Source organism: Melospiza melodia, unplaced genomic scaffold, assembly GCF_035770615.1.
Source record: "Melospiza melodia melodia isolate bMelMel2 unplaced genomic scaffold, bMelMel2.pri scaffold_18, whole genome shotgun sequence".
NCBI classification, from domain to species: Eukaryota; Metazoa; Chordata; class Aves; order Passeriformes; family Passerellidae; genus Melospiza; species Melospiza melodia.
In genome coordinates, this window is record NW_026948525.1 from 4,136,073 (window position 1) to 4,278,033 (window position 141,961).

The 141,961-nt window shown below is 51.0% G+C and overlaps 1 protein-coding gene, 1 non-coding gene and 2 pseudogenes across 2 annotated transcripts; 2 read left to right on the forward strand and 2 right to left on the reverse strand.

Moving 5' to 3' along the window:
* Positions 1-8,693: 8,693 nt before the first annotated feature.
* On the reverse strand, positions 8,694-9,608 carry LOC134433489 (zinc finger protein ZFP2-like; annotated as a pseudogene).
* A 6,474-nt stretch (positions 9,609-16,082) lies between these two features.
* On the forward strand, positions 16,083-16,997 carry LOC134433490 (zinc finger protein ZFP2-like; annotated as a pseudogene).
* A 6,954-nt stretch (positions 16,998-23,951) lies between these two features.
* Positions 23,952-51,151, forward strand: LOC134433335 (serine/threonine-protein kinase pim-1-like). The gene is made up of 8 exons (XM_063182191.1): positions 23,952-23,971; positions 26,138-26,286; positions 28,250-28,335; positions 48,655-49,254; positions 49,349-49,414; positions 49,618-49,984; positions 50,626-50,796; positions 51,045-51,151. Exons 1-8 carry the CDS (start codon positions 23,952-23,954, stop codon positions 51,149-51,151), a joined length of 1,566 nt encoding a protein of 521 aa, XP_063038261.1.
* A 35,496-nt stretch (positions 51,152-86,647) lies between these two features.
* LOC134433498 (small nucleolar RNA SNORA74) lies at positions 86,648-86,851 on the reverse strand. Its single transcript, XR_010031570.1, has one exon. It is a non-coding gene; the product is annotated as a small nucleolar RNA SNORA74 (small nucleolar RNA).
* Positions 86,852-141,961: the final 55,110 nt, after the last annotated feature.

The window sequence follows — 141,961 nt, forward strand, 5'->3', positions numbered from 1 at the left end:
TCCCAAATGATCTTCATGCAAGCATGCAGTAAAGAACTGCTTCTGCTATCCTAACAAAGTGTTTGCTTTGGCAATTACACTCTTCCCATTCATCTTTTGATGCAGACACTTCAGGTTTTCCCCCACACCCCTGCAAGGCTGGCAGTCGCTGTTTCCCATTTCCTGTTCTTCCCTAGAGATGGTGCAGCGGCTGCTTTGAAACAAAAACCCCTGAGATCTGGATAGCTTGAAGGAGCATGAAATGCTAATTAAGTGCTCATATTGGTAATACCCAGGTCTGCACTGCCCAGTGCTCTGAAGCAGCAGCAGCAGGACCATGCATCATTCCTGTTGGTGGATGTTCATGTTTCTGGTGTGCAAGAGCAATGACTTTGAGGGGGGACAAAAATGCCCCTCTTCAAACACTGGCTGTGCAAGGAGATGTGAAGTTTCACAGCCTTTTCTAAGATATTTTAGAAAGATCTAAGAGAATATTGTGGCATGGAGTAGGTCCCTAAATTTGTCTCCAGAGGAATCCCCAAAGGGCACATTCACTCTGCTGCTGATGCTAACCCCATAAGCTCATGGACCAATTTTCCCTGCAATGTGCCTCCCTGCCTGGGCTTTACTAGGCCGGGACTAGACCCAGAGCTAAGAAAACACAGGCAGCCAGGTGACATTGTGTGACATCAGAAGCTGGCAACCATGAGGACTTTGCTGTCAAGAGGTTACAGTTTGCACTGGGCCCAGAAGTTTTTCCCTAAGGCAAAGCAAATTGAAATGTGAAGTTTAAAAGCTTCAAATGACTATCAAAGGAAACTGCAGAATAATTTCTGGAAGTGCAGCATTGTCAATGATCATGCAGCCCACCAAGAGCTCGAGCTGAATCCAGAATTGCTTCTTCCAGCTGTGCAGGAATTCATTCCACTGGCAAGCACTGGTCCACGGGAACAAATGATCCCCTAGCTCTGGGCTGAATGGCACCCAGGCTGCAGTGCAGATTGGAGGAACCCTTGTCGCTTGTTATTGGCCTCCCAGTGCACTCATCCTTCTGCAAACAAGGTGCAAACAACACAGCTGCACTGCTGTTCCGGATAAATACACATACAGGTGACGTTGCCAAAGCAGTGCATCATTTCCCAGTGAAATCCAGGACCTCTTCTTACCTATGGAATTGTGACTGAAGACACCTGTGAGCCAGATCTGTGGGAGATTGCAAAGGAGCGAAGCTTTGGGATTTGGGCACACTTCTCTTGGTTTCTTTGCTCAGGCCTTTGGTGAGCACAGAACACACCTAGGTAGAAAACCTTTGACTAGACAGGATCTTTTGGATCCATTGTCCCCCAAACATGTCAATGTGTGGCCCCGTTGTAATGCCAAGTAACAAAGAGCAGCACAAATGACACAAAGAAAACATGGCCAAAGAGGAAGAGGAGAGGCCCAATGAGGAAAGGATGTGGTGAGACACTGGCACATCGAGTGAGCTGCACTCCCATAATCTCTAGACTAGCAGGTGCTGGTCTCACATTCCCCTCTTGGTTTATTTAATTTTCATTTATTTACTTTCTTTTTTTCATCATCAAAATAAAATATATACAATTAAAAATATGTCATCAAATTTTAAAGATACAATCAAAACACATTAATTCAGAACTGTATCTAAAGATCAGAACATATGTACAGCTGTAACTATGAAGCCTAACACATCAATCCTAATCTGCAAACACTCTTCATACAGGCAGCAGCTTCTTCCTGAGCTTGGAGGACAGAGGCGAGGACTTTGTGGGTGAGGGAACATCCGAAGTGTCCAGAGAAAACTTCTCAGTAAGACTGTAACCAGTCAGATCTGCAAAATGGAGACACAAAGTTTAACAGAGAGGCAAAGTTTAGCAGAGGCAACCATGCAAACCTTAACATCTGAAGCTCTGTATTTCATGGGACACATTTCTTGGAGATGTGTAAACAGCTGCACAGGGAAACATGCTCCTGCGGGCAGACACTGAGGCAGGCCAGGGCAAACCCTGAGCCACTTGCCCAGAGCTGGCACAGGCACTGCCTGGCCTCGGGGCTGCCCTGGGACAGCAGGGAGCCCAGAGCCCTGTGCTCTCCAGGAATGGCTCAGCTGCACATGCACCCTCCTGCTCTTCTGCCTGCCCCACAGCTCAGCAGCCCCACAGCTCCAGGGGCACTGGCAGCAGCACAGCTCATTGCAGGGGCACGTGCAGGGCACAGCTGTTCCCTGGCAATGTGCACAGCCTCTCTGGGCTGCCACAAGACCCTTCCTGCCAGCAGAGATTGGCCCAGCTCCCCCCTCACCTCTGCGTGCGGCTGAGCCATGATTGCCTTCACCTTGTCATTAATCTGGAGTTGCTCCAGGCCCCCATGCCATGACTAGGAAGGGCAATGGAGAGAGTGGGGACAGATGCACACCCTTCCTTAGGATTTCGTCATTTTTGGCACAGCTCAAAAGGCAAATCCAACTCAGCACTCCGTCAGCTTTCTGGAGAACATCTCGCCTTCATCAGCCCAGCATTTTGGAGAGGTTTTCCCGCACATGTGGAGGCTTGCTGGCAGCACATTCCTTCAGCTGGGTGCCCATCACCTTGCAGAGGGCAGAGGCCAGCTTGGTGGCCACGGTGCGGACGTTGGCGCTCCGCACAGGCAGTGCCTTGTTCCCCAGGCAGGGCCAGAGCACGGGCAGGGCGTCGCGCTGGGCGACTTCAGGGCTCCTGGCATGAAACCCCTGCACAAGCACTGCCGGGACAGAGACACAGCTCCTTACCCACCAGTCTCACTGCAAACAGGGATCTACCTCTGCTTCTGCTTCTTGCCAGCCTCTCTGGCCAAGAGCAGCAAAACAGCACCCAGAGCCCCTTGGCCCAGAAACGGGCAAAGCAGCTGATCATCCTGGAAACAGAACCACCAACCCCTCAGCACTAATTGCTCCAACCAGAGCCTTGTCCCTGCGGCAGACTTCCTACCTTTACTAAATTATTTCACAATGTCTTTCTGCATGAACAATGAATGAAATGTCCAATTGCCTTTGATTTCCATTAAGAAGTTGTCTAAACCCGCACTGAAGATTTGGAAATGCACCATAGAGAGGAAATGGCGAGATTTCTAATAAAAGGGATGATTCCATTTTTGTAACTTTGATGTCAAGTACCAAATGTCTAATCTGGCTCTTCCCTGTGCTCAGTGGCACACAGCAAAGGGCAGGATTAGAACACACCTCAAAACTCCAGCCCACCAGAGATGGCTGCTGCCTGACAGCTGGATGAGAAACATCAGTGGCCAGCTGTGGTCTTTGGCAGAATGCTTTTGGGGCTTCCTACAAAGAGCTGTTTCAAACCTCAGGGTGTCTTAGACAATTACCCAGAACTCATTGCTGTGGCATTTGGGCATCTCCACATTTTAATGCCACTTCCCCTCTCAATGTTAATGGCAATATTTCTTATAATGTCAACTTGAATAAGGGCATAGAGAAAGAAAAATGCTACACAGGGAACTCAAATATAACCAAAACACGAGTGTTTTCTCATACTGTCTCTGAAATCTCTCTGCTCATTTTCTGAACTGAACTATATCAAACACAGACAAAAATTACTACCAATAGGCTTCTTGCATGGCATATTTGGCTGAGAGATCAATACCTGAAATGCTCTGGAGACCATTCTTATTTTCTGATCAGACAAAATGTTATCTAGCAGCCATTTAATATTCTGTGGTGGAAGAGACTTCATTTTCTCTATGCTGTTAATCCACCTGCAGACATCAACATTGAAAGAGCTCCTGCAAGTACCCAAAACCAATTCTGCTAAGAAGGAAATGGTTATGGAACCCATTTTAAAATGGGAATTCATTTGAGTTTAAATGCAATTAAAGACATCAGTGACTACTGAACAGGAGGAGCACCTGTCTGTTCCTACTAAATCACAGAGAACATCTGCTCTTTCTAAAGTACTCCAAATTTATGGTTAAATCGTTTTTTTGAAAAAGATGACCTCTTTTTCAAAGAACAGCTAAACTAAATTTGCTGTTGCTGGAGATCTACTTTATTCAAATGCTCTTTAAAGGGCCTTTGACATTCCCAATCACTGAACATGCCCTTTTGAGATTCCTAATGAAGACAAAAGTGTATTAAACCTTGCATTTCAAGATGTTGGCATAATTAGCAGAGGATTTAGCCCCAGTTGAATCAAGGCTATCTATAATCTTCTCTGCTATATATTGAGATTATCCTTTTTCCATTCCTTGGCTCTTGCTGACACAGCAAGCTCCTCTGAGGAATCAATTATCAGCTGCATTTGTAGCATTTAGGACCGCGCTGACACAGGCAGACACTGTTTGCACACCCTGAAAGGCTCAGTCCAAGGCCACTGTGACAGCACAGGCAGGGAGCCTCAGCACTCTGCTTCTGTCCCTGTGCCCCAGAGGCTGCCTTGCACTAAACCTGTGCCTCTGGTACCTCTGTTGAGTTCTGGCCTAAGCTGTGACCCCCAGGCTCTGCACAGTTCAGCCTCAAAACTTTTCAAGAGAAAAACAAGAATTCTGTGAGGACAAAACAAACTGATGCCCTGAAACAGCATTTGCCACCATTTCCCCTCAAAGATCACAGATGTCCCTGAGCTCCCCTGAGAGGAGCCAGCTGGGGCATTTTTAGCCCTCCCTTTGCTGGAGGTGGTTCTGAGATGCCCCATTGAGAGCTCAGCCCCAGGCCGAGCGCTGCCCCCATCTCAGGTGCTGCCCAGCTCTGCAGCAGCCAGGGAAAACCTGCCAAAGCCACCTGCCTTGGCTATGGGGCAGCAGGGACAAGCTCAGCACCTCCTGGTTTGGAGGAGCTGCTCTGCTGTTTGCTCACAGGCATTCCCTGTAAATGCTCCCTGGGAAGAGCTCTTGGCTCAGAAGGGGAGGCCAAACCTGTGATATGCTCGGTGACATCCAGCAGGGCTTGGCCACTCAGGTGATTCCATTGGTAGCTGAACTCTTTCAGCAGGGACACTTTATCTACAAGGGAAACACACGTTTCTGCTCACTTTTCTCAGGTCATAGGATAAAGGGCAGGGCCAACTCATTTCATAAAATAAAGTACATTTCTGCTGGTTTTTGAATCCTTTTCTTCTTTCCTTCCAGCATACTTGGCCGGGTTTTAAATTCCAAAAGAAAAGCTCTCCTTTCACATTTGTAAATCCAAACTTGTCTGCTGTAGCAGGAGCTGTGTTAAAACATTTCACATCAGGGACCTCGAGAGTTCAGTCACATGGAAGCAGTGAAAAGGTTTTGCATCCCAGAGCAAAAAGGGAGAGCCCGAGCCCCATACTTGGGTCACAGAAAGGCACTGAGCAAGTGTGAGAGTCTGTCCGAATTTTCCCTCATCTCCGAATTTTCCTCAATTATGGGAAAATTCAGTATTTATAGTTCAAATTCACCCAAAACCCCCAAAAAACACCCAAAAATCACCCAAAACTCCCCCAAAACTCCTCCTACATGGAGTCCCGGCACTTGTGGAGCCCCTTGGGGCAGCCCGACGCCAGGCTGGGGTGAAAAACGGTGATTTTGGGAAAATTCAGTATATATGGTACAAAATACCCAAAAATCCCAAAAAAAACTGCCCCAAAATCACCCAAAACAGCCCAAAAATCACCCCAAAATCACCCAAAACCTCCCCAAACCATCCCAAGACCCCCCAAATTTCGGGATTTCCCCCTGAATTTTGGGGTTTTTTTATGGGATTTTTTTGATTTTTGGGGTTTTTGTTAATTTGGGGAGAGTTCCCCACCCCCTCCCCTTTTTTCCCCCTAAATTTTGATATTTTTCCCCAGAATTTTTTTGTATTTTCCCCCCAAATTTTGATGTTTTTTCTCCAGGATTTTGAGTATTTTTCCCCCAAATTTCAGTTTCTTTGGGATTTTCTAATTTTTATGGTTTTTGGTAATTAGGGGAGGGGTCTCCGCCTTCCTTTACTGCCCCTATCTGCTCCCCTTTCCTGAGTGTTTCCCCCCCCTTTTTGATATTTTTCTTCAGAATTTTTTTATTTTCTCCGGGTTTTTTCCCCAAATTTCCGTTTTTTGGGTTTTTCGGATTTTTGTTAATTTGGGGAGGGGTCTCTCCCCCCATTTTACCTGCAGAGGATCCCCAGGCCATGCTCGTGGACACGCAGGTAGTGATGAGGCCGGAGTTGTATCTGAAGCCTTTTGCACAATGGTGGCAGCAGAAGGACCTCTCGCCTTTGAGACTCTGCTGATGCCTGATGAGACAGGAACTCATCTGAAACCTCTTCCTGCATTTATCACACTCGTCGGGACGTTCTTCTGTGTGGATTCTCATGTGGCGGATCAGGGAGGATCTCAGGGAGAAGGTCTTTCCACATTCTGAGGACTTGCAGGACTCCTCCCCATCCTGGAGCTGCTCATGGACTCCCAGCTCTGAGCTGCAGCTCCATCCCTGGCCCAGGGTGGGCCTTTCCCCCTCAGATCCCCGTGATCGGCGTTTGCAGCCCCTCCTCGTAAGGGATCTCTGGGGCTTTTCTTTTCCCTTTGATTCCTGTGCTGTGGAGCTGCACAAAACAGCCTCTTCTACAAGGTTCTGCTGTGGGGATTTGACCTCCCTGGTCTCTGGCCTAAGCTTCTTGTCTGGGGAAGGAAGGACAAGGAGAAGATGGGATTTGCCTCTGTGCCACAGGGAAGGACAAGGAGATCCTCCCAGTGCGTCCCCAGCAGGACGGCTTTGGCAGCAGGGTTGTCCTGCAGCCGGGGGCCGTGCTGGGGTGGGAGATGGAGCAGGAGAGAGGGGGAAAGGGGCACTGACTTCCTCCTCACCTGCCTGGGGCTCCTGGGCCATCTTCTTCCTCAGGGCGTCCTCCTTCTTCATCGGGCCAAGGTTTGGAAAAAGAAAATCCTGGTTTGGGGGAAAACAAGGGCTGAACGTGTTGGGTTTGATAGTCCTGTTGCCCAAGTGCAGCTGGAGAAGTCAATGCCCCTTTCAGCCTTGAGGGGCTTGGAGCCCGCTCATCCCCAGCCTCCCCCACCCCTCCAGGCAGCCAGTTTGTCTCCCAGCTCCGGGATCGCCCCTCTGCGCTCTTCCCCACTCCAGGGCTCCCGAGCTCCCGTTTGCTCTCCTAGGCATCCCCCAGCCCGAGATCACCCCTGTGCCCATCGGTACCAGGCGAACGTGAGTCTGTTCCCTCCACCGGAAATTAACGGTTCAGGTTTGAGGTCCTGCAAGAGTCAAAGATCCCCTGCCCCATGAAAAAACCCTCCCAGAGACCCCCCGATGGATCTGATGCAAGCTCCCCCTCCCCACTCACCTGCGGCTTCTGGAGGGGGCAATGCAGCAGGAGTCAGGGGAGCTTCAGCCTGAGCGGCAGGGGAAGGCGGCGGGGAAACCAACGTGGTTGTGCTGTTCCTCTTCCTTCTGCTCCTCCACTTACTCCTCGTCTGTTCCTCCTCTTCCTTCCACTTTTCTTTCACTCCTAGACCGGCCCAGGCAATGCTGACACCCAAAAGCAGCCACGCTCTGCCCTGGGCGGGTTCCGAAACAGCATGGCAGTAAAACTGGGGAGTGAAACTGGGAGCATTGGGAAAGATCATGAGAGCAGCGGAAAGGAATTGGGAGCGCTTTCCCTGCCAGTCCCGCTTTTACTGGGAGAACTGAGAGGGAACTGGGAGCAAACAGCACTCGGAGGCGGCTGCAGCCGGCAGCTAGTGGGGCCATGATAGAAGGCCTGGTTATGAGAATAAGAGAGCGATCGCGCGCTGGGATTGGTGGGCGGGAGCAGCGCGGGGTTTGCTCGGTTATGTGAGGGCCGGGAGGGGCTGGAGCAATGGCAGCGGCGTCCGGTGAGAGGGGACAGGGAGCGGGAATGGGAACCGGGAGCGGGAATGGGGACGGCAATGAGGACAGGGAGTGGGTATGGGGACAGGGAAGAGGCATGGGAATGGGGACATGATCGAAAATGGCACCCGGAACTGGAATGGCACAGAGAATGGGGACAGGGACCGGGAATTGGAATATGGGTATGGGACAGGGAATATTGAAATGGAAATATGGAAACAGGAGCGGGACCGTGAATAACAGAAGGGGAACAGAGACTTGGAATATGGGAGACGGATAGGAAATGAGACTGGAATGAGATTCAGGCTGGGATGGCAGCGGAACGGTACCAGGGTGACATGGGAATGGGTGGGTGAGAGGGGGTGACAGCAGGGAGAGGGGGATCCTGAACAGGGACACTGGCAACCAGGACAGAGGGACATGGAGACAGTTCCAGGGCAGGGGGGCCTTGATCAGCCACGCCACAACTTTCACCAGGGTCCCCAAGCACTTTTGCAGCTACTCGGCCTGTTCTACCCAAAGCCCTGAGCAACCCCCAAGTCCCTCCCAGGAACCCCCACCTCCCTCAAACCCAACATGCCCCCTGTCCCCTGGCAGATCCCCCCATGTCCCCATCAATGGCTTATTCCAATCTCTTTTTTTTTACCCTAGTTTTGTGTGTTTTGAAGGGACCAACAGAAATGAAAGGAAAATCCAGGCCACGGGGTGCAAGGAAGATGTGAAGCAGCTGGACAGGTGGTTTCTAAAATGGATAACCGGCAACAGGGATGGCCTGGGCTCTGCTTACCGGGGTTCCCTGGGGATTACCCAGGGTGGATCCCTCTGTGGCAGCTGGAGCTGGAGCAGCGCAGGAAGGTCTTCCTGCACTTGGGGATCTCACTGGGCTGCCCTTAGTGCTGGCTCTGTTGGTGTCTGCTCAAGATAGAGCTCTGAGAGAAGCTCTTCCCACACTCAGGACACTCATAGGGCCTCTCCCCACTGTGGATGCGCCGGTGGGTCACGAGGGTGGAGTTGTCCCGGAAGCCCTTCCCGCAGTCAGGGCAGCGAAAGGGCCGCTCCTCCGTGTGAATCCTCTGGTGCCTGACAAGATGAGAGCTGGTCTGAAACCTCTTCCTGCATTTATCACACTCATAGGGCTTCTCCCCAGTGTGGCTCCTCAGGTGGTAGATCAGGTGGGAGCGCTGGCAGAAGCTCTTCCCACACTCCCCACACTCATAAGACCTCTCGTCAGTGTGGATCCTCTTGTGGACAATCAGGTTCGACTTGTGGGTGAATCTCTTCCCACACTCGGGACACTCATAGGGCCTCTCCTGGGTGTGCATGTGCTGGTGGCTGACAAGGGAGGAGTTGTACTTGAAGCCTTTCCCGCAGTCGGGGCAGAGGAAGGGCCTCTCCTCTGTGTGAGTGCGCTGGTGCCTGAGGAGATCAGAGCTGGTCTGAAACCCCTTTCTGCATTTATCACACTCGTAGGGTTTCTCCCCGGTGTGCCTCCTCATGTGGACAGTCAGGTGGGAGATCCGGCTGAAACTCTTCCCACACTCCTCACACTTGTAACACCTCTCCTCGGTGTGCCTCCTCAGGTGGACAATCAGGCAGGAGATCCAGCTGAAGCTCTTCCCACACTCCTCACACTTGTAAGACCTCTCCTCGGTGTGGCTCCTCAAGTGGACAGTCAAGTTGGATCTCCGGCTGAAGCTCTTCCCACACTCCTCACATATATAGGGCCTCTCCCCCGTGTGGATTTTCATGTGGCAGATCAGGTTGGATTTCTGGCTGAAGCTCTTCCCACATTTCAAGCACTTCTGGGGCTTCTCCTTACCCTGAAGCTGCTCGTGGACCACGAGCTCTGAGCTCCAGGCGCCTCCCCGGTCCAGGGTGGGCCTTTCCCCCTCAGATGCCTGAGATCTGCGTTTGCAGCCCCTCCTCGTGCGGGATCTCTGGGGTTTTTCCTCCCCGTTGGATTCCTGTGCTGTGGAGCTGCTCAAAACAGCCTCTTCCACAAGGTTCTGCTGTGGGGATTTGTCCGCCCTGGTCTCCATCCTCAGCTCCTGGTCTGGGGGAGGAAGGACAAGGAGAGGATGGGATTTGCCTCCGTGCCACAGGGAAGGACAAGGAGATCCCCCCAGTGCGTCCCCAGCAGGACGGCTTTGGCAGCAGGGTTGTCCTGCAGCCGGGGGCCGTGCTGGGGCGGGAGATGGAGCAGGAGAGAGGGGGAAAGGGGCACTGAATTCCTCCTCACCTGCTTGGGGCTGCTGGGCCATCTTCCTCTTCCTCACAACCTCCTCCTCTTGCATCGGGCCAAGGTTTAGAAACAGGAAATCCTGGTTTGGGGGAAAACAAGGGCTGGGCGCGTTGGGTTTGATGGTCCCGCTGCCTGTCTTGGTGTCTGCTAAGGAAGGCAGAGCCTCCCTTAAAATTGAAAATGTAAACCCCCTCCCTCCAAAGTACTATAATTTTGAAATTAAGGGGCTCTCAGGGAAAGATATGGAAATAGGAATAACAGTTCTTTGCTAGGAAAAATAAAATGAAAAATGTAATAGTAGAAAGAAAACCACTGACAGAGTCAGAATCCAAGCTGACACCCTGTTAGTCAGGGTGTTTGTTGCACTCCAATTAAATGGTGGCTGCAGTCCTCCTGGAGGGACAGATGTGGTTCTGTTGAAGCAGTGGTTCCTGCAGAAGGGTGTAGTTTTCCTCCAAAGGTCCAGTGGTGGTGTAGATAGGTCTGGTCTTCCTCGGCGAATCCAGTGGAGAAGAAAAGCTGCTCCTCTGGGAATCCAGTGGAGAAGAAATGCTACTCCTCTGGGAATCCAGTGGGAAAAGCCTGACTGTGGTGTTCCAAATCTCTGATTATATCCAGGTAGGAATGCCTGGCTCCTCCCCATGGGTGGAACATCTACCAATGGGGTGAGGTAATTTTATCAGTCCTGCAGTGAGGCTCAATGGCCCATTAACAGAAGATATCTCCCTGGAGGGCTTGTGGAAGAGATAAAGAAAACTGCCCAATTAACAGAAGATAACTGCCCCACCTCTAACAGATGGCAATAGATGACATACCCCCACCCACATCTTGCATTTCCAACCTCAGACACTCTCCGTTGCTCTCAGTAGCCCAAAGTGTGATCCCAGTTGCTCCCTTTTAACAGCAGTATGATCCCAGTAACTTCCAATATGATCCAAGTCATCTACCACTATTCCCAGTATGGTCCTAGTATAATCCTAGCTGCTTCCAGTCCATCCAAGTATGGTCCAAGCTGCCTCCAGCTACATCAACACAATCAGTCCCAGTATGATGCCATTTGCTACCAGCGTGCTCCCAGTTGCTCACAGCATCTCCCACTCACTCTCAGAATGATCCCAGTCATTCCCAGTATATCACATTAGCCCCTAACATGGTCTCAATTGGCCCAGCAGGTTCCTACTCACTTCCAAAATGATCCCTGGATGATCCCAGTACAGTCCAGTCCCTCCCAGCGAGGCCACTCCTGGCATCCCCCAGCCCTGTCTGTGTTCCCCCTTCCCAGATTGCCTGATAGGAGCCCCAGGGGCTGGAAGGCCTCAACCAACATCCCCAGCAAGCCCCAGTGTGGATGTGCAGCCTCCAGTTTTCCCAGTTTGCCTCTCCTTCTCCCCAGGCAGGGTTCTCCTCCTCCTGCTTCTCCCGGCCCCAGCGGGTGGGAGCAGCTGAGAGCCCCGCACTGCCCATCCCGACCTGTCCTGGCTCCATCCCCGCTCCTGCCGCGGGCTGCGAGGGCTGCAGGACCGGGACAGGAGGAATGGGATGGTGGAGCAGGGAGGGAGAAGCAGCAGGACAAGGGCTGGAGGGAACAAGAGAAGGAGGAGGAGGAGGAGGTGTGGAGCAGGAAGAGGAGGAGGACGGGTGGGAGGAAGAGCTGGGTGAGAGGAGGAGGAGTGGGAAGTGGAAGCGGGGGGAACACAGGCTCCAGCCCTCGCTTTCTCCGCAGCACTCCCGGACCCTGGGGCATTTCCCCCCCATATCTCAGGTGATCACAGAGGGGGAGCTCAACCAAATATCCTGGGTGCTCCATAGGTGGGTATTTTTTTGGGGATGGGGGGATTTTTGGAGCTCAAAGGACTCCAAAGCTAAGCTGCAAATGCCCATTGGGGAGATTTTGGCGGTGTCCCGGGAGGTTGTTTCTTCGCGGGTAAGGACACGAGAGGGGAGAACACTGGGACACCGACGTGTGTAGCCCAGAGAGAGGAGACCGCCAGGATTCAGCCCGGAGAGGGGAACACCCTTGCGAGGGGGAAGCCCTGGACCTCCCCACAGCCTGGAGCAGAGTCAGGGGAAACGGCAGCGCTGAGACACCAAGAGCCCCGGCATTGCTAAGAGGGAGCCCAGAGAGGGGGATCTGGGGAACCCCTGGGGGCTGCAGGGAACCCCCAGCAGCACAGAGAAGGGGGAGCCTCAGAAGCCCAAGGTCAGAAGAGCAGAGAGGGGGGACCCTGGGGATTCCCGTGGCAGCCTGGACAGGGTATGGACCCCTGGAGAGGAGAACGCTCAATAGATGCAGGACTCCAAGAAGTCCAAAGTGGAGAGACCAGAGAAGGGCAATTCATGGGGAGCTCTTTTTTGGAATAATCATGAGACATTCAAGTCTTGGCAGGCTTAAGGATGGTATTTCTCAGGGTTTTTCCAACTAATTTTTTTTGGTCTGGAGTTTTTTTTTGGGCAGGATCTTGGTGGTCTGCAGATTTTTATGGACACAAAATGTCTGGAGACTTCTAGAGATGGGTTGGGGCAGGAGGAATGCCCAACAAAATGCTCTCATACCTTGTTTTTCTCATTTCCAAACCTCAGCCAAGTCTGTTGCCCTGTCTCTGGGAACACCCGCTGGTGTCACCTCGATACACTGTCCCCGCTGCCTGGTGTCGCTCTCTGGTCTGTTCCCTGTGTCATCCCATTCCTAGTGTCCACCATGCCTGGCATCAACCCCTGGTCCATGTCCATCTTGTCTTATGTTGCAATGCAAGATGTAACCAGCAGTATGTATTTTATCACCATCTGTTGAAACCAGGAGGAGCAGTGTTCTTTATCACTTCCATGACACATCCCTCCTAACACCAGGGCAGATATTCTCTATTAATGGGCAAGCTGTTAAAACCAGGTGAGGCAGGTTTATTTTTATCTCTTCCATAACCCATCATCCCTCCAGGGAGATATCTTCTGTTAATGGGCCATTGAGATTCACTGAGTGACTGATAAAATTAATCAACAGTGGGTGTTCACAGAAACGGAGCTCACAGACTGGGCTAAGGTTTGGAAATGAGAAATCCTATTTCCAAGAGAAAAACAAGGTATGAGAGCATTTTGTTGGGCATTCCTCCTGCCCCAACCCATCTCTAGAAGTCTCCAGACATTTTGTGTCCATAAAAATCTGCAGACCAAAAAACTTTAGTTGGAAAAACCCTGAGAAATACCATCCTTAAGCCTGCCAAGACTTGAATGTCTCATGATTATTCCAAAAAAGAGCTCCCCATGAATTGCCCTTCTCTGGTCTCTCCACTTTGGACTTCTTGGAGTCCTGCATCTATTGAGCGTTCTCCTCTCCAGGGGTCCATACCCTGTCCAGGCTGCCACGGGAATCCCCAGGGTCCCCCCTCTCTGCTCTTCTGACCTTGGGCTTCTGAGGCTCCCCCTTCTCTGTGCTGCTGGGGGTTCCCTGCAGCCCCCAGGGGTTCCCCAGATCCCCCTCTCTGGGCTCCCTCTTAGCAATGCCGGGGCTCTTGGTGTCTCAGCGCTGCCGTTTCCCCTGACTCTGCTCCAGGCTGTGGGGAGGTCCAGGGCTTCCCCCTCGCAAGGGTGTTCCCCTCTCCGGGCTGAATCCTGGCGGTCTCCTCTCTCTGGGCTACACACGTCGGTGTCCCAGTGTTCTCCCCTCTCGTGTCCTTACCCGCGAAGAAACAACCTCCCGGGACACCGCCAAAATCTCCCCAATGGGCATTTGCAGCTTAGCTTTGGAGTCCTTTGAGCTCCAAAAATCCCCCCATCCCCAAAAAAATACCCACCTATGGAGCACCCAGGATATTTGGTTGAGCTCCCCCTCTGTGATCACCTGAGATATGGGGGGGAAATGCCCCAGGGTCCGGGAGTGCTGCGGAGAAAGCGAGGGCTGGAGCCTGTGTTCCCCCCGCTTCCACTTCCCACTCCTCCTCCTCTCACCCAGCTCTTCCTCCCACCCGTCCTCCTCCTCTTCCTGCTCCACACCTCCTCCTCCTCCTCCTTCTCTTGTTCCCTCCAGCCCTTGTCCTGCTGCTTCTCCCTCCCTGCTCCACCATCCCATTCCTCCTGTCCCGGTCCTGCAGCCCTCGCAGCCTGTAGCAGGAACGGGGATGGAGCCAGGACAGGTCGGGATGGGCAGTGCGGGGCTCTCAGCTGCTCCCACCCGCTGGGGCCGGGAGAAGCAGGAGGAGGAGAACCCTGCCTGGGGAGAAGGAGAGGCAAACTGGGAAAACTGGAGGCTGCACATCCACACTGGGGCTTGCTGGGGATGTTGGTTGAGGCCTTCCAGCCCCTGGGGCTCCTATCAGGCAATCTGGGAAGGGGGAACACAGACAGGGCTGGGGGATGCCAGGAGTGGCCTCGCTGGGAGGGACTGGACTGTACTGGGATCATCCAGGGATCATTTTGGAAGTGAGTAGGAACCTGCTGGGCCAATTGAGACCATGTTAGGGGCTAATGTGATATACTGGGAATGACTGGGATCATTCTGAGAGTGAGTGGGAGATGCTGTGAGCAACTGGGAGCACGCTGGTAGCAAATGGCATCATACTGGGACTGATTGTGTTGATGTAGCTGGAGGCAGCTTGGACCATACTTGGATGGACTGGAAGCAGCTAGGATTATACTAGGACCATACTGGGAATAGTGGTAGATGACTTGGATCATATTGGAAGTTACTGGGATCATACTGCTGTTAAAAGGGAGCAACTGGGATCACACTTTGGGCTACTGAGAGCAACGGAGAGTGTCTGAGGTTGGAAATGCAAGATGTGGGTGGGGGTATGTCATCTATTGCCATCTGTTAGAGGTGGGGCAGTTATCTTCTGTTAATTGGGCAGTTTTCTTTATCTCTTCCACAAGCCCTCCAGGGAGATATCTTCTGTTAATGGGCCATTGAGCCTCACTGCAGGACTGATAAAATTACCTCACCCCATTGGTAGATGTTCCACCCATGGGGAGGAGCCAGGCATTCCTACCTGGATATAATCAGAGATTTGGAACACCACAGTCAGGCTTTTCCCACTGGATTCCCAGAGGAGTAGCATTTCTTCTCCACTGGATTCCCAGAGGAGCAGCTTTTCTTCTCCACTGGATTCGCCGAGGAAGACCAGACCTATCTACACCACCACTGGACCTTTGGAGGAAAACTACACCCTTCTGCAGGAACCACTGCTTCAACAGAACCACATCTGTCCCTCCAGGAGGACTGCAGCCACCATTTAATTGGAGTGCAACAAACACCCTGACTAACAGGGTGTCAGCTTGGATTCTGACTCTGTCAGTGGTTTTCTTTCTACTATTACATTTTTCATTTTATTTTTCCTAGCAAAGAACTGTTATTCCTATTTCCATATCTTTCCCTGAGAGCCCCTTAATTTCAAAATTATAGTACTTTGGAGGGAGGGGGTTTACATTTTCAATTTTAAGGGAGGCTCTGCCTTCCTTAGCAGACACCAAGACAGGCAGCGGGACCATCAAACCCAACGCGCCCAGCCCTTGTTTTCCCCCAAACCAGGATTTCCTGTTTCTAAACCTTGGCCCGATGCAAGAGGAGGAGGTTGTGAGGAAGAGGAAGATGGCCCAGCAGCCCCAAGCAGGTGAGGAGGAATTCAGTGCCCCTTTCCCCCTCTCTCCTGCTCCATCTCCCGCCCCAGCACGGCCCCCGGCTGCAGGACAACCCTGCTGCCAAAGCCGTCCTGCTGGGGACGCACTGGGGGGATCTCCTTGTCCTTCCCTGTGGCACGGAGGCAAATCCCATCCTCCCCCAGACCAGGAGCTGAGAATGGAGACCAGGGCGGACAAATCCCCACAGCAGAACCTTGTGGAAGAGGCTGTTTTGAGCAGCTCCACAGCACAGGAATCCAACGGGGAGGAAAAACCCCAGAGATCCCGCACGAGGAGGGGCTGCAAACGCAGATCTCAGGCATCTGAGGGGGAAAGGCCCACCCTGGACCGGGGAGGCGCCTGGAGCTCAGAGCTCGTGGTCCACGAGCAGCTTCAGGGTAAGGAGAAGCCCCAGAAGTGCTTGAAATGTGGGAAGAGCTTCAGCCAGAAATCCAACCTGATCTGCCACATGAAAATCCACACGGGGGAGAGGCCCTATATATGTGAGGAGTGTGGGAAGAGCTTCAGCCGGAGATCCAACTTGACTGTCCACTTGAGGAGCCACACCGAGGAGAGGTCTTACAAGTGTGAGGAGTGTGGGAAGAGCTTCAGCTGGATCTCCTGCCTGATTGTCCACCTGAGGAGGCACACCGAGGAGAGGTGTTACAAGTGTGAGGAGTGTGGGAAGAGTTTCAGCCGGATCTCCCACCTGACTGTCCACATGAGGAGGCACACCGGGGAGAAACCCTACGAGTGTGATAAATGCAGAAAGGGGTTTCAGACCAGCTCTGATCTCCTCAGGCACCAGCGCACTCACACAGAGGAGAGGCCCTTCCTCTGCCCCGACTGCGGGAAAGGCTTCAAGTACAACTCCTCCCTTGTCAGCCACCAGCACATGCACACCCAGGAGAGGCCCTATGAGTGTCCCGAGTGTGGGAAGAGATTCACCCACAAGTCGAACCTGATTGTCCACAAGAGGATCCACACTGACGAGAGGTCTTATGAGTGTGGGGAGTGTGGGAAGAGCTTCTGCCAGCGCTCCCACCTGATCTACCACCTGAGGAGCCACACTGGGGAGAAGCCCTATGAGTGTGATAAATGCAGGAAGAGGTTTCAGACCAGCTCTCATCTTGTCAGGCACCAGAGGATTCACACGGAGGAGCGGCCCTTTCGCTGCCCTGACTGCGGGAAGGGCTTCCGGGACAACTCCACCCTTGTGACCCACCGGCGCATCCACAGTGGGGAGAGGCCCTATGAGTGTCCTGAGTGTGGGAAGAGCTTCTCTCAGAGCTCTATCTTGAGCAGACACCAACAGAGCCAGCACTAAGGGCAGCCCAGTGAGATCCCCAAGTGCAGGAAGACCTTCCTGCGCTGCTCCAGCTCCAGCTGCCACAGAGGGATCCACCCTGGGTAATCCCCAGGGAACCCCGGTAAGCAGAGCCCAGGCCATCCCTGTTGCCGGTTATCCATTTTAGAAACCACCTGTCCAGCTGCTTCACATCTTCCTTGCACCCCGTGGCCTGGATTTTCCTTTCATTTCTGTTGGTCCCTTCAAAACACACAAAACTAGGGTAAAAAAAAAGAGATTGGAATAAGCCATTGATGGGGACATGGGGGGATCTGCCAGGGGACAGGGGGCATGTTGGGTTTGAGGGAGGTGGGGGTTCCTGGGAGGGACTTGGGGGTTGCTCAGGGCTTTGGGTAGAACAGGCCGAGTAGCTGCAAAAGTGCTTGGGGACCCTGGTGAAAGTTGTGGCGTGGCTGATCAAGGCCCCCCTGCCCTGGAACTGTCTCCATGTCCCTCTGTCCTGGTTGCCAGTGTCCCTGTTCAGGATCCCCCTCTCCCTGCTGTCACCCCCTCTCACCCACCCATTCCCATGTCACCCTGGTACCGTTCCGCTGCCATCCCAGCCTGAATCTCATTCCAGTCTCATTTCCTATCCGTCTCCCATATTCCAAGTCTCTGTTCCCCTTCTGTTATTCACGGTCCCGCTCCTGTTTCCATATTTCCATTTCAATATTCCCTGTCCCATACCCATATTCCAATTCCCGGTCCCTGTCCCCATTCTCTGTGCCATTCCAGTTCCGGGTGCCATTTTCGATCATGTCCCCATTCCCATGCCTCTTCCCTGTCCCCATACCCACTCCCTGTCCTCATTGCCGTCCCCATTCCCGCTCCCGGTTCCCATTCCCGCTCCCTGTCCCCTCTCACCGGACGCCGCCGCCATTGCTCCAGCCCCTCCCGGCCCTCACATAACCGAGCAAACCCCGCGCTGCTCCCGCCCACCAATCCCAGCGCGCGATCGCTCTCTTATTCTCATAACCAGGCCTTCTATCGTGGCACCACTAGCTGCCGGCTGCAGCCGCCTCCGAGTGCTGTTTGCTCCCAGTTCCCTCTCAGTTCTCCCAGTAAAAGCGGGACTGGCAGGGAAAGCGCTCCCAATTCCTTTCCGCTGCTCTCATGATCTTTCCCAATGCTCCCAGTTTCACTCCCCAGTTTTACTGCCATGCTGTTTCGGAACCCGCCCAGGGCAGAGCGTGGCTGCTTTTGGGTGTCAGCATTGCCTGGGCCGGTCTAGGAGTGAAAGAAAAGTGGAAGGAAGAGGAGGAACAGACGAGGAGTAAGTGGAGGAGCAGAAGGAAGAGGAACAGCACAACCACGTTGGTTTCCCCGCCACCTTCCCCTGCCGCTCAGGCTGAAGCTCCCCTGACTCCTGCTGCATTGCCCCCTCCAGAAGCCGCAGGTGAGTGGGGAGGGGGAGCTTGCATCAGATCCATCGGGGGGTCTCTGGGAGGGTTTTTTCATGGGGCAGGGGATCTTTGACTCTTGCAGGACCTCAAACCTGAACCGTTAATTTCCGGTGGAGGGAACAGACTCACGTTCACCTGGTACCGATGGGCACAGGGGCGATCTCGGGCTGGGGGATGCCTAGGAGAGCAAACGGGAGCTCGGGAGCCCTGGAGTGGGGAAGAGCGCAGAGGGGCGATCCCGGAGCTGGGAGACAAACTGGCTGCCTGGAGGGGTGGGGGAGGCTGGGGATGAGCGGGCTCCAAGCCCCTCAAGGCTGAAAGGGGCATTGACTTCTCCAGCTGCACTTGGGCAACAGGACTATCAAACCCAACACGTTCAGCCCTTGTTTTCCCCCAAACCAGGATTTTCTTTTTCCAAACCTTGGCCCGATGAAGAAGGAGGACGCCCTGAGGAAGAAGATGGCCCAGGAGCCCCAGGCAGGTGAGGAGGAAGTCAGTGCCCCTTTCCCCCTCTCTCCTGCTCCATCTCCCACCCCAGCACGGCCCCCGGCTGCAGGACAACCCTGCTGCCAAAGCTGTCCTGCTGGGGACGCACTGGGAGGATCTCCTTGTCCTTCCCTGTGGCACAGAGGCAAATCCCATCTTCTCCTTGTCCTTCCTTCCCCAGACAAGAAGCTTAGGCCAGAGACCAGGGAGGTCAAATCCCCACAGCAGAACCTTGTAGAAGAGGCTGTTTTGTGCAGCTCCACAGCACAGGAATCAAAGGGGAAAGAAAAGCCCCAGAGATCCCTTACGAGGAGGGGCTGCAAACGCCGATCACGGGGATCTGAGGGGGAAAGGCCCACCCTGGGCCAGGGATGGAGCTGCAGCTCAGAGCTGGGAGTCCATGAGCAGCTCCAGGATGGGGAGGAGTCCTGCAAGTCCTCAGAATGTGGAAAGACCTTCTCCCTGAGATCCTCCCTGATCCGCCACATGAGAATCCACACAGAAGAACGTCCCGACGAGTGTGATAAATGCAGGAAGAGGTTTCAGATGAGTTCCTGTCTCATCAGGCATCAGAAGTGTCACAAAGGCGAGAGGCTCTTCTGCTGCCACCATTGTGCAAAAGGCTTCAGGTACAACTCTGGCCTCATCACTACCTGCGTGTCCACAGCGGGGAGAGGCCCTACGAGTGTCCTGAGTTTGGAAAGAGCTTGACCCAGAACTCCACCCTGACTGCCCATCTGAGGATCCACACGGAGGAACAAAGCTATGAGTATGCAGAGGGTGGGAAGAGCTTCAGGACGACATCTGAACTGACCATCCACCAGAGAAACCACACAGGGGAATGGCCTTTTGAGTGTGGGGAATGTGGGAATAGCTACCAGAGGAGAAGCCACCTGACCCGCCACATGGAAGAGCCCTACAGGTCTGGAAGAGCCCTACAAATGTGGGCAGTGTGGGAAGAGCTTCATGTCAAAGTCCCACCTGATTGGCCACCACATGATCCACACTGGAGAGAGGCCCTATGAGTGTATTAAATGCAAGAAGAGGTTACAGACCAGCTACTTTCTCCTCCTGCACCAGCAGCTTCATACAGATGAGAGGCCCTTCAACTGCCCTGACTGCGGGAAGGGCTTCAAGCAGAGCGCTGCTCTCATCAGCCACTGGTACATCCACACCGGGGAGAGGCCCTACGAGTGTTCCGAGTGTAGGAAGAGCTTCTCTCAGAGCTCTATCTTGACCAGACACCAACAGAGCCACCACTAAGGGCAGCCCTGGGAGTGCCCCAAGTGCAGGAAGAGCTTTGTTCCCGTGACACCCTTTGTCCTCTGATTTTGGGTCCTTTCCTCCCCCTTTGAGACGTTTCCCTCAGATTGGATCCTTTTCCCGTCTTTTGCGTCCCTTCTCCCTATTTTGTGTCTTTTCCTCCTTATTTTGGATCCTTTCCCTGTCATTTGGGTCCTCCCCCCATTTTGGGTCACTCTTCCCCTATTTGGGGTTCTTTTCCCCCTTTTTGGCTCCTTTCCCTATTTTCCATCCTTCCCCCCTCTAGTTTTGAACATCCTCCCCTTTGACTTGGTGAAGTTTTGGGTGCATCCCGCCCTCCAACCCTCTCCCCACCCCTAAACCCCCTTCGCCCCCCACCCCTGTCCACCCAGGCATGTCCCCAGCTGTGTTCCTAATTGTCCCCCCATGCCACATGGACTCAGTGCTCGCTGTCCTGGATGCCCTTGACTCCCCAGCCCAGGACTCTGGATCTCCTTTGCCAGGAATTCCGGATCTGGCCTGGCTTCCAGGGAACACCAGTGGCACTGGGGCTCGGGGTGGGTGGCGTGGCAGGGTTGCTGGGACAGGGTTTGAGGTCATCTTGGCACTGACCGAGGGTCTTGTCCACTCTGCAGTGAGAAGTGGCCATGGCTGGAGAGTATGGGATGGATGGGGGCAGGAGAGGTTGGACCCTGGTCCAGATGGACACCAGTCCATGGATCCCACTCTGGATGGACACTGGTCCAGATGGACATCCGAGCCATGGATCCCAGCTGGATTCTGATCTGGACAGCCCCTGGCCCTGCAGCCCCGCAGCCTGGCCTGCCCCCAGCCCAGATGACCACCAGCCTGCCCAGAGCCTGGCCCATCCCACTGTCCCACCAGTCCATCCCAGTAGCCCCCAACCCAAAATCCCCCCAAATAAACCCAATGCTATAACATCAGCTCCACATGGTCCCTGCAGAGCGAGAGGGAAACTGAGGCGAGGCCTGGGGAGGTGACTTTGTGGTGATGGGAGGGGATTTTGGGACTGACCCTGGAGAACCCCAAAAAGAGCACCCACCCCCCAAATTGTCACCACAGCATGGTGGGACCTCCAGCTGTCACTGCAGGAGCCACCAGCTGTCACTCCAGGAGCCACTGTGACCCTGCAGCCCCTTTGGGGGGTGACCCACGGTGTCCCCTCGGTGTCACTGGCACGTCCCCAGTGGGAGCAGCGGCATCACCTCCTGGGGCACAGGTGAAGGAGGAGGAGGAGGTAGGGGCGGGGGGGGGGGTGGGAGGGGGCAGTGCAGAGTCACAGAGCATCCTTGGGGGGATGGAAGTGGTTAGGGAGACACCAAAAATGTTGCTGTCCCTTCTCCCCCACCATAGGATGTGGGCCACCCCCTGTTTTGGGGCACTGGTGACAAATTGGCAGGTGGTGGTGACAAAAAGCACAGGTGCCACCTCAGGGATGGCACAGAGAGGGGTCCTGCAGTGCCACCAAGTCCCCCACGCTGAGGGAGTGACAAAGGGGGGTCGGCAGGGGAAAGGGGAAGTGTGGCAGGGATGCCATGGAAATGCCCCCGATTCGCCTGTGCCCGGGATGTGGGGGTGGTGGAGCTCCGGTCACGCTGTCTCCCTGGCAGCCTGTCACCGTGGCCGTGTTCACAGGGGTCTTAGCATGAGGGAACAGACGAGGATCTGACTCCATGTTTCAGAAGGCTTGATTTATTATTTAATTATATTTATTATATTAAAACTATACTGAAAGAATAAAAGAAAGGATTTCATCAGAAGGTTAGCTAAGAATAGAATAGCAAAGAATGATAACCAAGGCTTGTGGCTCAAACTCTCTGTCCAAGCCAGCTCACTGTGATTGGCCATTAATTAGAAACAACCAACATGGGCCAATCAAAGATCCACCTGTTGCATTCCACAGCAGCAGATAACCATTGTTTACATTTTGTTCCTGAGGCCTCTCAGCTTCTCAGGAGGAAAAATCCTAAGGAAAGGATTTTTCATAAAAGATGTCTGTGACATATCACCCTTTTTATTTTAGTTAAATTAAAAAGAAAAGTGTTTGTCATTTTGTCTGCTGTACCCACGCAGAAGAAAGAACAAACACTTGACGGGTTATGTGTTGCCAATGAAAAACCTCAATCAAGTGCTGATGTGGAATGATCAGGGAAATTCTTCACTTGTAGAACATAAAATTCTATCATATCACTAAAACAATCTTACAACATAAGAAAATGCTTAAACAATGCAAAGAAATTCATTGCTTCAACTCCAAACAGCTGAGTTACAGGAGAAAGTCCATCGACTGAAGATGTTCCTCTTTGACATTTCTGAAAGTCCCTTTTGGTCCTGAAACAGGCTTGCAGAATCCTGAAACAACAAATTGCTGAAGAAAAATCATCAATAATTATCAAAAATCCATTGACAGTTACCAAACAATTTTGAGAAAAAAATTTTAATGCCTTGGCCACACTCCTTTATTGAACTACTTGTAATTTTTGGCTCTTCAATGCTTTTGAGGTGCTACTAGCTCTTTCAACTTTTTTTTTTTTTTTTTTTTTTTCTGGAAAGAGCAGCAGCAGCAGAGAGGAGCCTGAGAGGCCCTGAGTGGGCCCTGGCCCACGTGGAAGGATCAAGAACCCCAGACCTGCCCCACAGAACAGTGGTCCAGGTCCTGATGGGAGAAGCAAAGCCCCCAAACCCAGCAGCCGGCCGGGCAGTGGCCCTGGCCCAGGGAACCGAGCCAAACAGCCAGGCCCGGTCTGCGAGGCAGGCTCTGTGTTGTCACAGCCCAGCACCACACTGCCAGTGCAATGGCAGAACAAGTGACCAAACGCATCCTTCCCCCCAAAATCACTGATGCATGCTGGCAGTGAGGGGACAGAAGCTGTCCTGAGAATCTCCATCTCGGGTCTGGGAATGTTTGTTCCCCACAGAAAACAAGCGATGATGGCTTTCCGCCATTCCCTCTGCCTCTGCAATGCAAATGCACAAGGTGTTCCCCCCATCTGCCTCCCAGTACCACCCCCACCCCCTCTGGGCTGGGGACCAAAGGCAGAACTTTCAGGACCCACCTCCCCCTTGCGGCTGGGGCGCATGAGGGACGGCAGGGAGATTCGCACCCCCCAAGGGGAAACAACCGACCAAACACCCCCCAACCCGCCAAGAACACTGAGCTTGAAAGAAGGCGGCCGGGCTGCTCCCGCACTCAGCTGTTGAGCCATGCCTCCTCCACGGAAGGAGAGGCCAGCTGCTGAAACCGCTGTTGCAAGGGCAAACAGCATGGGACGGTCTGAGCTCAGATATGCCTCCGGTTCCAGGGCAGCCTCTGACGCAGACACGGAGGAAGGAGTCCCCGAAGGCGGCAGAACTGCTGGGGTGGCTGGTGGGGGGGGCGAGGCCAGAGAGAGTGCAGTCACAGCAGGCCGGGTGGGGGTGACGGCGGCAGCACTGGGTCGCTGGTCTCAACTGACACCTCCGGCATCGGCGCTGAGGGTGAAAGCAGGGCCACCGCGAGCGGGGCTACAGGGACCCACATGGGGTCGGCTCTTGGTGCATCCACAGGCGGTGCAGCCTCGGACACACGCTGGCGGCAACCGCCATTGTCACTGAGTGCATCGCCTGGCAACACCGGCGCAGCTGCGGGAAGCGGCGGAAGCGGTGCCTGATCGCTGTTGCCTTGCAACACCGGTGCAGCCGCGGGAAGCGGTGTTTCTGACCTCGCAAGCCCAGGCGGGGCCGCTGCACCCACAGGCTCTGCAGGAGGGACGGCCGCGGGAGAGGCCACATGGGGAAGCGCCCGCACCCGTGGGGAGGGTTGGGGAAGCCCCACAAACTCGGGAGGTGGGACCTCGAGCACCCATGCCGCCCCCAGGTCTGAGCGATGCGGGGTCCAAGAGGCTGGACGGGACGATGCCTGCAGAGCTTCCAGGGGCGGCTCAGCCCACTCAAACCCCTCTGAGAGCAACGGAGGAGGGAAAAAGTGGCTCCATCTGAGCATGCTCCGAAAATGCAGGGGAAAAACTTCTTTGGCTGCGGGCAAGACTTCACCCCTCTGCTGCGAGCCAGGGAGGCTGGGAAGCAGCAGATCATATCCCCCAAAAGGAACTTCTCCCATGAGAATTCGGGGGAATGGGGCTTGCCTCCTGCAGTCAGCAATCCAGGGAAAGGCAGCCGCTCTCTCTTTCAAAACCGGAAAGAGTGCCCTGAACACTGGATAAATGCGGGGGTACCCGAATCCAAGGTTCAAAATGGCTTGGAAAATGGGTTCCATGCTTTCCCATACGAACATATCAAGGGCAAAGAGCACATTTGTGAAAAACCCAAAGAACTTTGCCCATCGAAAAAGCTCATAGAAATGTCTCTCCAATGTCAGGGTCTGTCCTAGTAGACAGATGACCTGATGGTTCGTAGGAATGATCTCAGAGTGCAAAAACCAACACGGTACAAGAGGGTTTGCAGTGATAATCAAATCAAATGCAGTTTTATTGAAATAACCACAGCAAAAATGCGATAGAGGGATTAAGGCAGAGGAAAAGATAGAGAAAGAGAGAAAGAGGAGGGGAGAGGGGATATAGCTACCAACGCAGAGACGAAGTCCTTTGGTGCAGTCCAGCCGAGGATCCGCCTGCTACGCTGGGGAGATCTCAAAGGCTCTAGCTAACTCAGAGGATTTTATTACTGAAAATTGTGAGGGGAGGGGAACAGATACAATAGGGAACAGATGTAACAGGTAGTCCATGTTCTCAGCAGTAAGTGAGAGCCATTGTTTTCTTTCTCCAGTGGTCACAATCTGCAGGCAAACATCTCGCTTTGGTCAGCTTGCCTCCCCCACACACCTCCCCCGGGCTGGGGGTTTCAGCTCCAGAGCTGCCTGCGGCTCCTGGCCGGGCCCTGTCCCGGGGAGGCGGCGCCTGAGTGGGGCCTGGGGGACACCGGGGAACACGAGGGGGCCCTGGAGGAGCTCTGCGACCTCTGCGAGAGCCTGGACAATGCCAATGGTGAGGTTAAAGGTCATTGGGGTCACTCTGGGGTCATTCAGGGGTCATTCAGGGTCTGGGATGGGCAATCAGGGTCACTGGGGTCATTGAGAGGTGATTTGGGTCACTCAGGGTCACTGGGGTCACTCAGTGGTCACTCTGGGGTCACTCAGGGGTCATTTTGGTCACTCAGGGTCACTCAGGGGTCACTCTGGGGTCACTCAGGGGTCATTTTGGTCACTCAGGGGTCATTTTGGTCACTCAGGGGTCACTCAGGGGTCATTGGGGTCACTCAGTGGTCACTCAGGGGTCACTCAGGGGTCACTCAGGGGTCATTTTGGTCACTCAGGGTCACTCAGGGGTCATTGAGGTCACTCAGTGGTCACTCAGTGGTCACTCAGGGGTCACTCTGGGGTCACTCAGGGGTCATTTTGGTCACTCAGGGTCACTCAGGGGTCATTGGGGTCACTCATAGCTGGTTTGGGGATGGATTTTGTGCCATTTTTTCCCCATTTAGCCCCACGTTTTCCTGTTTTAACCCTGTTTTTTCCCATTTCTGTCCAATTTCTCCCCAGAATTCTGCTCTTTAGGGGGCCTGGAGGTGGTCCTGGACCTGCTGGGTCACCGCTGGCCCCCTCTCTGTGCCGGGGGTGCCAGGGGCTGAGTTTGGGGCCATTTGGGCCATTTGAACCCCGTTTTCTCCCACTTTCACCCATTTTAACCCATAATTTCCCATTTTAACCCAAAGTTTCCATTTTTCTCCCCAGAATTCTGCTCTTTAGGGGGCCTGGAGGTGGTCCTGGATCTCCTGGGTCACCGCTGGCCCCTCTGAGCCAGGGCCGCTGGGCTGGGGCTGAGTTTGGGGCCATTTGAAGCCCATTTTTTCCCATTTTAACCCAAATTCTCGGTGTTTCTCCCCAGAATTCTGCTCTTTAGGGGGCCTGGAGGTTGTCCTGGACCTGCTGGGTCACCACTGGCCCCCTCTCCGTGCCAGGGCCGCGCGGCTCCTGGGCTCGTGTGCCCAGAACCTTCTGGCAGCGCAGGGCCAGGCGCTGGCGCTGGGGGCTCTGCCCGCCCTGCTGGGGGCGCTGCGGGGGGACCCCGACCCGCGGGTGGCTCCTGCTGCGTTGTTTGCCGTCTCCTGTGAGTCTGGGGGGAATTTGGGCATTTTGGGGTTTTTTTGGGATCTTTTAGGGATTTGGGGATTTTTTTTGGATTTTTTTCAGGTTTTTTTGCCTTTTTTGTGATATTTTTGTGAATTTTTGTGACTTTTTTGTGATTTTTTGTGTATTTTTGGGGTTTTTTAGGGGAGGATTTTAAGGGTTTTTTTTGGGGGGGGGTTTTAAAGATTTTTTGGGGGATTTTTAAAGGGGTTTTTTTTGGGTATTTTGGAATCTTTTAGGCATTTTTTTAGGGAATTTTTCTGATTTTTTAGGGTTTTTCTGGGATTTTTAAAATTTTTTTTTCTGATTTTTTGCCGTTTTTTAGGGTTGTTTCAGGTTTTCTTGTGAATTTTTTGTGATTTCTTATGTGTTTTTTTGAGATTTTTTGGGGGATCTTTTTCATTTTTTAGGGACTTTTTTATTATTCTTTAGGGATTTTAGGAAGATTTATTTGGGATTTTGGGGGGACTTTTTAGGGATTTTTTAGGGATTTTTTGAGATTTTGGGGGATTTTTAGGGGATTTTGGGATTTTTTTGAGGGGAGATTTTTGTAAGGAATTTTTTGGGAGACTTTTTTAGATTTTTTTTTTTTTAGTTTTTGGATTTTTTAGGGATTTTTGGGGGATTTTGGGTTTTTTTGGGGGAAATTTTAGGGGATTTTTGGGGCATTTTTTGGAGGTTTTTTGGGATGTTTTTGGGGGGAGGTTTGGGAAGTTTTTAGGGGCTTTTGGGGTGGTTTTTTGTCAATTTTGGTGCTATTTTTCCCGTTTTTGGCTGTTTTAACGCCGTTTTTTCCCCTCCCCAGGCCTGGTGCGGGCCCAGCCCGAGGGTTTGCAGCAGCTCGAGGCCCTGGGGGGGCTGGAGGTGCTGGGGGGGGCCCTGCAGAGCCCCCACCCCCCCGAGGGCCTGCGCCGCCTTCCTGCTGCACTGCCTGCTCAGGGAGCACCCCCGCCTCAAAGGTCAGCCCAAAACCGCCCAGATTCACCCCAAAAACTGCGCTGGGACCCCCTCGGTAACACCCTGGCAGGGAAACCCCAAAAATCCCTGAAATTCCCACAAAAATCCCCCCAAAATCGCCCAGATTCACCCCAAAAAATGCCCTGGGACCCCCTCAGTAACACCCCGGCAGGGAAACCCCAAGAATACCCCCAAAATCACCCAGATTCACCCCAAAAAATGCCCTGGGATCCCCTCAGTACCAGCACAGCAGTGAGACCCCAAAAATCCCTGAAATTCCCACAAAAAATCCTCCCAAAATCACTCAGATTCACCCCAAAAACTGCCCTGGGACCCCCTCGGTAACACCCCGGCAGGGAAACCCCAAAAATCCCCGAAATAACCCCAAAGTTCCCACAAAAATCCCCCCAGAATCGCCCAGATTCACCCCAAAAAATGCCCTGGGATCCCCTCAGTACCAGCACAGCAGTGAGACCCCAAAAATACCCAAAATAACCCCAAAATCCCCCCCAGAAAACCCCAAATTCACCCCAAAAAATGCCATGGAATGCCCTCGGTACCAGCCCAGCAGTGAGAGCCCCAAAAACCCCCAAATTCACCCCAAAGCCAGCCCCAAAAGCCCAAAACTCACCCGAAAACCAGCCCTGGAATTCCCTTAGCACCAGCCCAGCAGGGAAACCCCAAAGATCCCATAAATTCCCAAAAAAATCATCCCAAATTTTACCCGAAAATCCCCCAAAATGGCCCCAAAATCCCCGAATTTCACCCCAATTCCCCAGAACTTCCCAATTTTCCCGTTTTTCACCCCAATTTTCCCACAGCCCCCTGGTGCAGCAGGGCCCGGTGCCGCAGGGTTCCCCACATTTCACCCCAATTTTCCCGGGTTTCACCCCAAAGCCCCCTTAATTTCCCCCCAATCTCCCCAGATTTCCCCCCAGTTTCCAGGATTTGCCCAATTTTCCCGTTTTTCAGCCCAATTTCTGCAGCCTCCCTGGTGCAGCAGGGCCTGGTGCCGCGGGCAGCGGCGCTGCTGCGCTTCGAGCACAACGGGGCCCACGAGCACGGCCTGGGGGTCCTCTGCAGGTAAAAGGGGGGGAGAGACCCCTCCCCAAATTAAAAAAAAACCTAAAAACCCCAAACCCAAAAAACGGAAATTTGGGGGAAAAACCCGGAGAAAATAAAAAAATTCTGAAGAAAAATATCAAAAATGGAGGGGAAACACTCAGGAAAGGGGACCAGATAGGGGCAGTAAAGGAGGGCGGAGACCCCTCTCCTAATTACCAAAAACCATAAAAATCAGAAAATCCCAAAGAAACTGAAATTTGGGGGAAAAAATCCCAAAATCCTGGAGAAAAAGCATCAAAATTTGGGGGGAAAATACAAAAAAATTCTGGGGAAAAACATCAAAATTTAGGGGGAAAAAAGGGGAGGGGGTGGGGACCCCTCCCCAAATTAACAAAAACCCCAAAAATCAAAAAAATCCAATAAAAAACCCCAAAATTCAGGGGGAAATCCCGAAATTTTGGGGGTCTTGGGATGGTTTGGGGAGGTTTTGGGTGAATTTTGGGCAATTTCTGGGGGATTTTTGGTGGTTTATTGGGTGGGTTTTGGGGCAGATTTTGGGAAATTTTCAGGTGATTTTTGGGCATTTTTGGGGGATTTTTGGGTGATTTTTTTGGGTCATTTTTGGGTGTTTTTTGGGGCAGATTTTTGGGGGAGTTTTGGGTGATTTTGGAGGGAATTTTGGGGAAGGTTTTGAGGGGATTTTGGGGTGATTTTTGGGCTGTTTTGGGTGATTTTTGGGGCAGTTTTTTGGGGGATTTTTGGGTTATTTTGTACTATAAATACTGAATTTTCCCAAAATCACTGTTTTTCACCCGAGCCTGGCGTCGGGCTGCCCCGAGGGGCTCCGCAAGCGCCAGGACCCCATTTTGGGGGAGTTTTGGGGGATTTTTGGGCTGTTTAGGGTGATTTTGGGGCAGTTTTTTGGGGGGTTTTGGGTGAATTTGAACTATAAATACTGAATTTTCCCAAAATCACCATTTTTCACCCCAGCCTGGCCTCAGGCTGCTCCGAGGGGCTGCGGGAGTGCCGGGATGCCATTAAGGAGGAGTTTTGGGGGATTTTGGGGCTGTTTTGGGTGATTTTTGGGTGTTTTTTGGGGGTTTTGGGGTGAATTTGAACTATAAATACTGAATTTCCCCTAAATCACCGTTTTTCACCCCAGCCTGGCATCGGGCTGCCCCAAGGGGCTCCACAAGTGCCAGGACCCCGTTTTGGGGGAGTTTTGGGGGATTTTTTGGCTGTTTTGGGTGATTTTTGGGGGTTTTTTTGGGGTTTTGGGTGAATTTGAACTAAAAATACTGAATTTTCTTAAAATTGAGGAAAATTCGGAGATGAGGGAAAATTCGGACAGACTCTCACACTGGCTCAGTGCCTTTCTGTGTCCCAAGTATGGGGCTCTTCCTTTTTGCTCTGGGATGCAAAACCTTTTCACTGCTTCCATGTGACTGAACTCCTGAGGTCCCTGATGTGAAATGTTTTAACACAGCTCCTGCTACAGCAGACAAGTTTGGATTTACAAATGTGAAAGGAGAGCTTTTCTTTTGGAATTTAAAACCCTGCCAAGTAGGCTGGAAGGAAAGAAGAAAAGGATTTAAAACCCAGCAGAAATGTACTTTATTTTATAAAATGGGGTTGGCCCTGCCCTTTCCCTCCCCACTGTCCTTTCTCCTATGACCTGAGAAAAGTGAGCAGAAACATGTGTTTCCCTTGTAGATAAAGTGTCCCTGCTGAAAGAGTTCAGCTACCAATGGAATCCCCTGAGTGGCCAAGCCCTGCTGGATGTCACCGAGCGTCACAGGTTTGGCCTCCCCTTCTGAGCCCAGAGCTCTTCCCAGGGAGCATTTACAGGGAATGCCTGTGAGCAGACAGCAGAGCAGCTCCTCCAAACCAGGAGGTGCTGAGCTTGTCCCTGCTGCCCCATAGCCAAGGCAGGTGGGTTTGGCAGGTTTTCCCTGGCTGCTGCAGGGCTGGGCAGCACCTGAGATGGGGGCAGCGCACGGCCTGGGGCTGAGCTCTCACTGGGGCATCTCAGAACCACCTCCAGCAAAGGGAGGGCTAAAAATGCCCCAACTGGCTCCTCTCTGGGGAGCTCAGGCACATCTGTGATCTTTGAGGGGAAATGGTGGCAAATGCTGTTTCAGGGCATCAGTTTGTTTTGTCCTCACAGAATTCTTGTTTTTCTCTTGGAAAGTTTTGAGGCTGAACCATGCAGGGCCTGGGGGTCACAGCTTAGGCCAGAACTCAACAGAGGTACCAGAGGCATGGGTTCAGTGCAAGGCAGACTCTGGGGCACAGGGACAGAAGCAGAGTGCTGAGGCTCCCTGCCTGTGCTGTCAGAGGGGCCTTGGACTGAGCCTTTCAGGGTGTGCAAACAGTGTCTGCCCGTGTCAGCGCTGTCTGAAATGCTACAAATGCAGCTGCTAATTGATTCCTCAGAGGAGCTTGCTGTGTCAGCAATAGCCAAGGAATGGAAAAAGGATGATCACAATATATAGCAGAGAAGATGATTGATAGCCTTGCTTTAACGGGCTAAATCCACTGCTCATTATGCCAACATCTTGAAATGCAAGGTTTAATACACTTTGTGTCTTCATTAGGAATCTCAAAAGGGCATGTTCAGCAATTGGGAATGTCAAAGGCCCTTTAAAGAGCATTTGAAAAATATAGATCTCCAGCAATAGGGCATTTAGTTTAGCACTTCTTTTGATCTCTTTTTCAAATAAAGGAATTAATCATAAATTAGGACTACTTTAGAAAAAGCAGATGTTCTCTCTGAGATTTAGCAGGACCGGACAGCTGTTCCTCACATTCAGTAGTCAACGATGTCTTTAATTGCATTTAAATTCAAATGAATTCCCATTTTAAAATGGGTACCATAACCCTTTCCTGCTTAGCAGAATTGGTTTTGGGTACTTGCAGGAGGTCTTTCAATGTTGATGTCTGCAGGTGGATTAACAGCATAGAGAAAATCAAGTCTCTTCCGCCACAGAATATTAAATTGCTGCTGAATAACATTTTGTCCAATCAGAAAATAAGAATGGTCTCCAGAGCATTTCAGGTTTTCATCTCTTAGGCAAATCTGCCTGTTGCAAGGAGCCTGTTGCTAGTAAACATTTGTCCGTGTTTGATACAGTTCAGTTCAGAAAATGGGCAGAGAGATTTCAGAGACAATATGAGAAAACACTGGTGTGTTGGTTACCTTTCAGTCCCCTGTGTAGCATTTTTCTTTCTCCATGCCCCTATTTCAATGGACATATAAGAAAAAGTGCCATTAACATTGGGAGGGCAAGTGGCATTAAAATGTGGAGATGCCCAAATGCCAAGGCAATGGGGTCTGGGTAATTCTCTAGAGATGCCCTGAGGTTTGAAACAGCTCTTTGTTGGAAGCCCCAAAAGCATTCTGCCAAAGACCCCAGCTGGCCACTGATATTTCTCATCCAGCTGTCTGGCAGCAGCCCATCTCTGGTGGGCTGGAGTTTTGAGGTGTGTTCTAATCCTGCCCTTTGCTGTGTCCCACTGAGCAAAGGGAAGAGCCAGATTAAGCATCTGGCACTTGACATCAAAGTTACAAAAATGGAATCATCCCTTTTATTAGAAATCTCTCCATATCCTCTCTATGGTACATTTCCAAATCTTCAGTGTGGGTTTAGACAACTTCTTAATGGAAATCAAAGGCAATTGGACATTTCATTCATTGTTCATGCAGAAAGACATTGTGAAATAATTTAGTAAAGGTAGGAAGTCTGCCACAGGGACAAGGCTCTGGTTGGAGCAATTAGTGCTGAAGGGTTGGTGGTTCTGTTTCCAGGATGATCAGCTGCTTTGCCCGTTTCTGGACCAAGGGGCTCTGGGTGCTGTTTTGCTGCTCTTGGCCAGAGAGGCTGGCAAGAAGCAGAAGCAGAGGCAGATCCTTGTTTGCAGTGAGCCTGGTGGGTAAGGAGCTGTGTCTCTGTCCCGGCAGTGCCTGTGCAGGGGGTTCATGCCAGGAGCCCTGAAGTCACCCAGCGCGACGCCCTGCCCGTGCTCTGGTCCTGCCTGGGGAACAAGGCGCTGCCTGTGCGGAGCGCCAACGTCCGCACCGTGGCCACCAAGCTGGCCTCTGCCCTCTGCAAGGTGATGGGCACCCAGCTGAAGGAATGTGCTGCCAGCAAGCCTCCACATGTGTGGGAAAACCTCTCCAAAATGCTGGGCTGGTGAAGGCGAGATGTTCACCAGAAGGCTGAGGAAGCGCTGAGTTGGACACCTCTGGATTTGCTTTTTGAGCTGTGCCAAAAATGACAGAATGCTAAGGAAGGGTGTGCATCTGCCCCCACTCTCTCCATTGCTCTTCCTAGTCATGGCATGGGGGGCCTGGAGTAGCTCCAGATGGAGGACAAGATGAAGGGCAGTCATGGCTCAGCCTCACACAGAGGTGAGGGGGGAGCTGGGCCAATCTCTGCTGGGAGGAAGGGTCTTGTGGCAGCCCAGAGAGGCTGTGCACATTGCCAGGGAACAGCTGTGCCCTGCACGTGCCCCTGCAATGAGCTGTGCTGCTGCCAGTGTCCCTGGAGCTGTGGGGCTGCTGAGCTGTGGGGCAGGCAGAGGAGCAGGAGGGTGCGTGTGGAGCTGAGCCATTCCTGGGGAGCACAGGGCTCTGGGCTCCCTGCTGTCCCAGGGCAGCCCCGAGGCCAGGCTGGGCCTGTGCCAGCTCTGGGCAAGTGGCTCAGGGTTTGCACTGGCCTGCCTCAGTGTCTGCCAGCAGGAGCATGTTTCCCTGTGCAGCTGTTTGGACATTTTCAGGAAATGTGTCCCAGGAAATATGGAGCTTCAGATGCTTTAGGTTTGCATTGTGGCCTCTGTTAAACTTTGTGTCTCCATTTTGCAGATCTGACTTGTTACAGTCTTACCGAGAAGTTTTCTCTGGACACTTCAGATGTTCCCTCACCCACAAAGTCCTCCTCCCATCCAGAAGAGCTCTCTGTCCTCCAAGCTCAGGAAGAAGTTGCCACCTGTATGAAGTGCGTTTGAAGAATAGGATTGATGTGTTAGGCTTCATAGTTAAGAGCTGTACATATGTTCTTATCTTTAGATGCAGTTTTGAATTAATGAGTTTTGATTGTATTTTTCAAATTTGATGACATATTTTTAATTCTATATATTTTATTTTGATGATGAAAAAAAGTAAACAAATAAATAACATTTAAATAAACCAAGAGGAGAATGTGAGACCAGGACCTGCTAGCGCAGAGATTATGGGAGTGCAGCTCACTCAACGTGCCAGTGTCTCACCACATCCTTTCCTCATTGGGCCTCTCCTCTTCCTCTTTGGCCATGGTTTCTTTGTGTCATTTGTGCTGCTCTTTGTTACTTGGCATTACAACAGAGTCACCTGTTGACCTGTGTGGGGGACAATGGATCCAAAAGATCCTGTCTAGTCAAAGATTTTCTACCTAGGTGTGTTCTGTGCTCACCAAAGGCCTGAGCAAAGAAACCAAGAGAAGTGTGCCCAAATCCCAAAGCTTTGCTCCTTTGCAATCTCCCACAGATCTGGCTCACAGGTGTCTTCAATCACAATTCCATAGGTAAGAAGAGGTCGTGTATTTCACCGGGAAAAGATGCACTGCTTTGGCAAAGTCACCTGTATGTATATTTACCCGGGACAGCAGTGCAGCTGTGTTGTTTGCCCCTTGTTTGCAGAAGGATGAGTGCACTGGGAGGCCAATAACAAGTGACAAGGGCTCCTCAAATCTGCACTGTAGCCTGGCTGCCATTCAGCCCAGAGCTAGGGGATCATTTGTTCCCATGGACCAGTGCTTGCCAGTGGAATGAATTCCTGCACAGCTGGAAGAAGCAATTCTGGATTCAGCTCCAGCTCTTGGTGGGCTGCATGATCATTGACAATGCTGCCCTTCCAGAAATTATTCTGCAGTTTCCTTTCATAGTCATTTGAAGCTTTTAAACTTCACATTTCAATTTGCTTTGCCTTAAGGAAAAACACTTCTGGGCCCAGTGCAAACTGTAACCTTTTGACAGCAAAGTCCTCATGGTCACCAGCTTCTGATGTTACACAATATCAGCTGGCTGCCTGTGTTTGCTTAGCTCTGGGTCTAGTCCCGGCCTAGCAAAGCCCGGGTAGGGTGGCACGTTGCAGGGAAAATTGGTCCATGAGCTTATGGGGTTGCCATCAGCAGCAGAATGAATGTGCCCTTTGGGGATTCCTCTGGAGACAAATTTAGGGACCTACTCCATGCCACAATATTCTCTTAGATCTTTCTAAAATATCCTAGAAAAGGCTGTGAAACTTCACATCTCCTTGCACACCCACTGTTTGAAGAGGGGCATTTTTGTCCCTCCTCAAAGTCATTGCTCTTGCACATGAGAAACATGAACATCCACCAACAGGAATGATGCGTGGTCCTGCTGCTGCTGCTGCAGGGGACTGGGAAGTGCAGACCTGGGTGTTACCAATATGAGCACTTAGTTAGCATTTCATGCTCTTTCAACCTCTCCAGATCCCAGGGCTTTTTGTTTCAAAGCCGCCACTGCACCATCTCTAGGGAAGAACAGGAAATGGGAAACAGCGACTGCCAGCCTTGCAGGAATGTGGGGGAAAACCTGAGGTGTCTGCATCAAAAGATGAATGGGAAGAGTGTAATTGCCAAAGCAAACGCTTTGTTAGGATAGCAGGACCAGTTCTTTACTGCATGCTTGCATGAAGATCATTTGGGATCTCCTTTTTGTGTCTCATGCAGAAAAGGAGCTCTTAATAATACCACGCCACTTAAAGCAGATTGGGATGCAGCTCTGTAGTGGTTCACAATGAAGCAGACTGCCTGCTGTGTCACTGCCAGCCTGGTGAGACTGCGAGGGACTGTAGTGTATCCCATGCCTGTTTTGCCTCCAAGCAGATCTTGGTTTTCCTTATTACTGTGGAGTAAATACTGGAGTAATAAAATGGACAATTAAACTGGCCACTTTGGAGGATATGCTTATGCTTTCACATGTCAGTCCTGCACCTCATGCTCCCACGGCTTGTTACTCATAATAAAGTATTTTAACAAAAAAACCTCAGCTCTCATGTTACATCTGAAGAAAATTGCACACGATCATCCAGAATTCTGCTGTCAGGAACAAGACAAGAGCCTTCCGACACTCACTTGCAGCTGTCCTGGATTGCTGCAGCCCTTTGTGAAAAGCTGCAGACAGAGTGTTTGGAGTTGGTTTGGGCCTTTATGAAAGATCTGTGGAGCAGTGTGCAGGGCTCTCCTGGCAGGAAACTGTTTGTCCAAGCCCAGGGACACGGTGCCGGCAGGAGCGGAGCTGCCCCGCTCCCAGCCCGAGAGTCTGTGAGCTGAGCCACGCCGGGGAGACAAGGCAGCGAGGGGCTCCAGCCCAGCTGCTTCACTGCCCTGCCCGCTCCATGGAGCTCTGCCATGGGAGAAAGCCGACACCGGACGAGCCCCCGAGCCTCCATCAGCTGCTGGAACTGCTCCATGACAGCTCCTGTTCTTCCTGAGAGAGACCCCGGCTCCTTCTTGGAACGCGTGTCATGGGGGGATTCTGTTTGTTAATAAACTGTTGGGGGTTTTCCACTTTCATCTATCAGTAATAATTTCCTATTGCTGGAAAGGGACTGTTGGAACACTTCAGAGGAAATGATTTATTGCACAATATCCTGTTTGAAGTTGTCTGAAACTGTGTGAGACAGATGGCTTCACACAGGAGCATCCCCAAGGCTGCTGAGGGGAAGGCACAGAGGAAGACAAACCCAGCATTTCTGAGGGAACTCCTTGACACCAAACCAACCTGAGTTGTCAAACAGCAGACCTGATGTTTCGAGACATGGGCCACAGGGGAAACCTTTCAGTGTGTTTGGTCCAGGCTGGGTTATGCTCGAGGCAAAGGCGTGTCAGTGTGTTGGATAATACTCTTTTCTTGACCTAGAGATGGGGACACTGAGAGGTGTTTTAAAAACTTTTATTCCATTTTCAGTCTCCTGAGAAGGGTGAGACAATACACATAATTCACGCCATCACAATCAGAAGCCAACTATTTCCTAATTACAGTATTTCTTGGTATGTCAGCTTTTTGCCATGCCATGTTGTAGATGCCTTAAAGCCAATTATTTAAAACTACCCCTTGTAGGTTCCACTACAATGCATCTTTCATAGCTCTGTTTTTCCAAAGTGTTATTTGCAAGGCCATCTATTGAAACTTTTTCTAGCTCCATTTCTCTCTCAACAAAATCTGTCCTATTCCATGGAAATTTTTAAGTTACCATTTCTTGTCCCAATATTTATATACATATTCATACTTTGTGGGCCTTCTATTAGGCTCTAAAAACTTTCTACAAATCCATTTCCAACATCAGTGCACTTGGCTCCTTCTCTCCTCATTGTGCCTGGCAAGCACAGGAACCCAGAGCTCCTGCAGAACCCATCACAGCACTCAGTGGGAGCAAACTTGTGTCCAGTCCTCACCTGGAGCTGTGGTGCCCAGCCTTCCACCACACTGGAATGAGGAACTGTTCCTGCTCTTTCAGAAGGAGCTAAGGAGCTTTGGCCTTTAGATCAATTGTCTGCAGGCCCCTGCAGTGCCTGGTGCTGCTCCCTTGCCAGAGGCACCCCAGGCCAGGGGGACACATCTGGGCTGCTGTGTCTGCCTCTGGGGCTCCCTGTTCTGGGCAGTGAGGAGGAGCTGCAGAGGCTCTGCAGGACTGACAGGATGGGCTTTGGGGATGGCAGGAGAAGCTGAGGGACCTGGGCTGCTGGAGCTTCTGAAGAGGAGGCCCAGGACTCCTCCTGCAACTGCTCCAAGGGTGGTTTCAGAGAATCACAGAATCAGCAAGGGTGGAACAGGCCATGGATATCATCAAGTCCACCCTGTGCCCTGACACCACCTTGTCTCCCCTGAGCCACCTCTTCTCAAGGATAAACAACCCCAGCAGCTCCCTCAGCTGCTCCTCAAAGCCCTTGTGCTCCAGACCCCTCCCCAGCCTTGTTGCCCTTCTCTGGACACGCTCCAGCCCCTCCATGTCCTTCCTAAATTGGGGGCACCAAAACTGGACACAGCACTCGAGGTGCTGCCCAAGCAGTGCTGAGCACAGGGGAAGAATCCCTGCCCTGCTCCTGCTGGCCACACCATTCCTGATCCAGACCAGGAGCCATTGGGCTGCTTGCCCACCTGGGCACACTGCTGGCTCATGTCCAGCCTGCTGTCCATCAGTCCCTGCAGGTCCCTTTCTGCCTGGCTGCTGTCCAGCCTCTCTGGCATCTTGTTGAGGGAGGGATGCAGGGAGGGAATGGGTCCTGATCCAATCCTTCCTGAAATGTGGTGTTTGCTGGCACTGCCAGTTCCCAGTTCTTGATATTTCCCTATTCTGGTACAGCCCAAGTGCAGCAACTTGCTGGCAAAGAAAGTCAAAACCAAGCAAAACCTGGTACCTACAGCAACCCAATCTCGGGTTTGCTGACACCCCCAGTACCCAGATCGGGAATGTTTCAGATGCCTGCACAGCCTAATTCCAGCAGTTTGCTGGCACAGAAAATTAGCATCTGGAAATTTCTCAGTGCCAGCAAAACCTGGCTGCAAAAAATGCAGGAATTTTCTGGAAAGAAAGCCAGAACCCAGCAGCTTCCCGGCACTGCCACCAGCACCGCCCAGGTCTGGTGTTTGCTGCGCAAGTGCCCAGATCTGGAAATTTCCCTATTCTGACACAGCCCAAGTGCAGCAATTTGCTGGCACAGAAATCCAAAACCTGTGGCAGCTTCCTGCTACTGGGTCTGGCACCACCCTGTCCTGGTTTAGGGCAAATTTGTTAAAGAATCTGCAAAGGTGGGCCCCTCCAGAAAGCAAAACCCACATGGCCCCTCCCTCCAACCGGTTCATGAAAAATTCCTTGGAGAGAGGTGGAAAGAACCTGTTTATTTCAGGCACAGCACCCCCCAGCACACAAAATGAACAATACCCGATGACACCGCTCTGAGAAAGATGACAAAATCAGAAAGTCTCTTTTGGGGGTGGTTGCTCTGTTCTCAGTCCCTCCGGCGCTGGGGCAGCTGCTGCAGACAAACCTTCAGTGTTCCCGGGTCCCAGTCCGGAGCAGGTTCAAGATGATCACAGGAACAGGAGAGGAGAAACAGTCTGGGAAGGAATTTGGACTGTTTAGCTAGAACTAGCTAATAGCAGAAGGAAAAGCGGGAGGAGAAGCAAGAGCAGAAAAGCAAGCAAGCAAAGTGGCAAGCAGAAAGCAAGAAGTGAAAAACAGCCCTATGTACTGCCCGTCTCTGTGTCCCTGATAAGAGAAACCCAAACAAAACTTCCACTCTTCAGAGCCGGTCTTAAAGGCACAGAACAGATGAATGGGGATACAAGCATCACCACGTCACCCCAGGACACACCCCCACATCTTGTGTTTCCTGCACCAGAACCCAGATTTGGAAATTTCCCAGTGCCAGCAGAGCCCAAATCTGTCAGATTTCTGTCATTGGCAATGACACCGCCCAGATCTGGTGTTGGCTGGCAGTGCCAGCGCCCAGATCTGTAAACTTCCTGGTGCTGGCACAGCCCAAGTCCAGGGATTTGCTGGCACAGAAAGCCAAAGTTTGGAAATCTGCAGGTTCTGGCTCTAGCACCATCCAGCTCTGGTGTTTGCTGGGCCCGCCAGTGCCCAGATTTGGAAATTTTCCAATGCCTTCACAGCCCAGGTCTAGCAATTTGGTTTTAGCTAGCTTAGGAAGCGAAGTTCCTCGGACTGTGCCTTTCCTTTTTCTTGGAACTGTTTAAAACTGCTCTGGACTGAAAACCCAGAAAAACATCGGCAGCAGCTCACACCTGTGGCCCACTGAGCTCTGGGACGCTGCATTCCAGTGGCAGAGGGACTTAGAAGAGACCAAGAGAGCCAACTACAACCCACAATAAGGACTTTCTGAATTTGCCATCTCTTCACCACTGTCAAAGGTTTTATTTAATATTATTCATTTTTCATGCTTGTGAATACTTTACTTGTTAAATAAACTGGGATTTTTTTCACTTTTCTCGAGGGAAATCTTTTCCTGAACTAGTAGGTTGAGGGGCCATTTGAACTTGCTTTCTAGACGGACCTCTTTTGGAGATTTCCTCCCAAAATTTGCCCTAAGCCAGAACAAACAGTCATCATGAAAATTTCACCAGTGACATAATTTCCTGGTGGCAAATCTTGTGACAGAACCCTGACATTGTTCTCCATGAGAGATTCTTGGGAAGAGCAGACAGGAGAAGATTCCTGGAAAACTGAAACAGCTTACCAGAAGTGAAATGAAAATGAAAGAAACAATCCAAGATGTTTTCCTCTATTTATTTCTATGCTCCCCTTTTCTATGTTGCATCCCAGTAATTCCAGATGTACCTCACCTCTAAGATCGCTGACTTAGGGATTTTTAGACACTCTAAAATACCGTGAGCCACACAGTTTTCCTTCCCCTGTTTTTACTGGGAAGCAACACTGGAGGTGTGAGTGCAGTGCTAGGGTCAGGTAGGAATCCTACCCCAAGGGAAGGTGGCCCGACAGTTTGACCCTCAGCAAGGACAATGCACAGGATCTGGCGAGGGGATCGCTGTGCCAGTGGGCAGGTGTTGTGGTGTGCTGTATTGTCCCATTTTGGCCTTCCAGGTCACTTTCCCAGGTGTGCCTATACTCTCTCCCTTCCCCCTTACCCCCATGCTGAGTGAGTCCTGTCACTCAGACTTAACGTTCCAGCAAGGCGTCGTGTGGTTGGTCAAGTTTAAAGGATGCCCCTATGCCCAGACGTCATTGGCCTGTCTGGGTGTCATCTTCCCCTGAGACCCTGCCCCTCTCACCTGGTTGGTTGCTCACCTGTACCTCCCCTCCCCCTGTCCCTGAGCTTAAAAAGGTGATCAGAGCATGCGGTCCCCGTTCTGTTGGAGCAGTTGCTCACGTTCAGATCTCTGTAACCATGGAATAACCTCTGGACATTAAACCCTCCAGCAGAATCCATCTCCTTTTTCTCTTCACCATCGCCTGAAGCTATCCTCCTGAGGTAACGGGGTTCCTTACAAGCCTGGACTTGTTCAGTGCCCAGCTGCTACCACCAGCAAGCCAAGGTATCTCTGGGGTGATACACCGCAGTTGCTGCCTTTGGCCCAGCAGCGAGGGTCAGACTGGCCCAGGCACAATCTAACTGGTAATATTGGGAGCCTTTTTTCCAATATTTGGCATCCCTGGGTGGGCAAAGCGACTCTGCAGCCCGAGACGGACCCGTAGCACCTCGGAGAACCTTCTGGCAGCCGTGCATCCAGCTGAAAGGGGCTTTGGTTTCATCGCCCTCGGCTAGAGACTTTGGGAATATTCCCAGAAGAAGTTTCGTGGACTGTTCGGCGCCTTTGGAAAGCCCAGCTCCTTTCTGGTGAGCAGATTTTCCAGAGGGAGGACAGGGGAGCCTCTCTCGCCCACAGAGAGGTCCTGTTCCGGTGAAGAGACCTGCCTGTACCCAGCCAGCTACAGCTTCCATTTTGGGTGAGTATCTCTGCTCTCGGTAGGGCAGGAGCTCAAAAACAGACTCTGCCGTGAGTTCTGTTCCTTTTTGCCTTTGCATTTTTTGCTGCGCAGCCCCACAGACGGGAATTCATTGATTTCTAGTTATTAGCTTTCTGCCGCGTGTTTTGCTGTCTTTTGGAATTCGCGTGGGAGCTCTCTGCCCTTCCTCTTGGCTCTGCAGGCTCGGCTCTCTCCACGTGGTCGGGAGATCTTTCTCTCTCTCTCTCTGTGCGGAGGAGGGGGGCCTCTCCGCTCTCTTGCCTCGGGGGATCCCTTCTCTTTCTCTCTCTGTGCGGGGGAGGGGGGGCTCTCGGCTCTCTTGCCGCGGGGGACTCTCTTTCTCAGCTCTCTGTGTGGGGAAGGGGGGGTTCCCTGCACACGCGGCGCGGGGGGGCCCGGTTTCGGCTTGCCACGTGGCGTGGCTGCTCTCTCTGCTCCGCGGGGGGGTGCATTCCACGGCAGGGGAGGCTTTGTTTCTGCCTCAGCTCGGCAGGGCGTGCCCTGCTGCTGCTGCCCGGGAGTTTTAAAAGCAGTATATACAGCTGCATTGGGAAGCTTTTGTCGGCTTGTTATCGCTTTCCATCTGTGGTTTTTTTTGAAATCGGTAGCTGATTTTAGCTTTGTTTTTGGTCAGGCGGGATTTAGTACTTTGCTTTTTACATCTAACATGGGTTTGAAACTCAGCATTGTACAAAAAGGAGTGTTTTATAATATTGTTAGCATTTTAGACAGTGGTAATGTGAAATTCTCAAAGGGAAAATTGAAACAGTTTGTAAGATGGCTTTTCCTCCACTTCCCACAAATCTCCCCTGAAGAAATCCACAATATTCAATTCTGGGATAAAGTTGGAAATTAATTGATAACCTTAGGACAATCTGGCAATGCACCCTCAGCTAAATTTGTGTTTTGGAGTTTACAAATTCGAACAGCATTGCTCAAACAAAAGGAAATGGAGAAAAAGCCAAATGTAAAGCCATGTACCTCTGCTCTCCCTGTTTCTCCCTCTCCTAATTCTAAAACCCCTAAACCTCTTTCCCCAAAACTTGGTATTTTAAACAGATCAAACTCATTGGGAAGTCGACGCCCAAAGTCTGTTGAAATGCCTGTGTTGCCCTGTTCACAAGGCCCTGGCCAGGCTGCGTGGAACCTTTCCCAATCCCCTGTGTCCCCTCCTCTGAAACCCACAGCACGAGTTAGCTTTCCTGAGAGCAGTGATGTCCAAAATGGCCCCCAGTCCCTAGGGGGTCCACAAGATGGTGGATGCCACGTGGCATCTTCCCAAACCTGGTCTTCTTCCCAAAATCCTCTTAAGCATCCTGAAACTCCAGCCCCATCCCCCTCTCCTCCTGTTCCTCGTGATACCTTCCCCCCTCCCCCTCCCTTTCCTGCAATACCCTCAGCTCCACCCCTCTACTCCTCCCAGGGGGCGTCTGCTGACGTGATGTCACCAGGTGTCCCCGCCTCCTGCCTGCCCCTTGACCCTGCCCCTTGTTCCCACGGTGTCCCCGCCCTCTGCTTGCCCCCTGACCCCGCCCCCAGTTCCCACAGTTTCCCCGCCCCTTGCCGGCCCCCTGTCCCCGCCCCCGGTACCCGTTGTGTCTCCGCCCCCTCCCCGGGTTCCCACGGTGGAGACACACCCACTGCCATTCCCCAAACCTGTATCTGTGATCCCAATGTTTCTGTTTCAAGGGATACAGAGCAGGGAAGAGCAGATTCAATGCATAGTCCCATGTTGTCACTGGCTCCTGTCACCTTTCAGCCTGCAGCTCAGGGGGGAGCAGCTCCAACTGCTAATTGGAGTTCTTTTGGACGACAATTGATTAAAGAGATCTGTAAATCTCATAAAGAATATGGTCCACACAGTCCATATTTCCGTGGCCTGTTAAATTCTGAACTGAGTAGGACTGTAGTGATTCCACATGATTTAAAACAGCTTTTTTCCTGTCTCATGACCTCCACGGAATTCAAATTATGGGAAATAGCATGGAAACAAATGCTAAAAGATGCTCTCCCAGGCTTGCATGCTGATCCAAACACAGCCAAAGACAACAGTGGTAACCCTATCACCATTGAGCACCTCTGTGGTGAGGGCCAATGGTCTTCTCCCTCAATCCAAGCTACTGCAATTCCTGCAGAAACACTCGAGAAAGTAAAAGAAGCAGCTGAAAAAGCATTCTTTTCCCTACAACCTGAGGGGCCTTTTGAGCCATATAGTAAAATTAAACAGCTACCATCAGAGCCTTTTTGAAATTTGTAGAAAGGTTAACTAGAGCTATTGAAATACAAGTTAAAAATGAGAATGCTAGAGAAGCAATTTTAGAAGAAATGGCATTTACAAATGCAAATGAACAGTGTCAAGCGGCAATCCTGAGCCTTCCTATCGAACCTCCTGCAACCATAAAAGATATGCTCCTAGTGTGTAACAGGAAAGTGCCTCTGATGACTGTGGCTGAAGACACCAGACCAAGGCTGCTGCCAAGACCACCTCAGCATGTCGCCGTTGCCAGCCCTGCGCCTTTTCCCTTAGCACAGCAGTACCCTGGGCAGCAGCGGAGACCAGCAATGGTTGAGCCCACAAAGCCATGCCTACTTTGTAACAACCTAGGGCACTGGAGTAACCAGTGCCCCCTGAAAAGGGAATTTGATGAATTTAGAAATGGCAGGGGAGGAGAACTACAAGCCCTCCCTGGGGGTCAACAACAACAAAAAAACTGAAAAGAAAGCGCCCGCCTGCCAGGCGCGCGGACACAAAAAGAGCAGGCCAAGGGAATAAGGGTAGCAAAACAAATCAAGCGCGCGATAATATTAATGTTTGTGTAAGTGAAGCAGGTGCTTCAAAGACTGTGTATGATTTAAGTGATCCTGTGTTAACCATGTCTTCTGTCAATGAGCCTTACAGGTTGCAGCTGACTGAGTCACTCCATCTGGAGGACACTGATTGGCATTTTGTGTCTGTAAATCCTGAACAGAAAGGTACTTGGAACCGGATTCATTGTAAGTACATCGTCATTGGCGACACCAAACACACACCACAAGAGATCGAAATTGCTCCAGGAATGACAACATCAGATCCTGAGCAATTCGTTCTCGGCCTGCATTGTTTCCACCCACCCCTGTTCCTTCCCAAGGGACAAATTGTTGCACAAGCTATCCCTGTGCCATCTTTACTTCAAAATATCAAAAAACAAGGGCCCACAGTCGCCCGAGTACAAGTTATTGGGAAAGACAAACCCAAATTATGGTGTAATGTCAGTAGGGGTGGGGAGTCTAAACGCATTGAGATGCTTGTAGACACAGGTGCAGACTGCACAGTAATTCCAGTACAAGACTGGCCAGCACATTGGCCTTTGCAAAATGTTGCCGGTCACCTTCAAGGTGTAGGAGGTCTGCAATTAGCAAGACAATCCAAAAGCATTATTCAATTTGAGGGACCAAACGGACAATTGGCAAATATCCGTCCATTTGTGTTAGATTATTCGGAACCTTTTTTAGGGAGAGATTTAATGGCCCAGTGGGGTGTCACAATTGATATTCCAGACTCTCCACAGCATATTTGTACAGCAGCCATTGAACAACAGCGCCCCACCCAAAAACTGAAGTGGAAAACAGACAAACCAGTTCAGGTGAAACAGTGGCCGCTCAGTAAACAAAAAATAAAGGTGCTTGAGGAACTAGTGGAAGAGCAACTAAAAAAGGGCCACATTGTAGAGACCATGTCCCCATGGAACTCTCCAGTGTTTGTCATCCAAAAAGCTGACAAAAAGAGATGGCAGCTCCTCTGCGACCTCCGACAAATTAATAATGTAATTGAAGATATGGGTTCTCCCCAACCTGGTATGCCATCCCCAACAATGCTTCCCCAAGATTGGAAATTAGCTGTTATTGATATTAAGGATTGTTTTTTCCAAATCCCCTTGCACCCTGACGATGCACCGCGTTTTGCATTCTCAGTTCCTTCTATTAATATGGAATCTCCTATGAAAAGGTACCATTGGACCGTTCTTCCTCAGGGATTAAAGGTATCTCCAGCTATCTGCGAGTGGTATGTCTCTTCCCTGCTTTCCCCAGTACGTGCAGCCGCAGAGAAGGCCATCATCTATCATTATATGGATGATATCCTTGTGTGTGCCCCCAATGATGATTTACTCACGCATGCGCTTGACCTAACAATCGATGCATTGATTGTTGCAGGGTTCGAGCTCCAGGAAAAGAAAATTCAAAAGATGCCACCTTGGAAGTATTTGGGCTTAGAAATTGGAAATAGGACCATTGTTCCTCAAAAACTAGACATCAATCCAAAGATCAAGACCCTTGCGGATGTCCACAAGTTGTGTGGGTCTTTGAATTGGGTAAGACCATGGCTCGGTCTGACTAATGAAGACCTTGCCCCTCTTTTCAATTTATTGAAAGGGGGAGAGGACCCAGCTGCTCCTAGGTCTATTACCCCAGAGGCACGGAAAGCTCTAGAAAAGGTTCAGATTGCAATGTCCACAAGACAGGCCAACTGATGCCAGCCTGACCTGCCATTCAAATTTATCATTCTAGGTAAGTTGCCACACCTCCATGGAATTATTTTCCAATGGGAGGAAAAACAAACACCTAAGGCAAAGAACACACCAAAAAAGGACCGGGACCAGAGGGACCCTCTCTTGATCATAGAATGGGTTTTCCTCAGTCACAAAAGGTCCAAGAGACTGACAAAGCCTCAGGAGCTGGTAGCGGAACTGATCCGGAAAGCAAGGACCCGGATCAGGGAGTTAGCAGGGTGTGATTTTAAGTGCATTCACATTCCAGTTGAGTTAAAATCAGGTCAAAATACTATGAAAATACTGGAACAATTGTTTCAAGAAAATGAAGTGTTGCAGTTTGCTCTGGATTCCTACTCAGGACAAATTTCGGTAGCGCGGCCCGCTCACAAATTGTTCGAACAAGATGTTCAATTTACCTTAAAACTGAGAAGTGCTCTAAGTAGGATACCTTTAAAAAGGGCTCTAACTGTCTTCACAGATGCATCTGGGAGGTCCCACAAGTCTGTTATGACTTGGAAGGATCCTCAAACCCAGCAGTGGGAGACAGACATTGCTGAGGTTGAAGGTTCACCTCAGGTTGCTGAATTGGCTGCGGTTGTTAGGGCCTTTGAAAGGTTCTCAGAACCATTTAATCTGATTACAGACTCTGCATATGTGGCAGGAGTAGTATCCAGGGCAGATCAAGCAATACTGCAAGATGTGTCTAACATCGCACTTTTCGAATTGCTCTCAAAACTGGTAAAGTTAGTCACTCACCGAGAGCAACCATTTTAGGTGATGCATGTCAAGTCACACACTGACTTGCCAGGGTTTATCGCTGAAGGCAACAGAAGGGCAGATGCTCTTGCTGCACCTGCAGTGATGGCCACTCTCCCAAATGTTTTTGAACAGGCAAAAATCAGCCACCAGCTTTTTCACCAAAATGCACCTGGCCTGGTTCGTCAGTTTAACATCACTCGAGAACAGGCCAAAGCGATTGTGGCCACATGCCCAAATTGCCAACAACATGCACTCCCTACAGTGAGTACGGGAGCAAACCCAAGGGGATTGAACAGTTGTGAACTGTGGCAAACAGATGTAACACACATACAGTATTTGGACGGCAGAAATATGTTCATGTTAGTGTAGATACCTTTTCTGGAGCGGTCTATGCTTCTGCCCACACAGGAGAATCATCTATTGATGCTATTAAGCACCTCTTACAGGCTTTTTCTTTCATGGGCATCCCCAAGGAGCTGAAAACTGATAATGGGCCTGCTTACAAATCCAAGGAATTTGGGAGCTTCCTGCAGCAATGGGGAGTAGAGCACAAAACTGGCATCCCCTACTCCCCTACAGGTCAAGCCATTGTAGAAAGAACTCACCGTGATATTAAAAGGGTCCTGGACCAGCAACAACAGGTTCTGAAGGTAGAACCTCCCCACATCCGGTTATCCAGGGCGCTATTCACAATAAATTTTCTGAATTGTTCTTTTGACAGCCTGAACCCACCCATCCTACGCCACTTTGGGGGGAGCAATCATAGGTTAATTAAGGAAAAACCTCCAGTTTTAGTAAAGGACCCTGAGACTTGGAAAATGGTGGGACCCTACAAATTGGTTACTTGGGGACGTGGATACGCCTGTGTGTCCACCCCCTCTGGTTTAAGGTGGGTTCCTTCCAAATGGGTAAAGCCCTATGTTCCCAAGGTCTCAGAGAAATCTACAGAAGCACCCCAGGTTGCTCATGCTGCCTGGAGAAGAAAACGCCGCATGCGTTCTCTGGAGGAAATTCCATTTAAGCCTCCTATCTGGAATAGTTTATAATATATGTTTGTTTCAAGTTTTTGTGCCAGTTTAGATCCCACTGTTCGTGTGTAGCCTCGAGAGACCATGAGACCGAGCCTGCTTCTCGTCCTACTCGTGATCATCCCACCTGTGACCTCCTGCATAGTGCCTCAGCCCAAACCACATATGGACTACCTTGACAAAGGCTCTCAGACATCAACAGAGAAACTGACAACTGGCTGAATGAACTGTTCAAAGGCTGGGGACTCTCGGGCTGGTTGGGATTTATTCTGAAAACTGTGTTTTTAGTGCTGTTTATTTTAGTTATAGTTATTGTAGTTTTTAGCATTGTTTTTGGACTAATCAAATGCATGGTGCTGAAGTTAATTTCAAGCTCATCTCCCCCTCCTGAAGTCTACCATTTGGAAGCCCTCAGTGCTCCAATAGATGACCTAGAAGCCTCAGTGGAAAACACTGACCCTCCTGTAGAGGAAGAACTGATTTACCAACCATGGTTTGGCAATCATTCTGCACCACAAACACAGTCCTCTTCTTTTTAAACAAAACTAGGGGGAGATGTTGTGGTGTGCTGTATTGTCCCATTTTGGCCTTCCAGGTCACTTTCCCAGGTGTGCCTATACTCTCTCCCTTCCCCCTTACCCCCATGCTGAGTGAGTCCTGTCACTCAGACTTAACGTTCCAGCAAGGCGTCGTGTGGTTGGTCAAGTTTAAAGGATGCCCCTATGCCCAGAGGTCATTGGCCTGTCTGGGTGTCATCTTCCCCTGAGACCCTGCCCCTCTCACCTGGTTGGTGGCTCACCTGTACCTCCCCTCCCCCTGTCCCTGAGCTTAAAAAGGTGATCAGAGCATGCGGTCCCCGTTCTGTTGGAGCAGTTGCTCACGTTCAGACCTCTGTAACCATGGAATAAACCTCTGGACATTAAACCCTCCCGCAGAATCCATCTCCTTTTTCTCTTCACCATCGCCTGAAGCTATCCTCCTGAGGTAACAGGGTTCCTTACAAGCCTGGACTTGTTCAGTGCCCAGCTGCTACCACCAGCAAGCCAAGGTATCTCTGGGGTGATACACCGCAGTTGCTGCCTTTGGCCTGGCAGCGAGGGTCAGACTGGCCCAGGCACAATCTAACTGGTAATATTGGGAGCCTTTTTTCCCAATAGGCAGGAGTCAGGGCTCTGCATCTGGGCTCAAGGCTGCAAAGTTCCCGTGTTTGGGCAGACGGAGGGGCTGTCCCCAGGGCACGCGGGGCTCGAACGTGGGGCTCGTGGGGCGAGCGGGGAATGGACACGGGGACGAACGGCCCCGGTGCTTCAGTGGCAGCGGCGGCAGCAGCAGCGGCGGCAGCAGAAGCAACGGCAGAAAAGAGGTATTTTGAATAATCTCTTTCTTTCTCTTCTTTCTTTCTTTCTCTCTCTCTCCCTTTCCCGCTGTCGGGCACCCTTCTCTCGGGGTCCCTTGCCGGCGTCCCTCTCCTCTCCCCGCCTCCCTCTCCCCTGCCGGGCCGGGCCATGCCCCCGGCCCGCCCCTGGCCCCGGGCGGGGCTGCCCTGGGCCCGGCCCCGGCCGTCCCACCGCGGTCTCGCCTCCGCCCGGCTCTGGCCGTGCTGGCGGTGGCGCTGCTGGGCGGGCATCAGTGCCTGTGGCGGGGGAGGCATCGCCCCCCTTTGCCTCCGCCTGGCCCGAGCCTGGCCCCAGACCCGATGCAGGGTCCAGTCCCGACCCCGGCCCCAGCCCAGGGCCCCGCCTTGTCCCCGGCCCGTGCTCCTCCCGGAGCCCGCGGAGGACACACGCGGCGCATCCGCTCCCGCTGCCTCCGCTGCGGCTTCCCCGGCCCGAGCTCCGCCGCTCGGCAGCGCAGCCGCCGGCCCCGAGCCTGCCGTGCCGCGTTCCGAAGAGCAAACGCCTGGGCATGGCTGGCCCGGGGTGGGTGAGGGGCGCTCGGGGGCCGTTGCTGGCCCTGGACCGAGCGCTGACAACCGCGTCCCGCCCACAGGGACGGCACAGGAGGCCCTGCAGGAGCGGTACCGGCTGGGATCGCTGCTGGGGCGCGGCGGCTTTGGCAGAGTCTTCGCGGCCACGAGGCTCTCGGACGGCGCCCCGGTGAACGGCGGGGCCGGCGGCGGGCGCAGGAGGAGGGGATGGAGGAGGGGGAGGGCGGAGGGTGGAGGATGGGGCTTGCAGTGCGGGCGGCGAGCTCACCCCGCTGCTGCCCTTGGCTTGCAGGGTGCCACGGAACCGCGTCCGGCACTGGGGCGAGCGTGTGAGTGAGCGGGGCCAGCGGCAGAAGCCGGGGCTGCCGGTCGGGGATGAGCCGGGGCCCGCCACGGTGGGAGCCGCCAGGACCCCCCGAGGGAGAGCGGGCGTGGGGCCAGTGCAGGGCGCAGAGCACCCCGGGCTGGCTGAGGGCTTCCCCAGGCCTGGCACGGCATCGGCCCCACTGATGGCATTGTGCTCCTCCCGCAGCCCGACGGCACCAGCGCACCCCTGGAGGTCGTGCTGCTGGCCAAGGTGTCCACTGGCTTCCCTGGTGTGGTCCAGCTGCTGGAGTGGCTCGAGCTCCCCAGCTGCATCATGATGGTGCTGGAGTGGCCAGAGCAGTGTCAGGACCTGCAGCGTTTCATTCGGGCACGGTGGTTCCTGCCCGAAGAGGTGGCGCGGGAACTGTTCCTCCAGGTGCTGGAGGCCGTGTGGCACTGCACCAGCTGCAGGGTCCTGCACAGGGACATCAAGCCAGAGAACATCCTGGTTGACCTGGACACCGGGCAGGCCAAACTGATTGACTTCATCTGTGGCACCTACCTGCAGGACACAGTCTACACTCACTTTGCAGGTGAGCCTACCCAGGGCTGTGCTCCCGCTGCTGACATCTCATGGCCCAACATCTCCCAGCCCAAGCAGGCTGTGGCAGCGGGGATTCTCCCTTTTGCTGCCAGTCAGGGCACTGAATCTTCAGCTGAATTGCTTTAGAGCGGGGCTGGGTGGGCAGCCATCTTCCAGCCCTGCTGGCAGCCTCTGCCCGCCACTCTGCCCAGGACTGGGGCTGGGCTGGGGCAGCCAGCCCGACCAAAACCCCCGTGGGTGGGGTAGCAGAGAGGGAGGGTGGAACCTGTGCCCCAGCCACTTTGGTGTGCAGAAAAGAGGAAGGGCTTGGACTGCTCCACTCGCCCTGTTTGCCTTGGCTTCATAATATTTTTGGGGCAACGCAGGCAGGGAGGATAAGGGCAGGTTTTTTCCCCAGCATGGAATGGGTTTTTCCTTTGCATGTCATGGTCGGGCCTAGCCAGGGCTGCCCTCTTCCAGCACCAGAGGCTTCTTTTCCAACCCTAACTTTGTGCACAAGTCCCAGATGCTGGCGAGAGGGCAGTGGTCACCCTGTGTGCCCCTGATGCAGCCCCTGCACACCCAGGGATGCTGGGGCCAGGCTCTGGGAGCAGCAGCATCCCTCTGATGAATTCCATCTGTATTCCATAGGAACACTGTCGTACAGCCCCCCAGAATGGAACGACTTTGGCTGGTACCATGGCGAGGCAGCAACGGTCTGGTCCCTGGGCATCCTGCTGCACCAGATGGTCTGCGGGGAGCACCCTTTCAGGAGGGGCCAGAACCTCAGCTGGGGCCAGCTGCCACAAAGGCTCTCTCAAGGTGGATCATCTTCTCTGGGCACGGGGGGAATCCCAGTGCTGGGAGCCAGCAGCGGGGTCGTGGGCATCCCGCTCTGGCAGCTGCAGAGGAGGTGGCACATGTCCTGCTCTCCTCCAAAACAGGGAATTGATGGGAAAGTTTAGGCCCAGCTCTGAGCACATCCAGCATGGCCTGGGCATGGGAATAGTGGGGCAAAGCAGATAGGAGCCTTCTCTGGCTGACCGTCACTTTCTGCTTTCTCTCCCCAGAGTGCAAAGACGTGATCAGGTGGTGTTTATCCGTGAACTCCTTGGACAGACCCACACTGGAAGACCTGTTCTGTGATCCTTGGATGTGGGATATTCCTCTGCCATAGAAGAAGGGAGAGAGCCACAGGCACACTTTGATCCAGAGCTCTGGTAAGTTCCAGCTGCACACGTGCCTTGGCAATGAGAAGCAAAGGAACCCAGAGCTTTTTGTGCTGCCTGTGTCACTGCACCGGGGTCATGGGATGGGAACACACAGCCCTTGTGCTGGAGCTGAGCTGCTCTGCCCAGCACTGGTGGCTGCCATCCCAGCTGATTTTGCTTGTCCTGGTTCCCTGACAGCTGGGGCCCTGGGCAGAGCCCTGAGATCCTGGTCTGCCCCCAGGGAAGGAGAAGGAGCCCCTGGAGAAGCTGTACCGGGTGGGGATGCTGCTGCTGCTGCTGCTGCTGGAGACAGCGAGGGTGACATCAAGGATGACAAGCTCTTCCTCAGCCTGTACACGGGAGGCTGAAGGTGATGCACTTTGATTCTGGCACCTTCTTCAAAGCCAAACTCCACAGGGAATTTGCAGATGAGTCCCCATCTGGGGAAATTCTGCCAGATGTGGGCATGACCCAGCGTGGCGGGGAACCAAAGGCTCCCCCTTTGCTGGGGCAGATGCAACTCATTCTTTAGTGGCTGCCCAGATGCTTTTGGCAGGGCTGGGAGGATGGGCTGGGATGGGTACGAAATGGGAGTGGGCTCCTGGCCCTGCCAACAGCCCCCAGCACCCACCGTGCCCCGGGCTGGGGCTGGGGCAGCCAGCCTGACACAAACGAACCCCCATGGTGGGAGCAGAGGTGGGGCTCCAGAACCTGAGCACAGCTGCTTTACTGTGCAGGCAAGGAAGGGCTTGGGCTGCTCCACTGCCCTTGTTTGCTTTGGGGTCACCATGATTTTGGGGGACAGTGCAGGGGAGAAGACAGAAAGTGTGGGCTTCCCTCACCCATGGCTGGGTTTTTCCTTGGCATGCAGGGGTTGGGCCTTCATCAAGGCCCTGACAGAGATAAGAGTTTTTACCATTTTTCTTGTTTTCCCTTTTTGCATCTAATCTCTTTTCAAGAATGTGTTGTTTGTTTTTCCAGAGGAAGTGTTCTAGGTGGTCCAGTGTGGATGGGGAAGTGCTTGGGAGCAGCTGTGGCGTGGATGGGCCGTGCCCTTGGAGAAGGCTGAGGCCATGGTTTGGGAGCAGCTTTTCTTGCAGCTGTGGCTGGCGTGAGGTGGGTCCCTGTGTGCTTGGCAGGGTGGGATCAGAGCTTTTGGGAGCTGGCAGCGAGCACAGGAGCATCCTGCTCTGGGCAGCTGCTGAGGGCTGGATGTGCCGTGGCTGGCTGCAGGCTGGGCACATGTCCTGCCCTCCTGCTCTGTGCCAAAGGCAGCAGGGATGGGCAGCTCTGGGCACAGCTCTGGGCACAGCCAGCATGGCCTTGGCACCGCAGGCCTTGGCACAAGGGCACAGGAGCCCTCAGCTGACGGGCACTTTCTGCTTTCTCTCCTTGCAGCCGGGCTCTGTGGGTGCTGAGGCTGCTCTGGGCTCTGCCAGGGCTCTGCTGGGCTCAGCCCTGGGCCCAGCTGGGCTGGCTCTGCCCTCACATTGCTCTGACAGCTCTGCATCAGACGAGCCCATTGCGAGCACAGCGCCTGAGCTTTCTGCTTTGGCAGGTGAGTGAGACCCTGCTGCAGGCCCAGAGATTGCAGCTGGGGACACATATCCAATTGTCAAGGACCCAAACTCTCCACAGTCCCGGCTGAATGCCTGGATCTGTACAGGGTGTTTTGTCTGTCCCATTCTTCCTTCTTTATTGGCTGGAATTGTGCAATTGCACTTCCTTCCTCCTCTAGAAGTGCCACGAGTGGGCCAAAGCTGGTGAGTGGGCCGTGCTCCTGAGGCAGTGCAGTCTGGAGCTGGTGGATGGAGAATTGCCCTTCTGCACTGCCAAACCAGAGCAAAAGCTGTCAGTGGGACTTTGTGACTCTAAGAAATCCGTGACAGTTTGAAAGGGAATGTGCAGCTCATTCCCAGGCTGAGAAGGAAGGTCATCTTGTAAAGGATTTGGGCTTTGACAGAGTTTCCATTCCCAGTCCTGCTTGGAGCTGGAATGGCACAAAGCAATTTCCTCTTGCTTCGACCACAATTTAAAATAACACTATTGGAAACAATCCCCAGAAACTTTTTATAATGATTGCTGAGGTCAGTAAGATGGATCCATGCCATCAGCACATCTACAAAATAAATAACTGAGTACTGTTTCAAAAGATCAGTTACCTCTTAAATCAAAGTTAGAGAAGATTTTTCACTGCACACTTGGGTTTTGTTTTTATCTTTCACATTTTATAAAGTTTTTTAATACTTTTTCTTTTTTTTTCTTTCAATAGAAAACATGTCTTACAGAAGGAATGTCCTTTGCTCCTGATTCCCGTGTGGAGCAGCTCCCTTCCTGCTGGCTGAGCTGCTCAGGCAGAGCCCGGCAGCTCCTGGCCCTGCAGGGCTGAGGCTTTTCCCCGTTGCTGGGCACAGACTGATGGAGCAGCACTGCTGAACACGGGCACACAGAGGGACCAGCAGCAGCTGCCTTTGGCCACCTGAGGCTCCAAGGCCCAAATTCTGAGCAGCCAGGGATGGAAGAGACTGGCAGGATCTGATCCCTGACTCTGGGCAGACAGGACTGCACAAATGACCCCACAGCAGCAGCAGCAGCAGCAGCAGCAGCAGCAGCAGATGGAGCTGACTTTGAGCACAGCCCCTGCCCCTCTTGCCTCCCGTGTGCAGCGGTGTCACAGCAGCCTGAGGCACCTGGGAGCCCCCAGTGCCAGCAGGGACTGGAGATGGCAGCCCTGGGCTCCTGGAGGCTGTGCAAGGAACGGAGCTGGGCACTCCCTGTGCATGGGGAGCTTCCAGATGGAAAAGGCTGCTGTGCCCAGGCAGCTCACAGAAAGGAGGCTCTGGAGCACTGGATCTGTGCCAGTGCCACAGTCCTGGGCAGCAGCCAGGGAGCCCTGGGGGAACAGAGGGCACAGCAAGAGGGACAGAACCAGGCAAGGGCAGAGACTGGAGAAAGCCAGGCCTGGGAACAGGAGCAGCTGCTCCATTGCACTCTTGGAGAAAGCTCTTGGCTGGTTCAAAGCGCTGAAAGGCGTGAAGGGCAGAGAGGAGGCCACAGCAAACAATGCTCCTGTTTGCACAGCCTCCCCTCTCCGGTTCCCAGAAGGAATTGCATGGACTGTGTTCTTCTCTCCGAGTCATCTCGTTCAGCATGAGCAGCTCAGCACCAGGAGCTGAAGGAGCTGAAGCCTCAGGCCACGGGAGCTGGGCAAGAGGGAACTTTTGGAGCAAAGGAATGCTGCTAAAATAGCCCCAGCTGAATGCAGTGGATAGAATCATGGAATCACAGAATCCTTTCTGTTGGAAAAGCCCTCTGAGCTCAGCCAGTGCAGCCGGGCACCCAGCAGTGCCAAGCCCAGCACTAAACCATGTCCCTGAAGTGCCAAGGCCTGGACACCAGCCCTGAGTGAGGCCTGGACAGCAGGCCCTGAGCCAAAGGTGGCCTCTGGATGAACCTTCCAAGCAAAGGTTATCTTTGTATCTGCTCCCTGATGAAATATACATGGTCATTAACACTGTGATAGATGTAGCCACTCATTAGTGAAACATGTATTGACCTTTGTGTATTTAGAAGCCAGACAAGGCCATGAAATCTGACATCTGGCCTTGTTTGGGGCTGCATGGTCAAAGTCACCTCCCTCGGTTCCTCCTTGAGCCCTGGCCAGGCTTTGGGAGGGACCCAAGAGGAGGATGAAAGCAGATGTTGCCACACTAGCAGTGCTGTCAGTTGGTTCATTCAGCACTGTCAGAGCTGGGCCCTCTCCCAGTGGGGTTGGAGCCTCACCTGGGGCTGGAGGCACCTGCAGGAATTCCCAGTGCCCAGGAGTGGCTCTGCAGCGCTTGGCTGTGAAAGCTTCCCCAGCTGCTGTGTGGGTCTGGGGGATGGTAAAGGCTGAGGGTAAATGCTGCTGGATCTTTCTTAATCACTGCAGGCAATCTTTGGTGGGGATGGTTGGGTGCATTGCTGAGCTGCTCCTTTTGTGATTCTTTGCTGCTCTGAACTGCAGGAAATGACACTGATTCCTTCAGTTGGAGTCTGTGGCTTTGGTGCTGACTTTGCCCACTGGTAAAACAAAACTGGCACAGTCTGGCCAGATCCCAACAAAATGTCACTTGTTCAATGTCAATGTGAGGAATCAGTGCCATCAGAAATTCCCAGTTGGGAAGCCCTTCCCTGGAGTTCCCTGGCTCTGGAGTGGGCTGAGTTTGGAGCCCCGTGGGAGCAGTGGGGCAGTCGGGTAAAAGAAGCTGCACTCCTGGATGTCTTCAAATGCATTCAAAAATTGCACATGGAAAAGGAAACAACCTTGTGGGTTTGGGCAGACAAAGATGAATTTGTTGTGAGTACATAGGAAACAGCACTTTCAGAAGAAACAATTATGGTTGGAATGCTCCCACATGGAGCAAGAGAAGAAGGTTTTAATCTTGAGCTGATATGCATTTGTGCAAATGAAATATCTATATACATAATAATTATATATGTATTTATAGTATAATAATACCTAAATATGTCTCTTTATATAAATTTATTTATGTCGGTATCTATATTTCTATATCTCTATCTATCTATAAAACTATATAATAATGTGAAATAGTGCTGACAGTAGTAATTTGGTATCTTTGGCTGCTCAGGGATGTAACGCTAAATACCCTACAGAACAGGACTGGCCAGGACCCTAATGTCAGTGGTCAACCTTTTTGAGACTGTATACAATGAAAAAGAGAGAAAGGGAGAAAATTGGCTATTTTTGCAGGGGTTGCTGATACTGTGATGCAGAGTGCTTTGTCTGCTTCTGTGAAAAATACAGTGATTTTGCCTGCAGGGTTTTTCATGTACCAGATTATGCACAAGCTGCAGGATTGGTTGCACGGGTGAAGGGGTTGTTAAAAGAGCAGTTGAAAAAATGAGGAGATGGGAACCTTTGTCCATGGAGAACCCATCTCCCAGATGTGCTCCATGCCCTTCACAATGGCCCACGGGGGAAATGGAAACCCCCTGGCTGTGCACAGCTGCCCCCAATTTGCAAATCCAACCATGGGCAGTGAGACTTGGGCTGCCTGGGAAATTGTTCTGGCTGTGATGGCCCCTGGCAGGGCCAGCCCAGAGGCTGCAGGGCTGGGCCTTCATGCATTGGAATTAATGAGGAGAAATTCAAAGCAAGTGAGAGCTATCAATACTGAAACAGGAATTCAGATTCCTCCAGGACACTTTGCTTTGGTAACTGCTCCCTTGGAGCTTGGCCTTGCAAAGTGTTCCTGTCATGGCAGGAGGAATTGATGCAGAATATCAAGGAGAAATTGCAGTAATTCTGTAAACAATAGTGACCAGGATTGGATTAGTCAACCCTGTGACAGGGTAGTACAATTATTGATACTGCATTTTTAGGAATGATTGTGAAAAAAGGAGATCCACCTCCAATCACCACTGTTTGTGCAAATAAAGGGCTTGGGTGCAGCAGTCCTAATAATGGAGCCAGAGTGTGGGTCCAGAGGCCAAAAGGCCCTCCCAAGGCAGCTGAAGGAGCAGCTCCTAGGAAAGACAACTCCTTGAGTCCTGAACCCTGGGCAGGAACAAAGGGAATGTGTCCCTGCAGCCAGGAATTCTGTGTGAGAACAAGTAGATCTGCCAGGATATTGTTTTACACATCCTGCCAGACCAGATCTCCCTGTTTGCCCCACGGCCCTCTGTGGAAAATGCTCTGATCCACGGGGTTCCATGTGAAGGCTGCTGTGACACTGAGGGACTTGCACAGGAATTCCATCCAGGAGCCTGGGTGTCTCTCAGGCACTGGGACCCGGCCCCTTCCAGCCAGAGGGGAAAGGGCCCCCCAAGCCTTGTCAGCCACAGACAGCGTGGTAAAGCTGAACAGCAAAGGGCCTGGGGGCATTATTCTGGAATTAAAAAGGTGCCAGCTCCATGGACAACAGAATTCTTGTTCCTAACTCGAATGAGATTGAGAAAAAAAAATGAAGAACGGTGTCACTAAAGTACTCCTGATGTCTGTAAGGTGTACCTTGATAGTCAGCCAGAATCTTTGTCTGCCACAAACACCTCTGGTGTTTCATCAAGGGATTGGTCATCAAAATGTAATGATGAGTTATGATGGATTGCTGAGCTTCCTTTGTAATTCTTTGCTAATGATGATGTGCTTTGCTGAGCTTATCCTTTTGTAAATCTTGGCAGCTCTGCATGATATAAATGACACAATTCCTTCAGTTGGTGTCTGTGTCTTTGGTAGTGACCCCGGGCCCTGGTGAAACAGGGCCCCTTCTTGCCCAAGTGTTCCCTGGGAAGGCAAAAGCTCTCCCTCCAAAATTCCCCCCTTCCTCTTTGTTCCCCCCTTCACACCCTGAGCATGATGTGCTCTGGTCTGGGGTATGCCCGGGGTCAGTTGGGGTCCCCTGTCCTGGCTGTGTCCCCTGCCCAGCTCCCCCGCCGCCCCAGCCCCTCCCCAGCGTGGCTGGACGAGGGGCAGGACAGGCCTTGGCTGTGCTGCAGCTCAGCAAGAACGAAACCATCTCTGCGTGCTCAGCCCTGTGCTCAGCACCCGGCCCAGCAGTGTCTCAGTGCCAGGGGCTGTGCCCTCAGTCCCTGACAGGGGTTTCCATGGAAACTGCCAGGCCAGGTGACCCAGGTGTCCCCCCAGTGCCGGTTGCCATGGAAACAGTGCCCAGCCCTGCCCCTTTCTGTCTGGCTGACCTGGCCTTTGGCCCTGGCAGTGCCGTTGGCTGCTGGTTCCTGGTGCCAGAGCGGCCAGCGCGGCACAGGGCAGGTGGCCATGGCACAGTCCCCAGCAAGGGATCCCCTCTGGCTCTGGGCACTGACACCAGCCCTGAGCACAGGGCCCAGGGCAGCTTTCCATGGCCACCAACCATCACAAGGGGGCCAGGCATTGGTTGCCATGGCACCAAACCAAGGAATGCATCCCACGGCACCTGGTGGCACCAACGAGTGTCACTGCAATTGTACCTGGAACAGCCCTGGCACTGCTTTGTCCTGAGGGTTGCCATGGCAGCTGAGGGCAGCAGCAGCTGGTGCTCTGCAAGGGCCCTGGGGCAGATGGGAAGGAGCAGCAGAGCAGGGGCTCATCCATCCCCAGTGCGCTGCACAGCCCAGGCCAGTGTCCCAGAGCATCCCCATGGAGCTGCCAACATCATCCTCCCTCTGCAGCCCTGGCCTCTCCCCCAGTTCACACAGGTGACCCAGCCTTGCAGGCACAGACACGGCAGCACTGGCTCAGCAGCCCCTGTTTGCATTGCACACAGCAGGCAGGAGCACCCCCATGCTGTTGGTGTGGGGACGTGAACCTGAGGGAGCACAAATGCCATCAGCCCCTGGGGCCAGCAAGGGCTGGGGGATGGCAGGGAAACCACTCAGCTTTGTCCTGGCCTCTGCAGTCAGCCAGAAAGTTTGTTCCCATCAGCTGGGAGTTTCCTGTCCCACTGCAGGCGCTGTTGCTCAGAGCCAGGGCTGCCTGGCAGCCACCCCCAAACTGCCCTGAGCATTTCCTTGGCTTCACCTTTGCTTTCTTTCCTCTTCCTGATACAAACGTCTTCCCATTGCCCACCCCTGTTCCCTCCCCTGCAAACAGCCCATCCCTATTTGCCCTTTCCTCTCTGGCCTCACTCCCCATTGCAGTTCCTGACTTGGCCCCATGGGTGGTGTTATTATATTTCTAGAGTCCCATACTGTTTCTAAAGTCCCATATTTCTCAAGTCCCATACCTCCTCTCCTCAGTGTTTTCGTATAGCTAAAGACCTACACAGCAGAGACTCCCCCTTCTGCATGTTTGTCCTTCTTAGTCAGGGCACCCACAAGGCTCTCCCTGACTGGCCAACCCACCCCCTTTTATCCCAGTTAACTTCACTAGCCACAGCTGCAGCCCAATGAATCACAGCTGCAACCCATCAAGAACAACTGGGGCTTACCTGGGCAAGGCCTATATACATATATTGAAGTACAACACAGATATTTTACTAGGACTCAAAAGCCACCTATACTATATATGGGAACGTCCCTTGGGCAGTAGGATCATCCTACAAGTTCTGCAGGAATTGTCTGCAGGCTCCTGCAGTGCCTTGTGCTGCTCCCTTGCCAGAGGCACCCCAGGCCAGGGGGGCACATCTGGGCTGCTGTGTCTGGCTCTGGAGCTCCCTGTTCTGGGCAGTGAGGAGGAGCTGCAGAGGCTCTGCAGGACTGACAGGATGGGCTTTGGGGATGGCAGGAGAAGCTGAGGGACCTGGGCTGCTGGAGCTTCTGAAGAGGAGGCCCAGGGCTCCTCCTGCAACTGCTCCAAGGGTGGTTTCAGAGAATCCCAGAATCAGCAAGGGTGGAACAGGCCATGGGGATCATCAAGTCCACCCTGTGCCCTGACACCGCCTTGTCTCCCCTGAGCCTCCTCCAGGATAAACAACCTCAGCTCCTTCAGCCACTCCTCACAGCTCTTGTGCTCCAGACCCCTCCCCAGCCTTGTTGTCCTTCTCTGGACACACTCCAGCCCCTCCATGTCCTTCCTAAATTGGGGGCCCAGCACTGCAAACAGCACTTGAGGTGCTGCCCAAGCAGTCCTGAGCACAGGGGAAGAATCCCTGCCCTGCTCCTGCTGGCCACACCATTCCTGATCCAGGCCAGGAGCCATTGGCCTACTTGGCCACCTGGGCACACTGCTGGTTCATGTCCAGCCTGCTGTTCATCAGTCCCTGCAGGTCCCTTTCTGCCTGGCTGCTGTCCGGCCACTCTGTCCCCAGCCTGTAGTGCTTCAGGGGTTGTTGTGGCCAACATGCAGGTCCCTGCACTTGGACTTGTTCAACCTCACCTTGTTGGGTTTGGGCCCTGGATCCAGCCTGTCCAGGTCCCTCTACAGAGCCCTCCTTCCCTCCAGCACATCCACACTCACACCCAGCTTGGTGTCATCTGCAAATTTGCTGATGCTGGACTCAGTCCCCTCATGCAGATCATCAGTGCAGACATTGAAATCCACGCTGGCTGGCTCTGACCCCTCGGCCATCCTGTGGGTGCCCTGGGAAGGCACTCAGGGTGATCTGTTCCATAACCTTGCTGGGCACCCAGGTCAGGCTGACCGGCCTGGAGTTCCCCAGCTCCTCCTTCCAGCCCTTCTTGGGGATGGGCTCACATTGGCACCTCCAGTCCTCTGGGACCTCCCTGCTGAGCCAGCACTGATGGTAAATGATGGAGAGCAGCTTGGGGAGTTCATCCACAGCTCCCTCATCCCCCTAGGATGGATCCCATCTGCTCCCAGAGACACCTGTGAGCATCTGAGTGGCTCAGCAGGTCACCAACTGCTTCCTCCCGGATTACAAGGGCTGTTCTGCTCCCTGTGCCCATCTACCAGCTCAGGAGAACACTTGTTCTTAGGACAGCCTGTCCTAATATTGAAAATTGAGAGAAACAAGATGTTAAGTAGCTCTGCCTTCTCCTTATCTTTAGTTACTATATTCCTCACTGCATCCAATAAAGAGTAGAGGTTCTCCTAATCCCATGTTTTGCTATTAATTTAATTGTGGAAACATTGTCTATTTTTTTTTCAGAGAAGTGGTCAAGTTAAACTCTAATTGAGCTTTCACCTCTTAAGTTTTTTTTTCTGCACGACTTTACAACATCCTTAAACATTTCCTAAGCTGCTTGACCTTCTGTCCAAAGTTGATGCACCTCTTGTTACCCTTGAGTTCCCACAAAATCTCCACGCCCAGCCAGGCCAGTCATTTTCCTCACTAGCTCATCTTTTGCCACACTGGGAGAGCCTGCTCCTTCCACCTTATGATTACTTTCTTGAAATGTGTCCATCCTTCCTGGACCCCTTTGTTTTTAAGGGATGTTTTCCTTAAAAAAAAATCAGTGCCTGATTCATTACTCCCCAAATCTGCATCCCAAATAGGCCAAAGTCTGCCCTTCCTAATTCCAGTGTAGAAGTTTTGTTGCTGCCCCTCCTTCTTTCACAGAACATTGAAAACTTGATTACTTCATGGTCACTGTGCCCCAGGCAGCCTCCGAGCCCCACATCTGCCACCCGTCCTTCTCTGTTTGTGAACAGCAGCAGACAGAGCTTTCCTTGGCAGTGGGAGTGTTACCAAAAATTCAGTAAAATAGAAAACTCCTTAACACCAATGCAGCATTAAAAAGCAGCATTATTTATTCAGGGGCATGCATGGGGGACAGCTCCTCCCAAAGCCCTGCAGGCTGAGTAAAGGAAAGTTTCTGCTTATATTCTGTATTTTGTATACATATTCATTAATTTTCCCAGACTAAATATACATCTGATCTGATATATAATATTTATATATGAAATATAATATTTATATTATATTATATTATATTATATTATATTATATTATATTATATTATATTATATTATATTATATTATATTATATTATATTATATTTATGATCTGATAATCATTTTCCCCAAATCATTAATGTATTTCCTCTCCCCTGTTCTCCTGGAGGTCTCTCTGGTGGTCCCTGGTGGTCGTAGACCCCAATGTTCCAGTGGGTTCCTGGCTGAGCTGCAGGACACTGAGGCTGGTGAACTTCCAGTTCCCCTTCTCACACAATGGGTATTGTGTGGTTTCCACAGGCCTGGGGTTGTGGAGAACAAGCTCCAGGTGTGAGCTCAGCTGGTGGAGACAATTTATCATCTGGTAACATGAGGTCACAGAGTGGGCTGTGACATAACAGGGCAGACTGTGACAACCCAGAAGGGCTGTGTGACATTAGAGAATGGTCTGTGACATCACAGAGAAGGTTGTGACATCACAGGGCAGAGGTCTGACATCACAGTGCATACAATGACATCACAGACTCTGGTATGACATCAGAGAGCAGCTCTGTGACATCAGAGGGCGTCTGTGACATCACAGAGCAGGCTGTGACATCACAGAGGCGCTCTGTGACATCCCAGAGAAGGCTGTGATCTCAGAGGGGGGCTGTGTGACATCCCAGGGGGGGCTGTATGAGATCACTGGGTTGGTCACTCTGCCCCAGCTCCCCCTCACAGTTTCTCCCAACAACTCCAATGCTGTTCATGCCCAGCAGGGTCCCTGTCCCCCGGGATCCCCCCGGCCCACCTGGAGCCACAGCCTCCACCAAAGGATGTTCCACAGGATCCACCCAGAGCCTGACATGGGGACAAGGGACCAGGGCTGTGTGACCAGGACATCAAGGACGGGGATTATCCAGATCACTGTGGCCTGGGTTGGGTCCCCAGGGCAGGAAAGATGTCTGGCAGCTGGAGCAGGGTCTGGGAAGGGCCTCCAAGGTGGGGCTGGAGCCCTTGGGCTGTGAGCAGAGGCTGAGGGAGCTGGGCTGGTCCAGCCTGGAGCAGGGAAGGCTGAGGGGCTCCTCATCCCAGCCTGGCAGTGCCAGCCAGGAGGGGATGCAGAACACACAGCCAGGCTCTTCACAGGGGGCTGGTGGGAGAGAAAATCTGATGGGTGGAAGGGGAAAGAGGGGAGATCACCCAGGGCATGAGGAGATGAAATGAGTCAGGCTGCTTTCAGAATTTCCTCAACACCAAAAGCAGCCTGACTCCCTTCTCCATCCACCACTGACAGCTTTGCAAATCAGGAATTGTTGGAGCCATTTTCCCCACACTCCAGAAGGAGCATCCTGATACAAGAACTTAATTGTGTTTATACCTATCACAAAACGCCGTTTGTCTGAAATTAATTTTAGTATGGAAATCACTTGTGGATATTGAACATCAGACACTGCTGGGACATTGCACATAGCTCAGGGAAGAGCATGATTGTTATTAAATTGTGTCCTGTTCAGCTGTGGTCTGTTGGCCATGAACAGAAACTTTGTGTGCCTCTGAGTCTCACCAGTTCCTGACCCCCAAAGGACACAAACTTGATGAGTTGTGGTTCCCACTCCAATGGTGGCATTTGCACCTCCCTCCATATTCAGAGCAGAGCTCCCTTGTCCCAGAAAGTCCCTGGCAATGCAGGGATGAAGGAAACAGGACAGGCTGTGGGGATCGGGGCAGGGCACAGCCAGGGATTTGGAGCCTGGTTGTGAGCCCAGGGCAGGGCTTGTCCGCTGGCCTTGGTGAACTTCATCCACCTGTCCTGGGCCCATGGATGGCTCCAGCCTGTCCATATCCCTCTACAGAGCTTCCTGCCTTCCAGCACAGCCACACCCCCACCCAGCTTGGGCTCACCTGGGAACTGACTGAGGGTGCCCTCGATGGCCTCATCCAGATCAGCAATAAAGAGATTTCACTGACCTGGCCCCAATCCTGAGCCATGGGGACACCCCTGGATGTGACTCCATTCCTCAGCTGCTCTGAGTGCCAGGAGTTGGGTGAGGGAAATGGCGGGGTGGGGGTGGGAACAAAGTGTGATTGATTGTCAGCCACGAAGGGTCTTGATTTTCATATCTGTTCAGACTGCATTTGAAGGGGTTAGGGGTCAATATCAACTGGACATTGCTGATACCAATCTATAAACAAGAAAAGAAAACTGGACAAAACCAGTTCTCTCTGCTTAGTTTTCAATATACCATATTCACTTTAAATACACGTCTGAAATCTGACTAATTAACCACAGAACAATTGAAAACTTAAAATTTTCCCACGGGGTTTTCTTGTTTAAATGTTTTAAACAAATGTTTAATAGCCTTTTTCACTGAATTCCTCAACTGAGTAGCTCAAGAAAGAAGAGGCCTCTGGAGGAGTAAAATTCATCAGCAACCTCCAAGTGGCTGAGGATCCATCCCCATCAGAGCAGCAATGAACAGAAATGGGCACAGCTTTGTGGCTGCCCCAGTTTGGCGTGGGCCCTGGGCCTGGAGCAGGAGCAGCTCTTGAGGGCGCCCTCACAAGGCCGGGCTCACAAGGCCCCCCTCACAAGGCCAGGGCTCTTGTGCTGCCCTGGGCAGATGGGATGGCAGCAGGGGCTGCAGAGCTCTCAGCACCTCAGCCCGAGGGGAGCAGGGCAGCCAGGGAGCCTCCTTTGGCCTTGGCCAAGCACCTTCCCCCATGGCTGGGGCTGAGTCCTGTGGCAGCTGCAGCTGCTGCTGTGCCCTTGCCAGGGGCTGAGGCTGTGGGGCAGTGCCCAGAGCAGCCTGGCCAGAGCAGAGCTGTGGGGCCAGAGCCAGCTGGGCTGGGCTGGGGAGAGGCCCTTGGTGCTGTCCAGAGCTCAGGGCAGCTGGCAGAGCTTGCAGGGAGCTGGGCTGGGCTCAGAGAGCCTGGCCCAGAAACCATCAGTGTCCATCTCAGCCTGGGTGAGCGTGCAGGGGCAGGACTCAGGCCAGGCCTTGTGGGGCAGGGCCAGTGCCTGTTGCAAGGCATTGCAAACAAGCAAGTGGCCCAGAGAGGAGGCTGCTCTGTGCCCTTGGTGGCACGGACAGAGCAGGGAGGGGGCCCAGGACATTTGTCAGCACCAGCCTCTGTTCCCATGCATTGGCAGTCCTGGCTGCTGAGCCCAGCTTTGGCCTGGGCTGAGTTTGGCTGTGACCCAGCTCCATCCTCCTGTTGGGCTCAGGGCCTGTTCCTGGCCATGGCTGGCCCTGGCTGCCTCTCTGCTGGCCCAGAGGCCGGCAGAGCCCGGGGCAGGGCTGTCTGTGCAGCCCCACAGGTGCCATGAGCTCTGCAGGAGCTGGCAGAGGCTGCCCAGCAGGGAGGCCATGGGGCACAGAGCCCCAAGGCTGCTGTGGGCACCATGGCACAGGGGCCGTTCCCATCCACAATGCTCCTGGCCTGGGCTGGGCCTGCACAGGGGCTGGGCCACCATGGCTGGGCCAGCACAGGGCCACAAAGGAGCCACGCAGCCGCTGCCGGGGCTGACAGCAAGGCCAGGCACACACAAGCAATTGCTGAGCATGGCCTGCACTGGCCAGGCCTGACTGTGCCAAAGGCAGAGCTCAGCTGCCCTTGGGGGCTGCAGGAACAGTCCAGAGCCCAAAGAGCCTCCATGGCTGTGCTGGAGACCAAGGCTGCCGGAGGGAAATGCAGGGCTGCTGCGGGATAGGCAGGGCATTGAATTCCAGCACACACCTCAGCTCTCTGATGATCCTGTCACCATGCTGGGACCTGTTTCAGACTGAAGCAGAGCAGATGTTGATGGGACAGGAGCCCTGCAGGGCTGTCAGGGACCTGCAGCTTGCAAGGTGCTCTGTTCTCCCTCAAGTGCTCTCTGAGTGATCCAATCCCAGCTGGGCACCTCAGGGCATAAGTGGCACTGGCTCTTCATGGGCACATAACTTATGTCAACCTGAATAAGGGCACAGCTTTTATTACCTGTTAGTTTCATAATATACAAGCAAATCTTTATTATCTGGGTCATTTAAGTACTGTTAAGAAATGGCACAGTTTTCCCATCAGGAACAGGAATTTCCTGGAGGTGTACAGATGGCAGGAGGAAAAATACTGATCTTGTCTTCTTCTGGTGTGACCAATATTTTGTTTATTACTTCCTCTCCATTTTCCTTCAGGTGTTTTCAGCTCTTCTGTTGAAATGGCCATGTCTAAGGACATCTCTTCTATTACAGCAGGTGGTTCTATGTACTTCTACTGCTCTCTGATTTCCTCCTCTAGATGCTCTCTGGTCATTCAAGTGCCTCTCAACTGACTGGCTTCATGCTTTGAGCTGGAAGAAATTCCTCAATATTTCTGAAGTTCAAATAAATATATAATAAATATCCTTTTAATTGTGTTTTTATCTATCACAGAACTACCTTATGACTTTGTCTAAAACTGTTCATGTACAGAAATCCCTGGGGGACGGGGCACATTTCCGATGCTGCTGACACATCACAGAGAGCTGAGGGAAGAGCTGTGATGGTTATTAAGCTGTTCAAATGTTCAAATTGTTTTTTTTGGCAAGAAACCTTTCTGTGCCTCTGAGTGTCACCAGTCCCTGAGCCCAAAGGACACAAACCTGATGGGTTGTGGTTCCCACTGCAGGGGCTGCACTTGGACCTTGGCTCTGCACAGGAGAGCTCTTCATCCCCTTTCTCTCTTTTCCTCCCTCTGGGCATGGAGGGAGCTCCTGACTTCAGTGTGTGACTCATGTGTGCAACGAGCAAATCTGGGCAGAATCGGGGCAGGGAGGGTTTGCACGGGAGGATCTGTTGGGATCTGTGCTGGGCACAGAAGGTGTTTTCCATTGCTCTGAGGCTGCCTGCTGTGGAAAGTGGATTTAATATCCAGCAGAGAAACGACTTTTGCCTTTGATGGAGTTGTGCCTTGCCTTGGCTTTGTTGGCTGACAATAAATGAACATCCCTCTGTTTCTTGGGCAGCTCCTTCTCCAAGGAAAGCAGGTGGGAGTTGGAGCCAAGGAGCTGAAAGCTGCAGGTGCAGCCTTGGCTGGAGGGAGCTCAGATTTGCACAAGGCTGCTCTGAGTGCCAGGGCTTGGATGGGGGAAATGGTGGGGTGGGGGTAGGGACAGGGTCTGATTGATTGTCAGCCATGGAGGGTCTTGATTTCCATATCTATTCCAATTGTATGAAGAGGTACTTGGATTCAGTGTCAATTGGAGACTGTAAAGATCGATTTATGAACAGGAAAAAATCCTATACAGGATGTAAAAAATATTTTCTCACTGTATTTTTAAATATAATGCATTCACTGTGAATACACTACTGAAATCTGTCAAATTAACCGCAAAAGATTTGAACACTTAAATCGAATTTTCCCCTGAGGCTTGGCTTGTTAAGGTGTTCTGAATGCTAATGAGCCCTGGGACACTGAATTCCTGCACTGAGGAGCTGAAGGCTGAACAAGCCTCTGCAGCAGGAAAATTCAGCAGCAGCCTCCAAGGTGCTGAGGATGTCAGCAGCCCCCACTGAGGCCATCCATATCCAGAGACCGTGAGGGAATGGGCAGACAAGGAGAGCGTCCCTGGGGCTGGGGCAGCACAACTCAGAGGCACCAGGAGCTCCAGCTGGGAAATGGAGTGTGGAATGTGGCTGGGAAAGCCCTGCCTGGGCTGTGCCAAGCAGGACAGACAAGCCCTGACTCCCATGCCCCAAACAATTCTCTCAAGGAGAAATTTAAAAATTATTACAATTCTTTGCGTACTCTGAGTTGGACTCACTGGAGAAATACCAACAAAAGATTCTTAGGAGCTCAAAACAACAAAACAGCTTTTACTGGAAAATTTAGAATATCAGAGAAACCTTGGGAAAAGGTTTAATATGACATTCAATCAACACAAAACACTTCTCAAAGCTTTAACTTGGCCCCTTCACCTTCACAAACTCTTAGCTTGATCAATTTTAAGTTACTCAAAATTGGCAAGAAGAGGAATTTCAAAGAAGGAAAAGAAAACCCAGAAAGTTTGAAAGTAATACAAGAAAATACAGAGGAGCACACACGTAGCTACCAACTCCTGGATTCCAGCAGTGTTCAGATGGAAATTCCAAGAGGAGGTAGGGTCAAGATGTGTGCTTGCCTTGTGGTCAGCCTCAAATACCCCTTGGTCTTCCTGAGACCTTCCCCCAGGTGGGCCTTGGGCTCATTTGGTCCCTCAGGAGCTGGGCTGGGGCTGCAGAGGTGGCTGTGGAGCATTGCCTGTGCTGTGCCAGGGACTGGCAGCCACTGCTGGGCTGGGACAGAGGTGCAGGTTTGCTCAGCACCAGAGACACCTTTACCTTGCTTGTCACCATCTGTCATCCCTGCCACTTGTGTTCTGCTGTACCTGGAATGTGGGGACACTTTCCCAGGCCTGTCCCTCAGATGTATCTATTTAAAGTATGAGAAACTTCAGTTTCACTCCCTTTTGAGTCCCTGAGAAATTTTTTGGCACAGTCTGTGGGACTCAGTCTGATGCAAAGGGCACCAAATCCCCAGAGGGTCATTAAAGTCCCTGTGCTGTGTCTGTGCTGCTGAGCTGGGCCAGGCTCCTGGCCCAGAGGCAGCTCCTGGCAAGGGCAGCGCTGCAGAGAGACAGCTCTGGCCAGGAGCAGCTCCTGTGCACAGCCCAGTAGGGGCACTGCCAGGGCCCCTCAGGGACACCAGCAGGGCACAGACAGAGCTCCCAGGGGCTCAGCACTGGCAGGGGCTGTGGGATGGCCCTGAGGGGGCTGTGTCACAGCAGCACCTCTGTGGCTGTGTCACAGAGCCACAGAGCAGCTGGGATGTCAGCAAGGGGCTGTGTGACAGCACAGAGTGCTGGGTGAGGTCACAGATTGGGCTATGACATCACAGAGTTTGTTGTGTGAGGACATTGAGCAGCTATGGCATCATAGAGTGGACTGTTTGACACCACAGAGCGGGCTGTGAGACCATGGCATGGTTGTATGACATCATAGAGCTGGCTGTGAGGTCAGAGTGTGTGCTGTGATATTACAGAGTGGCAGTATCACTTCACAGACAGGGTTTGTGACATCACTGAGGGAATTGTGACAGCACAGAGCTGCCTGTGATGTCATAGAGTAGGGTATGAGGCCATAGAGCAAATTCTGCCATCACCGAGCGTTGAACTGGGGCATCAGAGAGTGGGTTGTGACATCACTGGGTGACTGAGAAACGTCATAGAGCAGTAGGTGACATCACAGTACAGACTGTGAAATCATAGGGTGACTCTGTGATATCACAGGGCCTGTGTGAGGTCCTTGGGGAGGTTACTCTGTCCCGGCCCCCCTCACCGCTCCCCCCAGAGCAGTCCAACCCTGCTCGTGCACAGCAGGGTCCCCTGTCCCCCCGGGTTCGCCCTGCCCCCGGCCCCGCAGCCTCCCCCACAGGATGTTCCACCAGATCGACCCCAGAGCCTGACACGGGGATTGGAGGCTGGGGCCCTGGGGGTGGCACAGGGGGACAGGGACCCCCCGGCAGTGTCCCCGTTTCCCCCATGGCCAGAGCCTGGGCCAAGGCTCCTTCACTCTGATACAAAAAAGGGCTTCAGAGCCCTGAAAAGTCCCTGGCAAGGGATCAGCAAAAACCAGGTTTAATATTAAGGGACAGCAGCACAAAGTTCCTTGGCAAGAGTCACTCTGCTCCTGACTGGACTTCTAGGACACCAAGGAAACAAAGCAATAACAAAACCAAACCAAATCCTGGCAATCAAACCAGAAATGAACAGAGAACTGTCCCTGTGGTGTGTGACACAAGGGCAGTGAGGGCAAGGATAAAAGGAATACCTCCTAAAAACTTAAGAGAGCTCAAACTTAACAGGACTTAACCTTGACTGATGCCGTAAACTTCACAATTGTGCAGAAGAACAGCACTTAACAGTATTTAACCTAACTTCTAACCTATGACTTTGACATTTAACAGAGGAATAACATTTAAAAGTATTCAACTCTGCTTATAACTTATATTAAACAACTTAACAAAAGAACAACACTTCACAGCAATTACCTTAGCTTAGATTTTTGACTTAACCTTACTTACAGGCATGACTGACTCAGCTATCCAAATCCCTCAGAGAGCAGCATTTCTGCCACATTTCCCCAGCACAGGCACTCCTGTGTGCACACAGACAGAAGGAGTCAGTGCAAGACACCTGTGAGCAATTCCCCTGAGGGCAGGAAATGCTCACTGGATTTGACTAAATCCAGTGCCAAAAGTGGATCCTTTGGCATCTCCCCAGCAGACAAAGGGTTGAGCCTGGAGGAGTGGGGGGATCGGCCCAGGCTCCGTTGTTATTCAGGATCCCCGAGTGCAGCAAACGGGAGAGTTCCCAGCTGGGAGAGGTCCCAGTCAGAGTCACTGGCCCAGGAGAGCTCCAAGGACTCCTTTTGGAGCGCTATTTGCCAGGCCCCAAGAGAGGGGCTGCAGTCCCAGCAATGGCTCATCCTGGTCACACTTGGCATCAATAGCTTTCTTTGGCAGTGTGAGAACAGGGATGTTGTGCCACTGAGGGAACAAAAACAGCTGGTTGGGCAGCAGCAGTGCCTGGAGCAGACAGTGTTTGTGATGAGCTGCAGAGGAGCTGAGCCCAGGGGCTGTTGGCCAAGGCCCAAGGAGCATTTCTCAGCTGGCAGGGTGGTCTGAGAAGGGGAGGGGGGAATGCAGCAGCACAGGACCATGGAACCAAGGGACCATTGTGACACTATGGGGCCTCATGGAATCATGGAGAGCACTGTGATATTGCTGGGCCTCATGAAACCAAGGGGACTGTACTGACACTGTGTGGCTCCATGGAGTGTAGAGATCATTGTGACACTGTGAGGCCTCATCAAACCAAGGGTCCATTGTGACACCACGGGGCCTCATGGAACTGTGGAGAACATTATGACGCTTTGAGGTGTCATGGAACCAAGGGGCCATTGTGACACTGTGGGGCCCCTTGAGACACAGGGGCCAATATGGCCCTGTGGGGCCTTGTAAGACCAAGGCACCATTGTGACACTGTGGGGCCATGCAGCACCAAGGGACCTTTGTGACACTGTAGGGACTCATGGATTCATAGAGAGCCCTGTGACATTGCGGGGCCTCATGGGACCAAGGGGCCCGTTGTGATACTTTGGAGTGTCATGGAACTAAGGGATCATTGTGACACTGTGACACCCCATGGATTCAAAGGTCAATTGTAACATTGTAAGGCTTCATAGAATCATGGAGAGACCATTAAGATACTTCACAGCCTCATGGAACTAAGGAGACCATTGTGACACTGTGAGGCCTCATGGAACCAGTGAGAACATATTGGCCCTAGAGGTCCCCACAGAAACAGGAGGCACATTGTGATCCTGTGGGCCCTTTTGAAACAAAGAGGCCTTTGTGACACTGCAGGGCTGCATGGAACCAAAGGTCCATTGTGACACAGAGGGGTCTCCTGTCGTCAATGGTCCATTGTGACACTGAGGAGCCACAAGAGTCCACCGTGACACTGCAAAACCCCACGGTCCAAAGGTCCATTGTGACATTGCAGGGTTCATGGAATAGAGGAGTCACGTGATATTGTCGGGCCTGGGGAACCACAGAGACCACTGTGACACTGCAAGGCCTCATGGAACCAAGGCACCCTTGTGATAATTCAGGGCCCCATAAAACCAAGGGAACACAAAACATGTCTGGCTGGCTTGGCCTCCTGGAGGCCACCTGACTGGTCCAGCTGACCTTGGCATGTTGAGGGTTTTTTCTCATCTGCTGCTGAAAGTCTGGGGCCCCATGCTTTCCTATGGAACTCTCCTTCTCCTCCAGGCACCTATGGCCAGAATTGGGATTTCACTGCCCACATTCCTTCTATCCAGGGATTGTTCCCATAGGAATATTGCCAGGACAAGACTGGCTGGCAATGGTTTCAGATGACTCACCTCCCAGCTGTTCCCAAAACATTGGGGAAGGCTCCATTCCTCCTTCCTATGGGAAAGAACTGTCCTGCCTCTCCAGGTGCCCATGACCGAGACTGGGGTTCCACCTCCAAAGTTTCCTAAATCCTAAGACTGCTCCCAGACAAAATCTGCCATTACTGACAAGTCTGGCTGGACTTGGCCTAGTGAGGCTCTCCAAACACTGGGAGTCTCTGCTTTCCCTCCTGTGCAAAAGAACTGTCCTTCTCATCTAGGTGCCCATGGCCAGAATTTGTGTTCCACCTCCAACATTCCCTATTGTGACAGACTGGAGGAGATTGTTGGCTCGAAACATTTCATGTGTGGGGGGAAGGAAGGGGGCAGGTCCAGCTTTGTCCTGCCCTGGAACCCCAGCACTGCCCTGCCCTGGAACCCCAATCTCCCCAGAGCCTCTATCACAGCCCAGCAGTGGCTGCCAGTCCCTGGCACAGCACAGGCAATGCTCCACAGCCACCTCTGCAGCCCCAGCCCAGCTCCTGAGGGACCAAATGAGCCCAAGACCCACCTGGGGGAAGGGCCCAGGGAGACCAAGGGGTATTGAAGGCTGACCACAAGGCAAGCACACATCTTGACCCTACCTCCTCTTGGAATTTCCATCTGAACACTGATGGAATCCAGGAGTTGGTAGCTGTGTGTGTGCTCCTCTGTATCTTTTTTGCCTTGCTCTCTTTCTGTGTCATCTTCTTCTGTTTCTGTGCTCCAGCAAATTTTGATTAACATTAAATTGAACAGGCTTTGAGTTTGTGAAGTTGAATGGGCCAAGTCAATGCTTTCAGAAGTGTTTTTTGTTGATTGAATGTCTGTTACAGTTTGACATGAGAAGAATTTTAAAAAGTAATACAAAACTTTTTGTGTAACTGAAAATCTGTTAAACCACTGAGATACTGAACACGCCTCTGTGAAACACATATGTTAAAGATTAAAAAACCCAGGAACCTCCTCTTTCTTTTCTAGTCAACAAAGAAGAAGTGGGCCCTCGCCCTGGCCCCCATCTCAACCAAACCAAACCAAACCAAACCAAACCAAACCAAACCAAACCAAACCAAACCAAACCAAACCAAACCAAACCAAGCAACCCTGCCATGGGCTGAGCCCCTTCCCCCCTCCCCAGAGCACCCCCCTCCATTGACCCTATTCTAACCAAACCAAACCCCAACAACTCTTAAACAGGAAAACAAAAGAGGCTACAAAACCAGAGCAAAGCTGGCCACAGCAATTAAAATCTTACCATCAAGTCCCCTCCCCCAACACAATTAAAACTAAAATCTCCTACAACCGACAACCCATACAAAATAACCCTACAACTAATATTAAACACAATAAAAAGCCCCAAACCAGTCATAAAAGCAATCCTAATACAACTCAACCACAACTTCCCCCACAAGTTATCGGTGGGTCAGGTGTAAATCCTTTCAATACTTCAATCCTCCCTCAACTAAAAAAAAGAAAATAAAATTAAAAAAAACATAAAACCATATAAAAGTCAGTAAAAAGTTAAATCCCTCCCCTAAAAAAGAAGAAAAAATACTTTAATCTTAAAACTAAAATCTTCTTGTAACTTATAAAGAAAAACTCTTTTTCTTTATAACACATAAAGCTATAAAAAAATTCAAATTACTCAAAATATTTCAAATTAATCAAAGAAAAACCTGCATGTTAAATAAATAAATGTTAAAATAACTGTAATTTTATAAAAAGTTTAAACAGGGGGGAAAAAAGTAATCCAGTATCCCCAAAAAAAGATCTCCATTGTCAGATATAAAAATAATTTTAAAAGAAAATAATAAAAAATTTTACCTTTAAAAAACTCATCTTTAAAACAATACCCTTTTAAGTTGACATGACCCATCAACAAGCTGTAAAAAAGCTTGTAGCAATAAAAACAACATCACAATAACAAAGATCCCCAGACAACTGTTATCCATGACAAAACTAAGAACAAAAAAAAACCTATTTTTTCCTCTTGTAAAAAAATCTCCATAACCTTAAAAAGAAAAACTTCTCCCCACAGTAAACTAAAAAAGTCGATTCTAGAAATAGTGAACTGACTAGAAATTTCTGGTTTACTTTCTTTACATTTTCAGTAAAATGAAAAAGATGAAAAGAAAAAAAAAGTATTCTAAAAAATTTATTTTAATTCTTACTACCTTTTATTTAATTTTACTTTTAATACATTTTTATTTATACCCTTTTAAAATTTTAAGCCTATTATACCTTTCTTGTAATCCTATTTCACAACAAGATAAATACATAAATAATTAACCAGCACTAAAACCCAACATACTCATCAGTACATTAATTAAGAAATCTCAAAATTAGAAAGATCTATAATTAACAAACAAAAAGCACTACAGTGTCATAAAAAACATTTTGCCAAAGTTTCTCTGATTTTCCAAAGTTGCCAGTAAAGGCTGTTTTGTTGTTTTGAGTTCCTGAGAATCTCCAGTTCGTATATCTCTAGGGAGTCCAACTCACAGTACACAAGCAATTGTAATTCCTTTTAAATGTCTCCTTGAGAGAATTGTTTGGCGTTTAGGGGTCAGGGCTTGTCTGTCCTGCTTGGCACAGCCCAGGCAGGACTTTCCCAGCCACATTCCACACTCCATTTCCCAGCTGGAGCCCCTGGTGCCTCTGAGTTGTGCTGCCCCAGCCCCAGGGACGCTCTCCTTGTCTGCCCATTCCCCCACGGTCTCTGGGCAGGGATGGCCTCAGTGGGGGCTGCTGACATCCTCAGCACCTTGGAGGCTGCTGCTGAATTTTCCTGCTGCAGAGGCTTGTTCAGCCTTCAGCTTTTCAGTGCAGGAATTCAGTGTCCCAGGGCTCATTAGCATTCAGAACATCTTAACAAGCCAAACCTCTGGGAATGATTTGATTTTAATTTCAAAATCTTAATTAGACAGATTTCAGAGGCCTGTTCAATGTGAATACACTATATTTAAAAAGACAGCAAGAAAATTTTTTTTTAGGTCCTGTAATTTTTTTATTGTTAATTCATTGATATGTGCAATCTCCAATTGACACTGAATCCAAGTACCTCCTCATGCAGTTTGAATAGATATGAAAATCAAGACCCTTCATGGCTGACAGTCAATCAGACTCTGTCCCTACCCCCACCCCACCATTCCCCCATCCAAGCCCTGGCACTCAGAGCAGCCTTGTGCAAATCTGAGCTCCCTCCAGCCCAGGCTGCACCTGCAGCTTTCAGCTCCTTGGCTCCAACTCCACCTGCTTTCCTTGGAGCCAAGGAGCTGCCCGAGACACAGAGGGATGTTCATTTATTGTCAGCCAACAAAGCCAAGGGAAGGCACAGCTCCATCAAATGCAAAAGTCATTCTTCTCCCTGGCTCTGCCCTGCCCCTGATCCCCACAGCCTGTCCTGTTTCCTTCACTCTTCCTTTTCCAGGGACTTTCTGGGACAAGGGAGCTCTGTTCTGGATATGGAGGGATGTCCAAGTGCCACCACTGGAGAGGGAACCACAACTCATCAGGTTTGTGTCTTTTGAGGGATCAGGAACTGGTGAGACTCAGAGGCACACAAAGATTCTGTTCATGGCCAACAGACCACAGCTGAACAGGACACAATTTAATAACAATCACCCTCTTTCCTGAGCTATGTACAATGTCCCAGCAGTATCTGATTAGTGCACCATCCACAGGTGACTTCCATACTAAAAAGTAATTTTGGACAAATGGGGCTGTGTGATAGATATAAACACAATTAAGTTCTTGTATCAGGATGCTCGCCCTTGAATGGGGGACAAACAGCTCCAACAATTCCTGATTTGCAAAGCTGTCAGTGGTGGATGGAGAAGGGAGGTCAGGCTGCTTTTGGTGTTGAGGAAATGCTGAAAGCATCCTGACTCAATTCATCTCCTCCTGCCCTGGCTGATCTCCCCTCTCTCCCACCCATCAGCTTTTGTCTCCCACCAGCCCCCTGTGAAGAGCCTGGCTGTGTGTTCTCCTTCCTCTCCTCGCTGGCACTGCCAGGCTGGGATGAGGAGCCCCTCAGCCTTCCCTGCTCCAGGCTGGACCAGCCCAACTCCCTCAGCCTCTGCTGACAGCCCAAGGGCTCCAGCCCCACCTTGGAGGCCCTTCCCAGACCCTGCTCCAGCTGCCAGACATCTTTCCTGCCCTGGGGAACCCAACCCAGGCCACAGTGATCTGGATAATCCACGTCCTTGATGTCCTGGTCACACAGCCCTGGTCCCTTGTCCCCATGTCAGGCTCTGGGGTGGATCCTGTGGAACATCCTTTGGTGGAGGCTGTGGCTCCAGGTGGGTCGGGGGGATCCTGGGGGACAGGGACCCTGCTGGGCATGAACAGCATTGGACTTGTTGGGAGAAACTGTGAGGGGGGGCTGGGGCGGAGTGACCAACCCAGTGACCTGACACAGCCCTGCTGGGATGTCACACAGCCCCTCTGTGATGTCACAGCCTGCTCTGTGATGTCAGACCTCTGCCCTGTGATGTCACAGCCAACTCTGTGATGTCATAGTCTGCCCTGTGATGTCAGACCTCTGCCCTGTGATGTCACAGTTGGCTCTGTGATGTCACAGAGGCAGTTCATGATGCCATAGCTTTTCCATGACCTCACATAAGCCGCTCTGTGATGTCATAGTGCACTCTGTGACCTCATGTTACCAGATGATAAATTGTCTACACCAGGTGAACTGACACCTGGAGCTTGTTCTCCACAACCCCAGGCCTATGGAAACCACAGAATGCCCATTGTGTGAGAAGGGAACTGGAAGTTCAGCAGCCTCAGTGTCCTGCCAGCTCAGCCAGGCCCACTGGAACATTGGGGCCCACAAGCACCAGGGACCAGCAGAGAGACCCCCAGGACAGAAGAACACATGGGTTAAGGAGAGGGGCAATATGTTAATGATTTTGGGAAATTATTATTATATGTGTGTTTAGTCAGGGAAAATCAATGCATATGTGTGCAAAATACAGAAAATAAATAGAACTTTCCTGTACTCAGCATGCACGGCTTTGGGAGGAGCTATCCCCCTTGCATCCAGCTGAATAAAGAATGCTGCTTCTTTATGCTACATTGGGATTAAGGAATTTTCTGTTTTACCAAAATTTTGGTAACACTCCCACTGCCACGAAAAGCTATGTCTGCTGCTGTTCCCAAACAGAGAAGGGCTGGTGGCAAATGTGGGGCTCGGAGGCTGCCTGGGGCACAGTGACCATGAAATAATCAAGTTTTCCATGTTCGGTGAGAGAAGGAGGGGCAGCAATAAAATTTCTGCACTTTAATTAGGAAGGGCAGACTTTGGCCTTTTTAGGATGCAGATTTGGGGAGTACCAAATCAGGTCCTGATTTTTTGAAGGGAAACAGCCCTTAAAAACAAAGAGGTCCAAGAAGGATGGACACATTTCAAGAAAGTAATCTTAAGGGGGAAAGAGCAGCCTGTCCCAGTGTGGCAAAAGATGAGCTGGTGAGGAAAATGACTGGCCATGTGGGAATCCTTAAAATCAGAGGGGTTTTGGAAAGCTGCAAAAAGCAGGCCACTGAGACAGCAGAATTGTGATTTGAGCTAAGCAGTAGCCATGAGATAGGTCAGCAGGAAAATTATGTAAAAAGTAGAAAACTAAGGACAAATAGAACAATGATCTGTGTATTAACGCTTGTCTAGAACAACTCCCTAAGCTACAGAGAAGTTTATCTAGCAAGATATTAGGAAGTTTGAAGATTAATAATGGAGCTCTGTGCATTGTGTTTTAAGGCTTACATGCAGGCATTGTATTCGAAATAAGCAAGCATTGTTTTAACCAAAGATACATGTGCTTAAAGTGATTGGATAGAACTGCTGTCAATATGCTTTTACTTTGTGTGATTGGTAAAAAAACTTTTAGAATAAGTTGTAACATTAAGTTCTCTGTCTACTGCCTGGGCTGTGGACTGATGGCATCTTCCCATTGCCATAACCATGTAATGAGACTGATGCTGAAAAATAAAACAGCTCAAGGAAAGTTCCTAGCTGCCCCATCCTATTTGTGAATTGTAAATAGCCCTGGCCAGTGATATGGCCTGACTGCCCATGGAACTTTTTTGGGAACTCAGGGGAAAAAGGACCAGCAACTCAGGAAGTCTTTAAGAATGTCCTTACATTATGCAGAAAGAAAAGTTGAGAGATGAAAGCTCAATTAGAGCTTAACCCGGCCACCTCAATAAAAAAAAGGATATTGAATTGTTTTTATAAAAAAATTATAGCAAAAGTAGGGAGGGGAAGAACCTCTACTCTTTTTTGGATGCAGTGGAGAATATAGTAACCAAAGATAAGGAAACGGCTAAGTTACTTAACACAGTGTCTGTCTCAATTTTCCATATTAAGACAGGTTGCCCTCAGGACAAGAGTTCTCCTGAGCTGGTAAATGGGCACAGGGAGCAAAACAGCCCCCTGTAATCCAGGAGGAAGCACCTGGTGACCTGGTGAGCTACTCAGGTGCTCACAGGTGTATGGGATCAGAGGGGATCGATCCCAGGGGGATGAGGGAGCTGGGTGATGAGCTCTCCAAGCTGCTCTCCATCATTCACCATCAGTGCTGGCTCACCAGGGAGGTCCCAGAGGACTGGAGGTCCCAGAGGACTGGAGGTGCCAGTGTGAGCCCATCCCCAAGAAGGGCTGGAAGGAGGAGCTGGGGAACTCCAGGCCGGTCAGCCTGACCTGGGTGCCCAGCAAGGTTATGGAACAGATCACCCTGAGTGCCATCCCAGGGCACCCACAGGATGGCCGAGGGGTCAGAGCCAGCCAGCGTGGATTTCAATGTCTGCATTGATGATCTGGATGAGGGGACTGAGTCCAGCATCAGCAAATTTGCAGATGACACCAAGCTGGGTGTGAGTGTGGATCTACTGGAGCATAGGAGGGCTCTGCAAAGAGCTCTGGACAGGCTGGATCCAGGGCCCAAATCCAACACAGTGAGGTTTAACAAGACCAAGTGCTGACTCCTGCACTTTGGCCACAACAACCCCTGAAGCACTACAGGCTGGGGACAGAGTGGCTGGACAGCAGCCAGGCAGAAAGGGACCTGCAGGGACTGATGGACAGCAGGCTGGACATGAGCCAGCAGTGTGCCCAGGTGGGCAAGAAGGCCAATGGCTCCTGGCCTGGATCAGGAATGGTGTGGCCAGCAGGAGCAGGGCAGGGATTCTTCCCCTGTGCTCAGCACTGGTGGGGCAGCACCTTGAGTGCTGTGTACAGTTCTGGGCCCACTGGAGTGGGCAATGGGAAGAAATTTGTAGCAGGAAGAGTAAAGAAAACAAGGATGAAGCCAAGGAAATGCTCAGGGCAGTTTGGGGGTGGCTGCCAGGCAGCCCTGGCTCTGAGCAACAGCGTCTGCAGTGGGACAGGAAACTCCCAGCTGATGGGAACAAACTTTCTGGCTGTCTGCAGAGGCCAGGACAAAGCTGAGTTGTTTCCCTGGTGTCCTCCAGCCCTTGCTGGCCCCAGGGGCTGATGGCATTTGTGCTCCCTCAGGTTCATGTCCCCACACCAACAGCATGGGGGTGCTCCTGCCTGCTGTGTGCAATGCAAACAGGGGCTGCTGAGCCAGTGCTGCCATGTCCGTGCCTGCAAGGATGGGGCACCTGTGTGAACTGGGGGAGAGGCCAAGGCTGCAGAGGGGGGACGTTGTTGGCAGCTCCATGAGGATGCTCTGGGACGCTGCCCTGGGCTGTCCAGCGCACTGGGGATGGATCAGCCCCTGCTCTGCTGCTCCTTCCCATCTGCCCCAGGGCCCTTGCAGAGCCCCAGCCATGCTGTTTGCCCCCAGCCTGCCCACAGCCAGCCTGGGGCTGCTCACAGTGGTTTTCTGTGCTGGGCATTGGCCTGGGCGTGTTCTTAAGAGAGCCTGGGCAAGGAGCCTGGAGCTCCCAGGCCCTGGCCTGAGGTGTCAGCGCTGCCCCAGCAGTGCCCATGGCCTGTCCCTGCTGCAGCCCCGGCACTGCCACCCCCAGGGCTGTGCCCAGCCCCAAGAGCACTCAGGCCCTACAGCAACACCAGGGCCACCAGCGCAGTGGGGCAGGGCCACAGCAGCAGCACTGGCAAGACTGTGGTGGTTTGACCAGGAAGAAGTGGGAATTCTGGGATGCTGTGGTCAAACCAATGGGTGCTTGGATTTTGATATTGGTACCTGGTGTAGCCAGTGGGATTTTGGACACACCTCCGAGAACACTCAGGGGTTAAAAGCAGAGCTTCGGCCCTGGGAGGCTCTCTTGGGACTTCGAGGGACGGAGGTCGAATCTCTCTTCCCCCATCCAGCCGCTGCTGCTCGGTGGGGGAGGGGCAGCCATGTGGTAGGCCTGGGCCTGGACAGAGATGGGGAGTGAGGAGGCCCTGGTAGATGGAAGGGTGGAGGAGCCCCAAGAGACATCGGGCAGCCATTCCCCCCCCCTTGGAGACAGACAGAGAGAGAGAGAGTGCAGCCTGTGTCTGTGTGCCGTTACCTTGAATTCAGTAAACATGTGCTGGCAGCAGGCAGCCCGGCTGAGGAGATGGGGGGGGTGCAGCCAGGAGTCCAGCCGCTTGGAGGAGTTTTTAACCCTTTTTTGGACAATGAAAACCTTACAGAACATTAACTCTTCCTAGACGAGTGATAAGAGTGGAGGAGGACGAAGGAAATGAGCGAGTGATGGAGGTCTGGACCGAAGAGAGAGAGAGAGTGAGAGATGAGGGAAGATTGGAGAAGAGGGAGTGGCATTTTATGCTGGACTGTTTTGTGTAGCCATGGACAGAGCCATGTTTCCGTGTGATAGAGAGACTGAGTCCAGGGGGAGAAATGTCCCAGTGCCAAAGAAGATTCAGTGTGGGTACCCCTTGGCCCCAGGGGGTATATAAAATATGGGGGGGATAGATGTCCCAAAGGTAAGAAGGTGAGATACTGTGCTTCTCTGGGACTGGACAAAGCATCCTTAAAAAGACAACCCTGGAAGCAGTCCTGATCCCTGTTCAGACGGAAAAGGCCACCACGACACATGGAAGGACTCCCTCTCCTCTTGAGGAACTGAAAGTTTGATCATTCTAAAGGGTGGTGCTGGACCCAGAACTGTTGATTTTGGAGGATGTATTGTGTTGGGAATTTAGGGGGGAGGAGGAGGAGAGTGTTTTTTGGGAGGTTTTAATTTTCCTTGTGTTTCTTTTTTTTTCTTTTGTGTGTAGTTTAGTAATCGTTTGTGTGTAGTTTAGTTAATAAACTTTTCTTAACGTTTTAGCTGGAGCCTGCTTTGCTTATTCCTGGTCACATCTCACACAGACACCAGGGAGAAGGTATACTCATGGGGGCTCTGGCTTTGCCAGGCCCAAACCATGACAAACACCAAGTGCTGCTGCTGCTGCTGGGCACAGCTGCTGGGCCAGCACTGATCTGCCCCCAGCTCTGCACACAGACATTGCTGCTGCAGCTCCAGAGAAGGCAACAAAAGGGGCATCTCTGCAGAAAACTTTATTTGGAGATCCTTTAGTTTATTTAAAGACACTGAGAACACAGCTCCTCCTTGACACAGTCTGGGGCTACAGGGAAGGTGGAGAGAAACAAAGTAAGAAATGGCAAAACCAATAGCATTTCTTTTGAACAATCTTAAAAAAAAATTTAAAATAATGAAAAACATCAACCAACCACCAAACGCAACAAGAACAATCAAAGATGACTTTGATTACAAATGATTTGCAGAAATTGGCCAGCAGTTTAATTTTTCTGATATCCTCCAGTCACCAGTCTCCACACTGCAGCCTTGAGCTCCTGGTTCCTCAGGCTGTAGATGAGGGGGTTAAGGGCTGGAGTCACCACCGAGTACAGAACTGACAGGGCCAGATCCAGGGATAGGGAGGACATGGAGGGGGGCTTCAGGTAGGCAAATATGCCAGTGCTGACAAACAGAGAGACCACGGCCAGGTGAGGGAGGCAGGTGGAAAAGGCTTTGTGCCGTCCCTGCTCAGAGGGGATCCTCAGCACAGCCCTGAAGATCTGCACATAGGAGAAAACAATGAACACAAAACAACTAAAAGCTAAACAGACACCAAGCAATGAAATCCAAATTTTTCTGAAGGTGGAGTGTGAGCAGGAGAGCTTGAGGATCTGTGGGATTTCACAGAAGAATTGGCCCAGGGCATTGCCATGGCACAGAGGCAGGGAAAATGTATTGCCTGTGTTCAACAGAGCATAGAGAAAGCCACTGGCCCAGGCAACTGCTGCCATGTGGGCACAAGCTCTGCTGCCCAGGAGGGTCCCGTAGTGCAGGGGTTTGCAGATGGACACGTAGCGGTCATAGCACATAATGGTCAGAAGGGAAAACTCTGCTGCAATGAAGAAGATAAAGAAAAACACCTGTGCAGCACATCCTTTGTAGGAGATGTCCCTGGTGTCCCAGAGGGAATTGTGCATGGCATTGGGGACAGTGGTGCAGATCATGCCCAGGTCGCTGAGGGCCAGGTTGAGCAGGAAGAAGAACATGGGCGTGTGCAGGAGGCGGCTGCAGGCTACGGCGCTGATGATGAGGCCGTTGCCCAGGAGGGCAGCCAGGGAGATGCCCAGCAAGAGGCAGAAGTGCAGGAGCTGCAGCTGCCGCGTGTCTGCCAATGCCAGCAAGAGGAAGTGCCTGATGGAGCTGCTGTTGGACATTCCTTCACTCTGGGCATAGTGAACTGTTGAAAGAAGACATTGACAACCTTGGACAGATTTCCTTGAGTCCATCCTATGCTCTTTCATTAGGAATCCCCTCAAAATATTTATCTTGTTTTGAAGGAAATTTTCTTTAATTTCTTTATTTTTGATTCTGGATTTCTGCTCCTTCTGAGTTACTGCTTTATCTTCAGCATTGCTCTCAGGCTGAACACTGGGGAGCACAGAGGGAAAACAGGCTCGCTGTGCCCTAGTGCAGTCAGACCTGCTGGTCCCACACAGGTGCCCTTTGTTCATTTAACCTCTCTCTATTTCAGCATGATCACGCTTAAATCTTTCTTGAAAAATACAGTGGACTCTTGGAATTCTCCAGTTTAAAAATAACTTTATCCAAACCCTTCTCTCTTTCCCTATGCAGCTTAACAGGATGGGATACCAAGGGCTGGTCTGGCTCTCTGCTGCCTGGAGTTGTGCCTACTGGGAGCTGTTTCTCTCTATCCAAGCCTTGTGCCTGCCAGTGCTGCCAGAGCCCAGCCCAGCCCTGGGGGCTCAGCTCTGCCCTGCAGACCCCTCCCAGCACAGGGCACTGCCCAGGGGCATCTCCCTGGCAGCGGGGCCTTAAGGGTAGGGCAGACAAACAGAGATGCTGCAAGCCAAGGTTCTGCTGCTGCTGTCTTTAGGGAGAGGAGAGTGAGGAGGCGCTTTCTGAGGGAGATCTGAGGCCCATCTGCTGATGCCCAGGGTTACAGTACAGGAGTCTCAGTGACACAGCCAAAGCTGACAGCCCCTTTCCCTTCCCTTGAGGAGAAAGCTGAGAGCAGCCCTGGCCATGCAGCACCATCTCCAGAGCAGGAGGAATCTGACCTGATGGGGCTGGCTCCTTCCACCTCCAGCTTCTCCCCTGCAGCGTTCATGGGGAGCTGCCAGGCAGGCTGAGAGCTGCTCCTGGCAGGTGGCACATGCCCTGGGCTGGCCAAGAGCCCTGAGGGCTGCAGGAGCTGCTCTGCAGGACAGCCCTGGCCAGCCCTGGCTGCAGCCCCAGCTTAACCCTGTGCAGCCGTCCCTGGCAGCAGGAGCCATCCTGCCCTGTCCCTGTGATGGTGCCCAGGGCAGCCCCATTCTGCATCACATCCTCCTCCTCCTCCCCCTCCTCCTCCTGTGCCAGAGAGAAACTGGGAGAGTCCTCCTGACACATCCTCCAGGCTGTGGGGTGCGCTGGCTTCAGGACATCCCTCCAGGAGCACGGGGGACATTGCCCTGCATCCACACACTCACCGTGCACAGGGCTGTGAAGATCTTTCCCCAAGTGAAGTCTCAGCTCAATGTCTTCCCAATCCTGATTGCCTTCAGCCTGTCTCTGCCTGGCTCCTGTCCCCTCAGTGTCTGCAGGCAGAGCCCTCAGCCCTGCTGGGCTGGGAGAGGAGCTGGTCCTGGGAAGAGCTGTTCCTTTAAAGCTCAGCAGTACAGACACAGCACAAGGACTGAAATCAGACTCTTGGGGATTTGGTGTTATTTACATCAAACTGAGTCCCTGAGAGAGTGTTCAAAAAACTTCTCAACAACTCAAAATTAAATTGAAACTCCAAAGTTTTCCAAGTTTTAATGGGTACCTCTGAGAGACACAAATGAGAAATTTTCCCCTGGTTCCAGTTAGAGCAGAACACTGGAGGCAGTGATGACAGCTGGGGACCAACAAGGCAAATGTGTCTCTGGTGCTGAGCAAACCTGGATGTGTTTGAGGAATGCAAAGAGCCCAGGCCTGAGCCCCAGCCCCTGGCCAGGCAGATCCTATCCCTCCCTCCTTGCTCAGGGCTCTTCCCGGGATGGGCACTGGCATGTGGGGATGTGCAATGTCAGGGACAGGAGCATGGGGCGGCCCCTGCCAGGCTGCTGAGCCGGGACAAGGAGGCAATGAGGCCCCAGGCCTGCAAGGGTCACTTGTCTCCTGCTCCTGCCTCAGGCCCAGGCCCAAGCCCAGCAGCCATGGCCAAAGTGCTGCCCAAGTTGGCTCTGGCAGGGCTGTCTTGCAGCTGCTGCCCATCCCTGTGCCCTGTGCAGCCCAGGCTGTCCCACGGTGTCCCTGCCCTGCGCCTCTGTCCCTGCAGGCTGTCGGCATCCCCCGGCTGCCCCACCTGGCTGGGCCCTTCCTTTGCTGACAGCTCTGCCTCCTGCCTGCCTCTGCCTGCCCACACAGAGCCTGGGGCTGACCCAGACTGCTTGAGATGTGCTGTGCCACAGCCCTGCCCTGGGAGGGAAATTAATCTCTCCTTGTTTCCATTCTGAGTCTTGACAGCTGCACTTGGTGACATTATTTCTATCTCGGGTTCATTTCCACTATGAAGAAGAGGTCCAATATATTTGAATCCACCTTTGTCATCCTCACAGGCTGTTCTTGTTCTGCCCTCAGTCTCCACTGAACCCAGGACTTCCAGTTCCCATACAGTGATCATGTTCTTGGGGCCTCCAAATCCCATCCTGGGAGATCTCTGGGCCTTCTCAAAGGTGCTCAGCCCTGGAGATGTGATTTAAGTCCAGGAATGGCTGAGTACATTTTTGCCCAAGATTGTATTGGAGAATATAATACAGAATAATACACTGTATCTTTTAAGTGACTGAGGGCAGATTTAGATTTTCTGTAAGGATGAAATATTTTTTGATGATGGTGGCAGGACACTGGCATAGGCTGCCCTCAGAATTGAAACCCCATCACTGGATGTGTTTAAGGTCAGGGGCTTTGTACAACCTGAACGGAACGAGTGAAGGTGTTCCTGGGTAATGGGAGTTTTACCAAAGACTCTTTTCGGTCTCTTCCAACTCAAACCATTTTACACTTCTTTGGTTCTTATATCCCAACTGCTTCTCCACAGGGCTGCAAATACCTATGCACACCCTGCCAGCATTTTAATGTGGCCTAATTGCCAACACTTTCATAAAAAGGAAAGAATTGCCATATTAGGGACATGAATTGCCATGTTTATGGAGGAATCATTAAAAGCCCCAAAAGTAAAGAAACTGAAAGGAAGGACCAAAATCTCAGTGTGAAAGATTCACCAAGTGGGACAATGGCAGAGACTCTGAGGTGACCTCCCAGCTGACGATGGGGGTTTCTGCCTTGGGGTCTGAGTATCAGGATGGAAGGTCGCTCCCAGGAGGAGTCCCTGTGCATTTTCCTCCCCCATGGCTCTGCCCTTCCTGATCCAGCAGCTGTGGGGCAGCAGAGCAGGGGCAGTGCAGGGACAGGCCTGGTTCTGACAGGGCTGTTGTGGTTTAGGAATGGTGCTCCCAATTTACTACACCTACTACCAAGACCAGGTGTCGCCCCAGATTTATATTCCCACCATTGCCCCCCCACACCACAGGGGCTTTGCCTGGCCTGGCCCTGATTGATCTCAGCCCATATTTCACAGTCAGGGATAACCTGGAGATGGTGTCCAGGGTTCACCCTAGTGTGGCCAATCCAGACCCCCCTGAGGCGCTTTAATCCTGGCCGCCCCATCCTCCTGTCTGTTGTTGTGATGCTCTTCAGTGCCCAACTCTTGGGCACGTGAGCATCCACAGGAGGGAGTTTCACAGCCAACTTCTCCCCCAGACAGAGATGTCTTGCCCCAGTCCAGCAGCCCAGCTGGGTTTTCCTCTGTGCTCCCAACTGTCCTTTTTCCATGGTTCCAGCCACCCCAGAGAGCATTTCCCACCATCCCTCAGTCAGTGCAGAGGTGCAACGCTGGCCATTTCTCTTGCTCAGAGCTCCAGGGATGGTCCCAGTGCTGCAGTGACTGCAGGAAAGGGGACCCCACAATGGGACATTTCTTGGTCAGATACAGACAGGAAGAGTGACAAACTGTCTGTGACTCGGGTTTTGGCCTCGCAGCCCCCACTGTGGTTTGCAGAGAGCTGCAGTGTGGCTCGGCCCTGGCTGTACCCAGCAGTGCTGGCCTGGGAGAAGGTGTTGGTGCCAGCTGGCCCAGGGAGCTGCAGCATTTGGGGAACGAGTTCCTCCTGGCCTCCTGCCTAGGGTGACACTGCAGGGCCTCATGGAGCCGAGGGGCCATTGTAGGACTTCAGGGCCCCATGGAATTAAGGGGACTCTTTGGACATTGTGGGGCCTTGTGCGACTGAGGCCATCGTGACACTTTAGAACCAAGGGGCCACTGTGAAACTACAGGGCCTTGTGGAACTGACACTGAAATCACCCAAAAAGAAACTTTCTAACACAGTTTGAGTATCAAAAAGCATTCATTTTTATTGCAGCACTGATCACTTGGAGGAGCCTTCCTCCATCATGCGAACAGAGGTTTTATGACACACACAAGTTCCATATTTATGAGCTATTCCTCTGTGATGCTCTACATCTGGCCTGTAGGCCACACAGTATAAATAATTCCAACTTCATAAGTGATTTATTATATAATTACCTTGCTTATGTAATTCGACCAGTAAGAGCAGGCCCAGGCCATTGGAGACTCAGGCTGCTATTGGCTGGTTAGCTGAGTAGTAACTGGCTCAGCCAATGAGGATTACCTTCATGGGCCTTCTTATCTATATAAGGAAGTTAGATCTCAATAAAGCTGCCTGTTGCTGCATGAACACTCACAGTCTAGTCACCTGTCTCCACGGGCAGGAGTTACTCCACTCTCAGGCATGCAGAGTGCTGCCAAAACCTGGCACCACTGAGCACCAGGACAGCCTTGCTGGTGCCAGGAAAGCTCAGCAGCACCTTTTTCTCCCAGCAGCATAACACTGGCACAGGCACTGAGCAGCCACGGGCAGCTGACTACTGCTGGGAGACAAAAACCCCAGAACTGGGGGGTTTACAGTGCAGAAAAAACGTGGAGGCACTTTTCTGATGATGCCTACTCTCATCAAGGCTTCATCCAGCAAGAGGAATAGATAAGCTAAACTTATTTCTGGATAAACCACGTTATTTCCACCCTGAGGACCTGAGGCTAGCACAGGAGCCAGCAGAGGCCTTTTAGACAGCAAAATATTTTTGCCCATTTTCCCAGGCTGGCTCACGGTCACACCTCACCCATGTGGCTCCAGAGCTCTTGCTGTGTCCCACGGGCAGGTTATCCCTTCACATCTGCTCTCGCAGGCTCCAGTGCCCTCCCGGAGCGCCTCCCCGGCTGTCCCAGCACAGCTCAGCACAGCTCAGCTCGGGGTTCCACACGCCACGGGGCCGGGGCACCTCAGAGCTGCTCCTTCGGGCGGGTCACCGCCATCGGTCATCGGCTGAAGGCCTAAAGAGAGGACAGCAGAAACATCACAAATAAGCCATTAGTTCAATCTGTATTCACAAAGCTCAACAGCAGCGGCCTGGCTTGTGGCAGAGGACAAAAGCCAGCACACCGAGTGAAAGGCTGAGGAATTAATGCTGAACCGCACAGCCGAGCAACATCCCCAGTCCCCCGGCCGAACAGCTAAATAGGAGGCAGTGAGTATTTCAGGTGGCGCTTTCCTGCCCCGGAGCCCCGGTCTCCAGCCCCGCTGCCGCCGCCACCCGTGCCCTGTACCCGCCCCCCCCCCCTCACCTCATGGCGGCGGTGGCCCCTCATGGCAAGGGAGCTTGGCCCGCCAGAGCTGCTCCTTGCCCTCATGGCGGCGAGCTGAAGGAGCCCAGCCCGCCAGAGCCCCTCCCTACCCTCATGGAGAGGGAGCCCGGCCCGCCAGAGCCGCTCCTGGCCCTCATGGCGGCGAGCTGAAGAAGCCCAGCCCCCCAGAACCGCTTCATCTCCACACGGCGGCAGGGGCAGAAAAGGCGCAGTCCTCTCCATGCTGCCGGGGTGATTCCACAGACACCGCCCCGCTCGCTTCGGCCGCTCCCCCCGGGGCGGGGAAAAACCCTCGGTAATCAGGCACCGGGAGGGACTTTAAGATCGTCTCGTCCCACTCCCTGCCATGGGCAGGTACACCTTCCACTGTCCCAGTTGCTCCAGTCCCTGTCCGACCTGGCCTTGGACACTTCCAGCATCCCTGACAGAGCCGGAGCAGGAACACGATCTGTGGAGCTGGGAGAACTGAACTCAAGCACCGGCTCATGGGAAGCAGAGGGCCGGTGAGCTGCCTCTGCTTGCCCCTGATGTGTCCCACTTCGGGCACAGGAGCTAGAAGTGTCAGCTCAGAAACAGCTGCCAGCAACAAAAATCCAGCCCTGAAATAAGCAGAGAAAAAGCTGTGGTGCTGCCAAGTGCCTTGCTGGGAGAAGCACAATTCCACACCTTCCCTGACCTCCACTGGATGCTGTAACATCAGCCCAGTGCTCTGTGTATCCATGTCTGGGCACAGCAGTGTAACTGTAACTCCCTCGCTGGGGATCCATTCAAAGGAAGTTTTTCTCTGGGCTTTGTACTCCATTGAGACACTTGAAGGCCTTCTCAGAAAGCCTGGCATCCCTCCCCCATGCTCCTCATGTGCTTATGCTCTCAGAGCTCAGCAGTGAACTCAGCTGGAGCTGCGCCTTGCCTCAGGCAATCATCCACTCCAGCTCTGTCTTCTTCAAATGTTTCATGGTCTATTTTCAGCCCAAGCAGGCAGCTATTTTTCCTGGATGTGGGGTGCTCCTCTCCAGCTCAGCCTGATCCTCCCTTGTCCTGGGAAGCTCCGGGCTTGTTGTGCCCAGGACACTGCTGTGTGCAGGGACAGAGGCTGGTGCTGAGCAGAAGGAGCTCGGTGCTTCCCCTGTCACTGATGAACCTGGTGAGGAACAGGTTTCCCAGCTATGCCCAGTGCAGCACAGCAAAACCTGTCTGGGGGAGAGACAGGTAAGAGCAGACACAGAACACTTCATGCTCTTGTTCCTGGGGGTCTCGCTGCCCATGGCCAAGGGCACGTGCCCACACAGGCATGGATGATGACTCTGCCAAGACCCTAAGCCACAGCTTCAGTTTAGAACTCTTTAATTCATTAGCCCAGCATGAGGCCCAAATTAATATGCTTTGTCTCTTTAATAAGACATTTTCAGCAGGACTGGGGAGATACTTCAAAAGCTTCCTGAATGCCAAATACCAGAACTCAGCAACTCTCAGTGCCAGGACCAGTCTCTCACTTCCCAGTATAGATTCCCTCTGTGTGCACAGCTTTTTCTCTGCTTGCTGGCCTTGGAGGGGGGCTCAAACAAAGGCCTGCACATCATTTGTGAACTTTGGGTGAAAAGCATCAAACCAGATGAAACACAGCAGAGCCGCTCTGCCATGGGGGTGAAGCCCTTTTCTGTCACAGGAATGTGCTCTCTGCATTAGCTGCAGCCAGTCCCTGTTGTTCATCTTGGCTTGCTGACCACTAAACAGAGCCTCCTTTTCTCCTGCAAGTGTCCTGGCAAGGCCTGAAAGGACTGAGAAGCTTTGTTCCAAGCCAGATTAGAGATATGAGTTACTACAAAACAAAAGCCCAGCAAGCCTCCTGGAGAGTTCCTCTAGTCTAGGCACAGCCTCCCCTGAGCTCCCTGCATCCCAGCACAGCCCTGCAGCTTGTGTTCAAAGCAACTCAACTGGCTCCAGAAGCCTGGGTAACCTCTGTCGAGTGAATGTTCAGTTGCAGCATAAAGGAGGAATCACATCTGAGTGATTTTGCTCCCATAAATTAGCAGGATGGGTTAAACCAGGACATGAGCACTGTCTGCTGGCACAGTGCATCCACTCAAGAGATCTGCACTGGCATGGAGCTGTAGTGCTTCAAAAGACGTGCGCTCCAAGCCTGGGGTGGGACATCCCCCATGTAGCTGATGTCTGCAGCTCCTGTGGCAGCAAGAGAGATCCTTTACTGTCACCTCAGCCCTGAACACACCCATGCCCAGGGCTCACTGCCTGCCCCCTGTCACTGCTCAGCTCTGGCACTGCAGGGCTGCTACTGTGATCCTTCTGTACCAATCTGATTTTGGCTCAACACCATTTGGCCACACTGTCAGTCACTGGAGAAAAAGACAGAGTAGTACTGTGGGAAGAGGAAGAAAATTCAGTAAACCTATGGAAGAAAAGATCTGTGGATGTACATCATCATTTACCATGGTGGTCACCTCCAGCCCCACAGCCAAGCACGTTCAGGCTTTGGTGAGAAGAACTTTTATCCCCCTGGTGTCTGTCATGGCTGGGGCCCGTGATGATGACACCCCATGGGTGTTGGTGCTTGCACTGCCCTGTGAGTGACACCAGCCTTGCTTGGCTCCCACACAGCAGAAGGCAGGGCAGCCATGGCCTCGATGGTGCCTTTTCCTCTTTGAGGTGCTGCACCCAGATCAGGGATACCCCATACATGAGCATAGACTGGGAGAAGAGCTCATTGACCAGCAAAGAAGGACTTGGAGGATATAATGGATGAAAAGCTGGACATGAGCCAACAGTGGCAGCCCAGAAACTCCCCTGTGCTGGGCTGCACCCACAGAGGAGTGGGCAGCTGTCGACGGAAGGAGACCAGGACATCAATTAGATCATCACAGGCCTAATTTTATTGATCAGTACGGCGGGTTAAATACAGTTCATAATGAGCTTCATACATATTGCAAAAGTTGAGCTCAGGATTGGTCAGTTACATATCAGCAACTACGCCTACTTTCTGCATTCTTATGGTTATACTTTTGATACTTTCTACATATTCTCAGGAAGAATCTCTATTCCCTATCCTCATGTTGTGGCAAGGGCATTCTGTCCTTGCCTGTCATTGGTCACTGACTGCTGACTTCTCCTTTCAGCCTGCTGACTGCTGACTTCCCTCTTTCAGCTTGACCAGCGGCATTATGTCAGTATGGCCTTTCTCAGCTAACCAATTATTAATAAATCTCTCCACATTTCCCCCATTTTCTTCTTGAGCAAGGAGATTAGTTTGCAAGGCTTTTGCTATTGTACAGCTGACCATGAATACAAGGCAAAATAAGCAAAAACATTAAAATTACACCCAGTAGACCTATAGCATATGTCACAAGGTTCCTCAGCCATGGCCCAAGTCCTAAGCTTTTAAGCCATTCGTCAATTCCTAAACCTTCTTCTTCCTTGAGATTGTGAAGTCCCTGTTGCAGTTCTTTTATCTTAGTGTGAATGGACACCGAATGATCAGACAGATTCATGCAACACATTCCCTCAAACTCTTCACATCCATGCCCTTGTGCTAAGAGCAAAAAATCTACAGCAGCTCTATTTTGCAAAACAGCATGGTTAACACTCTGCACATCTGCGGTTAGCATGTCTAGAATTTGTGATGTCATGTTCAGCTCATCCTTTGCCCAGCATCCTAATTGTTTTGCTGAGTTCATGGCTTTATTGGCAGATCCTCCTGGCAAGATAGTTGAAACTACCACCTGTTTGAATGTACCCCAAAACTGTGGATCTCCTATCTGGCTGCAGTCCAAGTCATGGATGCTACGTCTTTTCCTGTTTGAATTGTGACTCAGCTGCATTAGCAAGGACACATTAGGGTGAAACAATGACAATTTTCCCAAATAGCAGGGTTCACCCTGTGGTTTAGCTGGTATACCATTCCATGCCCTGTCTCCACAAATCAAAAATATTCCTGTGGGTAATTTCATCGGTGCCGTGATTTTTGTGCTGTTACATTTACTGTAATGCTGCGAAGAGATTCCACTCACATTCAGGAATCTAGGGTGGCCCATGTTTCTTTAGGTCGGTTTGATTTCTGAGCATCCGAAAATTCGAAGCTAAACCATCCGCCAGCTGTAGTGTTAGACATGCTGGCGTTTGTATTGCCAAAAAGATCCAATTCCTCAGGAGGAGAATGCAAAGGAGTGTTAAGTGATTGGATCAGTAAACATTGACGATAGCCATCACTCTGACCTGCAGTATACCCTTGTTGCACCGGCAATTTGATGTTTGACATGTTAGGCATACATAAGGTTCGATTGCTTATCAAACCGCAAAATTCTCCAGGAGACCACACCGGAAGTCCCACCAGGCATGTTCGAAATGCGTTAGTGACTCCTCCAAGACTAAGACAAAGTGATGATTGGTTAGTTTGATTAGCAAGTGTCACCCATAAATTTTCTCTTGGCTGACTAAAACGTGTTACTCCTACTGCTTCACTTGCTACAGCATTGAGCAGTATAATAAAAACAAACCTCATTTTTCTTTCTGCTTGCTTTGTTTTTCTTTGTTGTCTTTTCCCTGGTTTGCTATATTGTCTATTGTAAGGCTGAGTCAATTTTTGAATATACTGATCTAATTCTAAATCAGCATCCTTGCTCACAGGTATAGCATGAGATAAGTTTGAAGGCAAATCAGCTTTACAGCGAGCTGCTATGATACGTGAGGCTTTAGTAATTTCAAATATTCTAAGTATTTCCTGCAACTTCCACCTAAGATATGCTATAACCACTTGTTCTGCACTCTCAAAAAGCTGTAATCCTGTCCGTCCTGGCAGGCCAGTACTTTGTTCAAGAGCTCTAACCCAGATAAAATTTCGAATCCACCTTCCAAAACAAGGTCCACACCATAAATATCCTAGTGACCTCTGTGAATACCAATAAACCTGATTACAATCTGCACAATGCAAAGCTATCCATGCATAGCACTTATCAACATCCCTTTTACAAACATAACAAGGAAGTGAATGTAAGTAAGGACCAGTATGAAAGTCTGATTCTTCAATTCAATGTAACCAATTCAATGGTGGTGATTGCAAAGCCTCTTCAGCCTTTTTACTATATGAGGCTAACAGCTCAAGGTCTTTCTTTAACACAAGGTGTACCTTATTTCGTAATCGTAGTTCTTGTTCGTTATCTTCCTCAACAACTATATCCTCTCGAGGGTCCCACAACTGTAAAATTGTCCTAATCATAGAAAATTAATTAGCAATCACCAATAGCCTTATTTAGATGAGGTCGTTCCCTTTCCTGCCTTCCTTTTCTTATCTATCTTCAATCTTGCTGCTCCTGATTTTACTGGTCCTGCCACTTGCAAACTCAATTTCTGCAACTTTTCAATGCAGCAATCGAGTGCTCTATCAGGATTCCCCTTGAAGGGCCCTACAATCGAGCTCTGTGTTAAAGGCACTAATTTTCTACACCTTACAGAGACTATATGTGATTTACTTTGAACCTTAATTCTATTCACAACACATTGTACCTCCCATCGATAGTAAGCAAGAACTTTCTGTTCAGGAGACTCATAAAGATTTAGAGCTATATATGCGTTTTGCCCTGTTTGTCTCCTTAATTCATCTTGCCAGCTTTTTCCCCATGTGTGCTCGTGTTCACAAGTATGACACCACAAATCCCGTAATAATGATTGTTCTATCCAAAAAGTTCTTTCACAACCCCCACAACGTAGAGCTATCCAGGCAGCACAATGTGGACTGTGACAGTCAAGGCAATGTAGTTTCGCTGGATTTGTTAAGCGAAAAGTTGATAATGAGTCAATGAAACCAATCAACTCCTTGGCTGTCCGATAGTGATGTGTCAGTGCTCTGTCCACCGCTTCCGAGTACCCCTTCAACTGTAGCAGTAGCAGTTGTAGGACTAGAAGCAGTTTCTTCCCCAGTCGCTCCTTGTCCTCCTCCGTGAGGTGGTCCACCAGAGGCTGCATCAAAAACAGGTTTAGTCCACTTAGCAGGCACCCACAAAGGCCCTGTAGGTGAGGAAACACAAAGATACTCCCGATTTCTTCTTGAGCAAGGAGATTAGTTTGCAAGGTTTTTGCTATTGTACGGCTGACCATGTTCTGAATACAGTTAAAGATACAAGGCAAAATAAGCAAAAACAGTAAAATTACACCCAGTAGCCCTATAGCATAGATCACAAGGTTCCTCAGCCATGGCCCAAGTCCTAAGCTTTTAAGCCATTCGTCAATTCCTAAACCTTCTTCTTCCTTGAGATTGTGAAGTCCCTGTTGCAGTTCTTTTATCTTAGTGTGAATGGACACCGAATGATCAGACAGATTCATGCAACACATTCCCTCAAACTCTTCACATCCATGCCCTTGTGCTAAGAGCAAAAAATCTACAGCAGCTCTATTTTGCAAAACAGCATGGTTAACACTCTGCACATCTGCGGTTAGCATGTCTAGAATTTGTGATGTCATGTTCAGCTCATCCTTTGCCCAGCATCCTAATTGTTTTGCTGAGTTCATGGCTTTATTGGCAGATCCTCCTGGCAAGATAGTTGAAACTACCACCTGTTTGAATGTACCCCAAAACTGTGGATCTCCTTTCAGCCTGCTGACTGCTGACTTCCCTCTTTCAGGTTAACCAGCAGCATTATGTCAGCATGGCCTTTCTCAGCTAACCAATTATTAATAATACTCTCCACAGGCAGCAGGTGAGGGGGGGATGGTCCCCCTCTATTCTGCCCTTGTGAGATACCCCTGCAGAGCTGCTCCAGCATCAGAAGGACCTGGAGCTGTTGGAGCAAGTCCAGAGAGGCCATGGAGATGCTCCCAGGATTGGAGCCGCTCTGCCATGGAGCCAGGCTGGGAGAGCTGGGGGTGCTCACCTGGACAAAAGAAGGCTCCAGGGAGAGCTCAGAGCCCCTTCCAGGGCCTAAAGGGGCTCCAGGAGAGCTGGAGAGGGACTGGGGACAAGGGATGGAGGGACAGGACACAGGGAATGGCTCCCACTGCCAGAGGGCAGGGCTGGATGGGATATTGGGAATCAGGAATTGTTCCCTGTGAGGGTGGGCAGGCCCTGGCAGGGTGCCCAGAGCAGCTGTGGCTGCCCCTGGATCCCTGGCAGTGCCCATGGCCAGGCTGGACATTGGGGCTGGGAGCAGCCTGGGACAGTGGGAGGTGTCCCTGCCATGGCAGGGGGAGGAATAAAATTATTTTTATGGTCTCTTCTGACCCAACCCATTCTGTAATTCCATCATCTCCTCTGCCTCCACAGAGGGGCCATTTCCACTTCCCCACTGCCATCACAAGATGGCATTCCAGACCTAAAATCTGAGCTGGCTCAACTGATACTTGGAGATCTTTTCCAGGCCCTGGGGTGTCCAACCCCAGGAGAAGCTGTGGATTTAACCCTGCCCGCTGAGCTCTTCTGCCAGGTCTCAGCCCTGACACTGCCTTTTAATCACATCCTTTAACGCCAGGGCTGTGCTTTAATCAGCTGCACTGAAACACTGCTGCCGTTACTGTGTAACCCCTGAGCCATCTAATTGCACTGAGTTAAGCCAGTTACAGCTTTGACAGTGAATGTCATGCAGAGCACTTTAATCTTGACCTGCAATACCTCGGGCTCTTGCAGGGCCTCCTCTGCCTCCGAGGACACGCTGCTAATCAGACCGAGGCAGGATGTAGTTTAAGACATGGACAAAGGGAGCCAAGGGCAAATCATAAGCAAAATGAATCTGACTCATTTTGTTACAAAGCAGTGTTGAAGGTAGAGCTGCCTTTTCTTTGCCTGAGAATGATTTGGGAGAGCAGTGAGAATAATTTGTTTCAATAATTTATAACTTCAAAATAATAACAAAAACATGAGAGAAAAATCATTCTTCTTAGATATGTTTTTTAAAAAGAAAGCTTATTTTGAGTTAGGTGCATAAAGCACTGGTGCAGTGTGTTATCCCCTGTGTCTGCTCCCACGTGTGAGTGGGTGCTCCAGGCTTCACCCACCAGTTGCTCCCTGCAGGAAGAACCTGAAGCCCTAAAGCAGATAGCCTTCTAGAAGTAATGGGTTAAAACATGGAATGTGAGGCCTGTAAAGCGGGGCCTAGCACTAGAACACACGGAGAAAGCACAGCACTAGGAAAACAGAGTAACAAATTAGATAAGGGGTAGAGCATCATGACAGGGGAAGAGATAGGTATAGGAGAAACTAATGGACTAAGCAGGTTTAGAGCCAGCAATGTCGAAACGATCCTAAGGGTTTTGCCAAACCACGGGATCTAAGCCAAACACACCGGGAATTGACCAAATTAGGAAATGAGTTCAAAAGTTTAAAGAGGAAGACTCATCGGAAAGACCCCGTCTATGATGAAGGCAACAGGAAAGACCACCTGAAAATTCCCCAAAAGAGATGTCTCCACCTGCGCTCCGCCCACGCTCCGCCTACACCACGCCCCATATGAATATGCATGATTATGTACCTGATCTGATGTAATCCTATACCCAAAATTGTATATAAGGCTTGCTTTTGCTATGTGAACTCAGAAATCCATTTTGTGATTTCTCCGACGCGTCGCTAATAAAAATACCTCCTGCTTAATTGACTTAAGTTGAGTCTGATTAGGCAGTCACTCTGCCTGTTTGGGGCAAAATTCGGCATCATTTCTGGCGAGCCAGGCAGGAGGTATGGCACCAGACAGGAGATCCAGGACTTGAGGGGTCCTCCCCGAGCCGGGTCCGGGGTCGGGACCCTCGGGCGCCCCTGACTAACGTTTGTCAGAAGAGACTCCCCCCCCGGACCAGTGCTCTCGGTGGACGAAGAGTACCCTGCATCTCCTGCTCCAATTAAGAGGTATTTAAATTCTTTATTGGTTTTAGAATAAAGCGCTTTTATTGGGAAACGGGGGTCAGACGTGACCGCCCGAAGGGAAAGCTGGGGGACGCCCCAGTAAAGAATCCCAGGTTTGCTAGCATTGGTTTGCTAGCATTGGTTTTGCTAGCATTGGTTTGCTAGCATTGGTTTTGCTAGCATTGGTTTGCTAGCATTGGTTTTGCTGGGGTTAAAAATCCCAGCTTCGGTTAAAATTAATTGAAGAAAAAAAAAAAAAAAAAAAAAAAAAAAAAAACAGGTTACAGTCCTGCCGGAGGGAGTATTTGTTTATCTTGGTATCTTAGATCTGTTTTTACTGTGTGGGAACTGTTTTAAACACTGTGCACTGTGTTATAACACTGTGGATCGCTTTCTGAGAGGTCTGTCAGCCAGAGATCCTTTTGTGTCTGTTCTATGTGCCTGTTGCAGAATCCTACAGGAAATATCTTGTCGCTCTCTCTGTAATCTTTTAGAAAAGACTAAGTTGATAGACGTCCGGCAAGGAATTTGTCACCCCCTGCAGTTGTTATACTGTCTACAGTTGTGATTGCATGAGTCTGGCAAACCGGTATCTCGCGGTCAGTAGGCGACCTCTCGTGACCAAACCTGGTAAAACAGTCTGTTCTGACATAAGACCATAAGGTAGGAGCCTTTCACTGTACGGGTGTGTGTGTGGAGTGAGTGAGACGCAGCATTGCTGCGAAACGAGAGCGGAGTCTCGATCCGCATTTTCTGGACGAAGCGAATGGAAATTGTGTGAGTGAAGTGTTAAGGGATATTGGCATATAGTACTTGTGGAAAAGAGCACGAATACAGATAATAGCCATGGGAAGCCAACAGAGTAAAGATATAAATATGAAAACCCCTTTAGGATGTATCCTAAAACACTGGAAGGACCTGGGAGGGATTCCAGGGGGAAACATAAGTAAGAAGACACTTCTTAAGTATTGCACACAATGGTGGCCCCTGTACCGTCTTGATGACGGAGAAAAATGGCCACCGGAGGGGACAACTAACTATAATACCATTTTACAACTTATGCTCTTCCTTCGGCGGCTCAATAAATGGGATGAGGTAATATATGCAGACATGTTTTTCACCCTAAGGAATAAACCTGAGTGGCAAAAGGAATGTGGAATTAATGTAGCCCCTCAGGACCCCCTAGTATTGGCTTTGGAAAGAGATAAGAAGGGTCCGAAGTCAAAGGACCGTTGCTGTGATGCATGCAGTATTGGACAGCAGTGTCTCAAGTTAACAAGGAGAGATAGTGGAAAGGAGAGCGAAATAAGCTTGTGGGAATACCATCCATTCGCTCCCGGGCGGGAAGGACCCCTTCCCAGACCAAAAGAGGAACAAGGGGATCCTAGCCCATTAAAGGAATTGGAGCAGTGGTGGAAATCTAAGTTTGGATGCAGCCCTCAGAAGCTAGACAACGGCTGGGAGGAGGGTAGCCCATCAAAATCGGGGATTAGTGAGGGAAAGGGCAGCCCTCAGGAACCAGGTAGCCCACAGGGGTCGGGGAGCTATGCTGACAGCCCACCCAGACTGGAACTTCAAAGGGAAGAAGGCAGTCCGTCGGGAGTAGAGAGCCGGGGGGAGACACGCAGCCCGCCCGAGCTTAGTCCATATGGGGATAGTAACACATCCAGAAATGGGGGTGACTGTAGAATAGAAACTAGCACACCAAGGACTGGAGTTTGCAGGATGGAAACCAGCACGCCAAAGGCTGGGGACAAGAGCGGCTCATTGGGGGGCGACGTCTCTGAATTAAAATATAGTAAGGGGAGTGGTAATGTGACATGCGAAAAGGAGACAGAGAACAACTCGCAGAGACTGAGTATAATAATACAGATAGAGGATAAAAGAGATGGGAAAGCAGCAGAGGACGAGAGGGGTAGTAGCCCGGGGCAGGATAGGAGCCGACAGATATTAGGGGGACGACAGACCCAGGACGGGAGTCGGACGGACTGTGTAATAGAGATAGGAGGTGAAAATGAGGAACTGGACATAGAGGCACAGGAAGAGGACCCCGGGGCAAGGACCAGTCACTCGTATTATACCAGATCTGTGGCACGAGGGGAGGTAAAGCGAAGAGAGGAGGGGAACCATACGATAGCTCCTCTCCGACAAATTATGCCAATGGTAGGGGAAAAGACTAGAGTAAAGGTGCCGTTCTCAACAAGTGATTTGAACAATTGGAGAGATGAAGCAAGAAACTTCAGGAGGAATCCAGAGGGAGTAGCAAAGAGGTTTGAGCTAATGGCAAAGAATTTAGATATTGACTGGGAAGATATAGAGGTGATGCTGTCAGAACTGACAGATACAGAAAGGGAACTCGTATTGGAAACAGGAAAACGACATGCCCAAGTATTGTCAGGGAGACTAGAGGATAATTTCCCCAGCAGTAAACCAGAATGGGACCCGGGCAACGAAGAACACTATCGACGACTGGTGCAGTATAGAAAGCTGATCGCGATGGGCCTGCGTAATGCGATCCCTAAGGCTATCAATTGGTCGATGCTATATGACATTAGGCAGGGAAAGGATGAGACCCCGTCAGAGTTTTTGGATAGACTTAGGGCAGCCATGAGACAATACACACCCCTGGACCCAGCAACGGAAGAAGGGAAACAACACCTGTTGGGATTAATGATGGGACAGAGTAACCCAGACATTAGGAAGAAATTGCAAAAACTTGAGCATCCAGAAAATAAAAACCTGGAGGCCTTGCTGAATGAGGCATGGAAGGTATATAATAATAGAGAAGTTGAGGAGAAGAAAAAAGAGGACAAGAGGATAGCCCGAGTAGTGGCTGTGGCAGTAGCAGCTCAGAAGACAGGTTACCCGGAACCTGGAGCCAGGGGTAGGGGTAGAGGCTACCCAGTGAGAGGGGGAGGGAGGTTCCAACCCCACCCAGCTAGAGTGGGGCCAGATCAATGTGCATACTGCCTACAGACTGGGCACTGGAAACAAGAATGCCCCCAGTTAAAGAAAAGGCTAATGGCCACTACTACCACCACACGGCAAGAAAGTGAATGAGGGGGACCGGTGGGCCATACCCTAGCAGACCCACTGGTTAAAATGGAGCTAGGGGAAGGTAAACAGGAATTGGACTTTTTGATTGATATGGGAGCGACTTTTTCGGTTTTAAATCAACAACTGGTACCTAAAAGTGATGAATTTGTACAAGTTATGGGAGCAACAGGCCAACCAGAAAAAGCTTACTTTTTGAAACCTATCAAATACAAAATTGGGAAACAAATGGGAATTCACCAGTTCCTGTATTTGCCAAATTCACCAAAGCCTCTATTAGGGAGAGATTTATTGGAGAACTTGGGAGCCACAATAAAATTCAATAAAGACAGATTGGAATTTCAAGTAAACGATGAACAACTGATTACAGCCCTAAGCCTAACAATCAGTTGTGTGGAACCCAAACCTGAAAACCACAACTTCGAGCGAATCCTGAGCAAGACTTATCCGTTAGTATGGGCCACGGATATACCTGGAAAATCAAAACGAGCGACACCGATTGTTGTCGAACTTAAGGTCGGGGCAAGACCAGTGGTAAGAAAACAATACCCTCTGAGAATAGAAGACAGAAAGGGAATTGAGCCCATAATCAAAAGGTTTTTAGAACTGGGGTTATTGGTAGAATGTGAATCGGATTTTAATACACCGATCTTGCCAGTAAAGAAACCTAATGGAACGTATAGGCTTGTTCAGGATCTGAGGGCAGTAAACGAAATAACCAAGACATTACACCCGGTGGTTGCTAATCCATATACACTTTTAACCAGGCTAAAGGATAGCCTGGCTTGGTTCACCGTATTAGATTTGAAAGACGCATTCTTCTGCCTTCCCTTAGCCCCCGAGAGTCAAAAGATTTTTGCCTTTGAGTGGGAATCAGTAGATAGGGGGAGAAAGACCCAACTTACCTGGACACGGTTGCCCCAAGGCTGGTCTAACTCGCCCACAATCTTTGGGAATCAGTTAGCCAAAGAATTAGAACAATGGGAAGGGCCACCGGGAGATGGCGCCCTCCTGCAGTACGTAGACGACCTCCTAATAGCGACAGTGACGGAGGAAGAATGCATTGAATGGACTATTTCCTTGTTGAATTTCCTGGGCTTAAGTGGATATCGAGTCTCTCAACAGAAAGCACAACTGGTGCAAAAGGAAGTGGTGTACCTGGGATACGAAATCTCCAGAGGGCAGCGATCCCTGGGAGCAGCCAGGAAAGAGGCCATCTGCCAGATGCCCAAACCAGAGACGGTGAGAGACCTGCGCGCCTTTCTGGGGATGACAGGTTGGTGTCGGCTGTGGATCTATCAGTATGGGATACTCGCTAAACCACTATATGATTTGCTGAAGGAAACCAAGAATGTCCTAGTTTGGACTCCTGAGGCGGAAGGGGCCTTCAAGAGACTGAAGCGGGAGCTGATGAGAGCACCAGCCTTAGGTCTCCCAGATGTGTCAAAACCATTCTGGCTATTTTCCCATGAGCGGCAAGGGATGGCCCTGGGAGTCCTAGCCCAGCAGTTGGGACCACACAAGAGAGCTGTGGCCTACTTCTCCAAGCGATTGGATGAAGTAAGTAAAGGATGGCCAGGCTGTCTGAGGGCAGTGGCCGCAGTGATAATTAACATAGAAGAGGCCAGGAAGCTCACGCTGGGCCAAAAGGTGACTGTGTTAGTATCCCACACTGTGTCAGCCGTGCTGGAACAGAAAGGCAACCATTGGTTGTCGCCTTCCAGATTCTTAAAGTACCAGGCCATCCTGGCTGAATCAGATGATGTAACCATTCAGGTAACTAATATTGTGAACCCAGCTTCATTCTTAGAAGGAAGAGCCCCAGCAGAACCCATCGAGCATGACTGCCTGGAAACAATTGAAGCCGTCTACTCCAGTCGCCCAGATCTCAAAGAGGAGCCGTTCGAAGGCGCGGACAACTGGTTTTCGGATGGCAGCAGCTTCGTGAAGCAAGGGGTAAGAATGGCTGGCTATGCAGTCACCACTACAGAAAGGGTAATTGAGTCAAACCCCCTGCCTGCAGGGACTTCAGCTCAAAAGGCAGAGCTGATAGCTCTGACCCGAGCCCTGGAATTAGCAGAGAACATGCAAATTAATATATGGACAGACTCTAAATATGCCTTTTCTGTCGTACATGCTCATGGAGCCATCTGGAAAGAAAGAGGACTGCTGACTACACAAGGAAAAACAGTCAAACATGCAGAAGAGGTTCTGCGACTGCTGGAGGCGGTCCAACTCCCAACACAGGTGGCCATAATGCATTGCAAGGGGCATTTGAAAGGCAATACTATTCCAGAAATAGGGAACAGGAAGGCAGATACAGAAGCTAAATTGGCAGCCGCAAGAAATAGGGAAGCGGAAATAGCGGCCCTAATACCAGGGGAGCTGGATATCAATATCCAGCCAGATTACCAAGAATCAGATCATAGATGGATTCAAAGGAATAAGGGCAAAATACTAGAAAATGGTTGGGGTCAATTAGAAACAGGACAGTTAGTGATACCAGGAAACGTGATGTGGCAGTTTGTGAAGGCAGAACATGAGAAGGCCCATTGGGGCCTAGATTCGCTTTACCAATATTTGCAGACCAGAATAGCAGGACCAAAATTATTTACTACTATAAAACACGTTACGTCCCAGTGTGAACGGTGTCTGAAGAACAACCCGAATACAGGAACCAAAGTACACCAAGGAGCCATAAGCCGAGGTAAATTCCCAGGAGAGGTATGGCAAATTGATTTTTCTGAACTCCCAAGAAAAGGGGGGTTTCGGTACTTGTTGGTATTAACTGACACATTTTCTGGGTGGCCTGAAGCATTCCCCTGTAGGACAAATAAGGAAAGAGAGGTAACTAAAGTACTGTTGAATGAAATTATTCCACGGTTTGGGGTACCGAAGAGCATTTCTTCGGATAGAGGTACACATTTCTGTGCAAAAGTAGTGAGAGCAATAAGCAAAGCATTACAAATCAAATGGCAATTACACACACCCTACCGTCCACAGGCCAGTGGGCAAGTGGAAAAGATGAATCATCTTATCAAACAGCAAATTGCTAAAATATGCCAAGAGACTAATTTGCAGTGGTATCAAGCTTTGCCTATTGCTCTGCTGAGACTGAGAGTCAAGCCAAGATCGAAGGAAAAATTAAGTCCTTTTGAAATTCTGTATGGTAGACCTTATGCTATGCAAGTTGTAAATGGGGATGTCATAGACCAGATCGGTAATCAATACATTTACGATTATGTAATTGCGGTGGGGAAACAGTTTGATAAGAATGCTACTGTGATGATCGAGCACCAACCTAAGCAACCTGATTGTAAATTGCATCCGTTTAACCCCGGTGATTGGGTGTATGTTAAGAATCTTTTAGGAAAACCCCTACAAGAAAAGTGGGAGGGACCTTTCCAAGTGCTGCTGACTACCTTCACCGCGGTTCGGATCAAGGAACGACCTACGTGGATCCACTATTCACGGGTCAAGAGAGCTCCGGAAAACAAACAAGAAGAGCTTAAACCTGCCCTAGATGTACAGACTTCTGAGTCAGCTGACTCCGCAGGATCACGTGAGAATCCAACATAAACTAACATTGACTTTGCCAAAACCTTTATCTATCATAGCAGAATTTAATGCCGAAGCTAGAGCTGCATTGCGTAGCACGCCAATACAGTGGATAGGGTGGGTTGAAACATATAGTCAACAAGGACCTGACCCACAGGACCCTATTCACGATCAGCCGTGTTTTGGGTGTGGGGAAAGAAATTGTGTGGGACTAATTGGATTTCTTTGTGGAGGTTGTGATAGAAAATTTTGGAACGTACAAAGTTGTTTACTGGACCTCCAATGTTATGAGTGTAGCTGCAAAGAAGCAAGGGAAAATGACGACTATTTGGCCTTAGAGAAATTCGCCAACAGACCCATTTTAGAGGCTAGGGAATTGTTTGAAGCTCCCGAACAAATTGTATTAGGGTGGTGCCATTGGAAAGTACACCGCTGGTTACAATATTGTTTGAAACTTAGTCGTTCCAAGGTTTTATCGACCCGCTGCTATTCTTCTCTCCCACGACATCCACTAACAAGTGACCAAATTGGACCCTTTAAAAAACAAAGAGATTTAGACACTGAACTAGAAAAGGTTATTTTACGGGTAGAACAAATTCGCATCAAACAACGAGAGCGCCAAAAGAAACAAAATTGACAGCCAGACATCATGACCCCGACTCCACCTCAAACCTTTGCAACTCTGATCATTGGACTCTCGATAAGTATAGCTCTTCCCCAAGACCCTTCCCCAATAGACCCATGGTCTCAGGCACACCAGTGTATCCATCCAGAATTGGGAATGAGGAAACTCTATTTCGAGGTTTATGCCTTACGTAACAACCAGCCATTTCCAAGTGAAACATGGGAGCGGCTCTCCATGGTAGCGAACAAGGGAGACCAGATTCAGGTTGGGTGTCGAGAGCTTGACCCGGTAGAAGGACCGGTAGAAGGAAAAACGAGGCGACTAGTATTAACCATTCAACCCTCGAACCCAGACTCTGAAAATGACATAATCACCTATAGTCCAGTGAAGATGGGCAAGCCCACTATTTGGACTCAGCATAAGGGCCCGATTTCATGTCAGTGGGCCGATTTCAGGGGAGATCCACCCGGGTCCCAACCCCGGACCTCGGTAATTTATAGAGAGGATTCGCTTGGGGAACTACGTCCCCAGAACATAACCTATAACCCTCACCCCCTTCTCCATCTTCCGGGAGAAATTGTAGCATCTAGTGGCCCAAAGGAAGGGAAAGCACAGTGTGAGATGGCATTCAGATTAGATCAGGCAATGATGTTCACGTGTGAAAGAGAATCGAAGACACTGAGACAGGGTTCTTTCTTCCCTAAGCGTAATGGTGCATATGAGGTGGGCGTGATCCCATCAGATCCGGATGTAAACTCGACCCAAGAAACCATCCTACCAGTGGAATGTAAAGCAGTACATAAGCTAACCTTTATAGGGCCTCAGGTGATAAGAAAATCTAACGAACTAAAATTGTTGTTAGACCCCACTTATTCCCTGAAAAAGGTGCAAATGAACATTCAGACCGATATTACTTATTTGCAAAAGGATTGCCGACCATTTATACAGCAAAGCCTTAAGGGATGGAATGCATGGTTAGCGACAAGGTCTCATCACAGAAGAACAAAAAGAGATCTAAGTGGGTGGATTGGCACCGGATTTGGCATAGTAAACACAATAGATCAAGAGGTATTAGTAAACAAGTTAAGTACCGTCACATCAAGCTTAGGAAAGCTTAAGGTGCCCCTCAGTTCATCCATGCTTACATTAGCTGAAACACAATCACTAGTGGTGAAATTACTAACCATGGTAGCAAACCATACTGCAGAGGATTTTGTGAAGCTCGCTGACTACACAGGGGAACTTAGCAGAGACATTGCACTCGCTATCCAATGCTCTCAGACGCAACAATGGGTGCAATCAGTAGCGGCAGGAATAATGAGAGAAGGAACGTCAGGTATATTACCTCAAGAAATAAGGGAAACAATATTAAAGGACAATCATACTACACAATTTGAGCGGGACCATCAGGCTTGGTGGCAATTAGTGAACTTCACTTATGAGCCTCAACAGGAACACATTGAAGCTTATGTTCTCACCATTAGTGCGGCAGAGGAAAGAGCTATCTTTCCCATCCTCACCCTAGGGACAATACACCAAGATGCCATTGTCAGGCCAATAGACCATAACGTCTGGGCCAGTTATGATTACACCAAAAATAGGTGGCAATCGGTTAGCACAGAAGCATGTATCCCTAGAGGACAATTAGGCTATGTTTGCGAAAATGCTGTGGTAGAAGCCGAAGATTTATGTTTAGATGCTGAAAATAGTGTATGTACCTTAGAAATGCTTCCGCATGATAGAACACAATCACAAGTTTACTATATAGGAAATGGGTGTGCTTGCGTAAGGACGGCTTGTGACAACGTCACTATAGATAATTGCCAAGAAGAGACTAACAATACTAACTTTTGTGTATGCAACTTTGCCAAGATCGTAGGTTGTGATTTTCATTACACTGTCCCAATAACTACCCAACAGCTAATTAACGCAAATTTCAACCTATATCAAGAGATATCGAAATTACAAATAGGGATGGACGTCAAGATTCTTAAAGCAATGCTTGCACACCCTGAAGTAAAGAAATTGGTGCAAAAGGTGAATCAAACAACTAAACGAATGGTATGGCAGATCGAACACAATTCAGAGAGAATAAAAAATGTCCTGACCAAAGTAGAACAAGTAGGCCAGCATCACTGGTGGGACATCTTTACAGGATATTCCCCAACAGCTACACAGGTCTTCCATTACCTGGTGCACCCAATGCTAGTAGTAATTGGAGCTTTGCTGTTACTAACTCTTATAAACATTTGTTTGTGGTGGAGACTCAGGAGCATAATGAAAAGGACCCAAATGATTTGGGCAATGGTACGAGCCTATCAACGTCCTGTGGGACCAGAACTTGACGAAAGAATTCGTAAGTTACAAGAAAAAGGGGGGAAATGAAGCCCTAAAGCAGATAGCCTTCTAGAAGTAATGGGTTAAAACATGGAATGTGAGGCCTGTAAAGCGGGGCCTAGCACTAGAACACACGGAGAAAGCACAGCACTAGGAAAACAGAGTAACAAATTAGATAAGGGGTAGAGCATCATGACAGGGGAAGAGATAGGTATAGGAGAAACTAATGGACTAAGCAGGTTTAGAGCCAGCAATGTCGAAACGATCCTAAGGGTTTTGCCAAACCACGGGATCTAAGCCAAACACACCGGGAATTGACCAAATTAGGAAATGAGTTCAAAAGTTTAAAGAGGAAGACTCATCGGAAAGACCCCGTCTATGATGAAGGCAACAGGAACGACCACCTGAAAATTCCCCAAAAGAGATGTCTCCACCTGCGCTCCGCCCACGCTCCGCCTACACCACGCCCCATATGAATATGCATGATTATGTACCTGATCTGATGTAATCCTATACCCAAAATTGTATATAAGGCTTGCTTTTGCTATGTGAACTCAGAAATCCATTTTGTGATTTCTCCGACGCGTCGCTAATAAAAATACCTCCTGCTTAATTGACTTAAGTTGAGTCTGATTAGGCAGTCACTCTGCCTGTTTGGGGCAAAATTCGGCATCAAACCCATGATCCAACCATCTCCTTCCCTGGCCAAGGGCCTGCAGCGTCCCACCGGGGCTTGGTGCCATGTCCTGGGTGCCAGCTCTGCCAGCACAGCTCCCCGGGGGTGGCAGTGGGGCAGGATCTGCTGCTCAGCTGCCTCGGAGGCTGGGACTGGCTGTGTCCCTCTGGGCAGCTCAGGAAAGGCTGCTCCGGCTGCTCCTTGCAGGGAGCTGGAGCAGCAACCTCACTTGATCGGGGGAAGGAGCAGTCAGGAAAGGTTACATAACCCCGATCAGGCTGCCAGAGGGGCGGTGCAGCAGCAGCAAGGGCAGTGCCACTCTGGATGTGGCTGGGCAGGAGCGTGCCCTGCCTGTGGGACCCTGCCTGTGGGACCCTGCAGCCCCTCTGTCCATTCACTCTTGCTTGGGTCTCCTGGCCCTGTCAGAGCTTGCTGGTTTTGTTGTCCAAAATGCCCTTGGGCAGCTCGAGGAGCCCGTGCAGTTCCCTCTGTTCTGGGCTGAAACTGCTGCACAGCAACTCCTTTTTCCATTTCATCTCTGGCAGAGCCCTTGAGCTTTGCTCCCTTCCTCTTCCACCCTCCTCTCCTCCTTCTGAGCTTCTCTTTGGCCAGAGGACAGATCACAAACCACAAGCTCTGCTATTCATCTACCAGATCCCAAGCCACTGTCTCAGTGTGATAAAGGTGATCTGCTAATCGTGTGGAGAGGATCCCCCAGGATGCAAACCCCTGCTGGGATCTGTGGCAATTCCATGGCATCAGCCACAGGGTCAAACGTACAAGGGGGGGTTGCAGCTGCCTTGCCTGAGTGTGGGCACCACAATCAGCCTGCCTCAGGAATTGAGACCTGCACAAGGCCCACCAAACACACCTGCGTCCTTCCAGTGGCCCACCAGGTCTCCTGGCAGCAAGGAATTTGCTTTAGTTCTGTGAGTTTTATAAAGCCTGACTCAAATCCCAGGGATTTCAGGCAGTGCTGACACGCAGAGTGGGGTGGTGTGAGCACAGCCCTGGGGTCAGGTGCTGGGGCAGATGGGTGGGCACGTCAACATCAACCCAATGTTTTAGAGCAGAGCTAACTAGGAACAGCTTATTCCATTAAGAAAAAAAGAAAACCAATAATCATTCTTAATTAGGACAGAAACCTCCAGATAGGCTTTTTTAAAGAAAATGCCTAAAAATACCATTTTTGCTTTGATTTGAAAACTATTTTTTGCTCTTCAGACTGTAAGATAAAACAATCTGAATTGATGATGCATTTCACAGCAAAAATACATCCCTTTTCATCTTGAAAATGCTGAAATGAGTTGTTACAAAATTTTCAACTTTTACCCCCTTTCTTAAAAAGCAAAATTTTTAATTTAGATGAAATGTCTTTTTTTTTTTTTTTTCCTAATGGAAACGCTTGATTACATTTTTACCCAACAGTTCTAATTAGAATTAACAATTACAGCTGATTCTTGGTGGGGTGATAAACAGCTGGACTGCACAGCCCTCTCCACTCTGGGACTTCCAAACAAGCCCCAGCCCCGGCAGTTTAGCCTTCTGCAACATTTTAGACTTGTCTAGTCACTGGAATTTATTTTTCTTTCTTTTTTTCCCACCCTTTCTCCTCTGAGGGTTAGATTTTACCAGTGCAGCATCTCTAACAGTTAGGGAACTTCACAGTGAGTTGAGATCGTATTGATTTCTCGAGGAAGAAGCCGCATACTAATTTTTCCTGTTTTCCTCCCTTGAGGAACACAGGTAACAGCTCCAGGAAGGCAGCTGGGTTTGTAGATATTATGTTTACCCACTGGCTGTCAGGGAATTCTGAGGTCTGTGGGACCATCATGGGACACAAGGAGACTTTGGCTGGTCTGGTGCAAGGCTGGATTTGCTGAGAAAGAATGTGGGATTAAAGCAGAACAGGTTAAACCTGAGAGAAGCATCAGGTGAAGATCAGGGGATGGATCAGTCCATGCTATGCTGCCAGAGCTTCCCCCTGCCTCCAGGATGATCCTCACAATCCAGCTCTGTAGGGCGAGGAAAGGAACACTGGAGCAGTGAATGAAGAGGAAATGACTGTGGTGGAGGGGAAGGGAAGATGTCAGTCTGCTCTTAAACCCCCAAACCCTCTATTCCAGGCACCGAGGCAAGTTTGTCCAGCCTTTGCAGGCAACCTCCAGAGAGCCAAGAGGCACTGGGACATCCTCTTTCAGGGGACTGGTGTCCCCAGTGCCACTGTGACTCCTGGACTGCCATGTCCAGTGCTTTTCATGGCTGCTCATCCCTGGGCTGGCTCCAGGCTGTTAATGGCTGATCTCTCCCTGGAAACAAGCCCATGGCCTTTGCCTGTCCCACCTCGCCCCTCCCACTCCCCTGCCAAACAGTTATGACCTTCTTGGACAAACCTGAGATAGTATTAAACGAGAGGGAGGTTTTCATACACAAATGTCCCTGTGATTAATGGATTAGGAGATTCTGTGCAAATTAAAGCCTTTCTTCATACTTTGCACATCCAGCTCTTCAGCTGTCGTTCTTTCCCTTCTAGTCCTTTACAGAAGTCCCTGTGGGCCTTGCTTGCCCCATTCCTTTTGCTGCAGTTTTCTCCCCACAGTGACCCAGGGATTTCCCCCAAATCCTTGTGCCCACTGAGTCCTGGGCAGACCCTGCTGCTCCTGAATCAGCACTGTGGAGAGGAGGATGCTGTGAGCACAGCTTGTTTATACACAGAATCAGCCCAAGAGAGGGGCTGTAAATGCCTCTTTATTTCCATATTTATCATTGCAGCTCAGATGGATGAGGAACCCAATGGAAAGTTTAGATGAAACAGAGAAGAAATGAAAAACTGTTGGCAAGCGGCGGCTCAGCTGAGACTGGCAGCCTCAAGGGCTTCCAGAAGGAAAAAGGCTTTCACTGCTGCTCCATAACAACCCGATTCCCCTGCCAGGCCAGGAGGAGTGGGGCAGCTGAGGAACCCTGCCCTCCTATGATCCCACCCCAGGGAGATAGACCTGAGACCCCAAAGCAGCACGTTTGGTCTTGCTGATGTTTGGTAGGGCTGATTTCTTCCCAGAGCAGCAGCAGAGTGTGGGTGTGGAGGCTCCGTGAGGATCTCCAGGTGATGGGCACTGTGGTCACCCATGCCATGGTGGAAAGGAGCCTGGACACCTTTGGAACATCCAGTGCTGGGTGCTGGTGATGGATGATGAATTTAAAGCCCATTTGTGCAGGGAATAATGGCTCATAACCATCCCCTCTCCTTTAGTGGTGTGACACTGCTGACATGGGTGGTCTCATTTCCACCTTAGGGGAGGCGTTTTATTAATTGTCCCTGGCCTTGCTCCTGAGCCCGTGTGTGCTGTGATGTGGACGTGCTTCAAATGCAGTGACAAGGAGGTGGCAGCCAGGATGTGGCTCCTGGGGGAGGCAGCCAGAGAGGCAGGGACGGTGCTGCCCACAGCTGTCCAGTGATCTGAAACCTTCAGCCCTGGGAGGGAGTGACTGCTCCAGGCCAAGGGGGTCTGACTTTGCTGGGGGATAACCAGGACTGTGTATCTGTGACCGGGCTCTGTTCCATGGGGAGGAGGCAGGGGATTGAACTGTCCCCTTGCTGCCTGCATGGCCCTCTGTGCTGGCCAATTTTTCACCTAAATCCTGGCTTGAGCACCCATAAAGGCCCCTGCCCAGATCATCTGGCATGATGGCTTCTAGAAAAGCATCCCTAGGGTCGCTGTCCCTGCCTAGTCACAGCTGAGCTGGTGGCACTGAAAACTTGAGTTTCCATTCACATCCCTCCTGTACCTGCAGGTCCCTGTGCCCTCACTCCAGGCTTTATTCTCCTCCCTGCTTTCCCCTCATTTGTGCCCGGCTCCGGAGGAGAGCACTGGGAATTGATCACTGTGTTGGCTTCGCTGATTTAATCCAAATGTAACCAGGCGGGAGCGAGCGAGGGCAGCCCGGGGGCCCGGCATGCTGTGAAGAACCCGTCGGAGCCGAGCAGTGCTGTTAATAACGGGGGTGAAAGGCGGCAGCCCCCCGGCATCGCCCCTCTCACCCTGGCACAGCTCCCACGGGGACAGAGCTGTCCTGGGGACACGGCACAGGCACTGTCAGGGGCTGTCACCCGGTGGGCGCTGAGCCCTTAGTGCCAGGACAGAGCTGTCCTGGGGACACGGCACAGGCACTGTCAGGGGCTGTCACCCGGTGGGCGCTGAGCCCTTAGTGCCAGGACAGAGCTGTCCTGGGGACACGGCACAGGGACCATCAGGAGCTGTCACCCAGCGGGCACTGAGCCCTTAGTGCCAGGACAGAGCTGTCCTGGGGACACGGCACAGGGACCCTCGGGGCTGTCACCTGGTGGGTGCTGAGCCTGAGCTGTGCCAGGACAGAGCTGTCCTGGGGGACACAGCACAGGGACCATCAGGAGCTGTCATCCAGCGGGCACTGAGCCCTTAGTGCCAGGACAGAGCTGTATGGCACAGGGACTGTCAGGAGCTGTCATCCAGCGGGCACTGAGCCCTCAGTGCCAGGACAGAGCTGTCCTGGGGACACGGCACAGGGACCGTCAGGAGCTGTTACCCTGTGGGCCTGACCCCGAGCTGTGCCAAGACAGAGCTGTCCTGGGGACACGGCACAGGGACCGTCAGGGGCTGTCACCCAGCGGGTGCTGAGCCCTCAGTGCCAGGACAGATCACTCCTGGGGACATGGCACAGGGACCCTCGGGGGCTGTCACCCAGCGGGTGCTGAGCCCGAGCTGTGCCAGGACAAAGCTGTCCTGGGGACACGGCACAGGGACTGTCAGGGGCTGTCACCCTGTGGGTGCTGAGCCCAAGCTGTGCCAGGACAAAGCTGTCCTGGGGACATGGCACAGGGACCCTCGGGGGCTGTCACCCGGCAGGCCTGACCCCGAGCTGTGCCAGGGCTGCATGGGCAGCAGCTCACCCGCGAACCCCGAGCTGCATTCCCGCTGGCAGAGCCCTTCTAGAGCAGGGATGGCCCCGGGCTCATTGCATCCCACTTATGGCTCCAGAGCCCCCGAGGGACTGATGGCAAAAGCCTTTGGATGAGTCTCTTTTTTTGGCAGTGAATGAAATAGGATTTGTGCTGCTGGTGATAAGAGACTGCAAGATGGACTCATCTGATCCTCACAGCAATTCAGAGAGGCTGATGCTGACATGGCAGAACAGGTCCTACAATAGTGTTCACATCCCAGCACACAAAATGGGTGAGAAAAAGCATTTTTAAAAGTGACTGGGGAAACTCTGCAGTTATGGTGCTATCCTATCTCAAGCCCAGGGTTCCGCTCCGGCCTCTTTGGAGTCACAAGTACTTAAAAAATGGTCTGCTCTGAACTCAGGCTGGGTCATGACTCATGTCTTGGGCTGTAAAAATGCATTTCATTGTGTCAGCAGGAAAGTGGCTGTGGGCAGCGCTCTGGCAGCGGTGAGGCTGGCCAGGGCAGGCTGTTCAGCAATTACACCCACTGGAGCCCAAATTCCATCTCATATTTTGCTACAGCACACAAAAAAGGTTCAAGGGAAGGAAAGGCTGAAGGGGAAAAGTGTTTCACTTAAAAATCCTGGTAGGACTCTATGCAGTGGCTTGTCTGGCCACAAATCCATCTGTTTTGGTGCAAGTGCAAAGCCTGGACCTGCCACCTGGAAATGTGACCTCAAGAGTCTCCTGTAGCCTGTGGAGTTTGCTTTGTACCCAGAAGAGACACCTCTCATGCTCATCCTGGCATCCTTCCAGAGAGAAAAGGGCAACTGAACCCTCTGGATGTCTGTGCCTTGCTGTGGGCCTTGTCTCTGGGTCTTCCCCCAACCAAAACTACTTGCAGGTACTTTTAGTATGAACCCATCACCAAAAACTAAGTTACCTGTCAAGGGCAGCACTGTGAGGCTTCACAGCATTGGCACCTTGGGACTTAATTTTGCTTGTGGACTTAAATGTCCAGTTATGTATCTGGGAGTGTTTAGCTGTTGTGACCAAATTTGGGACACATTGCCACAACTGAGTCACTGGAGAAGCCAAACAGCCTTGAGAGGAGAGGAGCCTGGTGGCTCCAGATGAGCATATGGCAGTCCTGGGAGCAAACTCACACACCTTTGCCAGAGGAACATCTGGATTCCTTAAAGGAAGGGGTTTAGCCAGGAAGCATCAACTCCATGAAGAAAATCTGGATTCCTTAAAGGAAGGGGTTAAACCAGGAAGGATCAACTCCATGAAGAAAATCTGGATTGCTTAAAGGAAGGGGTTTAACCAGGAGGGATCAATTCCACAAAGAAAACTTGGATTGCTTAAAGGAAGGGGTTTAACCAGGAAAGATCAACTCCATGAAGAAAATCTGGATTCCTTGAAGGAAGGGGTTTAACCAGGAGGGATCAATTCCAGGAAGAAGATCTGGATTCCTTAAAGGAAGGCGTTTTCCCAGGAGGGATCAATTCCATGAAAAGCAGCTGCCCTGTTCCACTGCTGTCCAGGACAGAGCAATGCTGTGGGACTGGGACAGGGGCTCAGTGCCTGTTAAAGCCCTGGGCACTAAGGAAGCCCAGGAGCAGCTGCAGGCAGAGGCAGCTGAGGGATTCCTGCTGCCTCCCACCAACGCTGCCCGCGATTCATCAATTACCTATCTGCTCAGTCCTTTTCTCCATCCTTTTACAATCTAAATAGCACATTTTATACTTGCTGCTAAGTGATGTGATCAACATCAATTACCTACTAAAAGAGAATCAAGTCTTGATTTAAAATTAAGTGCTGCATTTTCCCATGTTCTTTATATATAGCCAACAGAATAATTGCAGTGACATAAAAACTAATTACACAACTCCACAATTAGGCCTCCCTCCTAGTGCTGTGATTGTCTTTAAGTATACTGATGAAAAATTACTCTCAGTCCCAAATTACTCTCTCACACCCATCTTCTCTAATACCTTTTGAAAAAGCCCTTCATCCCATCAGACCAGAGAGAGGAACTCCAGATGCAGAAGGTGATACATGCAGAGTGTATTTTCTTATCTCTTAGATGTGGGAGCAGTTTCAGATGTGGGATTTGGTTGGGATTGCCCAGGGATGCAGCAGTGCTCTTCTCTGGATGGACTGAGCATCTCAGTGAGGCTTCCCAAAGTGCCTGGTGTGCAGCAGCCTGAGACAAGCAGGGGGAAAATCCCCTTCTCAGTGCCCCAGCTGACATTTGGCTCCTGGGCTGCAAGCAGAGACCAGTCCTGCCTGGCTGCCAGCCTTGGCTTGGTGTGTGGAGCCCAAAAGGAGGAGGAAGAGGATGAAGTACAGCAGTACTTCCCCCATCCAAAAGCCAGGAGCAATCACATAGCTGCCTGAGAAACTATAAACCTCAACAAAAATCATAAACATCTATAAAGCTCTGGTGCACTCCTGACAGGCTTTGAGGGATTTCATTCCAGATTATGTTTTTGAGATGTTTACAACCAACCTGGAAAGATTGAAAATATTAAATTACTGGCAAGGAGAGCTGAGATTTGCTTACAGTCAATCTCCTGCCTCCAGGATCTCTGTGGGTGCCAGCAGTGAAACACAGCTTGGGTGAGCAGAGCCGTGGGGACAGTGGCCCAGGGACAGGTCCCTGATGTCACTGAGCATCTTTCACTAGATGATTAAGCATTGCAGGTTTAATTTTGGGGCTGGCACGTTGGTTTTGGCTGCTGTGCAGTGGATCCCATGGCCTGTTCCTCAGCCACAGCCCAGCCCTCACCAGGGAGGGCTGCACAGCTCGTGGCTGATTTTCCATCATCTCTGCAATGCCATCACTCAGTTGCAGTTGGGAGAGGGGTGGGAAATGCTTTGGCATGATTTTAATCAGCAGAATGCTTTGAGTGAATGAGGTGAGGGGACCAGTGAGCTCCCTGTGCCTTCTCTGACTTTCTCACCTCATTTCAGCATCAACCAGGGGTGCCAAGACTGAGAATTTACACCCTTGTGTTTACCTGGAACCTCACTACCTTCCTCAAAACCTGTGAAAAATAAAGAGGGTGCTGAAGTAGGCTGTAGCAGGGATGATGTGATGTGTAAAGCCAATATACCAATAATTGCAAGATCATTGCAATTATTCCCTCCTGATCCCAGGCATCCATCCCAGATATTCCCACCTTGTCACCAGCCCAGAGCACTGGGCGCCACCTCCAGCCCTTCCTTGGACATGTGCAGGGCAGGAGACTCCAACACCTCCCTGGGCAGCCCCTGCCAAGGCCGGACCACCCTTTCCACGGAGAAATTCCTCCATTAGTCCAACCTAACACGATGCACAGAGGCACGCCAAAGCAGGCGTTCACTCCTGAGGGACAGATCCTCCAGGATGGGGTTGCTGCCCGGGACACGCCGCTCCCACATCCAGGGAGGCTCCCGCAGCCCAGGGCAGCAGGCACGGCTCAGCCCGGCTAACCCAGCCCGGGACACGGCTCAGATCGGCCCGGGACACGGCTCAGGCTCAGCCGGGGACACGGCTCAGGCTCAGCCCAGGACGTGGCTCAGATCGGCCCGGGACACGGTTCAGGCTCAGCCCGGGACACGGCTCAGGCTCAGCCCGGGACACGGCTCAGATCGGCCCGGGACACGGCTCAGGCCCAGCCCGGGACACGGCTCAGGCTCAGGCTCAGCCCGGGACATGGCTCAGATCGGCCCGGGACACGGCTCAGGCTCAGGCTCAGCCCGGGACATGGCTCGGATCGGCCCGGGACACGGCTCAGGCTCAGGCTCAGGCTCAGGCTCAGGCTCAGGCTCAGGCTCAGGCTCAGGCCGGCGAATCCACTCCGGGACACGGCGGGGCCGAGACAGCGCCGCCCCCGCCGCCTCACAGGGCACAGGCGGGGCCAGGATCAGGGGGCGGGACCAAGGGCGGTGGTGACAGACAGGCACGGGTCAGGGGGTGTGGCCAAGAGTGGGGCCGTGCTGAGTGAGTAGGGCGGGGCCAGAGGCGGGGCCAATGGCAGGAGCTCGTGCAAGGACGGCGCTGATTGGCTAGAGCGGGGCCGGGCCGGGGCGGCTGTGGCCGGGCGGCGCGTGCGCAGTGCGGAGCGGTGAGTCGGGGTGGGGGGGTAGCAGGGGGCGGTGGTGCTGGCGGCCCGTGAGGGCCGGGGCGCAGCTCCGGGTCGGGGATCTGCGATCCGGGACGGAGCCCTGGTCCCGGCCCGGGGGTACGCACTGCTGCCTCCCTGCTTTGCCCTCACACGAGCGGACCCGGCGGTAAGGCCTTGCCGGGTGGAGGCTGCCCGCCGGCCCGGTTCCCCTCATTGGCTGTGGCCGGGCCGTTGGGGACGTTGCGTGTGGGGCCCCGGAGGCTTGGCAGCCCCGGCAGGACGGGCAGCCTGTGCGGCTGGAGTGCTGCAGCAAACACTTGCCCTGTGAGGAGCACTTAGGCACACAGTCGGAGCAGGGCAGGGGTCCCTTACACTCAGGGCTTTTAAACAAAAATCTTACACGTGAGTTTCCCCCAACGGGCACAGTTTGGATCCTGCCTGGAGCACGAGGTTGTGTGACCTCTGGCCTACTGTGTGCCCAGGCTGCTGTGGAATAAAAACGTGCTGGAAAAATTGAAGTAGCTCTGGGATATTAAAATGGATGTTTCTTCAGGGTGTGCGCTCTGTAACACGAGGTCTGAATTTTAAAACCGGTTTAATTGTTTTGGTACAAGCCCGCATATGGTTTTCTGGCAGGAGAACTGGTGAAACGATGCATTCCACAAGGCCAGGAAGGAGAAAGCTGAGCAAATGGGATTTTGTAAATAAACACTGTTTGGAATGTTGCCTTAAAATGTTTAAGTTCAGTGGTTGACTAACTTGCATTAGGAGTGAGCTTTGACAGAGCTCTGATGCTGCCCACCTTCAGGAGGGTCTGGGTTTACACCAAGCTCTATAGACACAATTTCTTAAGTTATTTATTCTGCAGTGTTTCTTTGCTAGAACTAACCCTGTCTGAGTGCAGCGCAGAGGCAGAGCTGCCTGCGCTGGTGCTGCTCAGTGTGCCTGCCAAAGGAGGGTGATCAGCAGAGGCATTTCCGTGGTGGAGCTGTCTGTGGAAGAGGCTGGTCCGTGCACAGCCTTGCAGGAGCCTTTTAAGTGCAGATAAGTGTCCAGAGGATGTTAGAAGATGGTGACATGTCCTGTCATTTACCCAACGTGCTGCCACACTGCTCCTGCTCCCTGTGATCATTTGAATTCATTTGTTCTCTGGGAGTAGCACTGTTAAGGGATGCACTTCTAAGTTTCTGTCTTTTCTTTCCCCCAATCCTGCCTTAAAATGACCCAGCCTGATCCACTTAGTTTTTCAGCAGCCTCTAGGGTATTTCTGTGGTGGAAGTATCCAAAATGCTGTCCCAGAAACTTCAGTGTAGGAGTCCAGCTACCAGAGGTGGGAGAGCACTGTGGCGAGTTACTGGAGGCTGCTGTCTGTGTGACCATGTATTTACTAAATTTGAAAGGATACAAATATGATTCTTGGTAAGAAATCAGCTGGAAACAATTCCTGGTGAACTGTCGGAACAGCCTTTGAACCCACAGTGTTGTCCCCGTGTCCTGAAGCAGCACAAGAGCAGGGCTGGTGCCACTGCCACCACCTTCTTCATTTTTACAGTGGAGAATTCCTTTAGCCTGAGCAATAAAACACCTGGCAAACTCCAGCACCCCCACACCTGTCTCTGCTTCTGCTTGGGTTGAGCAGATGGGGTTGAATGCACAGCAGCCATACCTTGAGAATTTGTGAGGCAGTGGATAATTTGGATAAATTTAGGGATAATAGTCAGCCTTTCCATGTGCTAATCCTCTGTGCTACTGACTCCCTCCGTGGCTTTTGTAACCCACCTCAGCTCTTACACCCAGCCTTCTCCTCTGAGAAATAACGCTCCACTCGGGCTCGTGAGGGAGGTGAATCAGCTTTAATTAGGATTTGTCAAGCACTTTGTTGATAAGTTCTCAATAGCTGGTTGCTATTTTTTATGAGCACGCAGATATTCTTAGCACCTGCAGTGGGAAGTGACACAAGGCTGGGGATCTCTGGGAAGCAGCCCTGCCAAGGGAGACAGCGCCTGCTCACCGTGAGATCCATTCTGGCTGTGGTTCACGAGGCAGCTCAGCAAAACCCCAAATCCCTCTGAGTCTTTGGGAAATGTGAAACGTTCCTGAGAGCTAAGCCCTGCTTTTGCATGAGATTTGTAGCTTTTGCCCCCTCGCTGGGTTTCTCCCAAGCTGCTGGTTGGGTTTGGTGCAGCTGTGTTCTGGTGTCACCTGCTTTGTAACACCTTGTGGCAATGGCTTTTAACAACTGTCCCCTCAAATTAAGGTGTCTGGGGTGGGAAGGGCTGGGTGATGGCCCCTGTGGGCTTCAGGCATTGCAGAGGTCAGTGGGGTGGAAGGGGAGGAGGGAAGCTAGGAAACCATGCCCTCCCCCAGGGCAGCATCCCATTCCCTGCTGGCTTCTCTGCTGCAGCAGCAGGTGGCAAATGAAGCTTGATGAGCTCTGTTAGTGAGGGGTAAGGAAGGCGTGAATGGAAATGGCCACAGCAGTGCTGGCTCTGTGTTGTGTGGGTGCCCCTCAGCAGGATGAGGAGCTCTGTTGTATTTTGGGGAAGAGAAGGCTGTTCATTTGGCTTTGTCACTGCTGTAGGAGTAGCCAGATGGAGGATGCTGAAAGGAAATACAGGGCTGGAACAGCCTCCTTGTCCGTGCCCCTGTCCTGAGCCAGGTGAGAGATGCTTGGCTCCAGGCTGGGCAGCGGTGGATGGTAGTGCAGATCTGGACAGGGCCCAGTTCCCTCTGGGCCTTGATGGAATCCCGCTCTCAGAGCCTGACAGCCCATCTAACTTGTCCTTGCAGCAAACTGAGCAGCCAGTTTGTGTCTTGCCTTCATAGAGTGGGGAGTCCTGTGGCTGGTTTTCCTTGTGAGTAAACCCTGTTAAAATCTGAGAGCTGGGACTGGCCCTGGAGGGAGCAGGGATGGAGAAACCCCTCCACAGCTGGTGTAGGGCAGCATGTTTTATACTGCTGACTGCTCTGCGGGCTGCCCAGACCCTCTGGTTTGTGTGTACCTCAGAGCTGATACCAGCACAGAGCCCAGAACTGGGTATTTTATGTTTCTGGATCACAGAGGGGAGTTCAGCTCTTTGGAGCTGTGGTGTCACAGTGCTGGCACATTTAGTCTGGTCCCAGGTTCCCTCTGTCTGGAGAACTTTCCCCTGGACTCTGTTTGTGTGCTCGATCTCTGTTTGTGCTGTTTCCAAGTACACTTCTTTGCATTGTTTTCTTAGCTTTTCTTTCTATTGATTTGTTGGTGTTTTGGGAACTTTTCTTCAGTTTATCAATTCCCATCATGACCTCCAGAGTGCCTCCAGCTCTTAACTCCTGGGCATCCTTTCAGGTTTTATAGAAGTGCTTTCTCTTCTTTGTTCAAACTATTAATGGAAAGGTTGAACAGAGGCAGACCTGGGCTGAGCTCCCAGGGCTCATACACAAGGATTTCTCTTGTGGTGACAGGGAATTGCTGATGGCTACCCCTCAAGTGTATGGGATTGAGTTGCTTTGGTTGGTCTTTTTTTTTTCTTATTAATGAGCACTGGGCCTCGTGAAGGTGAGCTTGCCCAGACCCAGCTCCTCTGGCTATTGAAAGCATCAGATGGATAGAGTGAAAAACCTGCTTTGTGCTGGTCAGAGGTGTGATGGGCAGGTCTCTGTAGGGGAGGATTGTGTTGTACTCTCCTTCTGAAGGCTGAGGTGATTTTTAAGAGCTTTCATGAACTTTATTCACCTGGGGCTTCTTGCTGATGCTTGCTGGGGCTGTCACAGCTCTGGGACAATCCTCAGCCCTGCTTCCCACTCAGAGCTGCCTCAGCAGTGGGCTGTGCATGGGGGAAGTTGTGTCCAGCATCTCCTGCTCCCCTTTTCTCTCTATAAGTCTCTCCTCAGTGAGAGTTGGGCTTGTCTGTATGTGGCTAAGGTAGCAAAAATGCATTTTTCTCCTCAAGCAGTTCCAAGTTCCTTGTGGGGTTGCTCTTCTCTGGAAAAGATAAAACTGCCTGCTCTGGAGAAATTAATGACGCTCATTTTTATTCCTAAATAGTGTGTCATGGTGGGTGTGGTTGCAAGACACCTCACTGCACCAGGCCTCTGCTGTCACCTCAGTGCCAACTGCTTAAGGAAGAGCTGAAATAGATTTCACTGGAGCAAACATCTCTGCCTAGCTCTACCCTCCCTGAGTTCTGTGAGTACTGAGCTGCTGGGCTCAGCTGCCTGAGGTTCAAGAATTGGTCCTTTTCTGAAGTGCTATTCCATCTTTCTTTGCACATGGGTGTAACTGTGGGGCGAAATTTGGGCCCCACTGAATTTAAGGACAACACAGGGTGTTCATGTCTTCCTCCTCTCCAGGCTGGTAACTTGTGGTACCCAGCTGTTCAATCCAGCTGTGCTTCAGGGACACCATCAACAGGATGGAGATGCTGTGCCCTCTTTCTGTTGGTCTGTGGCTGATGGTAGAGTCATGGAATCGTGGAATATTCTGAGTTGGAAGGCACCTACAAGCATCGTTGTGTCCAACTTGGTGGATGCCCTGACCTAATTTCAGTTCCAGGGCAGAAAATGCAGTCTCCCTAAAACCTTCCTATGGCTTCTGTTGGATTCTTCCTCACTTTTCTCCAGGGGGCTGTGTGCTGTAGTTAAATATGGATGGAAAGGTTGTGTTCCACTCTGGATTACAGCTGAATCTCAGTGGTGGATAAATTGCATCCCAAGTCTAGTTTGCAAAGCCCTTTGGGCTTCATGGGCTGCAGGAAGCTGTATTTTATTCTGGATGTGTGTTTGCTGATAATTCTATGGGATTTGCAGACAGCAGGTTGTAAGAGCCCTGATTATGCTGGTTCCCTGTGCAGTCAGACTCTGCCCAAATAATTCAAGTGCCTGCTGCAGAGAGAGGGAAAGGAAGATGGAAGGATGATTTAGAAATCTCTGGAGTAGATGGGAAAAAGATGCATATGTTGATCTGAAGGAGGTACCAAGCCACATATATGTCTTCCAGCATCTAAATAAAAGTCAGGATTTTTAAAATGGTTGCCTACTTAAAGCCCAAATAATTCCTTTAACGGCAGGTTTTAAAGGTTTAACCTAATTTTAGAATTTTTATTTCAAGTGTCCTTCCATAAAATTAACTTTTTGAATGCAGAATGCTTTAATGTCTTCCGTGTTGGTGCTCATTTTCAAGAAATCTCTGCACAGTTATTTCTTATGTACCAGTTAAATCTATCAGCCAACAGATGTCAAGTGTAGCAAAAATGCTATAATAATATTATGGTCTAATAATAGTTATAATGATTCTAATTACCTGGTGCAGCTTTAAAGAGAGGCAGATTCAGAGATGAGTGCAAAGGAGGTGTTTACCCTTGAACTGCAGAGGCAGGGCTCTTCCAGAGGTGCCTGTGCTGCGCCCTCTCCTCCCCATCAGACATCCCCCTCCCTCTATTTCCTCCAGCAGACTGGGAGCAGCACTCTGGTGTGTTTGTAATGTTCAGACCTCATTCTGGCTGTGCTCAAAGAGTGCTGGTGAGCTGAGGATGAGCACGTTTCCTGCAGTACCTGGAAGTGTGAAGCCTGCTTGTGTTCAGCCTCTGTCTGCCCTGCTCCTGGCGTGCTCCCACAGCCTGATGATTGTGGCACTCGAGGATTGCTCCCACCCTCGGAAGCTGCAGAGCCTCAGCAATCTCCATCCTCTCTGCAAGCTGCTTGTGCTGCTCTTAACCATTAGGGGTGGCTTTGCCACAGCCTGGGAAGCACAAAGCCAGAGTCTCCTGATGGAGAGCATTGGGGGTGTGCAGGTGAGTGGCTGAGAGTTGTTGATCCCCACAGAGGCTTTGCTGTGGGGGTAGCAGAGCACTGGGCTGGTGCTTGAGTGCTGTGCTTGCCTTGCCTTCGACAGGCTGGCCCCACAGAGCCTTGTCAGAGTCTCCTTCCCCAGCTGCTCCATGTGCCAGCCCTGTTACATCACTCCCAATGCCCTTTTACCACTATTTTTCCTTTAGGAAGGATGCTGGGCTGCATTTGCTGTGTTCCTGTGGTTTTTGCCCGATGTTGCTGAGTGCTGTTAGTGCCTTGGGGTGCCAGTGCTCATTGTGGCTGTAGTGTAATGGATCCCCTCGTGTCACAGCTGCTCATTTATTCCTGTGACATGAGGGGTGAGGAGTCCCTGGCTCACAGACCAGCAGCCTTTCCACAGAGGAAGCTCTGTGTGGGCTGGAAGTTGACAGCTTTCAATGATTATATGCTAAACCTTCTTCCTATAAATAATTGATTCACAGGCTGATGAGAACTACAGGAACTTGTCTCTCAGTTGCTGCTCCCTGGCATGGACAGCAGCTGGAAATGTGCTGTTTTCCTATAAAATGGATCCAGAGGTGCCCTTGCTAGGTTTTCTTCATTTCCAGCCTGTTGATAGGCTGACCTGCTCTGCTTCTCAGGGAAGCCCTGCCTGCCAACACCTGCAGCACACCTTGTGCCAGGCCTGGTGCTGCTGAGAGCTCTGCCACCTGCAGCCTTTCCCTGGGGGCTGTTCAGCCTCTCCCTTGGGCACGTTCAGCCTTTCCTTTGGGCAGGTTCAGCCTTTCCCTTGGGCACGTTCAGCCTTTCCTTTGGGCACGTTCAGCCTTTCCCTTGGGCAGGTTCAGCCTCTCCCTTGGGCATGTTCAGCCTTTCCTTTGGGCAGGTTCAGCCTTTCCTTTGGGCAGGTTCAGCCTTTCCTTTGGGCAGGTTCAGCCTTTCCCTTGGGCAGGTTCAGCCTTTCTTTTTGGGAGGTTCAGCCTTTCTTTTTGGGAGGTTCAGCCTTTCCTTTGGGCAGGTTCAGCCTTTCCTTTGGGGAGGTTCAGCCTTTCCCTTGGGCAGGTTCAGCCTTTCCCTTGGGCAGGTTCAGCCTTTCTTTTTGGGAGGTTCAGCCTTTCTTTTTGGGAGGTTCAGCCTTTCCTTTGGGCAGGTTCAGCCTTTCCTTTGGGGAGGTTCAGCCTTTCCCTTGGGCAGGTTCAGCCTTTCCCTTGGGCAGGTTCAGCCTTTCCTTTGGGCAGGTTCAGCCTCTCCCTTGGGCGGGTTCAGCCTCTCCCTTGGGCAGGTTCAGCCTTTCTTTTTGTGAGGTTCAGCCTTTCCTTTGGGGAGGTTTGCCTTCTTTCTGGAGTCAGTGTGTGTGTGTGTGTGTTGGTGCATCACCATGGAGATGAGGCCACAGGAGCTGCAGGGCGCAGCCTTTTCCAGGCTCACGTGAAGAAGGATGCGGTAACGGGCTCCTCTTATTTAGGGAAAATGGTTTCTTGGAGTAAATAAATCGTCAAAGAACACTTGGCATCAGCTCAGGTGCTATTAAGGAGAAGATCTCTTGAAGCCAGAGCTGTAAGGCTCATACAATATTCACCTGATGTGTTCCACATCAGGCGTTGCTGCTGTGCCCAATGCTGACTCACTGACCCACTTGTGCTTTTACTTACCCTGAGATAACAAAGCTCCTGTTGCTTTTCTCCTCCCTGTGTAGGTATTTGTCATCCTGCCACGACAGCACCTTCTGGATCCCTTTCCTTGCCCACTGAGTGTCCAGGCTTTCAATGCTTTGAGTGGTTACAAGGCTTCACCTCCCATGGCTGCTGCTGCTTTGGCCGGGTTTGGGGAGGACGTGGAGGGTGTGTGGCTGCAGTGAGTTCTCCCCCATGCAGAAACACCTCTCTGGGCTGAGCACACCCCAAAACCCTGTTCTGGTCATGCAGACATTCTTGGGGGGTTGGGACACTGCCCTTTCTGTGTGCCTGCCCCTGGCACACTCTTTCCTTTCTAGTTTCTGGTACACAGAACCCTCCCAACAAGGTCTGGAAGGGCCCTGTGGCAACTCTGCCTCATTGCCTCCACGTCTTATTCCAGACTTCATCTGTAAACATCTCTTTGCCCTTGCTAAAAACACTGTCTCTTAATTTCTCTCTGCAGGAGTATTATTTAATTTGTAACAGTTTTAGGACGTTATTTGAAAAATCCGATATGAAGCTGTATTTCATTTACTGTAATGATCCACTAATGCAGGCATATTTCAAAGGCAGGCAATGCAGTACTGTGGGGTTTAATTAAATTTTGTTTTTCAACTGAGCATCAATAGACAGACAATAACAAATGGTGGACAATATGCATACAGAACGAAGTCTCTTCATTTTCCTTTTCAAGACTGTGGAAGTGAAAATGTATAGCCCTTAAAATGGACTTGGCCTGCTCACAACTGCTGCTTTAGTGTATTTAACTCACTTCAGGAGGAGTTTTTTCTTCTTACTCTGCCTTAATTAATTTTCTTGCTCTCTTCCTGCCCACAAAATAAACTCTTACACTGTGGAAAATTTCCAGCAGGAGCCGTGGGTGATCTAAGTGCTCCTGCAAGTTCTGCATGTAGTTTTGAATGCTGTGTTGGTACTTAGTGTGTGATGGCTCCTCCAGATGGGCCCTCCTGAGGGTGACAGAACAGAAGGGCTGGGTGTGAGGTTCCTGTCTCTGGGAACTGGACATGGCATGTGCCAGCCCTGGAGAGGGAGGGAAAAATGGTTTTGCTGCCATGGTCGTATTCAAATCAGGAATCAGTAAGTGGCTCTGGAGTGCATTTTGTTCCTCTTCTCCCAGCAAGCGTGGGGTAATCAAGTACAGAGTGTATGTGGGGAAGCTCGGGCAGAGTGTTCCACATCAGCAGGAGGTTTCTGGGAGCCATCTGAGTGCTCACAGCATGGCACTTGGACACGTGTTCTTGGGTAAAGAAATTTGTCACGGGTGCTGTTAATGGGCTCCTTTGTTCAGATTTGAGGAGCAGGGTGAGATGGGCTGGCTGAGGCAGATTTGGTTTCTCCAGGTGTCTGGAGAAATTACCATTGTTCAGGAACAGAACCAGAGTTTGCTGAGGAACCCGACGTGAGTGTGACTCCCACTGCCCTCCAGCCCTTTGATTCTCTCAGAAATCTCCCAAAGGCAGAGAGCTGAACAAAGCATTAATTTTTCAGAGGCAGAGTCTTCATTCAGAGATGTGAGTTCAAGCCATGTCCTGGGTTTATGCCTAAGGCTTTGCCTGCTTAACCTGCCTTCAAAGGCTGGGGGCAAGGGCTGTGCCTGGAGCTGGCACTGCTTTCCACCGCTGAGCTGGGCTGGGTCACGGTCCAGAGAGCTGCTGGCTGGAAACTGGAGCATGCAAAGGCTGGGAATCTGTGGGAACCTGACTCCTGATGTCTGTGCAGCTGTACCTGCCTGAAAAGCATGGCTGGAAATGACAGACTGGAGGCCGTAACCTCCTCCTCCTCCCTGGGATCTCAGTGTAACGCTTGCCGTGTTCCAGGCACAGCCTGTGTTGTTTGCTCCTTGCTGGAAGCAGCACCTTGAGTCCTTTGCAGCTCTCCTGGTGCCTGGGCTGGCTGAGGGTTGTGTTCTGAGCTGGTGAGAGGCTCCTGGAGCAATGGATGGGGTCCTGTGCTCCTGCCTGTCCCTGTGGCTGGAGAGGAGTCCGGGTACAGATAGAAGGGGTATAAATAGAACTCGTCATCAGGCACCGGATGCTGTTTAAATAAACTGGAAAAACCCCTCACAGCTGAGGTTTGTACTGGCCCTGCTAATGCTGGGGGAATGCCCCATGCCTGAATCCTTGTTCTTCCCTTGTTCCTTGCTTTAGGCTGCCAGTTTTCCCATTTGCTCACTTTGTTTTGTTGATAGGCAGTGTCAAGGTTCTGTTGCTGGGGTTTGGGGCAGGATGTTGCTTTCTGGTGACTTGAAGCAACACGTCCAGCTTCTCCTGTCCTTCCTTTGCATCTCCTGCCTTTCTGCCTGTGGCTGCTCTCACTGTGCCATAAACTAATCTCCTTCCAGCTAGGAACTTCAGGCCTCTTGCAGACTCACTTTTATGGGGCCATTATCCATCATCTCTAGAAGGAGAGGCTTTCCTGGCTGTGGCAGGGCTCAGGTGGCTGCTCCCAGATGGAGCACACTGGATCATCTGGAGCCAGTGGCTGAGCCCTGGGCTGAGGGATGTGCCCTCTGTGCAGACCAGGGAGTGCTTGAGCCTGGTCTTTGCACGAGCAGGTGAGTGATTTGAGATCCTCACAGTACTGCTGGCATGATTTATTCTTGCAGAAGTGCCCACAGCAACTTCAGGGGTTTGTTCTGCCCAGCAGGATCACAGACAAGGACATGCCTGGGCCCTGTGCTTTAGTGGCTCTTGCAGGACTATGCAGCAAACAGGACCTGCAAGGGGCCTCAGCTCAAGGGCACAAGCCCAGTGCATGGGGAACTACAATGGTGCTTGGTAGTGAACAAAAATAAGTCTATTTAAAATGAAAAAGTAGTAATCTGTAATGCAGTTTTGAGGGAATTACTGTAGCAGGAGAGCATGTGCTGGCTGGGAGGGGAGAAGCACTTGCTCAGACAAGTGATAATCCATTGCAGCCCATTCCAGACACCTGGCAGATACCAGCCTTCCTCAGGCCTCCCTGGGATGAGCGAGGTGCTGTGCCACTGGATGAGGAATGTGGAGTTTCTGGACTATGTGGAGTGGACTAATTTAAACACCAAACCCTTGTTCCTGATGGGAGCTGCTGGTGTCTGCCTGGTGTGGGGTGCTGCACGGGATCTGCAGTCTCACAACAAGGAGTGTGCTGGGCTCCTCAAGCACTCGGGGCTGACACGGCCGGCTCGCTTCCTTGGATTTCTCCTCTGGAGTTTGGCAGCCGTCTGCTTCAGGGAGCACAGTGGCCTCATAAGAGTTTATTTGATCTGACACATGACAAATTGTTTCTGCTGGCGGCTGCTTGAGGCACAGTCTGTTCACTGGCAGCCGCGGCTCTGCGGGTGCTGGGAAGTGGAGGAAGGCAGCCCTGCCTCCTCCTCTTAGGAAACATCAGTGCAGAGAGCGTTGCTGTGACCCCCCTGCCATCCCAGCCTCCTTTCTGCTGCTTGGTAACGGTGCTGCTGGCATGGATTATTAATGGTGTTTGTGTGCTGGGTGTGTCTGCAGGTGCTGGTTGTGGCTCCCATGGCAGGGCAGAGGAGAACCTGTGTTCTGGAATCAGACCCAGTTGCCACTAAAAACACTTTGTTAAGTTCCTTTTTTTAGGACACCCTTTTAGCTCTGCAATGAGCAGCAGAATATTACATTCCTCAGCAGAATAAAAAGTACATGTCCCCTGTGAGATAGTGTCAATACATTTTATTTGTTCTATTACCCGCAATCTTCAGAATATGTCCCCTAAGCATTTTAATCTTGTTTTCCAGAGTTGTCTCAGAGTGAGGAATTGCTCCTATTTGCAACTTTGGGAATGATTACTTGTTCATTAATTTCTTCCCTTTTCTGCTGTCCATCTGTTATTGCTTCCAAGAGAAAAAAAACCTCTCTGTAAATCTCCTCCAAAACAGGCCTGAGTGCCTGATTAGACAGAGAGTTATGTGTGCTGGGAATGTGTTCCCAGGAGATCATCCTGGAGCTGTGCATGGAGCCCTGGGTGCTGCTGTTCTATGCCCTTGGGCACACAGAACCCACCAGGTGATGCCTTTTCCTTGGTCTTAAAATGAGGAGCCAGACACAGTTAGGGGATAAAGGGTTTTTATATTGGTATTTAATAAAGACCTTTATGGTGCACCACTTCACCAAGGTGGAATGTGCTGAAATGCACACACATGGTATACAATTTATAGACCTTGCAAATTAACATATTTAACAAAGATGCCTCAATGAGAGGCTTGAAGGAATAGCCTGATATCTTCCTATTTCAAAGTATTTCTCACTGGATGGGCTTAATTTTAGTTTACAGGATGTATTTTAGAGGGGATCTTGGTTTCTCAAGATAGCTTAGGGCTTTCTGGCCTCCAGCTGAGAGGCCTTTTGGATATTTGGTTTTCTGACCTAACAGAATGCCAGGCTTATGGTAAGTGATCAGACATAAGGAATTACAAGTGTGCACATTAGGGGCACTGAGAATACATAAAAGGTACATAAAAGAATGGCAAAAAGTCCTCATGGCATCATGGCTCCCTGCTCCTTGCCCTGGGATGAACAAGCCCAGCAGGCAGCACGTGCCAGGGCAGCCAGGCACACCTGGAGCAGTCGTGGGGCACACCTGGAGCACACCTGGGAGACACCTGGAGCACACCTGGAGCACAGTGGCAAGGCAGGAGCTGGAGTCAGGGCAGCTCCAGCGCCCAAGCAGGGCTTTGCTGCTGCTGTGCTTTGCCTGCAGTGCCGGGGCTGCTACGAAACAGGAACGAGATGGGACAATACAGAGCAGTTCCTGCTGCCACGCTTTTGTCCAGCAGCTAAAAGCTTGTTCAGAGGGTTTTGTGGAAGCCTTGTTTGCTTTGGTCTTTTTTTGCTCTTTCTTTAAGTACAGACTTAAAAGAGCTGGAGACTGGAGGCCACTGTAGTTATTGTTTCTTCCTGAATAGCACAATAAATGTGCCATTTGTCAGGGTCCTTGCCTCAGAAAACATGTGGCCTGTTCCCACTGCTGTTCCCTTGGACATATGAGGAACTGCCCCTGCCTGCCTCTGGGTGCGTGGCGATTTCTCACTTCCTCATTGGGGTCAGTGCTAAAACTTGTCTTGACGCGTGACGTGTGTGGTCACTGGAAGTCACTGTGGAGGCTGTCACTGAAACAGCCTGGATTCACAGAGCAGCTTCATTTAGATGGCAGCTGATGGAGGAGCTCTGCAGAACAGCTGGGTAGGAAACCTGTGTGCAGGAGGGGACAGCTGAGGGCTGCAGTTATCGTGGGAGAAGCTCAGACATGTACAGACATGGTGTGGCAAACCTGTGGTGGATGTGCCATGTCCCACCTGCCATGGCACCACCAGGATGCACAGGCAGCTGCTCAGGATGTTCTGGTGTCTCACAGCAGAGAGGAAGGTGCTGCAGGTGCCTCTTGATCAGAGCTGAGGGTGTGTGAGGGAACAGCCTGTTGCTCACTCTGACAGCTGATTTTGAGCTCTTGGCTTTGCCAATCACCTCACAGCAAACACCAAGACATGGGAGTGAAAGTCCCTGTGTCCTTTGGCTGCTGCTTGGGTGTTTGCAGAGCCAGCAGGTCCAGTGACAGCCAGGACTGTCAAAGGAAGAACCCTCTGTGGAGCAGTGCTGCTCAATACTGAGATATGCCAGTCCATGAAATGGCTCTTTATAGGGTGTCTCACCAAAAGGATTTTCCTTTTGAGTGTCTGGATCTCCTGCTGTTGGTCTGAGCTCCAGATGAGAAACAGTGCTTTCACTGGAAGGTACTGAGGTTACAAACAGAGTAATTGTCCCTTAGAAGAGAAAATTGTGGAGGAAACCCACTCAGAACACGTCTCTGTTCTTCCTCAGAGCAGGTTTAGGAGTGCTGTGGCTGAGGGGCAATGGGGATGGAGCTGAAGTTCTGCTCAGTGAACCCCTTGGCTCTGAGGAGCAGGGAGCCTTGTCATGGAGCCCAGGAGGGACCTGGGAGCTTTACTGGCTCTTTAGTTCTCTCTGCACAACCCGTGAATGCAGATCTCCTGGGGTAGCAGAGCGTTCCTTGTGAGGGGAGCCCACGGTGCTGCGGTTCCAGTGGCACGTGCAGGGTCCCGTGGCAGTGCAGGCAGTCACAGAAAAGCCGTTTCATAACCTCTGCTGGGATTCATGAGATGTTCAGAGACAGGTTCTCCACTTAGTCTATGTTTTATAAGGATTTAAGGCTGAGGAGCTCTTTGAAGCACCGATGCAGCTTGTTCTGCCATGACAAGGTGGAGATGAATGCTGGCGTGACTTCCATTCCCAAGGAAAATGCTCTTTTGCACAGATCACAAGCTGTGGCTCTGCTGCTGTTTGAAGAGACCTGAGGAATCTCAGATCCAGGCACTCTGTACCACATCAAAGCCTTCCCATCTGAAGGTGAGGTGACGGGGAGCTCCAGCTGCATGTCCTTCGTGTTTGGGCAGCAGAAGGAAAGAAGGTCCCTGAACCAGGAGTTGCTTGGAGGATCAAAGCTCTGCTTAGCAGAGGCTGACAGGGCAAAAAGCCAGGATGGCAGCAGGAAGGACAAAGCCTGCAGAAGATCTGGGCCATCTGATAGCAGACCTCCAGAGGGGCCTGGGAGACCTTCTGCTGTGCTGGAGGAGGCAGACCTGCAGTGTCCTGGGCTTGACTGGAGCCATTCCGTGGTGCCTGAGGGATTGTTTAATTAAAAAGAATGCTGCACCATCACATTTCAACTGTTTTCTCCACACATTGCTGCAAGTAACATCTAAAATAGCTCTAAAAGGCAACAAACCATTCCCCAAAGCAGGGGTGGCAGATGAACAACATGAGAGGGAAGGAATTATGTTCTCTTTCTGCTTTCTGTGTCTGTGCATTTGCTTCTGCATTTGCAGGCCTTGGGGCTTGTTTTAATTTAAATTTCCTTAGGAAAAACCCTGTTGAAGGAATGCTGCCTGCAGTGGCTGGCTGTTCTGCTTTGGCTTTGTCCTGGGGAAGCTTTGATGGTTGGGGAGCAAGAGTTGCTTTTCAGTCTTGGTGGGAAATGCCTGGATAGAGGAACGGCAATGACCACAAGAGTCACTTCTGGATGGTGGGACTGGCAATCTCTCAGCTCTCCCTTCATGCTCATTCCTGTCCCAGGGCTTATTTAATTGCTGAACAAAGGCATCCTCTGCAACCACTGAGAAAGGACCAGTGCAGGGACGGAAAAAAAGCAAACTTGCATCAAGCCTTTGATCCAAGCACAGGGAGCTACTGCTGCTGACCTCAGTGTTTGTAACCATGGTGTCAGTGTTGGAATGGAGCAGCTGAGCCCCAGCGTGGGCACTGATGTGTCCAGATTGATGCAGGGACTGGGGACAAAGCCAGGACTGGTCCTGAGGGAGCCGGTGTGGCAGCAGGTTGTGTTCATCCCCAGAGAGCTCCTTCCTCCCCTTCAGGGGTGGGTTTGAGATTGGCTTGTTAGGGCTTTATCCCAGGTTTTGCTGCCAGTCTGGCAGCTCCTGACTGGGTTTGACCCATGAGGTGGATCCCAGTGGCCTGTGCCTTTTCATCTGGGAGCTTGCCACAAAACTGGAAGCATGTGGGAGCCAAGCCAGGGCTGGACATCCAGCCAGGCATTCCATGAGCTCAATCCACAAGCTGCTATGCCATGTTATTCCTGTGCACATACCCAGGGCATGCAGCAGGTGAGCCCCACGTTTGCTGCCCGTGTGCCATCCTGCTCCCTGCTGCTCCCTGTCCCCTGGTTTGTCACAGGGAGTCAGAGCTGTCACCACCGACTGACGCTCTGTGGAGAGGTGAGAAAATGCATTTTTCATGAAGCTCACAGCTCATGGCTCCTGGCAGATCAATAGGGCAGCTGGGGGAGTCCTTTGCGTGCCCACTGTTGGGGCAGCTCTGTGCCAGTGCTCTGCAGGGACTGGCAGGGGTTCCTTGGCTTGGCAATCCCCGTGGGAAGGAAACCTGCAGGCTGAGCTGGGGCTTAGATTCTCCAAGCTTGGGAAAGCAGAGGGGATAAAAACACACGGAATGCTGGGAGACTCCTGGGATAGTGTGAGGCAACGTGTCACCTTGCAAATAGGAACTGGTGGAAAGGATAGATCTGAGGGGGGGAGAAAACATCACTTATTGTCTGTGCTGTGCATGGGAAATTGCAGCAAGGAGTGGGAGAAGGGAATAGGTATGGGTAGGATGAGAGGTGTTTTGGCTGGGATTCGGGGTGGTGGGGAGGCGAAGAGGAAGGGAAAAGCTGTTTCATGTGGTGGAGGTCAGGCAGTGTGACAGCTTTTAGAAAGATGTTTGTCCTGAAGGTCCCTGTGCACTCTCATCTCCAGGCAAGTCCTGAAGTCCTAAATTGGAGCAAATCAGCACCAGTGCTCTGGTGTGGGCCCAGAGGTCCCTGCCAACCCCAGAGCTCTGAGGAGTCAGTGTCATGTGGTGTGCAGGCAGAGCAGAGCCCTGCGAGAGCAGCTGCCAGAAATTCAGAGAGATGCGCTGCTTATAAATAATAAATGATAAATTCAGCCTCTGATCTCCGAGGCACGCTCTGCTTCTGCACGCTCCATGCTGGCAGAGAAGATTCCCCATGCTGGACTCAGCAGTCTGTCTCTGGCGTGGAGGGTCTGGGGGAGGCAGCTCATGGAATTGGGGTCGTGCTGAGCCCCGGTGGAGCGTGGCCCCTTCTGCCAGCAGCACTAATGAGCGTGGCCCCTGTGCCACGGCCGCTAACGAGGGTGAGGGCAGCCTTGCTCAGCCTTCACACCACCCCAGCTCAAAGCTGTGCTCCTGCCCTCTGGACAGCCGCGTTTTGTGTGAATGCAGCTTGCTGAATGAATGAATGAATGAAGTCAATTTAAACGATAGACTAAACGATGCTTAGTGTTAAACTGTGCGAGCTGTATAAATAGCAGGGTCAGGGTTGCTGTGGCCGCGTAGAAGGGGCGTTTCTGGCTTTATCCAACACACAACAACCCCTCCCTTGCTCTTGGGGGAGCTGTGGCAGTGCTGGTGAAGCTGCTGGTGCCAGGAGCTGCCCCCACCGTGCCCAGGCACTGCTGGGCTGTCTCCTGCTGCTGGACACATCCCTGTCCTGCTCCTGGCACCTGGCAGGGCTGTCGGAGCTGTGTTGGGTGGTGTCATGGCCAAGCTGCTGCTCGAGGGGCTGATGTGAGCTGATGGCTGCACAGGTAGCCTGGAGGGGTTATTGATATTTATTGTTATTATTTGTTAGCAGCGGTTACAAAGGTTGCATGAGTGCTCAGTAGATGCCAAGCTCTGTAAACATGTGTTTGTGCCATGGTTATCCTGCCCCTGCCACCCTGTGCCTGTGTTACAATTCCCTCCTGTGGGCCGGTTCAAGTTTGGAGCAATACCTGCTGCCCCTGTGTGAAGGTCCGCCCGAAATAAATGGGTGACGAATGATTTTTGGGTGCAAAAATAACCAACAAGAAGCACAGGGGCTTTGCAGTAACAAATCAACAAGGTGCAATTTATTGATTATAACCACAGTTAAATATGTGTTTGGTTAAGGGATCCGGGGAAGAGAAGGGTAAGACAAGGAAAAAAAAGGGAGGAAAGAAGGTCAGGGAATGGGGTATAGCTACCAAGACGTGATGTCTTCGGGGTCCCGCCGCCGAAACTCGCTGGTACATGTCTTGGGGAGATCTCCAAGGACAGTCGGGCCGAACCCCAATATATATACTGTTCTTGGTTGGGGGAAGGTAACTGAAATTAGGTTTCCATGGAGGGGAGAAGTCCATTGTTTTCATGGCTGAATGCTCACAGGTACATTAAGTTTTCCCCCTCCCTGAGTTGGGAGGGAGTACAGTCCCAGTCTCTGGAAGGAGGTTGCCAGGGGGGTGCCATGGGGGTGCCATGGGGGTGTCAATAGGGTGCCAGAGGGGTTCTTGGTTCCTTGATGAGGGGATTCGCATCTCTGTTGGTCTGTCACAGTGGTTGAAGACAGGCAAGAGGGGTCTTCTCATGGAGCGGGGGGGGAGCCACCCCAGAGCTCAGTCCAGCCAGCTCAGGAGTTTGGAAGAAAGTCCACTTCAATTGTCCAGAAAAGGGCAGCATGCCCCCTTCGAGTACAGCATGGTGTGTTCTGCAAACATCACTTGTGAGCACACTAGATAAGCAGGAGACTTTCTTTCCCAACCGGCTCAGCACTTTTAACCCTTCGGTGGTCTTTTCTCATGACAATTGTGAGGCAAAAAATGAAGAATTTTCGGATGGACTTCTACACGACCCCGTGACTCACGACTGTCTTGAGGAATCTTCATCAGCAGAGCTCTAGAGTGTCTTCGAAACTCGTTGCACGTTGGTAGCATAACCCCAGAAAAGTAGGGATGACAGGAGAGAGGGGATAAAAGGGGAAGAGAAGGAAAAGAAAAAGGGAAAAGGGGAACCAACAAACATAAACATAATTATTATTGATCATCATAACAACTTCACACATGGTTATTTTTTATAACGATTTCAAAAAATTATGATTAATTTTAACAATTTCAAAAAATATTCATCACTGAAAGCAATATCATTTGTTTAACAATTTCAAAATGATTAAAACAAATCACAAATAATCAAAACAACAAACAAATCATAATATTATCATTGTCTTTTAAAATTATTTTCTAAAAATTAAAGTAACTTTCTGCAAATCATACTTGATATTTAAGAAGTTGTTCTAAAGCACATATGCTTGATTCATAACCGTTTCGTATCAAGTGTTTTGGGGACATCTATTGTATTGAGTACATCAGCTAAGCGGTGTGCATTGACTACAGCTGACAGTCTCTTAAGCTTTTTCATCATTCTCCAATTCAAAATGAATAGGGCTGCTGACAAGATAAAGCCAAGCGTAACTAGGATCAAAAGAACAACAATTGGATGGCACACACTGTTCAGAACACCTGTGGCAGTAGGTGACCACCCAAAGAGAGTATCCCACCACCTATGCTCAGCATCTTGCTTTACCCTCTCCATAACCCAGTGTATTTGTCTCACGTTGTGATGAACAGTCACCAGGGTCTTCTGTCCGCTCTCCTTGATTTTCTCGAGGATGTCAATCAGGTCTTGATGGAGCAATAGTTGTCTCACAAGGGTGAGGTTCATTCTAATAGGAGTGGGCATCAGCTTCTGGATCAGCGTGTAGTTGGATTGCAGTAGGTGGTGAGAAGTAACTGGAGCTTCATAAGAGAAATCGCATCCTACTATCTTAGTAAAGTTACAAGCACAAAAATTTGAATGATTCTTTGCATCTACTACAACATCTTCTACAAAGACAGAATCACATGTGGTTCTAAAGCATGCACAGCCATTGCCTATGTATATAAGAGCTGTCTGGGTATCCCCAAGTGGACGAATCTTGAAATGGCAGATATTTTTCTCTACGTCTAAACAAATATTTGATCTATGATTGCATTGCTTTCACAGATGAACTCTTGTTGTTCTCGGACAACACAAGTTTCCAGGTTAACAGTTTGCCATTTGTCATCAACCTGACGGGCCCATCCCCTGTGTTCAGTAGGATAGAGAACAGCTCCGTCATGGTTTAATCCTAATGCAATAACAGGGAAGACCAAATGTACAGAGGCATTGCGTATGGTTAGGACAAAAGCAGTGGCTGTGTTTGAAATGGGATCATAGGTAAAGTTCACCAGGTTCCACCAGGATTGGAATTCTCTTTCAAATTCAGTGGCACTGTCCCAGATTATTTTCCGAATTTCTGTGGGGAAGGTGCCTTCCTCGCCCTCTCTTATAATTGCAGCAGAGACAGATTGCATCTACAGTTGTGCCTGGATACAGCTGAGGGCTAAGGAAACATTGTTCTGTGTAGCACTAAGTGCATCAATTACCAATTTGTGATCATCCACATTCACTCTTTCCCAATTTGGTAATATGCTTGATAGCAGCCACTGGTGTGTTCGCAAAAGCCAATAAGAATGACTGCAGTAGTTGCTGTAATTTGGTCAAATCTCTAATTGTGACAGCCAATTTATTCAAGTTCAATTAATTTACATGTTATGTATAATATCATCACCTGGTGTTACCATAAGGGGAAGGAAAAACATTATTTCTGTTGTTCATCACTAGTGTTATCATGGTTTGTCAGGTCTTCATGTCCCTCGGAGTTCTTCTGAAAAAGTAAACACAACAGACTCTGCCACGAAGAGGCAGAAAAGGTTAGAACAATGGAATTGTCAGAGAGGTTTTGAACAGCAGTGGTACTTCCCCTACAGCAGCAGGGGGTCCACCAAAAACAGGTTGTCCAGGGTAATGCCCTGGGTTCTTGAAATCATCTGCTCCCTGTAGTGAAGGAATTGTGCTTGGAGCTGTCTGGCAAAAAGCAGTGATTTTGGAACACTCATTTACCCCCCATCTATAGTAAGAGGTGTGAGAAGTCCATTTAATCTTTTCACCTTCTGCCCTATCCTGCACACTTTTGACCGTAAAGTGAGAAACATTACCAGATTGAATTTCCTGTGGGTTTAGGAAAATCCCAAACCATCCTTGCATTGCTTTAACAGTATTATCTCCTGTAGCTCTTTAAAAAGCATCAGCCTGGAGCAACCCAAATATAAACATAGCATAGGACTTGGTGTTAATACAGACAAGAAAGTAATTCTGTCCCTCACTTTGGAAAATACTCCAAACAGTTAACAGTTCCCCAACCTGGGCATTGTCCTGTTCCTCTCTGTTAGCAGAAGTGGGGGAGAGAGGAGGGGTTGCTTTAGTCACAGAGGCAGGTTTATTTTGTCTGCTACCCAAGCTGCCAGTTTCTTGGATTGCGCAGTTCTCCTCCATCTCCCTGGGAGCCAAGCCAACCACAAACACCCCTTCCCAGGTAGTGTACCTTTTCTCAGCATCTTTGAAACCATAGGAATAAAACCCAACAGGCTTTGTCAGACCCTCGGGACCCTGCTGCCAAATGTTTACTGAAAGTTGTGAGGAGGCAAATCCCCACTCCACCTGAAAGGGGTCTGTAGGATAGATAGGGTCCAGTGCTTGGTGAGCTGTCACTTCAAGAATCAGCAATTGCAATTTTTCCTTCTGAGAAGAAGTCCAATCCCATTTTATTCTTTTTCTCAGCAAGTCATAAAGGGGAACAAAAGGGTCATTCTGGTTACTAAGAAGTTTATCTGGTCTTTCTATAGGAGACAGAGCTACTATGGTTTTCTGAAGGAGAATTGCTGTAGGTTTAAGTGTTCCCAGAAGCCTTTGAGTTAAAGAGGTCATAATTTCAGGCTTTACAGGTGATTGGATTGGAGATTCAAAACTAGGAATTAATTTCTTTTCATGAATCAATTGCAGGCAGCCGGATTTGTGAATGTTTTCCAGGAGTTGGTCAAGGGTACCAACCAAAGGGTCTCTCCTTTCCAAGGGGTTAAGCCCCTCAGCCCAATGAGCTGTGTGCTGATTTGGGGACCATGGGATGCGTCTGTCTGCTGTTGTTAGGAACACCCCATGTCTCCAGCACCCTCCAGCTTCTTGTTCTGACAAAAGAATCTGATCTCTCCCAGTGAGAGACACTTGACAAATGTGTTCTGTTTCAGATTTTTGGGGGAGAAGCCCATACTGCTTTGCAAGTTTTGTTAATTCAGTAGCAGTGTACGGGATTTCTTTAGTGGTTTTGTGCGGGCTAAAATCTTCATTATTGATATAGTTGTATTCTGTTTTAATTAGAGGTTTTATGTTGTTACAGCAGTGTTTCCCGCAATTTTTCATCAGGGTTAATTCTGTTTGAGAACAATTTTGACTAGTGTGAGGAGTTTCTTTCTCCTCTGTTTCTTTTGAGGAATCAGAGTTCTGTGAATTTTTAACATGTTCCTCTCTCAGGGCAGTCCGTAACAAGTTATTTACATTTCTTTCTTCATCCAATTGTTTTTGCAAAACTTCAACTAGGTTTTGGAGGGAGTCTATGATAGCATTTTCCTCACTTTTTTGCTTAAAGCAAGTTTCTATGGCTGCTGTGAGACAGGCACCAAAGACTGAGCAGAGGATGGTTTTATTTTTGCCCAGTTTAAATTTTGTTTCATGTTGCAAAGAAGATATTCTATCAATAACATTTTCTAAGTTAAACCAATTGCAGTTTGCCCATTCTTCTCCCCTCGGAGAAGGTGTGGCATTGTATTTAGCAAGCAGAGCATAAAATTCAGCTTTACCTTTTGCACTGAAGTTTTTAGTCATTTTGTGAGGGGACCAAAGCTACACCAGGGAGTTAACTTAAGTTACACAAATCACACAGCCTTTCCACTGTCCCCTTGCTTCCCTGGGTAGTTGAAGAGACAGAATCAGTCTGGGAGGCCCTGTGAGGTTGCTTCAAATTTGTCTCTTCCTTCCCAGACAGTACAGATACGCACTCACATGAACACACACATACAGAAAAGTTTTCTTTGTGAGGGGACCAGAACCTAGAACAGGGAAAAAGCCACTCAGCCTTCGCTGGGCCACCCCTCGCTCCCTGTGTAGGTGAAGGGACAATATCTGTCTAAAAGGCACTGCTTAATTACTTCAAGTCTGCCCCTTCCCTTTTAGACAGTCCAGGTACACAAAATACAGCAGTAAAAAACAGTAACAGGTTCAAATTCACCTCAAAAACAACAGTAACAGGTTCAGATTCAATTCAAATACAACAACAACAACAACAGTATCAATATCAGTATCAATATCAGAAACAGCATCAATATCAGGATCAGGAGAAGTATCAGTGTCAGTGTCCGTGCCGGTAAAATCAGTAACAGAAATGACAGTAACAATTTTCCCTGCTTTTGCACCGAAAAATCTTTTGTGTCAATTCCGGAGCCTGTGTGCTCAATCGAGCATGAGATTTGGCTTTGGCGTGTGTAGTTTGTGAGAGGTTACAAACTACACAAAACCTGCAAAATCTCACTGGCTGCTGGAATCCTTGTCCGTGACGCCAATTATGTGAAGGTCCGCCCGAAATAAACGGGTGACGAATGATTTTTGGGTGCAAAAATAACCAACAAGAGGCACAGGGGTTTTGCAGTAACAAATCAACAATGTACAATTTATTGATTATAACCACAGCTAAATATGCGTTTGGTTAAGGGATCCAGGGAAGAGAAGGGTAAGACAAGGAAAAAAGGTCAGGGAATGGGGTATAGCTACCAAGACGTGATGTCTTCGGGGTCCCGCCGCCGAAACTCGCTGGTACACGTCTTGGGGAGATCTCCAAGGACAGTCGGGCCGAACCCCAATATATATACTGTTCTTGGTTGGGGGAAGGTAACTGAAATTAGGTTTCCATGGAGGGGAGAAGTCCATTGTTTTCATGGCTGAATGCTCACATGTACGTTAAGTTTTCCCCCTCCCTGAGTTGGGAGGGAGTACAGTCCCAGTCTCTGGAAGGAGGTTGCCAGGGGGGTGCCATGGGGGTGCCATGGGGGTGTCAATAGGGTGCCAGAGGGGTTCTTGGTTCCTTGATGAGGGGATTCGCATCTCTGTTGGTCTGTCACGGTGGTTGAAGACAGGCAAGAGGGGTCTTCTCATGGAGCGGGGGGGGAGCCACCCCAGAGCTCAGTCCAGCCAGCTCAGGAGTTTGGAAGAAAGTCCACTTCAATTGTCCAGAAAAGGGCAGCATGCCCCCTTCGAGTACAGCATGGTGTGTTCTGCAAATATCACTTGTGAGCACACTAGATAAGCATGAGACTTTCTTTCCCAACCGGCTCAGCACTTTTAACCCTTCGGTGGTCTTTTCTCATGACAATTGTGAGGCAAAAAATGAAGAATTTTCGGATGGACTTCTACACCCTGCTCAGGCTGGGCCCAGCCAGCCCAGTTTATTCCTACCAGCCTCAAAGCATGGCTTCCTTGTTGTGTGGGTTCTTTGTAGGCAGCAAGAAGGTGTTCCCACAACTTTTCCCTTTGTGTAGGAGTGTTTTTAACATGCCAGAGCACAGTCCTAGTAGGAGTAAATGATGAGGAGCAGGCAAGAATAATAAATGTTTTTTTAAAGCCATTTCATAAGCGACATGAATGGAATGGTCTGTGTGGCAGCTACACCCTCTCCACTGGGATCCTGGAGGTGTGAGGGGGCTGGCAAACAACTGCTGCTCCCTGGGCTGCCCTGCCTGGCTGGGGCTTTGTGCCCAGGTGGGACCCTCTGGCAGGGCTGGGGGCTCTCACTGGAGTGGGGCTGGGACACCCACTGGAGGCACAGGGGTGCTTTCCTGAGGACAGGATGCCTGGAGGAGCAGAGCTGCTGGGATCATCCTGGGCATTGGCCTCGGGTGATGGTGTGTGCAGGTTGTCCTGTGTGAAAGCACAGGGTTGTGCACACCCAGCTAGTGGCTGGGGAAGGGCATTAGAGTGTGGCCTCCCAGTAATCCTCTGTGGCCTCCCAATAATCCTCTCTTTGCTGTCCAGCTGTTTCCTGTCCTAGGCATAGGCTGAATTTCAGCTCCAAGCCTCCTCTTTCTCCTGCTGCTGTAGCTGTGCAGTCGGCAAGCAGGAGGAGCTGGCCACAGGGTGCTCCCAAGGTGTCTGTAGCACACCAGCAAGCATGAGTGCTCCTCACAGACCTGGGGACCCTCTTGCTCAGAGGAGGGAAATTGCAGGTCAGGTCAGCTGCATTTCCTTCTCTTTGTCTGTGGCACTGCACATCACTCAGCCTGTCACAGGGGCTCGGCCCTGGATGCCACCATTGGAAGGACATTGTGTGTGAAGGGGATCTCAGCTCGCTGTGAGTGCACTCTGTGTCCTGAGAGCCTCTCCAGTCCCACAGCCCCCGTGCACGGCTGGCTGGAGCTCATTCCCTGAGCTGCTGTGGCCCAGGGAGCTTCTCCTTCAGCCTCAGAGGCTGTGAGTGCCGCCAGGGCTTTGTGCCCTGCTTCAGCTGGAGGTGCCTGGGGGTTCCCATCCCTGCCCTGCTCTCACCGAGGGAGCTCTGTTGGTGCTTTGTGCTGGATGGCACAGTGTGCTGCTGGTGCTCCCCTTGCCATCTCAGTGAGGCTGGCTGGACAGAAACCTGCCCTGAGTTAACCTGCAGACAGTTTGTAAGGCTGTAATACCAGTCCTGCTCCCTCAGGTCATCCCTAGGTGAAAACAAGGATTAGCATATTGGTATTGCTTATTCTTGGAGATAATTGGTGTTTTTGTATCAGCACTGGGGTGGCAGCAGGAGCAGGACAGTGCCTGTCCCCTGTGCTGGCACTGCTGAGGGACCTCCAGTCTTGTGTCCAGTTCTGAGCTCTCATGGCAAGACAAACATGGAGGGGCTGGAGCATGTCCAGGGAAGGGAACAGAGCTGGGAAGGGGCTGGAGAGTCCCAGCAGTGTATGGAACTGTGAGGAGCAGCTGGGAAAGGGGCTCAGCCTGGAGAAAAGGAGGCTCAGGGGAACCTTCTCCAGGAGGGAGGAGCCAGGTTGGAGTCAGGCTCTGCTCCCAGGGAATGAGGGACAAGACAAGAGGAAATTGCCTACAGGCTCAGGGTGGGCACAGCAGGAATTTCCCCATGGAAAGGGGGCTCAGGGATTGGGAGGGGCTGCGCAGGGCGGTTTGGAGTTCCCATCCCTGGAGGTGCCCAGGAAGGGCTGGAGGTGGCACTGAGTGCTCTGGGCAGGGGACGAGGTGGGGATCAGGCACAACTTGGACTCAATGGTCCTGGCAGTCTCTTCCAAGCTCAGTGATTCTGGAATTCTGCTTCCAGCTGGCTGCAAAGCCAGAGGCTGATGTTGGGGCTGAGGGGCTCTGGGATGTCTGTGTGCTCTCCTGGAGCAGCAGGTCAGGGCTCAGATGAGGCTCCTGGAGGATTTGTTGGAGTGGCACAGGACGGGCAGTGTGGGCTCTGTGCTGGGCTGTGGGGGCAGTGCTGCCAGCAGCAGGAGGCATCAATGACATGTGCTCCTCTCTCTGGCTGCCTTGGGGCTGTCACCTGTGGCTGTGGGAGCTGCATTCCCGGGGCTGCGCAGCCCCCTGTGCACACTCTGCCCTCACTGGAATGTCCCTGCTAATGGGGAGCACAGCTCTGGGCTGTTTCTGCTGCTGTTGGTGCAGACCAGGATTTCTGGAGCTGTGGAGCAGAACCTCCCAGCCAGCAACATCCCCATCTCTGACAGGAGGGTTACTGCCAGCAGAGGAGACTTCTCAGAGTCTGACCCTTTGCTCTTTCCCTAGTGCCTGATTTTGTTTGACAAAAAGGATTATTGAGAAAAAACCAACCCTTCCACTCTGCACAAGGGGAATTTGTGACCTTCCTAGTCCAGTTTTGATGCTGCCTGGCTGCTGTATGTGCTGGATCCCCAAAGATGCCCTCAAATCCAAGCAAACATTCCGTGTGCAGGTGGGGTCACCACGACCACCCTTTCTGCTTCACAGGCTGTGAGAGTTGTTTCTGGAAATCCACTGTATCCACAGAACATTCTGTGTGGAAATCCTCTCCTGCTCTCATTGTGTCCACAGAACATTCTGTGTGCAAATCCTCTCCTGCTCTCTGTGTGTGTCTGTCTGTAAGGAGATGTCAGCCTGTGCAGAAGCTCCTCTCCAGGAGCTCCAGAGCCCCTGTTGCACATGTCGGCTCCTCCTGCCTACCTGGGACTGAGCAAAGTGCTAATTGTTGTGCAGATGTCATCTGCCAGGCAGGCAGGAGGCTGGAGGCTTGGAAGAGGCTGTGCTGTCATTTGCTAGCAGCCTCCTTGGTACACGTGAACTCTATTTTTATTGGGAGTGTGCGTTTGCTTTCAGCCACTGCTTTGTTGAATTTCTCTTTCTTTTTTTTTTTTTTTTTTTTTTTTTTTCTCTTTTTATTTCCAGGCTTGCAGATAAAGTTTGAGGGAT

Coding starts and splice junctions, on each gene's coding strand:
- LOC134433335 (XM_063182191.1), top strand. CDS start 23,952: ATGGGGAAGCGCCCGCACCC. Junction 26,287..28,249: donor TGCGTTGTTTGCCGTCTCCT/GTGAGTCTGGGG, acceptor CAATTTCTGCAG/CCTCCCTGGTGCAGCAGGGC. Junction 49,985..50,625: donor AGTCTACACTCACTTTGCAG/GTGAGCCTACCC, acceptor TGTATTCCATAG/GAACACTGTCGTACAGCCCC.